Source organism: Somniosus microcephalus, chromosome 4, assembly GCF_052327205.1.
Source record: "Somniosus microcephalus isolate GS21.2 chromosome 4, FLI_Smic_1.0, whole genome shotgun sequence".
Taxonomy (NCBI): domain Eukaryota; kingdom Metazoa; phylum Chordata; class Chondrichthyes; order Squaliformes; family Somniosidae; genus Somniosus; species Somniosus microcephalus.
In genome coordinates this window covers 125,072,688-125,216,866 of record NC_140990.1, presented here as the reverse complement: position 1 = coordinate 125,216,866, position 144,179 = coordinate 125,072,688, and positions in this window count along the sequence as shown.

Sequence of the window (144,179 nt, the reverse complement as noted above, 5' to 3'; positions counted from 1 at the left end):
CTGCACCCCGCCACCGTGGAACACACCAACAGACACCGTTTCACAGTCCATCCTGAACTGTCCCTCACTGCACCCCGCCACCCTGGAACACACCAACAGACAGTGTTTCACAGTCCATTCTGAACTGTCCCTCACTGCATCCCCGCCACCCTGGAACACACCAACAGACACAGTTTCACAGTCCATCCTGAACTGTCACTCACTGCCCCCCGCCACCCTGGAACACACCAACAGACACTGTTTCACAGACCATCCTGAACTGTCCCTCACTGCACCCCGCCACCCTGGAACACACCAACAGACACTGTTTCACGGTCCATCCTGAACTGTCCTTCACTGCACCCTGCCACCCTGGAACACACCAACAGACACTGTTTCACAGTCCATCCTGAACTGTCCCTCACTGCACCCCGGCACCCTGGAACACACCAACAGACACTGTTTCACGGTCCATCCTGAACTGGCCCTCACTGCACCCAAGCCACCCTGGAACACACCAACAGACACTGTTTCACGGTCCATCCTGAACTGTCCCTCACTGCGCCCCGCCACCCTGGAACACAACAACAGACACTGTTTCACGGTCCATCCTGAACTGTCCCTCACTGCACCCCGCCACCCTGGAACACACCAACAGACACTGTTTCACAGTCCATCCTGAACTGTCCCTCACTGCACCGCGCCACCCTGGAACACACCAACAGGCACAGTTTCACAGTCCATCCTGAACTGTTCCTCACTGCACCCCGCCACCCTGGAACACACCAACAGACACTGTTTCACGGTCCATCCTGAACTGGCCCTCACTGCACCCAAGCCACCCTGGAACACACCAACAGACACTGTTTCACGGTCCATCCTGAACTGTCCCTCACTGCGCCCCTCCAACCTGGAACACACCAACAGACAACGTTTCACGGTACCTACTGTACTGTCCCTCACTGCACCCCGCCACCCTGGAACACACCAACAGACACTGCTTCACGGTCCATTCAGAACTGTCCCTCACTGCACCCCTCCACCCTGGAACACACCAACAGACACTGTTTCACGGTCCATCATGAACTGTCCCTCACTGCACCCCGCCACCCTGGAACACACCAACAGACACTGTTTCACAGTCCATCTTGAACTGTCCCTCACTGCACCCCGCCACCCTGGAACACACCAACAGACACTGTTTCACGGTCCATCCTGAACTGTCCCTCACTGCACCCCACCACCCTGGAACACAGCAACAGACACAGTTTCACGATCCATTCAGAACTCTCCCTCACTGCACCCCTCCACCCTGGAACACACCAACAGACAACGTTTCACTGTACATACTGAACTGTCCCTCACTGCACCCTGCCACCCTGAAACACACCAACAGACACTGTTTCACGGTCCATTCAGAACTGTCCTTCACTGCACCCTGCCACCCTGGAACACACCAACAGACACTGTTTCACAGTCCATCCTGAACTGTCCCTCACTGCACCCCGGCACCCTGGAACACACCAACAGACACTGTTTCACAGTCCATCCTGAACTGGCCCTCACTGCACCCAAGCCACCCTGGAACACACCAACAGACACTGTTTCACGGTCCATCCTGAACTGTCCCTCACTGCGCCCCGCCACCCTGGAACACAACAACAGGCACTGTTCACACTCCATCCTGAACTGTCCCTCACTGCACCCCGCCACCCTGGAACACACCAACAGACACTGTTTCACGGTCCATCCTGAACTGTCCCTCACTGCACCCCGCCACCCTGGAACACACCAACAGACACTGTTTCACAGTCCATCCTGAACTGTCCCTCACTGCACCGCGCCACCCTGGAACACACCAACAGGCACAGTTTCACAGTCCATCCTGAACTGTTCCTCACTGCACCCCGCCACCCTGGAACACACCAACAGACACTGTTTCACGGTCCATCCTGAACTGGCCCTCACTGCACCCAAGCCACCCTGGAACACACCAACAGACACTGTTTCACGGTCCATCCTGAACTGTCCCTCACTGCGCCCCTCCACCCTGGAACACACCAACAGACAACGTTTCACGGTACCTACTGTACTGTCCCTCACTGCACCCCGCCACCCTGGAACACACCAACAGACACTGCTTCACGGTCCATTCAGAACTGTCCCTCACTGCACCCCTCCACCCTGGAACACACCAACAGACACTGTTTCACGGTCCATCATGAACTGTCCCTCACTGCACCCCGCCACCCTGGAACACACCAACAGACACTGTTTCACAGTCCATCTTGAACTGTCCCTCACTGCACCCCGCCACCCTGGAACACACCAACAGACACTGTTTCACGGTCCATCCTGAACTGTCCCTCACTGCACCCCACCACCCTGGAACACAGCAACAGACACAGTTTCACGATCCATTCAGAACTCTCCCTCACTGCACCCCTCCACCCTGGAACACACCAACAGACAACGTTTCACTGTACATACTGAACTGTCCCTCACTGCACCCTGCCACCCTGAAACACACCAACAGACACTGTTTCACGGTCCATTCAGAACTGTCCCTCACTGCACCCCGCCACCCTGGAACACACCAACAGACACTGCTTCACGGTTCATCCTGAGCTGTCCCTCACTGCACCCCGCCACCCTGGAACACACCAACAGACACTGTTCCACAGTCCATCCTGAACTGTCCCTCTCTGCACCCCTCGACCCTGGAACAAACCAACAGACACTGTTTCACAGTCCATCCTGAGCTGTCCCTCTCTGCACCCCTCGACCCTGGAACAAACCAACAGACACTGTTTCACAGTCCATCCTGAACTGTCCCTCACTGCACCCCGCCACCCTGGAACACACCATCAGACACTGCTTCACGGTTCATCCTGAGCTGTCCCTCACTGCACCCCGCCACCCTGGAACACACCAACAGACATTGTTTCACGGTTCATCCTGAACTGTCCCTCACTGCACCCCGCCATCGTGGAACACACCAACAGACACTGTTCCACAGTCCATCCTGAACTGTCCCTCACTGCACCACGCCACCCTGGAACACACCAACAGACACTGTTTCACAGTCCATCCTGAGCTGTCCCTCACTGCACCACGCCACCCTGGAACACACCAACAGACGCTGTTTCACAGTCCATCCTGAACTGTCTCTCACTGCACCCCGCCACCCTGGAACACACCAACAGACACTGTTCCACAGTCCATCCTGAACTGTCCCTCACTGCACCCCTCCACCCTGGAACACACCAACAGACACAGTTTCACAGTCCATCCTGAGCTGTCCCTCTCTGCACCCCTCGACCCTGGAACACACCAACAGACACTGTTTCCCAGTCCATCCTTAACTGTCCCTCACTTCACCCCGCCACCCTGGAACACACCAACAGACGCTGTTTCACAGTTCATCCTGAACTGTCCTTCACTTCACCCCGCCACCCTGGAACACACCAACAGACGCTGTTTCACAGTTCATCCTGAACTGTCCCTCACTGCACTCCACCACCCTGGAACACACCAACAGACATTGTTCCACAGTCCATCATGAACTGTCCTTCACTGCACCCCTGCACCCTGGAACACACCCACAGACACTGTTTCACAGTCCATCCTGAACTGTCCCTCACTACACCCCGCCACCCTGGAACACACCAACAGACACTGTTCCACAGTCCATCCTGAACTGTCCCTCACTGCACCCCGCCACCCTGGAACATACCAACAGGCACTGTTTCACAGTCCATGCTGAACTGTCCCTCACTGCACCCCGCCACCCTGTAACACACCAACAGACACTGTTTCACGGTACATGCTGAACTGTCCCTCACTGCACCCTGCCACCCTGGAACACACCAACAGACAATGTTTCACGGTACATGCTGAACTGTCCCTCACTGCACCCTGCCACCCTGGAACACACCAACAGACACTGTTTCACGGTCCATTCAGAGCTGTCCCTCACTGCACCCCTCGACCCTGGAACACACCAACAGACACAGTTTCACAGTCCATCCTGAGCTGTCCCTCTCTGCACCCCTCGACCCTGGAACACACCAACAGTCCAAAGATGTGCGGGTTAGGTTGATTGGCTATGATAAATTGACCCTTAGTGTTTGGGGGATTAACTACGTGGGGTTACAGGGATAGGGTGGGATATGTGTTGGTGTAGGGGTTACGGGGATTGGGTGGGATATGTGTCGATGCAGGCTCGATGGGCCGAAATGGCCTCTATCTGCACTGTGGCATTTCTGTGATTTCTGTGATTTCTGTGACACTGTTTCACAGTCCATCCTGAACTGTCCCTCACTGCACCCCGCCATCCTGGAACACACCAACAGACACAGTTTCACAGTCCATCCTGAACTGTCCCTCACTGCACCCCGCCGCCCTGGAACAAACCAACAGACACTGTTTCACAGTCCATCCTGAACTGTCCCTCACTGCACCCCGCCACCCTGGAACACACCAACAGACACTGCTTCACGGTTCATCCTGAGCTGTCCGTCACTGCACCCCGCCACCCTGGAACACACCAACAGACACTGTTTCAAAGTCCATCCTGAACTGTCCTTCACTGCACCCCGCCTCCCTGGAACACACCAACAGACGCTGTTTCACAGTCCATCCTGAACTGTCCCTCACTTCACCCCGCCACCCTGGAACACACCAACAGACACTGTTTCACAGTCCATCCTGAACTGCCCCTCACTGCACCCCACCGCCCTGGAACACACCAACAGACACTGTTTCACTGTCCATCCTGAACTGTCCCTCACTGCACCCCGCCACCCTGGAACACACCAACAGACACTGTTCCACAGTCCATCCTGAACTGTCCCTCACTGCAGCCCGCCACGCTGGAACACACCAACAGGCACTGTTTCACAGTCCATCCTGAACTGTCCGTCACTACACCCCGCCGCCCTGGAACACACCAACAGACACTGTTTGACAGTCAATCCTGAACTGTCCCTCACTGCACCCCGCCACCCTGGAACACACCAACAGACACTGTTTCACGGTCCATCCTGAACTGTCCTTTACTGCATCCCTCCACCCTGGAACACTCCAACAGACACTGTTTCACGGTCCATCCTGAACTGTCCCTCACTGCACCCCGCCACCCTGGAACACACCAACAGACACTGTTTCACAGTCCATCCTGAACTGTCCCTCACTGCACCCCGCCACCCTGGAACACACCAACAGACACTGTTTCACAGTCCATCCTGAACTGTCCCTCACTGCACCCCGCCACCCGGGAACACATCAACAGACGCTGTTTCATGGTCCATCCTGAACTGTCCCTCACTGCACCCCGCCACCCTGGAACACACCAACAGACACAGTTTCACAGTCCATCCTGAACTGTCCCTCACTGCACCCCGCCACCCTGGAACACACCAACAGACACAGTTTCACAGTCCATTCTGAACTGTCCCTCACTGCACCCCGCCACCCTGGAACACACCAACAGGCACTGTTTCACAGTCCATCCTGAACTGTCCCTCACTGCACCCCGCCACCCTGGAACACACCAACAGACACTGTTTCACAGTCCATCCTGAACTGTCCCTCACTGCACCCCGCCACCCGGGAACACATCAACAGACGCTGTTTCATGGTCCATCCTGAACTGTCCCTCACTGCACCCCGCCACCCTGGAACACACCAACAGACACAGTTTCACAGTCCATCCTGAACTGTCCCTCACTGCACCCCGCCACCCTGGAACACACCAACAGACACAGTTTCACAGTCCATTCTGAACTGTCCCTCACTGCACCCCGCCACCCTGGAACACACCAACAGACACAGTTTCACAGTCCATCCTGAACTGTCCCTCACTGCACCCCGCCACCCTGGAACACACCAACAGACACAGTTTCACAGTCCATCCTGAACTATCCCCCACTGCACCCCGCCACCCTGGAACACACCAACAGACAGTGTTTCACAGTCCATCCTGAACTGTCCCTCACTGCAACCCGCCACCCTGGAACACACCAACAGACAGTGTTTCGCAGTCCATGCTGAACTGTCCCTCACTGCACCACGCCACCCTGGAACACACCAACAGACACTGTTTCACAGTCCATCCCGAATTGTCCCTCACTGCACCCCGCCTACGTGGAACACACCAACAGACAGTGTTTCACAGTCCATCCTGAACTCTCCCTCACTGCACCCCGCCACCCTGGAGCACACCAACAGACAGTGTTTCACAGTCCATCCTGAACTGTCCTTCACTGCACCCTGCCACCCTGGAACACACCAACAGACACTGTTTCACAGTCCATCCTGAGCTGTCCCTTACTGCACCCCGCCACCCTGGAACACACCAACAGACACTGTTTCACACTCCATCCTGAGCTGTCCCTCACTGCACCCCGCCACCCTGGAACACACCAACAGACATTGTTTCACGGTTCATCCTGAACTGTCCCTCACTGCACCCCGCCACCGTGGAACACACCAACAGACACGGTTTCACAGTCCATCCTGAACTGTCCCTCACTGCACCCCGCCACCCTGGAACGCACCAACAGACAGTGTTTCACAGTCCATCCTGAGCTGTCCCTCTCTGCACCCCTCGACCCTGGAACAAACCAACAGACACTGTTTCACAGTCCATCCTGAACTGTCCCTCTCTGCACCCCTTGACCCTGGAACAAACCAACAGACACTGTTTCACAGTCCATCCTGAACTGTCCCTCTCTGCACCCCTCGACCCTGGAACAAACCAACAGACACTGTTTCACAGTCCATCCTGAACTGTCCCTCTCTGCACCCCTTGACCCTGGAACACACCAACAGACACTGTTTCACAGTCCATCCTGAACTGTCCCTCACTGCACCCCGCCACCCTGGAACACACCAACAGACACTGCTTCACGGTTCATCCTGAGCTGCCCGTCACTGCACCCCGCCACCCTGGAACACACCAACAGACACTGTTTCACAGTCCATCCTGAACTGTCCTTCACTGCACCCCGCCTCCCTGGAACACACCAACAGACACTGTTTCACAGTCCATCCTGAACTGCCCCTCACTGCACCCCGCCACCCTGGAACATACCAACAGACACTGTTCCACAGTCCATCCTGAACTGTCCCTCACTGCAGCCCGCCACGCTGGAACACACCAACAGGCACTGTTTCACAGTCCATCCTGAACTGTCCGTCACTACACCCCGCCGCCCTGGAACACACCAACAGACACTGTTTGACAGTCCATCCTGAACTGTCCCTCACTGCACCCCGCCACCCTGGAACACACCAACAGACACTGTTTCACGGTCCATCCTGAACTGTCCTTTACTGCATCCCTCCACCCTGGAACACACCAACAGACACTGTTTCACGGTCCGTCCTGAACTGTCCCTCACTGCACCCCGCCACCCTGGAACACACCAACAGACACTGTTTCAGAGTCCATTCTGAACTGTCCCTCACTGCACCCCGCCACCCTGGAACACACCAACAGACACTGTTTCACAGTCCATCCTGAACTGTCACTCACTGCTCCCCGCCACCCTGGAACACACCAACAGACACTGTTTCACAGTCCATCCTGAACTGTCCCTCACTGCACCCCGCCACCCGGGAACACATCAACAGACGCTGTTTCATGGTCCATCCTGAACTGTCCCTCACTGCACCCCGCCACCCTGGAACACACCAACAGACACAGTTTCACAGTCCATCCTGAACTGTCCCTCACTGCACCCCGCCACCCTGGAACACACCAACAGACACTGTTTCACAGTCTATCCTGAAATGTCCCTCACTGCACCCCGCCACCCTGGAACACACCAACAGACAGTGTTTCACAGTCCATCCTGAACTGTCCCTCACTGCAACTCGCCACCCTGGAACACACCAACAGACAGTGTTTCGCAGTCCATCCTGAACTGTCCCTCACTGCACCCCGCCACCCTGGAACACACCAACAGACACTGTTTCACAGTCCATCCCGAATTGTCCCTCACTGCACTCCGCCACCCTGGAACAGGCCTACAGACACTGTTTCACAGTCAATCCTGAGCTGTCTCTCACTGCACCCCGCCACCCTGGAACACACCAACAGACGCTGTTTCAAAGTCAATCCTGAACTGTCCCTCACTGCACCCCGCCTACCTGGAACACACCAACAGACAGTGTTTCACAGTCCATCCTGAACTCTCCCTCACTGCACCCCGCCACCCTGGAACACACCAACAGACAGTGTTTCACAGTCCATCCTGAACTGTCCTTCACTGCACCCTGCCACCCTGGAACACACCAACAGACACTGTTTCACAGTCCATCCTGAGCTGTCCCTTACTGCACCCCGCCACCCTGGAACACACCAACAGACACTGTTTCACACTCCATCCTGAGCTGTCCCTCACTGCACCCCGCCACCCTGGAACACACCAACAGACATTGTTTCACGGTTCATCCTGAACTGTCCCTCACTGCACCCCGCCACCGTGGAACACACCAACAGACACCGTTTCACAGTCCATCCTGAACTGTCCCTCACTGCACCCCGCCACCCTGGAACGCACCAACAGACAGTATTTCACAGTCCATCCTGAGCTGTCCCTCTCTGCGCCCCTCGACCCTGTAACAAACCAACAGACACTGTTTCACAGTCCATCCTGAACTGTCCCTCTCTGCACCCCTCGACCCTGGAACAAACCAACAGACACTGTTTCACAGTCCATCCTGAGCTGTCCCTCTCTGCACCCCTCGACCCTGGAACAAACCAACAGACACTGTTTCACAGTCCATTCTGAACTGTCCCTCACTGCACCCCGCCACCCTGGAACACACCAACAGACACTGCTTCACGGTTCATCCTGAGCTGTCCCTCACTGCACCCCGCCACCCTGGAACACACCAACAGACACTGTTTCACGGTCCATCCTGAACTGGCCCTCACTGCACCCAAGCCACCCTGGAACACACCAACAGACACTGTTTCACGGTCCATCCTGAACTGTCCCTCACTGCGCCCCGCCACCCTGGAACGCACCAACAGGCACTGTTTCACGGTCCATCCTGAACTGTCCCTCACTGCACCCCGCCACCCTGGAACACACCAACAGACACTGTTTCACAGTCCATCCTGAACTGTCCCTCACTGCACCCCGCCACCCTGGAACGCACCAACAGACAGTATTTCACAGTCCATCCTGAGCTGTCCCTCTCTGCGCCCCTCGACCCTGGAACAAACCAACAGACACTGTTTCACAGTCCATCCTGAACTGTCCCTCTCTGCACCCCTCGACCCTGGAACAAACCAACAGACACTGTTTCACAGTCCATCCTGAGCTGTCCCTCTCTGCACCCCTCGACCCTGGAACAAACCAACAGACACTGTTTCACAGTCCATTCTGAACTGTCCCTCACTGCACCGCGCCACCCTGGAACACACCAACAGGCACAGTTTCACAGTCCATCCTGAACTGTTCCTCACTGCACCCCGCCACCCTGGAACACACCAACAGACACTGTTTCACGGTCCATCCTGAACTGGCCCTCACTGCACCCAAGCCACCCTGGAACACACCAACAGACACTGTTTCACGGTCCATCCTGAACTGTCCCTCACTGCGCCCCGCCACCCTGGAACACACCAACAGGCACTGTTTCACAGTCCATCCTGAACTGTCCCTCACTGCACCCCGCCACCCTGGAACACACCAACAGACACTGTTTCACGGTCCATCCTGTACTGTCCCTCACTGCAACCCGCCACCCTGGAACACACCAACAGACACTGTTTCACAGTCCATCCTGAACTGTCCCTCACTGCACCGCGCCACCCTGGAACACACCAACAGGCACAGTTTCACAGTCCATCCTGAACTGTTCCTCACTGCATCCCGCCACCCTGGAACACACCAACAGACACTGTTTCACGGTCCATCCTGAACTGTCCCTCACTGCAGCCCGTCACCCTGGAACACACCAACAGACACTGTTTCACGGTCCATTCAGAACTTTACCTCACTGCACCCCGCCACCCTGTAACACACCAACAGACACTGTTTCACGGTCCATCCTGAACTGTCCCTCACTGCACCCCGCCACCCTGGAACACACCAACAGACACTGTTTCACGGTCCATCCTGAACTGTCCCTCACTGCACCCCGCCACCCTGGAACACACCAACAGACATTGTTTCACGGTCCATCCTGAACTGTCCCTCACTGCACCCCACCACCCTGGAACACAGCAACAGACACAGTTTCACAGTCCATCCTGAACTGTCCCTCACTGCAGCCCGTCACCCTGGAACACACCAACAGACACTGTTTCACGATCCATTCAGAACTCTCCCTCACTGCACCCCTCCACCCTGGAACACACCAACAGACACTGTTTCACGGTCCATCCTGAACTGTCCCTCACTGCACCCTGCCACCCTGGAACATACCAACAGACACTGTTTCACGGTCCATCCTGAACTGTCCCTCACTGCACCCCGCCACCCTGGAACACACCAACAGACACAGTTTCACAGTCCATCCTGAACTGTCCCTCACTGCACCCCGCCACCCTGGAACACACCAACAGACATTGTTTCACGGTTCATCCTGAACTGTCCCTCACTGCACCCCGCCATCGTGGAACACACCAACAGACACTGTTCCACAGTCCATCCTGAACTGTCCCTCACTGCACCCCGCCACCCTGGAACACACCAACAGACACTGTTTCACGGTCCATCCTGAACTGTCTCTCACTGCACCCCACCACCCTGGAACACACCAACAGACACTGTTTCACGGTCCATCCTGAACTGTCCCTCACTGCACCCCGCCACCCTGGAACACACCAACAGACACTGTTTCAGAGTCCATTCTGAACTGTCCCTCACTGCACCCCGCCACCCTGGAACACACCAACAGACACAGCTTCACAGTCCATCCTGAATTGTGTCTCACTGCACCCCGCCACCCTGGAACACACCAACAGACACTGTTTCAGAGTCCGTTCTGAACTGTCCCTCACTGCACCCCGCCACCCTGGAACACACCAACAGACACTGTTTCACAGTCCATCCTGAACTGTCCCTCACTGCACCCCGCCACCCGGGAACACATCAACAGACGCTGTTTCATGGTCCATCCTGAACTGTCCCTCACTGCACCCCGCCACCCTGGAACACACCAACAGACACAGTTTCACAGACCATCCTGAACTGTCCCTCACTGCACCCCGCCACCCTGGAACACACCAACAGACACTGTTTCACAGTCTATCCTGAAATGTCCCTCACTGCACCCCGCCACCCTGGAACACACCAACAGACAGTGTTTCACAGTCCATCCTGAACTGTCCCTCACTGCAACCCGCCACCCTGGAACACACCAACAGACAGTGTTTCGCAGTCCATCCTGAACTGTCCCTCACTGCACCCCGCCACCCTGGAACACACCAACAGACACTGTTTCACAGTCCATCCCGAATTGTCCCTCACTGCACTCCGCCACCCTGGAACAGGCCTACAGACACTGTTTCACAGTCAATCCTGAGCTGTCTCTCACTGCACCCCGCCACCCTGGAACACACCAACAGACGCTGTTTCAAAGTCAATCCTGAACTGTCCCTCACTGCACCCCGCCTACCTGGAACACACCAACAGACAGTGTTTCACAGTCCATCCTGAACTCTCCCTCACTGCACCCCGCCACCCTGGAACACACCAACAGACAGTGTTTCACAGTCCATCCTGAACTGTCCTTCACTGCACCCTGCCACCCTGGAACACACCAACAGACACTGTTTCACAGTCCATCCTGAGCTGTCCCTTACTGCACCCCGCCACCCTGGAACACACCAACAGACACTGTTTCACACTCCATCCTGAGCTGTCCCTCACTGCACCCCGCCACCCTGGAACACACCAACAGACATTGTTTCACGGTTCATCCTGAACTGTCCCTCACTGCACCCCGCCACCGTGGAACACACCAACAGACACCGTTTCACAGTCCATCCTGAACTGTCCCTCACTGCACCCCGCCACCCTGGAACGCACCAACAGACAGTGTTTCACAGTCCATCCTGAGCTGTCCCTCTCTGCGCCCCTCGACCCTGGAACAAACCAACAGACACTGTTTCACAGTCCATCCTGAACGGTCCCTCTCTGCACCCCTCGACCCTGGAACAAACCAACAGACACTGTTTCACAGTCCATCCTGAGCTGTCCCTCTCTGCACCCCTCGACCCTGGAACAAACCAACAGACACTGTTTCACAGTCCATCCTGAACTGTCCCTCACTGCACCCCGCCACCCTGGAACACACCAACAGACACTGCTTCACGGTTCATCCTGAGCTGTCCCTCACTGCACCCCGCCACCCTGGAACACACCAACAGACACTGTTTCACGGTCCATCCTGAACTGGCCCTCACTGCACCCAAGCCACCCTGGAACACACCAACAGACACTGTTTCACGGTCCATCCTGAACTGTCCCTCACTGCGCCCCGCCACCCTGGAACACACCAACAGGCACTGTTTCACGGTCCATCCTGAACTGTCCCTCACTGCACCCCGCCACCCTGGAACACACCAACAGACACTGTTTCACAGTCCATCCTGAACTGTCCCTCACTGCACCGCGCCACCCTGGAACACACCAACAGGCACAGTTTCACAGTCCATCCTGAACTGTTCCTCACTGCACCCCGCCACCCTGGAACACACCAACAGACACTGTTTCACGGTCCATCCTGAACTGGCCCTCACTGCACCCAAGCCACCCTGGAACACACCAACAGACACTGTTTCACGGTCCATCCTGAACTGTCCCTCACTGCGCCCCGCCACCCTGGAACACACCAACAGGCACTGTTTCACAGTCCATCCTGAACTGTCCCTCACTGCACCCCGCCACCCTGGAACACACCAACAGACACTGTTTCACGTCCATCCTGTACTGTCCCTCACTGCAACCCGCCACCCTGGAACACACCAACAGACACTGTTTCACAGTCCATCCTGAACTGTCCCTCACTGCACCGCGCCACCCTGGAACACACCAAGAGGCACAGTTTCACAGTCCATCCTGAACTGTTCCTCACTGCATCCCGCCACCCTGGAACACACCAACAGACACTGTTTCACGGTCCATCCTGAACTGTCCCTCACTGCACCCCGCCACCCTGGAACACACCAACAGACACTGTTTCACGGTCCATTCAGAACTTTACCTCACTGCACCCCGCCACCCTGGAACACACCAACAGACACTGTTTCACGGTCCATCCTGAACTGTCCCTCACTGCACCCCGCCACCCTGGAACACACCAACAGACATTGTTTCACGGTCCATCCTGAACTGTCCCTCACTGCACCCCACCACCCTGGAACACAGCAACAGACACAGTTTCACAGTCCATCCTGAACTGTCCCTCACTGCAGCCCGTCACCCTGGAACACACCAACAGACACTGTTTCACGATCCATTCAGAACTCTCCCTCACTGCACCCCTCCACCCTGGAACACACCAACAGACACTGTTTCACGGTCCATTCAGAACTGTCCCTCACTGCACCCCTCCACCCTGGAACACACCAACAGACACTGTTTCACAGTCCATCCTGAGCTGTCCCTCTCTGCACCCCTCGACCCTGGAACAAACCAACAGACACTGTTTCACGGTCCATCCTGAACTGTCCCTCACTGCACCCTGCCACCCTGGAACACACCAACAGACACTGTTTCACGGTCCATCCTGAACTGTCCCTCACTGCACCCTGCCACCCTGGAACACACCAACAGACACTGTTTCACGGTCCATCCTGAACTGTCCCTCACTGCACCCCGCCACCCTGGAACACACCAACAGACACAGTTTCACAGTCCATCCTGAACTGTCCCTCACTGCACCCCGCCACCCTGGAACACACCAACAGACATTGTTTCACGGTTCATCCTGAACTGTCCCTCACTGCACCCGCCATCGTGGAACACACCAACAGACACTGTTCCACAGTCCATCCTGAACTGTCCCTCACTGCACCCCGCCACCCTGGAACACACCAACAGACATTGTTTCACGGTTCATCCTGAACTGTCCCTCACTGCACCCCGCCATCGTGGAACACACCAACAGACACTGTTCCACAGTCCATCCTGAACTGTCCCTCACTGCACCACACCACCCTGGAACACACCAACAGATGCTGTTTCACAGTCCATCCTGAACTGTCTCTCACTGCACCCCGCCACCCTGGAACACACCAACAGACACTGTTCCACACTCCATCCTGAACTGTCCCTCACTGCACCACGCCACCCTGGAACACACCAACAGACGCTGTTTCACAGTCCATCCTGAACTGTCTCTCACTGCACCCCGCCTCCCTGGAACACGCCAACAGACACTGTTCCACAGTCCATCCTGAACTGTCCCTCACTGCACCCCTCCACCCTGGAAAACACCAAAAGACACAGTTTCACAGTCCATCCAGAGCTGTCCCTCTCTGCACCCCTCGACCCTGGAACACCCCAACAGACACTGTTTCCCAGTCCATCCTGAACTGTCCCTCACTGCACCACACCACCCTGGAACACACCAACAGATGCTGTTTCACAGTCCATCCTGAACTGTCTCTCACTGCACCCCGCCACCCTGGAACACACCAACAGACACTGTTCCACACTCCATCCTGAACTGTCCCTCACTGCACCACGCCACCCTGGAACACACCAACAGAGACAGTTTCACAGTCCATCCTTAACTGTCCCTCACTTCACCCCGCCACCCTGGAACACACCAACAGACACTGTTTCACAGTCCATCCTGAACTGTCCCTCACTGCACTCCGCCACCCTGGAAAACACCAACAGACATTGTTCCACAGTCCATCATGAACTGTCCTTCACTGCACCCCTGCACCCTGGAACACACCAACAGACACTGTTTCACAGTCCATCCTGAACTGTCCCACACTACACCCCGCCACCCTGGAACACACCAACAGACACTGTTTCACAGTCCATCCTGAACTGTCCCTCACTGCACCCCGCCACCCTGGAACACACCAACAGACACTGTCCCACAGTCCATCCTGAACTGTCCCTCACTGCACCCCGCCACCCTGGAACACACCAACAGGCACTGTTTCACAGTCCATACTGAACTGTCCGTCACTGCACCCCGCCACCCTAGAACACACCAACAGACACTGTTTCACAGTCCATGCTGAACTGTCCCTCACTGCACCCCGCCACCCTGTAACAAACCAACAGACACTGTTTCACGGTACATGCTGAACTGTCCCTCACTGCACCCTGCCAGCCTGGAACACACCAACAGACACTGTTTCACGGTCCATTCAGAGCTGTCCCTCACTGCACCCCTCCACCCTGGAACACACCAACAGACACAGTTTCACAGTCCAGCCTGAGCTGTCCCTCTCTGCACCCCTCGACCCTGGAACACACCAACAGACACTGCTTCACAGTCCATCCTGAACTGTCCCTCACTGCACCCCGCCACCCTGGAACACACCAACAGACACTGCTTCACGGTGCATCCTGAGCTGTCCGTCACTGCACCCCGCCACCCTGGAACACACCAACAGACATTGTTTCACAGTCCATCCTGAACTGTCCTTCACTGCACCCCGCCTCCCTGGAACACACCAACAGACGCTGTTTCACAGTCCATCCTGAACTGTCCCTCACTTCACCCCGCCACCCTGGAACACACCAACAGACACTGTTTCACAGTCCATCCTGAACTGTCCCTCACTCCACTCCGCCACCCTGGAACACACCAACAGACATTGTTTCACAGTCCATCCTGAACTGTCCTTCACTGCACCCCTGCACCCTGGAACACACCAACAGACACTGTTTCACAGTCCATCCTGAACTGTCCCTCACTGCACCACGCCACCCTAGAACACACCAACAGACACTGTTTCACGGTCCATCCTGAACTGTCCCTCACTTCACCCCACCACCCTGGAACACACCAACAGACGCTGTTTCACAGTCCATCCTGAACTGTCTCTCACTGAACCCCGCCACCCTGGAACACACCAACAGACACAGTGTCACTGTACATCCTGAACTGTCCCTCACTGCACCCCGCCACCCTTGAACACGACAACAGACAATGTTTCCCGGTACATACTGAACTGTCCCTCACTGCACCCTGCCACCCTGGAACACACCAACAGATACTGTTTCACGGTCCATCCTGAGCTGTCCCTCTCTGCACCCCTCGACCATGGAACACACCAACAGACACTGTTTCCCAATCCATCCTGAACTGTCCCTCACTGCACCCCGCCATCCTGGAACACAGCAACAGACACAGTTTCACAATCCATCCTGAACTGTCTCTCACTGAACCCCGCCACCCTGGAACACACCAACAGACACAGTGTCACTGTACATCCTGAACTGTCCCTCACTGCACCCCGCCACCCTTGAACACGACAACAGACAATGTTTCCCGGTACATACTGAACTGTCCCTCACTGCACCCCGCCACCCTGGAACACACCAACAGACACTGTTTCACAGTCCATCCTGAACTGTCCCTCACAGCACTCTGCCACCCTGGAACACACCAACAGACATTGTTTCACAGTCAATCCTGAACTGTCCTTCACCGCACACCTGCACCCTGTAACACACCAACAGACACTGTTTCACGGTCCATCCTGAACTGTCCTTTACTGCACCTCTCCACCCTGGAACACACCAACAGACCCTGTTTCACAGTCCATCCTGAACTGTCCCTCACTGCACCCCGCCACCCGGGAACACATCAACAGACATTGTTTCACGGTTCATCCTGAACTGTCCCTCACTGCACCCTGCCACCCTGGAACACACCAACAGATACTGTTTCACGGTCCATTCAGAACTGTCCCTCACTGCACCCCTCTACCCTGGAACACACCAACAGACACAATTTCACAGTCCATCCTGAGCTGTCCCTCTCTGCACCCCTCGACCCTGGAACACACCAACAGACACAGTTTCACAGTCCATCCTGAACTGTCCCTCACTTCACCCCTCCGCCCTGGAACACACCAACAGACGCTGTTTCACAGTCCATCCTGAACTGTCCCTCACTGCACCCCGCCACCCTGGAACACACCAACAGACACTGTTTCACAGTCCATCCTGAACTGTCCCTCACTTCACCCCTCCGCCCTGGAACACACCAACAGACACTGTTTCACAGTCCATCCTGAACTGTCCCTCACTGCACCCCGCCACCCTGGAACACACCAACAGACACTGTTTCACAGTCCATCCTGAATTGTCCCTCACTTCACCCCACCACCCTGGAACACACCAACAGACAGTGTTTCACAGTCCATCCTGAACGGTCCCTCACTGCACTCCGCCACCCTGGAACACACCAACAGACATTGTTTCACAGTCAATCCTGAACTGTCCCTCACTGCACCCCGCCGCCCTGGAACACACCAACAGACACTGTTTCAGAGTCCATTCTGACCTGTCCCTCACTGCACCCCGCCACCCTGGCACACACCAACAGACACTGTTTCACAGTCCATCCTGAACTGTCCCTCACTGCACCCCGCCACCCGGGAACACATCAACAGACGCTGTTTTACGGTCCATCCTGAACTGTCCCTCACTGCACCCCGCCACCCTGGAACACACCAACAGACAATCTTTCACGTTTCATCCTCAACTGTCCCTCACTGCACCCCGCCACCGTGGAACACACCAACAGCCAGTGTTTCACAGTCCATCCTGAACTGTCCTTCACTGCACCGCGCCTCCCTGGAACACACCAACAGACGCTGTTTCACAGTCCATCCTGAACTGTCCCTCACTTCACCCCGCCACCTTGGAACACACCAACAGACACTGTTTCACAGTCCATCCTGAACTGTCCTTCACTGCATCCCCGCCACCCTGGAACACACCAACAGACTCTGTATCACAGTCCATCCTGAACTGCCCCTCACTGCACCCCACCGCCCTGGAACACACCAACAGACACTGTTTCACGGTCCATCCTGAACTGTCTCTCACTGCACCCCGCCACCCTGGAACAGACCAACAGACACGGTTTCACATTCCATCCTGAACTGTTCCTCACTGCACCCTGCCACCCAGGAACACACCAACAGACACTGTTTCACAGTCCATCCTGAACTGACCCTCACTGCACCCCGACACCCTGAAACACACCAACAGACATTGTTTCACAGTCCATCCTGAACTGTTCCTCAATGCACCCAGTCACCCTGTAACAGACCAACAGACACTGTTTCACGGTCCATCCTGAACTGTCCCTCACTGCATCCCGCCACCCTGGAACAAAACAACAGACACTGTTGCACAGTCCATCCTGAACTGTCCCTCACTGCACCCCGCCACACTGGAACACACCAACAGACACTGTTTCACAGTCCATCCTGAACTGTCCCTCACTGCACCCCGCCACCCTGGAACACACCAACAGACACTGTTTCACAGTCCATCCTGAACTGTCCCTCACTGCACCCCGCCATCCTGGAACACACCAGCAGACACTTTTTCACAGTCCATCCTGAACTGTCCCTCACTGCACACCACCACCCGGGAACACATCAACAGACGCTGTTTCACGGTCCATCCTGAACTGTCCCTCACTGCACCCCGCCACCCTGGAACACACCAACAGACAATGTTTCACAGTCCATCCTGAACTATCCCTCACTGCACCCCGCCACCCTGGAACACAACTACAGACACTGTTTCACGGTCCATCCTGAACTTTCCCTCACTGCACCCCGCCACCCTGGAACACACCAACAGACACTGTTTCACGGTCCATCCTGAACTGTCCCTCACTGCACCCCGCCACCCTGGAACACACCAACAGACAATGTTTCACGGTCCATCCTGAACTGGCCCTCACTGCACCCAAGCCACCCTGGAACACACGAACAGACACTGTTTCACGGTCCATCCTGAACTGTCCCTCACTGCGCCCCGCCACCCTGGAACACACCAACAGGCACTGTTTCACAGTCCATCCTGAACTGTCCCTCACTGCACCCCGCCACCCTGGAACACACCAACAGACACTGTTTCACGGTCCATCCTGTACTGTCCCTCACTGCACCCCGCCACCCTGGAACACACCAACAGACACTGTTTCACAGTCCATCCTGAACTGTCCCTCACTGCACCGCGCCACCCTGGAACACACCAACAGGCACAGTTTCACAGTCCATCCTGAACTGTTCCTCACTGCATCCCGCCACCCTGGAACACACCAACAGACACTGTTTCACGGTCCATCCTGAACTGTCCCTCACTGCACCGCACCACCCTGGAACACAGCAACAGACACAGTTTCACAGTCCATCCTGAACTGTCCCTCACTGCAGCCCGTCACCCTGGAACACACCAACAGACACTGTTTCACAGTCCATCCTGAACTGTCCCTCACTGCACCCCGCCACCCAGGAACAGACCAACAGACACTGTTTCACAGTCCATCCTGAACTGTCCCTCACTGCACCCCGCCACCCTGGAACACACCAACAGACACTGTTTCACGATCCATTCAGAACTCTCCCTCACTGCACCCCTCCACCCTGGAACACACCAACAGACAACGTTTCACTGTACATACTGAACTGTCCCTCACTGCACCCTGCCACCCTGGATCACACCAACAGACACTGTTTCACGGTCCATTCAGAACTGTCCCTCACTGCACCCCGCCACCCTGGAACACACCAACAGACACTGTTTCACAGTCCATCCTGAACTGTCCCTCTCTGCACCCCTCGACCCTGGAACAAACCAACAGACACTGTTTCACAGTCCATCCTGAACTGTCCCTCACTGCACCCCGCCACCCTGGAACACACCAACAGACACTGCTTCACGGTTCATCCTGAGCTGTCCCTCACTGCACCCCGCCACCCTGGAACACACCAACAGACATTGTTTCACGGTTCATCCTGAACTGTCCCTCACTGCACCCCGCCATCGTGGAACACACCAACAGACACTGTTCCACAGTCCATCCTGAACTGTCCCTCACTGCACCCCGCCACCCTGGAACACACCAACAGACGCTGTTCCACACTCCATTCTGCACTGTCCCTCACTGCACCACACCACCCTGGAACACACCAACAGATGCTGTTTCACAGTCCATCCTGAACTGTCTCTCACTGCACCCCGCCACCCTGGAACACACCAACAGACACTGTTCCACAGTCCATCCTGAACTGTCCCTCACTGCACCACGCCACCCTGGAACACACCAACAGACGCTGTTTCACAGTCCATCCTGAACTGTCTCTCACTGCACCCCGCCACCCTGGAACACACCAACAGACACTGTTCCACAGTCCATCCTGAACTGTCCCTCACTGCACCCCGCCACCCTGGAACACACCAACAGGCACTGTTTCACAGTCCATCCTGAACTGTCCCTCACTGCACCCCTCCACCCTGGAAAACACCAAAAGACACAGTTTCACAGTCCATCCTGAGCTGTCCCTCTCTGCACCCCTCGACCCTGGAACACACCAACAGACACTGTTTCCCAGTCCATCCTTAACTGTCCCTCACTTCACCCCGCCACCCTGGAACACACCAACAGACGCTGTTTCACAGTTCATCCTGAACTGTCCTTCACTTCACCCCGCCACCCTGGAACACACCAACAGACATTGTTCCACAGTCCATCATGAACTGTCCCTCACTGCACTCCGCCACCCTGGAAAACACCAACAGACATTGTTCCACAGTCCATCATGAACTGTCCTTCACTGCACCCCTGCACCCTGGAACACACCAACAGACACTGTCCCACAGTCCATCCTGAACTGACCCTCACTGCACCCCGCCACCCTGGAACACACCAACAGGTACTGTTTCACAGTCCATACTGGACTGTCCCTCACTGCACCCCGCCACCCTGTAACACACCAACAGACACTGTTTCACGGTACATGCTGAACTGTCCCTCACTGCACCCTGCCACCCTGGAACACACCAACAGACACTGTTTCACGGTCCATTCAGAGCTGTCCCTCACTGCACCCCTCCACCCAGGAACACACCAACAGACACAGTTTCACAGTCCAGCCTGAGCTGTCCCTCTCTGCACCCCTCGACCCTGGAACACACCAACAGACACTGCTTCACAGTCCATCCTGAACTGTCCCTCACTGCACCCCGCCACCCTGGAACACACCAACAGACACTGCTTCACGGTTCATCCTGAGCTGTCCGTCACTGCACCCCGCCACCCTGGAACACACCAACAGACACTGTTTCACAGTCCATCCTGAACTGTCCTTCACTGCACCCCGCCTCCCTGGAACACACCAACAGACGTTGTTTCACAGTCCATCCTGAACTGTCCCTCACTTCACCCCGCCACCCTGGAACACACCAACAGACACTGTTTCACAGTCCATCCTGAACTGTCCCTCACTCCACTCCGCCACCCTGGAACACACCAACAGACATTGTTTCACAGTCCATCCTGAACTGTCCTTCACTGCACCCCTGCACCCTGGAACACACCAACAGACACTGTTTCACAGACCATCCTGAACTGTCCCTCACTGCACCCCGCCACCCTGGAACACACCAACAGGCACTGTTTCACGGTCCATCCTGAACTGTCCCTCACTGCACCCCGCCACCCTGGAACACACCAACAGAGACTGTTTCACAGTCTATCCTGAAATGTCCCTCACTGCACCCCGCCACCCGGGAACACACCAACAGACACTGTTTCACAGTCCATCCTGAACTGTCCCTCACTGCACCCAGCCACCCGGGAACACATCAACAAACGCTGTTTCACGGTCCATCCTGAACTGTTCCTCACTGCACCCCGCCACCCTGGAACACACCAACAGACATTGTTTCACGGTTCATCCTGAACTGTCCCTCACTGCACCCCGCCACCCTGGAACACACCAACAGACACTGTTTCACAGTCCATCCAGAACTGTCCCTCACTGCACCCCGTCTACCTGGAACACACCAACAGACACTGTTTCACAGTCCATCCTGAACTGTCCCTCACTTCACCCCGCCACCCTGGAACACACCAACAGACGCTGTTTCACAGTCCATCCTGAACTGTCTCTCACTGCACCCCGCCACCCTTGAACACGACAACAGACAATGTTTCCCGGTACATACTGAACTGTCCCTCACTGCACCCTGCCACCCTGGAACACACCAACAGACACAGTTTCACAGTCAATCCTGAGCTGTCCCTCTCTGCACCCCTCGACCCTGGAACACACCAACAGACACAGTTTCACAGTCCATCCTGAACTGTCCCTCACTGCACACCGCCACCCTGGAACACACCAACAGACACGGTTTCCCAGTCCATCCTGAACTGTCCCTCACTGCACCCCGCCATCCTGGAACACAGCAACAGACACAGTTTCACAATCCATCCTGAACTGTCCCTCACTGCACCCCGCCACCCTCGAACACACCAACAGACACTGTTTCACGGTTCATCCTGAGCTGTCCCTCACTGCACCCCGCCACCCTGTAACACACCAACAGACATTGTTTCACGGTTCATCCTGAACTGTCCCTCACTGCACCCCGCCACCCTGGAACACAGCAACAGACACTGTTTCACAGTCCATCCTGAACTGTCCCTCACTGCACCCCGCCACCCTGGAACACACCAACAGACACTGTTTCACAGTCCATCCTGAACTGTCCCTCACTGCACCCCGCCACCCTGGAACACACCAACAGACATTGTTTCACGGTTCATCCTGAACTGTCACTCACTGCACCCCGCCACCCTGGAACACACCAACAGACACTGTTTCACGGTCCATCCTGAACTGTCCCTCTCTGCACCCCTCGACCCTGGAACAAACCAACAGACACTGTTTCACAGTCCATCCTGAACTGTCCCTCACTGCACCCCGCCACCCTGGAACACACCAACAGACACTGCTTCACGGTTCATCCTGAGCTGTCCCTCACTGCACCCCGCCACCCTGGAACACACCAACAGACATTGTTTCACGGTTCATCCTGAACTGTCCCTCACTGCACCCCGCCATCGTGGAACACACCAACAGACACTGTTCCACAGTCCATCCTGAACTGTCCCTCACTGCACCCCGCCACCCTGGAACACACCAACAGACGCTGTTCCACAGTCCATCCTGCACTGTCCCTCACTGCACCACACCACCCTGGAACACACCAACAGATGCTGTTTCACAGTCCATCCTGAACTGTCTCTCACTGCACCCCGCCACCCTGGAACACACCAACAGACACTGTTCCACAGTCCATCCTGAACTGTCCCTCACTGCACCACGCCACCCTGGAACACACCAACAGACGCTGTTTCACAGTCCATCCTGAACTGTCTCTCACTGCACCCCGCCACCCTGGAACACACCAACAGACACTGTTCCACAGTCCATCCTGAACTGTCCCTCACTGCACCCCGCCACCCTGGAACACAACAACAGGCACTGTTTCACAGTCCATCCTGAACTGTCCCTCACTGCACCCCTCCACCCTGGAAAACACCAAAAGACACAGTTTCACAGTCCATCCTGAGCTGTCCCTCTCTGCACCCCTCGACCCTGGAACACACCAACAGACACTGTTTCCCAGTCCATCCTTAACTGTCCCTCACTTCACCCCGCCACCCTGGAACACACCAACAGACGCTGTTTCACAGTCTATCCTGAAATGTCCCTCACTGCACCCCGCCACCCGGGAACACACCAACAGACACTGTTTCACAGTCCATCCTGAACTGTCCCTCACTGCACCCAGCCACCCGGGAACACATCAACAGACGCTGTTTCACGGTCCATCCTGAACTGTTCCTCACTGCACCCCGCCACCCTGGAACACACCAACAGACATTGTTTCACGGTTCATCCTGAACTGTCCCTCACTGCACCCCGCCACCCTGGAACACACCAACAGACACTGTTTCACAGTCCATCCAGAACTGTCCCTCACTGCACCCCGTCTACCTGGAACACACCAACAGACACTGTTTCACAGTCCATCCTGAACTGTCCCTCACTTCACCCCGCCACCCTGGAACACACCAACAGACGCTGTTTCACAGTCCATCCTGAACTGTCCCTCACTGCACCCCGCCACCCTGGAACACACCAACAGACGCTGTTTCACAGTCCATCCTGAACTGTCTCTCACTGCACCCCGCCACCCTTGAACACGACAACAGACAATGTTTCCCGGTACATACTGAACTGTCCCTCACTGCACCCTGCCACCCTGGAACACACCAACAGACACAGTTTCACAGTCAATCCTGAGCTGTCCCTCTCTGCACCCTTCGACCCTGGAACACACCAACAGACACAGTTTCACAGTCCATCCTGAACTGTCCCTCACTGCACACCGCCACCCTGGAACACACCAACAGACACGGTTTCCCAGTCCATCCTGAACTGTCCCTCACTGCACCCCGCCACCCTGGAACACACCAACAGACACTGTTTCACAGTCCATCCTGAACTGTCCCTCACTGCACCCCGCCATCCTGGAACACAGCAACAGACACAGTTTCACAATCCATCCTGAACTGTCCCTCACTGCACCCCGCCACCCTCGAACACACCAACAGACATTGCTTCACGGTCCATCCTGAACTGGCCCTCACTGCACCACGCCACCCTGGAACACACCAACAGACACTTTTTCACGGTTCATCCTGAGCTGTCCCTCACTGCACCCCGCCACCCTGGAACACACCAACAGACATTGTTTCACGGTTCATCCTGAACTGTCCCTCACTGCACCCCGCCACCCTGGAACACACCAACAGACACTGTTTCACAGTCCATCCTGAACTGTCCCTCACTGCACCCCGCCACCCTGGAACACACCAACAGACACTGTTTCACGGTCCATCCTGAACTGTCCCTCACTGCACCCCGCCACCCTGGAACACACCAACAGGCACTGTTTCACGGTCCATCCTGAACTGTCCCTCACTGCACCCCGCCACCCTGGAACACACCAACAGACATTGTTTCATGGTTCATCCTGAACTGTCCCTCACTGCACCCCGCCACCCTGGAACACACGAACAGACGCTGTTTCACAGTCCATCCTGAACTGTTCCTCACTGCACTCCGCCACCCTGGAACACACCAACAGACACTGTTTCACAGTCCATCCTGAACTGTCCCTCACTGCACCCCGCCACCCTGGAACACACCAACAGACACTGTTTCACAGTCCATCCTGAACTGACCCTCACTGCACCCCGACACCCTGAAACACACCAACAGACACTGTTTCACAGTCCATCCTGAACTGTTCCTCAATGCACCCCGTCACCCTGTAACAGACCAACAGACACTGTTTCACGGTCCATCCTGAACTGTCCCTCACTGCACCCCGCCACCCTGGAACAAAACAACAGACACTGTTGCACAGTCCATCCTGAACTGTCCCTCACTGCACCCCGCCACCCTGGAACACACCAACAGACACTGTTTCACAGTCCATCCTGAACTGTCCCTCACTGCACCCCGCCACCCTGGAACACACCAACAGACACTGTTTCACAGTCCATCCTGAACTGTCCGTCACTGCACCCCGCCATCCTGGAACACACCAGCAGACACTTTTTCACAGTCCATCCTGAACTGTCCCTCACTGCACCACACCACCCTGGAACAGACCAACAGACACTGTTTCACAGTCCATCCTGAACTGTCCCTCACTGCACCCCACCACCCGGGAACACATCAACAGACGCTGTTTCACGGTCCATCCTGAACTGTCCCTCACTGCACCCCGCCACCCTGGAACACACCAACAGACAATGTTTCACAGTCCATCCTGAACTATCCCTCACTGCACCCCGCCACCCTGGAACACACCAACAGACACTGTTTCACGGTCCATCCTGAACTGTCCCTCACTGCACCCCGCCACCCTGGAACACACCAACAGGCACTGTTTCACGGTCCATCCTGAACTGTCCCTCACTGCACCCCGCCACCCTGGAACACACCAACAGAGACTGTTTCACAGTCTATCCTGAAATGTCCCTCACTGCACCCCGCCACCCGGGAACACACCAACAGACACTGTTTCACAGTCCATCCTGAACTGTCCCTCACTGCACCCAGCCACCCGGGAACACATCAACAGACGCTGTTTCACGGTCCATCCTGAACTGTTCCTCACTGCACCCCGCCACCCTGGAACACACCAACAGACATTGTTTCACGGTTCATCCTGAAGTGTCCCTCACTACACCCCGCCACCCTGGAACACACCAACAGACACTGTTTCACAGTCCATCCAGAACTGTCCCTCACTGCACCCCGTCTACCTGGAACACACCAACAGACACTGTTTCACAGTCCATCCAGAACTGTCCCTCACTGCACCCCGTCTACCTGGAACACACCAACAGACACTGTTTCACAGTCCATCCTGAACTGTCCCTCACTTCACCCCGCCACCCTGGAACACACCAACAGACGCTGTTTCACAGTCCATCCTGAACTGTCTCTCACTGCACCCCGCCACCCTTGAACACGACAACAGACAATGTTTCCCGGTACATACTGAACTGTCCCTCACTGCACCCCGCCACCCTGGAACACACCAACAGACACAGTTTCACAGTCAATCCTGAGCTGTCCCTCTCTGCACCCCTCGACCCTGGAACACACCAACAGACACAGTTTCACAGTCCATCCTGAACTGTCCCTCACTGTACACCGCCACCCTGGAACACACCAACAGACACGGTTTCCCAGTCCATCCTGAACTGTCCCTCACTGCACCCCGCCATCCTGGAACACAGCAACAGACACAGTTTCACAATCCATCCTGAACTGTCCCTCACTGCACCCCGCCACACTGGAACACACCAACAGACTCTGTTTCACGGTTCATCCTGAGCTGTCCCTCACTGCACCCCGCCACCCTGGAACACACCAACAGACATTGTTTCACGGTTCATCCTGAACTGTCCCTCACTGCACCCCGCCACCCTGGAACACACCAACAGACACTGTTTCACAGTCCATCCTGAACTGTCCCTCACTGCACCCCGCCACCCTGGAACACACCAACAGACGCTGTTTCACGGTCCATCCTGAACTGTCCCTCACTGCACCCCGCCACCCTGGAACACACGAACAGGCACTGTTTCACGGTCCATCCTGAACTGTCCCTCACTGCACCCCGCCACCCTGGAACACACCAACAGACTCTGTTTCACGGTTCATCCTGAGCTGTCCCTCACTGCACCCCGCCACCCTGGAACACACCAACAGACATTGTTTCATGGTTCATCCTGAACTGTCCCTCACTGCACCCCGCCACCCTGGAACACACGAACAGACGCTGTTTCACAGTCCATCCTGAACTGTTCCTCACTGAACTCCGCCACCCTGGAACACACCAACAGACACTGTTTCACAGTCCATCCTGAACTGTCGCTCACTGCACCCCGCCACCCTGGAACTCACCAACAGACACTGTTTCACGGTCCATCCTGAACTGTCTCTCACTGCACCCCGCCACCCTGGAACAGACCAACAGACACAGTTTCACAGTCCATCCTGAACTGTCCCTCACTGCACCCCGCCACCCTGGAACACACCAACAGACACTGTTTCACAGTCTATCCTGAAATGTCCCTCACTGCACCCCGCCACCCTGGAACACACCAACAGACACTGTTTCACAGTCCATCCTGAACTGTCCCTCACTGCACCCCGCCACCCTGGAACACACCAACAGACAGTGTTTCGCAGTCCATCCTGAACTGTCCCTCACTGCACCCCGCCACCCTGGAACACACCAACAGACACTGTTTCACAGTCCATCCCGAATTGTCCCTCACTGCACCCCGCCACCCGGGAACACATCAACAGACGCTGTTTCATGATCCATCCTGAACTGTCCCTCACTGCACCCCGCCACCCTGGAACACACCAACAGACACAGTTTCACAGTCCATCCTGAACTGTCCCTCACTGCACCCCGCCACCCTGGAACACAGCAACAGACACTGTTTCACAGTCTATCCTGAACTGTCCCTCACTTCACCCCGCCACCCTGGAACACACCAACAGACTCTGTTTCACAGTCCATCCTGAACTGTCCCTCACTGCACCCCGCCACCCTGGAACACACCAACAGACAGTGTTTCGCAGTCCATCCTGAACTGTCCCTCACTGCACCCCGCCACCCTGGAACACACCAACAGACACTGTTTCACAGTCCATCCCGAATTGTCCCTCACTGCACTCCGCCACCCTGGAACAGGCCTACAGACACTGTTTCACAGTCAATCCTGAGCTGTCTCTCACTGCACCCCGCCACACTGGAACACACCAACAGACGCTGTTTCAAAGTCAATCCTGAACTGTCCCTCACTGCACCCCGCCACCCTGGAACACACCAACAGACAGTGTTTCACAGTCCATCCTGAACTGTCCCTCACTGCACACCGCCACCCTGGAACACACCAACAGACATGGTTTCCCAGTCCATCCTGAACTGACCCACACTGCACCCCGACACCCTGAAACACACCAACAGACACTGTTTCACAGTCCATCCTGAACTGTTCCTCAATGCACCCCGTCACCCTGTAACAGACCAACAGACACTGTTTCACGGTCCATCCTGAACTGTCCCTCACTGCACCCCGCCACCCTGGAACAAAACAACAGACACTGTTGCACAGTCCATCCTGAACTGTCCCTCACTGCACCCCGCCACCCTGGAACACACCAACAGACACTGTTTCACAGTCCATCCTGAACTGTCCCTCACTGCACCCCGCCACCCTGGAACACACCAACAGACACTGTTTCACAGTCCATCCTGAACTGTCCGTCACTGCACCCCGCCATCCAGGAACACACCAGCAGACACTTTTTCACAGTCCATCCTGAACTGTCCCTCACTGCACCACACCACCCTGGAACACACCAACAGACACTGTTTCACAGTCCATCCTGAACTGTCCCTCACTGCACCCCACCACCCGGGAACACATCAACAGACGCTGTTTCACGATCCATCCTGAACTGTCCCTCACTGCACCCCGCCACCCTGGAACACACCAACAGGCACTGTTTCACGGTCCATCCTGAACTGTCCCTCACTGCACCCCGCCACCCTGGAACACACCAACAGAGACTGTTTCACAGTCTATCCTGAAATGTCCCTCACTGCACCCCGCCACCCGGGAACACACCAACAGACACTGTTTCACAGTCCATCCTGAACTGTCCCTCACTGCACCCAGCCACCCGGGAACACATCAACAGACGCTGTTTCACGGTCCATCCTGAACTGTTCCTCACTGCACCCCGCCACCCTGGAACACACCAACAGACATTGTTTCACGGTTCATCCTGAACTGTCCCTCACTGCACCCCGCCACCCTGGAACACACCAACAGACACTGTTTCACAGTCCATCCAGAACTGTCCCTCACTGCACCCCGTCTACTTGGAACAAACCAACAGACACTGTTTCACAGTCCATCCTGAACTGTCCCTCACTTCACCCCGCCACCCTGGAACACACCAACAGACGCTGTTTCACAGTCCATCCTGAACTGTCTCTCACTGCACCCCGCCACCCTTGAACACGACAACAGACAATGTTTCCCGGTACATCCTGAACTGTCCCTCACTGCACACCGCCACCCTGGAACACACCAACAGACACGGTTTCCCAGTCCATCCTGAACTGTCCCTCACTGCACCCCGCCATCCTGGAACACAGCAACAGACACAGTTTCACAATCCATCCTGAACTGTCCCTCACTGCACCCCGCCACCCTCGAACACACCAACAGACATTGCTTCACGGTCCATCCTGAACTGGCCCTCACTGCACCACGCCACCCTGGAACACACCAACAGACACTGTTTCACGGTTCATCCTGAGCTGTCCCTCACTGCACCCCGCCACCCTGGAACACACCAACAGACATTGTTTCACGGTTCATCCTGAACTGTCCCTCACTGCACCCCGCCACCCTGGAACACACCAACAGACACTGTTTCACGGTCCATCCTGAACTGTCCCTCACTGCACCCCGCCACCCTGGAACACACCAACAGAGACTGTTTCACGGTCCATCCTGAACTGTCCCTCACTGCACCCCGCCACCCTGGAACACACCAACAGGCACTGTTTCACGGTCCATCCTGAACTGTCCCTCACTGCACCCCGCCACCCTGGAGCACACCAACAAACTCTGTTTCACGGTTCATCCTGAGCTGTCCCTCACTGCACCCCGCCACCCTGGAACACACCAACAGACATTGTTTCATGGTTCATCCTGAACTGTCCCTCACTGCACCCCGCCACCGTGGAACACACGAACAGACGCTGTTTCACAGTCCATCCTGAACTGTTCCTCACTGCACTCCGCCACCCTGGAACACACCAACAGACACGGTTTCACAGTCCATCCTGAACTGTCCTTCACTGAACCCCGCCACCCTGGAGCACACCAACAGACTCTGTTTCACGGTTCATCCTGAGCTGTCCCTCACTGCACCCCGCCACCCTGGAACACACCAACAGACACTGTTTCACGGTCCATCCTGAACTGTCCCTCACTGCACCCCACCACCCTGGAACACAGCAACAGACACAGTTTCACAGTCCATCCTGAACTGTCCCTCACTGCAGCCCGTCACCCTGGAACACACCAACAGACACTGTTTCACGATCCATTCAGAACTCTCCCTCACTGCACCCCTCCACCCTGGAACACACCAACAGACAACGTTTCACTGTACATACTGAACTGTCCCTCACTGCACCCCGCCACCCTGGAACACACCAACAGACACAGTTTCACATCCATCCTGAGCTGTCCCTCTCTGCACCCCTCGACCCTGGAACAAACCAACAGACACTGTTTCACAGTCCTTCCTGAACTGTCCCTCACTGCACCCCGCCACCCTGGAACACACCAACAGACACTGTTTCACGGTTCATCCTGAGCTGTCCCTCACTGCACCCCGCCACCCTGGAACACACCAACAGACATTGTTTCACGGTTCATCCTGAACTGTCCCTCACTGCACCCCGCCATCGTGGAACACACCAACAGTCACTGTTCCACAGTCCATCCTGAACTGTCCCTCACTGCACCCCTCCACCCTGGAAAACACCAAAAGACACAGTTTCACAGTCCATCCTGAGCTGTCCCTCTCTGCACCCCTCGACCCTGGAACACACCAACAGACACTGTTTCCCAGTCCATCCTTAACTGTCCCTCACTTCACCCCGCCACCCTGGAACACACCAACAGATGCTGTTTCACAGTTCATCCTGAACTGTCCTTCACTTCACCCCGCCACCCTGGAACACACAAACAGACACTGTTTCACAGTCCATCCTGAACTGTCCCTCACTGCACTCCGCCACCCTGGAACACACCAACAGACATTGTTCCACAGTCCATCATGAACTGTCCTTCACTGCACCCCTGCACCCTGGAACACACCAACAGACACTGTTTCACAGTCCATCCTGAACTGTCCCACACTACACCCCGCCACCCTGGAACACACCAACAGACACTGTTTCACAGTCCATCCTGAACTGTCCCTCACTGCACCCCGCCACCCTGGAACACACCAACAGACACTGTTCCACAGTCCATCCTGAACTGTCCCTCACTGCACCCCGCCACCCTGGAACACACCAACAGGCACTGTTTCACAGTCCATACTGAACTGTCCGTCACTGCACCCCGCCACCCTAGAACACACCAACAGACACTGTTTCACAGTCCATGCTGAACTGTCCCTCACTGCACCCCGCCACCCTGGAACACACCAACAGACACAGTTTCACGGTCCATTCAGAGCTGTCCCTCACTGCACCCCTCCACCCTGGAACACACCAACAGACACAGTTTCACAGTCCATCCTTAGCTGTCCCTCTCTGCACCCCTCGACCCTAGAACACACCAACAGACACTGCTTCACAGTCCATCCTGAACTGTCCCTCACTGCACCCCGCCACCCTGGAACACACCAACAGACACTGCTTCACGGTTCATCCTGAGCTGTCCGTCACTGCACCCCGCCACCCTGGAACACACCAACAGACACTGTTTCACAGTCCATCCTGAACTGTCCTTCACTGCACCCCGCCTCCCTGGAACACACCAACAGACGCTGTTTCACAGTCCATCCTGAACTGTCCCTCACTTCACCCCGCCACCCTGGAACACACCAACAGACACTGTTTCACAGTCCATCCTGAACTGTCCCTCACTCCACTCCGCCACCCTGGAACACACCAACAGACATTGTTTCACAGTCCATCCTGAACTGTCCTTCACTGCACCCCTGCACCCTGGAACACACCAACAGACACTGTTTCACAGTCCATCCTGAACTGTCCCTCACTGCACCACGCCACCCTAGAACACACCAACAGGCACTGTTTCACACTCCATTCTGAACTGTCCCTCACTTCACCCCACCACCCTGGAACACACCAACAGACGCTGTTTCACAGTCCATCCTGAACTTTCTCTCACTGAACCCCGCCACCCTGGAACACACCAACAGACACTGTTCCACAGTGCATCCTGAACTGTCCCTCACTGCACCCCGCCACCCTGGAACACACCAACAGACACAGTGTCACTGTACATCCTGAACTGTTCCTCACTGCACCCCGCCACCCTTGAACACGACAACAGACAATGTTTCCCGGTACATACTGAACTGTCCCTCACTGCACCCTGCCACCCTGGAACACACCAACAGATACTGTTTCACGGTCCATCCTGAGCTGTCCCTCTCTGCACCCCTCGACCATGGAACACACCAACAGACACTGTTTCCCAGTCCATCCTGAACTGTCCCTCACTGCACCCCGCCATTCTGGAACACAGCAACAGACACAGTTTCACAGTCCATCCTGAACTGTCCCTCACTGCACCCCGCCACCCTGGAACACACCAACAGACACTGTTTCACAGTCCACCCTGAACTGTCCCTCACTTCACCCCGCCACCCTGGAACACACCAACAGACACTGTTTCACAGTCCATCCTGAACTGTCCCTCACAGCACTCCGCCACCCTGGAACACACCAACAGACATTGTTTCACAGTCAATCCTGAACTGTCCTTTACTGCACCCCGCCACCCTGGAACACACCAACAGACACTGTTTCACAGTCCATCCTGAACTGTCCCACAGTCCATCCTGAACTGTCCCTCACTGCACCCCGCCACCCGGGAACACATCAACAGACATTGTTTCACGGTTCATCCTGAACTGTCCCTCACTGCACCCTGCCACCCTGGAACACACCAACAGATACTGTTTCACGGTCCATTCAGAACTGTCCCTCACTGCACCCCTCTACCCTGGAACACACCAACAGACACAATTTCACAGTCCATCCTGCGCTGTCCCTCTCTGCACCCCTCGACCCTGGAACACACCAACAGACACAGTTTCACAATCCATCCTGAACTGTCCCTCACTGCACCCCGCCACCCTGGAACACACCAACAGACACTGTTTCACAGTCCATCCTGAACTGTCCCTCACTTCACCCCTCCGCCCTGGAACACACCAACAGACGCTGTTTCACAGTACATCCTGAATTGTCCCTCACTTCACCCCACCACCCTGGAACACACCAACAGACAGTGTTTCACAGTCCATCCTGAACTGTCCCTCACTGCACTCTGCCACCCTGGAACACACCAACAGACACTGTTTCACAGTCCATCCTGAACTGTCCCTCACTGCATCCCGCCACCCTGGAACACACCAACAGACACTGTTTCACAGTCCATCCTGAACTGTCCCTCACTGCATCCCGCCACCCTGGAACACACCAACAGACACTGTTGCACAGTCCATCCTGAACTGTCCCTCACTGCACCCCGCCACCCTGGAACACACCAACAGACACTGTTTCACAGTCCATCCTGAACTGTCTCTCACTGCACCCCGCCACCCTGGAACACACCAACAGACACTGTTTCACGGTCCATCCTGAACTGTCCCTCACTGCACACCGCCACCCTGGAACACACCAACAGAGACTGTTTCACAGTCTATCCTGAAATGTCCCTCACTGCACCCCGCCACCCGGGAACACACCAACAGACACTGTTTCACAGTCCATCCTGAACTGTCCCTCACTGCACCCAGCCACCCGGGAACACATCAACAGACGCTGTTTCACGGTCCATCCTGAACTGTTCCTCACTGCACCCCGCCACCCTGGAACACACCAACAGACATTGTTTCACGGTTCATCCTGAACTGTCCCTCACTGCACCCCGCCACCCTGGAACACACCAACAGACACTGTTTCACAGTCCATCCTGAACTGTCTCTCACTGCACCCCGCCACCCTTGAACACGACAACAGACAATGTTTCCCGGTACATACTGAACTGTCACTCACTGCACCCTGCCACCCTGGAACACACCAACAGACACAGTTTCACAGTCAATACTGAGCTGTCCCTCTCTGCACCCCTCGACCCTGGAACACACCAACAGACACAGTTTCACAGTCCATCCTGAACTGTCCCTCACTGCACACCGCCACCCTGGAACACACCAACAGACACGGTTTCCCAGTCCATCCTGAACGGTCCCTCACTGCACCCCGCCATCCTGGAACAGACCAACAGACATTGCTTCACGGTCCATCCTGAACTGGCCCTCACTGCACCCCGCCACCCTCGAACACACCAACAGACATTGCTTCACGGTCCATCCTGAACTGGCCCTCACTGCACCACGCCACCCTGGAACACACCAACAGACACTGTTTCACGGTTCATCCTGAGCTGTCCCTCACTGCACCCCGCCACCCTGGAACACACGAACAGACATTGTTTCACGGTTCATCCTGAACTGTCCCTCACTGCACCCCGCCACCCTGGAACACACCAACAGACACTGTTTCACAGTCTATCCTGAAATGTCCCTCACTGCACCCCGCCACCCTGGAACACACCAACAGACACTGTTTCACAGTCCATCCTGAACTGTCCCTCACTTCACCCTGCCACCCTGGAACACACCAACAGACTCTGTTTCACAGTCCATCCTGAACTGTCCCTCACTGCACCCCGCCACCCTGGAACACACCAACAGACAGTGTTTCGCAGTCCATCCTGAACTGTCCCTCACTGCACCCCGCCACCCTGGAACACACCAACAGACACTGTTTCACAGTCCATCCCGAATTGTCCCTCACTGCACTCCGCCACCCTGGAACAGGCCTACAGACACTGTTTCACAGTCAATCCTGAGCTGTCTCTCACTGCACCCCGCCACCCTGGAACACACCAACAGACACTGTTTCAAAGTCAATCCTGAACTGTCCCTCACTGCACCCCGCCTACCTGGAACACACCAACAGACACTGTTTCACAGTCCATCCTGAGCTGTCCCTTACTGCACCCCGCCACCCTGGAACACACCAACAGACACTGTTTCACACTCCATCCCGAGCTGTCCCTTACTGCACCCCGCCACCCTGGAACACACCAACAGACACTGTTTCACAGTCCGTTATGAGCTGTCCCTCACTGCACCCCACCACCCTGGAACACACCAACAGACATTGTTTCACGGTTCATCCTGAACTGTCCCTCACTGCACCCCGCCACCCTGGAACACACCAACAGACACTGTTTCACAGACCATCCTGAACTGTCCCTCACTGCACCCCGCCACCCTGGAACACACCAACAGACACTGTTTCACAGTCCATCCTGAACTGTCCTTCACTGCACCCTGCCACCCTGGAACACACCAACAGACACTGTTTCACGGTCCATCCTGAACTGGCCCTCACTGCACCCAAGCCACCCTGGAACACACCAACAGACACTGTTTCACGGTCCATCCTGAACTGTCCCTCACTGCACCCCGCCACCCTGGAACACACCAACAGACACTGTTTCAGAGTCCATTCTGAACTGTCCCTCACTGCACCCCGCCACCCTGGAACACACCAACAGACACTGTTTCAGAGTCCATTCTGAACTGTCCCTCACTGCACCCCGCCACCCTGGAACACACCAACAGACAGTGTTTCGCAGTCCATCCTGAACTGTCCCTCACTGCACCCCGCCACCCTGGAACACACCAACAGACACTGTTTCACAGTCCATCCCGAATTGTCCCTCACTGCACTCCGCCACCCTGGAACAGGCCTACAGACACTGTTTCACAGTCAATCCTGAGCTGTCTCTCACTGCACCCCGCCACCCTGGAACACACCAACAGACGCTGTTTCAAAGTCAATCCTGAACTGTCCCTCACTGCACCCCGCCACCCTGGAACACACCAACAGACACTGTTTCACAGTCTATCCTGAAATGTCCCTCACTGCACCCCGCCACCCTGGAACACACCAACAGACACTGTTTCACAGTCAATCCTGAGCTGTCCCTCACTGCACCCCGCCACCCTGGAACACACCAACAGACACAGTTTCACAGTCCATCCTGAACTGTCCCTCACTGCACCCCGCCACCCTGGAACACACCAACAGACACTGTTTCACAGTCTATCCTGAAATGTCCCTCACTGCACCCCGCCACCCTGGAACACACCAACAGACACTGTTTCACAGTCCATCCTGAACTGTCCCTCACTTCACCCCGCCACCCTGGAACACACCAACAGACACTGTTTCACAGTCTATCCTGAACTGTCCCTCACTGCACCCCGCCACCCTGGAACACACCAACAGACTCTGTTTCACAGTCCATCCTGAACTGTCCCTCACTGCACCCCGCCACCCTGGAACACACCAACAGACACTGTTTCACAGTCCATCCCGAATTGTCCCTCACTGCACTCCGCCACCCTGGAACAGGCCTACAGACACTGTTTCACAGTCAATCCTGAGCTGTCTCTCACTGCACCCCGCCACCCTGGAACACACCAACAGACGCTGTTTCAAAGTCAATCCTGAACTGTCCCTCACTGCACCCCGCCTACCTGGAACACACCAATAGACAGTGTTTCACAGTCCATCCTGAACTCTCCCTCACTGCACCCCGCCACCCTGGAACACACCAACAGACAGTGTTTCACAGTCCATCCTGAACTGTCTCTCACTGCACCCCGCCACCCTTGAACACGACAACAGACAATGTTTCCCGGTACAGACAGAACTGTCCCTCACTGCACCCTGCCACCCTGGAACACACCAACAGACACAGTTTCACATTCAATCCTGAACTGTCCCTCACTGCACCCCTCGACCCTGGAACACACCAACAGACACAGTTTCACAGTCCATCCTGAACTGTCCCTCACTGCACCCCGCCACCCTGGAACACACCAACAGACACTGTTTCACAGTCTATCCTGAAATGTCCCTCACTGCACCCCGCCACCCTGGAACACACCAACAGACACTGTTTCACAGTCCATCCTGAACTGTCCCTCACTGCACCCCGCCACCCTGGAACACACCAACAGACAGTGTTTCGCAGTCCATCCTGAACTGTCCCTCACTGCACCCCGCCACCCTGGAACACACCAACAGACACTGTTTCACAGTCCATCCCGAATTGTCCCTCACTGCACCCCGCCACCCGGGAACACATCAACAGACGCTGTTTCATGATCCATCCTGAACTGTCCCTCACTGCACCCCGCCACCCTGGAACACACCAACAGACACAGTTTCACAGTCCATCCTGAACTGTCCCTCACTGCACCCCGCCACCCTGGAACACAGCAACAGACACTGTTTCACAGTCTATCCTGAACTGTCCCTCACTGCACCCCGCCACCCTGGAACACACCAACAGAGACTGTTTCACAGTCCATCCCGAATTGTCCCTCACTGCACTCCGCCACCCTGGAACAGGCCTACAGACACTGTTTCACAGTCAATCCTGAGCTGTCTCTCACTGCACCCCGCCACACTGGAACACACCAACAGACGCTGTTTCAAAGTCAATCCTGAACTGTCCCTCACTGCACCCCGCCACCCTGGAACACACCAACAGACAGTGTTTCACAGTCCATCCTGAACTGTCCCTCACTGCACACCGCCACCCTGGAACACACCAACAGACATGGTTTCCCAGTCCATCCTGAACTGACCCACACTGCACCCCGACACCCTGAAACACACCAACAGACACTGTTTCACAGTCCATCCTGAACTGTTCCTCAATGCACCCCGTCACCCTGTAACAGACCAACAGACACTGTTTCACGGTCCATCCTGAACTGTCCCTCACTGCACCCCGCCACCCTGGAACAAAACAACAGACACTGTTGCACAGTCCATCCTGAACTGTCCCTCACTGCACCCCGCCACCCTGGAACACACCAACAGACACTGTTTCACAGTCCATCCTGAACTGTCCCTCACTGCACCCCGCCACCCTGGAACACACCAACAGACACTGTTTCACAGTCCATCCTGAACTGTCCGTCACTGCACCCCGCCATCCAGGAACACACCAGCAGACACTTTTTCACAGTCCATCCTGAACTGTCCCTCACTGCACCACACCACCCTGGAACACACCAACAGACACTGTTTCACAGTCCATCCTGAACTGTCCCTCACTGCACCCCACCACCCGGGAACACATCAACAGACGCTGTTTCACGATCCATCCTGAACTGTCCCTCACTGCACCCCGCCACCCTGGAACACACCAACAGGCACTGTTTCACGGTCCATCCTGAACTGTCCCTCACTGCACCCCGCCACCCTGGAACACACCAACAGAGACTGTTTCACAGTCTATCCTGAAATGTCCCTCACTGCACCCCGCCACCCGGGAACACACCAACAGACACTGTTTCACAGTCCATCCTGAACTGTCCCTCACTGCACCCAGCCACCCGGGAACACATCAACAGACGCTGTTTCACGGTCCATCCTGAACTGTTCCTCACTGCACCCCGCCACCCTGGAACACACCAACAGACATTGTTTCACGGTTCATCCTGAACTGTCCCTCACTGCACCCCGCCACCCTGGAACACACCAACAGACACTGTTTCACAGTCCATCCAGAACTGTCCCTCACTGCACCCCGTCTACTTGGAACAAACCAACAGACACTGTTTCACAGTCCATCCTGAACTGTCCCTCACTTCACCCCGCCACCCTGGAACACACCAACAGACGCTGTTTCACAGTCCATCCTGAACTGTCTCTCACTGCACCCCGCCACCCTTGAACACGACAACAGACAATGTTTCCCGGTACATCCTGAACTGTCCCTCACTGCACACCGCCACCCTGGAACACACCAACAGACACGGTTTCCCAGTCCATCCTGAACTGTCCCTCACTGCACCCCGCCATCCTGGAACACAGCAACAGACACAGTTTCACAATCCATCCTGAACTGTCCCTCACTGCACCCCGCCACCCTCGAACACACCAACAGACATTGCTTCACGGTCCATCCTGAACTGGCCCTCACTGCACCACGCCACCCTGGAACACACCAACAGACACTGTTTCACGGTTCATCCTGAGCTGTCCCTCACTGCACCCCGCCACCCTGGAACACACCAACAGACATTGTTTCACGGTTCATCCTGAACTGTCCCTCACTGCACCCCGCCACCCTGGAACACACCAACAGACACTGTTTCACGGTCCATCCTGAACTGTCCCTCACTGCACCCCGCCACCCTGGAACACACCAACAGAGACTGTTTCACGGTCCATCCTGAACTGTCCCTCACTGCACCCCGCCACCCTGGAACACACCAACAGGCACTGTTTCACGGTCCATCCTGAACTGTCCCTCACTGCACCCCGCCACCCTGGAGCACACCAACAAACTCTGTTTCACGGTTCATCCTGAGCTGTCCCTCACTGCACCCCGCCACCCTGGAACACACCAACAGACATTGTTTCATGGTTCATCCTGAACTGTCCCTCACTGCACCCCGCCACCGTGGAACACACGAACAGACGCTGTTTCACAGTCCATCCTGAACTGTTCCTCACTGCACTCCGCCACCCTGGAACACACCAACAGACACGGTTTCACAGTCCATCCTGAACTGTCCTTCACTGAACCCCGCCACCCTGGAGCACACCAACAGACTCTGTTTCACGGTTCATCCTGAGCTGTCCCTCACTGCACCCCGCCACCCTGGAACACACCAACAGACACTGTTTCACGGTCCATCCTGAACTGTCCCTCACTGCACCCCACCACCCTGGAACACAGCAACAGACACAGTTTCACAGTCCATCCTGAACTGTCCCTCACTGCAGCCCGTCACCCTGGAACACACCAACAGACACTGTTTCACGATCCATTCAGAACTCTCCCTCACTGCACCCCTCCACCCTGGAACACACCAACAGACAACGTTTCACTGTACATACTGAACTGTCCCTCACTGCACCCCGCCACCCTGGAACACACCAACAGACACAGTTTCACATCCATCCTGAGCTGTCCCTCTCTGCACCCCTCGACCCTGGAACAAACCAACAGACACTGTTTCACAGTCCTTCCTGAACTGTCCCTCACTGCACCCCGCCACCCTGGAACACACCAACAGACACTGTTTCACGGTTCATCCTGAGCTGTCCCTCACTGCACCCCGCCACCCTGGAACACACCAACAGACATTGTTTCACGGTTCATCCTGAACTGTCCCTCACTGCACCCCGCCATCGTGGAACACACCAACAGTCACTGTTCCACAGTCCATCCTGAACTGTCCCTCACTGCACCCCTCCACCCTGGAAAACACCAAAAGACACAGTTTCACAGTCCATCCTGAGCTGTCCCTCTCTGCACCCCTCGACCCTGGAACACACCAACAGACACTGTTTCCCAGTCCATCCTTAACTGTCCCTCACTTCACCCCGCCACCCTGGAACACACCAACAGATGCTGTTTCACAGTTCATCCTGAACTGTCCTTCACTTCACCCCGCCACCCTGGAACACACAAACAGACACTGTTTCACAGTCCATCCTGAACTGTCCCTCACTGCACTCCGCCACCCTGGAACACACCAACAGACATTGTTCCACAGTCCATCATGAACTGTCCTTCACTGCACCCCTGCACCCTGGAACACACCAACAGACACTGTTTCACAGTCCATCCTGAACTGTCCCACACTACACCCCGCCACCCTGGAACACACCAACAGACACTGTTTCACAGTCCATCCTGAACTGTCCCTCACTGCACCCCGCCACCCTGGAACACACCAACAGACACTGTTCCACAGTCCATCCTGAACTGTCCCTCACTGCACCCCGCCACCCTGGAACACACCAACAGGCACTGTTTCACAGTCCATACTGAACTGTCCGTCACTGCACCCCGCCACCCTAGAACACACCAACAGACACTGTTTCACAGTCCATGCTGAACTGTCCCTCACTGCACCCCGCCACCCTGGAACACACCAACAGACACAGTTTCACGGTCCATTCAGAGCTGTCCCTCACTGCACCCCTCCACCCTGGAACACACCAACAGACACAGTTTCACAGTCCATCCTTAGCTGTCCCTCTCTGCACCCCTCGACCCTAGAACACACCAACAGACACTGCTTCACAGTCCATCCTGAACTGTCCCTCACTGCACCCCGCCACCCTGGAACACACCAACAGACACTGCTTCACGGTTCATCCTGAGCTGTCCGTCACTGCACCCCGCCACCCTGGAACACACCAACAGACACTGTTTCACAGTCCATCCTGAACTGTCCTTCACTGCACCCCGCCTCCCTGGAACACACCAACAGACGCTGTTTCACAGTCCATCCTGAACTGTCCCTCACTTCACCCCGCCACCCTGGAACACACCAACAGACACTGTTTCACAGTCCATCCTGAACTGTCCCTCACTCCACTCCGCCACCCTGGAACACACCAACAGACATTGTTTCACAGTCCATCCTGAACTGTCCTTCACTGCACCCCTGCACCCTGGAACACACCAACAGACACTGTTTCACAGTCCATCCTGAACTGTCCCTCACTGCACCACGCCACCCTAGAACACACCAACAGGCACTGTTTCACACTCCATTCTGAACTGTCCCTCACTTCACCCCACCACCCTGGAACACACCAACAGACGCTGTTTCACAGTCCATCCTGAACTTTCTCTCACTGAACCCCGCCACCCTGGAACACACCAACAGACACTGTTCCACAGTGCATCCTGAACTGTCCCTCACTGCACCCCGCCACCCTGGAACACACCAACAGACACAGTGTCACTGTACATCCTGAACTGTTCCTCACTGCACCCCGCCACCCTTGAACACGACAACAGACAATGTTTCCCGGTACATACTGAACTGTCCCTCACTGCACCCTGCCACCCTGGAACACACCAACAGATACTGTTTCACGGTCCATCCTGAGCTGTCCCTCTCTGCACCCCTCGACCATGGAACACACCAACAGACACTGTTTCCCAGTCCATCCTGAACTGTCCCTCACTGCACCCCGCCATTCTGGAACACAGCAACAGACACAGTTTCACAGTCCATCCTGAACTGTCCCTCACTGCACCCCGCCACCCTGGAACACACCAACAGACACTGTTTCACAGTCCACCCTGAACTGTCCCTCACTTCACCCCGCCACCCTGGAACACACCAACAGACACTGTTTCACAGTCCATCCTGAACTGTCCCTCACAGCACTCCGCCACCCTGGAACACACCAACAGACATTGTTTCACAGTCAATCCTGAACTGTCCTTTACTGCACCCCGCCACCCTGGAACACACCAACAGACACTGTTTCACAGTCCATCCTGAACTGTCCCACAGTCCATCCTGAACTGTCCCTCACTGCACCCCGCCACCCGGGAACACATCAACAGACATTGTTTCACGGTTCATCCTGAACTGTCCCTCACTGCACCCTGCCACCCTGGAACACACCAACAGATACTGTTTCACGGTCCATTCAGAACTGTCCCTCACTGCACCCCTCTACCCTGGAACACACCAACAGACACAATTTCACAGTCCATCCTGCGCTGTCCCTCTCTGCACCCCTCGACCCTGGAACACACCAACAGACACAGTTTCACAATCCATCCTGAACTGTCCCTCACTGCACCCCGCCACCCTGGAACACACCAACAGACACTGTTTCACAGTCCATCCTGAACTGTCCCTCACTTCACCCCTCCGCCCTGGAACACACCAACAGACGCTGTTTCACAGTACATCCTGAATTGTCCCTCACTTCACCCCACCACCCTGGAACACACCAACAGACACTGTTTCACAGTCCATCCTGAACTGTCCCTCACTCCACTCCGCCACCCTGGAACACACCAACAGACATTGTTTCACAGTCCATCCTGAACTGTCCTTCACTGCACCCCTGCACCCTGGAACACACCAACAGACACTGTTTCACAGTCCATCCTGAACTGTCCCTCACTGCACCACGCCACCCTAGAACACACCAACAGGCACTGTTTCACACTCCATTCTGAACTGTCCCTCACTTCACCCCACCACCCTGGAACACACCAACAGACGCTGTTTCACAGTCCATCCTGAACTTTCTCTCACTGAACCCCGCCACCCTGGAACACACCAACAGACACTGTTCCACAGTGCATCCTGAACTGTCCCTCACTGCACCCCGCCACCCTGGAACACACCAACAGACACAGTGTCACTGTACATCCTGAACTGTTCCTCACTGCACCCCGCCACCCTTGAACACGACAACAGACAATGTTTCCCGGTACATACTGAACTGTCCCTCACTGCACCCTGCCACCCTGGAACACACCAACAGATACTGTTTCACGGTCCATCCTGAGCTGTCCCTCTCTGCACCCCTCGACCATGGAACACACCAACAGACACTGTTTCCCAGTCCATCCTGAACTGTCCCTCACTGCACCCCGCCATTCTGGAACACAGCAACAGACACAGTTTCACAGTCCATCCTGAACTGTCCCTCACTGCACCCCGCCACCCTGGAACACACCAACAGACACTGTTTCACAGTCCACCCTGAACTGTCCCTCACTTCACCCCGCCACCCTGGAACACACCAACAGACACTGTTTCACAGTCCATCCTGAACTGTCCCTCACAGCACTCCGCCACCCTGGAACACACCAACAGACATTGTTTCACAGTCAATCCTGAACTGTCCTTTACTGCACCCCGCCACCCTGGAACACACCAACAGACACTGTTTCACAGTCCATCCTGAACTGTCCCACAGTCCATCCTGAACTGTCCCTCACTGCACCCCGCCACCCGGGAACACATCAACAGACATTGTTTCACGGTTCATCCTGAACTGTCCCTCACTGCACCCTGCCACCCTGGAACACACCAACAGATACTGTTTCACGGTCCATTCAGAACTGTCCCTCACTGCACCCCTCTACCCTGGAACACACCAACAGACACAATTTCACAGTCCATCCTGCGCTGTCCCTCTCTGCACCCCTCGACCCTGGAACACACCAACAGACACAGTTTCACAATCCATCCTGAACTGTCCCTCACTGCACCCCGCCACCCTGGAACACACCAACAGACACTGTTTCACAGTCCATCCTGAACTGTCCCTCACTTCACCCCTCCGCCCTGGAACACACCAACAGACGCTGTTTCACAGTACATCCTGAATTGTCCCTCACTTCACCCCACCACCCTGGAACACACCAACAGACAGTGTTTCACAGTCCATCCTGAACTGTCCCTCACTGCACTCTGCCACCCTGGAACACACCAACAGACACTGTTTCACAGTCCATCCTGAACTGTCCCTCACTGCATCCCGCCACCCTGGAACACACCAACAGACACTGTTTCACAGTCCATCCTGAACTGTCCCTCACTGCATCCCGCCACCCTGGAACACACCAACAGACACTGTTGCACAGTCCATCCTGAACTGTCCCTCACTGCACCCCGCCACCCTGGAACACACCAACAGACACTGTTTCACAGTCCATCCTGAACTGTCTCTCACTGCACCCCGCCACCCTGGAACACACCAACAGACACTGTTTCACGGTCCATCCTGAACTGTCCCTCACTGCACACCGCCACCCTGGAACACACCAACAGAGACTGTTTCACAGTCTATCCTGAAATGTCCCTCACTGCACCCCGCCACCCGGGAACACACCAACAGACACTGTTTCACAGTCCATCCTGAACTGTCCCTCACTGCACCCAGCCACCCGGGAACACATCAACAGACGCTGTTTCACGGTCCATCCTGAACTGTTCCTCACTGCACCCCGCCACCCTGGAACACACCAACAGACATTGTTTCACGGTTCATCCTGAACTGTCCCTCACTGCACCCCGCCACCCTGGAACACACCAACAGACACTGTTTCACAGTCCATCCTGAACTGTCTCTCACTGCACCCCGCCACCCTTGAACACGACAACAGACAATGTTTCCCGGTACATACTGAACTGTCACTCACTGCACCCTGCCACCCTGGAACACACCAACAGACACAGTTTCACAGTCAATACTGAGCTGTCCCTCTCTGCACCCCTCGACCCTGGAACACACCAACAGACACAGTTTCACAGTCCATCCTGAACTGTCCCTCACTGCACACCGCCACCCTGGAACACACCAACAGACACGGTTTCCCAGTCCATCCTGAACGGTCCCTCACTGCACCCCGCCATCCTGGAACAGACCAACAGACATTGCTTCACGGTCCATCCTGAACTGGCCCTCACTGCACCCCGCCACCCTCGAACACACCAACAGACATTGCTTCACGGTCCATCCTGAACTGGCCCTCACTGCACCACGCCACCCTGGAACACACCAACAGACACTGTTTCACGGTTCATCCTGAGCTGTCCCTCACTGCACCCCGCCACCCTGGAACACACGAACAGACATTGTTTCACGGTTCATCCTGAACTGTCCCTCACTGCACCCCGCCACCCTGGAACACACCAACAGACACTGTTTCACAGTCCATCCTGAACTGTCCCTCACTGCACCCCGCCACCCTGGAACACACCAACAGACACTGTTTCACGGTCCATCCTGAACTGTCCCTCACTGCACCCCGCCACCCTGGAACACACCAACAGGCACTGTTTCACGGTCCATCCTGAACTGTCCCTCACTGCACCCCGCCACCCTGGAGCACACCAACAGACTCTGTTTCACGGTTCATTCTGAGCTGTCCCTCACTGCACCCCGCCACCCTGGAACACACCAACAGACATTGTTTCATGGTTCATCCAGAACTGTCCCTCACTGCACCCCGCCACCGTGGAACACACGAACAGACGCTGTTTCACAGTCCATCCTGAACTGTTCCTCACTGCACTCCGCCACCCTGGAACACACCAACAGACACGGTTTCACAGTCCATCCTGAACTGTCCTTCACTGAACCCCGCCACCCTGGAACACACCAACAGACACTGTTTCACAGTCCATTCTGAACTGTCCCTCACTGCACCCCGCCACACTGGAACACAGCAACAGACACTGTTTCACAGTCCATTCTGAACTGTCCCTCACTGCACCCCGCCACCCTGGAACACACGAACAGATGGTGTTTCACAGTCCATCCTGAACTGTCCCTCACTTCACCCCGACACCCAGGAACACACCAACAGACACAGTTTCACAGTCCATCCTGAATTGTCCCTCACTGCACCCTGCCACCCTGGAACACACCAACAGACACAGTTTCACAGTCCATCCAGAACTGTCCCTCACTGCACCCCGCCACCCTGGAACACACCAAAAGACACTGTTTCACAGTCCATCCTGAACTGTCCCTCACTGCACCCCGCCACCCGGGAACACATCAACAGACGCTGTTTCATGGTCCAACCTGAACTGTCCCTCACTGCACCCTGCCACCCTGGAACACACCAACAGACAGTGTTTCACAGTCCATCCTGAACTGTCCCTCACTGCACTCCGCCACCCTGGAACACACCAACAGACATTGTTTCACAGTCAATCCTGAAATGTCCTTCACCGCACCCCGGCACCCTGGAACACACCAACAGACACTGTTTCACAGTCCATCCTGAACTGTCCCTCACTGCACCCCGCCACCCGGGAACACATCAACAGATGCTGTTTTACGGTCCATCCTGAACTGTCCCTCACTGCACCCCTCCACCCTGGAACACACCAACAGACATTCTTTCACGGTTCATCCTCAACTGTCCCTCACTGCACCCCGCCACCCTGGAACACACCAACAGACTCTGTATCACGGTCCATCCTGAACTGTCCTTCACTGCATCCCCGCCACCCTGAAACACACCAACAGACACTGTTTCACAGTCCATCCTGAACTGCCCCTCACTGCACCCCACCGCCCTGGAACACACCAACAGACACTGTTTCACTGTCCATCCTGAACTGTCCCTCACTGCACCCCGCCACCCTGGAACACACCAACAGACACTGTTCCACAGTCCATCCTGAACTGTCCCTCACTGCAGCCCGCCACGCTGGAACACACCAACAGGCACTGTTTCACAGTCCATCCTGAACTGTCCGTCACTACACCCCGCCACCCTGGAACACACCAACAGACACTGTTTGACAGTCAATCCTGAACTGTCCCTCACTGCACCCCGCCACCCTGGAACACACCAACAGACACTGTTTCACGGTCCATCCTGAACTGTCCTTTACTGCATCCCTCCACCCTGGAACACATCAACAGACACTGTTTCACGGTCCATCCTGAACTGTCTCTCCCTGCACCCCACCACCCTGGAACAGACCAACAGACACTGTTTCACAGTCCATCCTGAACTGTTCCTCACTGCACCCTGCCACCCTGGAACACACCAACAGACACTGTTTCACAGTCCATCCTGAACTGTCCCTCACTGCACCCCGACACCCTGTAACACACCAACAGACACTGTTTCACAGTCCATCCTGAACTGTTCCTCACTGCACCCCGCCACCCTGGAACACACCAACAGACACTGTTTCACGGTCCATCCTGAACTGTCCCTCACTGCACCCCGCCACCCTGGAACACACCAACAGACACTGTTTCAGAGTCCATTCTGAACTGTCCCTCACTGCACCCCGCCACCCTGGAACACACCAACAGACACTGTTTCACAGTCCATCCTGAACTGTCCCTCACTGCACCCTGCCACCCTGGAACACACCAACAAACACTGTTTCACAGTCCATCCTGAACTGTCCCTCACTGCACCCCGCCACCCGGGAACACATCAACAGACGCTGTTTCATGATCCATCCTGAACTGTCCCTCACTGCACCCCGCCACCCTGGAACACACCAACAGACACTGTTTCACGGTCCATCCTGAACTGTCCCTCACTGCACCCCGCCACCCTGGAACACACCAACAGGCACTGTTTCACGGTCCATCCTGAACTGTCCCTCACTGCACCCCGCCACCCTGGAACACACCAACAGACTCTGTTTCACGGTTCATCCTGAGCTGTCCCTCACTGCACCCCGCCACCCTGGAACACACCAACAGACATTGTTTCATGGTTCATCCAGAACTGTCCCTCACTGCACCCCGCCACCGTGGAACACACGAACAGACGCTGTTTCGCAGTCCATCCTGAACTGTTCCTCACTGCACTCCGCCACCCTGGAACACACCAACAGACGCGGTTTCACAGTCCATCCTGAACTGTCCTTCACTGAACCCCGCCACCCTGGAACACACCAACAGACACTGTTTCACAGTCCATTCTGAACTGTCCCTCACTGCACCCCGCCACCCTGGAACACACGAACGGATGGTGTTTCACAGTCCATCCTGAACTGTCCCTCACTTCACCCCGACACCCAGGAACACACCAAAAGACACTGTTTCACAGTCCATCCTGAACTGTCCCTCATTGCACCCCGCCACCCGGGAACACATCAACAGACGCTGTTTCATGGTCCAACCTGAACTGTCCCTCACTGCACCCTGCCACCCTGGAACACACCAACAGACAGTGTTTCACAGTCCATCCTGAACTGTCCCTCACTGCACTCCGCCACCCTGGAACACACCAACAGACATTGTTTCACAGTCAATCCTGAACTGTCCTTCACCGCACCCCGGCACCCTGGAACACACTAAAAGACACTGTTTCACAGTCCATCCTGAACTGTCCCTCACTGCACCCCGCCGCCCTGGAACACACCAACAGACACTGTTTCAGAGTCCATTCTGACCTGTCCCTCACTGCACCCCGCCACCCTGGAACACACCAACAGACACTGTTTCACAGTCCATCCTGAACTATCTCTCACTGCACCCCGCCACCCTGGCCCACACCAACAGACACTGTTTCACAGTCCATCCTGAACTGTCCCTCACTGCACCCCGCCACCCGGGAACACATCAACAGACGCTGTTTTACGGTCCATCCTGAACTGTCCCTCACTGCACCCCGCCACCCTGGAACACACCAACAGACATTCTTTCACGGTTCATCCTCAACTGTCCCTCACTGCACCCCGCCACCGTGGAACACACCAACAGACTCTGTATCACGGTCCATCCTGAACTGTCCTTCACTGCATCCCCGCCACCCTGGAACACACCAACAGACACTGTTTCACAGTCCATCCTGAACTGCCCCTCACTGCACCCCACCGCCCTGGAGCACACCAACAGACACTGTTTCACTGTCCATCCTGAACTGTCCCTCACTGCACCCCGCCACCCTGGAACACACCAACAGACACTGTTCCACAGTCCATCCTGAACTGTCCCTCACTGCACCCCGCCACCCTGGAACACACCAACAGGCACTGTTTCACTGTCCATCCTGAACTGTCCCTCACTGCACCCCGCCACCCTGGAACACACCAACAGACACTGTTCCACAGTCCATCCTGAACTGTCCCTCACTGCACCCCGCCACCCTGGAACACACCAACAGACACTGTTTCACTGTCCATCCTGAACTGTCCCTCACTGCACCCCGCCACCCTGGAACACACCAACAGACACTGTTCCACAGTCCATCCTGAACTGTCCCTCACTGCACCCCGCCACGCTGGAACACACCAACAGGCACTGTTTCACAGTCCATCCTGAACTGTCCGTCACTACACCCCGCCACCCTGGAACACACCAACAGACACTGTTTCACGGTCCATCCTGAACTGTCCTTTACTGCATCCCTCCACCCTGGAACACACCAACAGACACTGTTTCACGGTCCATCCTGAACTGTCTCTCACTGCACCCCACCACCCTGGAACAGACCAACAGACACTGTTGCACAGTCCATCCTGAACTGTTCCTCACTGCACCCTGCCACCCTGGAACACACCAACAGACACTGTTTCACAGTCCATCCTGAACTGTCCCTCACTGCACCCCGACACCCTGGAACACACCAACAGACACTGTTTCACAGTCCATCCTGAACTGTTCCTCACTGCACCCCGCCACCCTGGAACACACCAACAGACACTGTTTCACGGTCCATCCTGAACTGTCCCTCACTGCACCCCGCCAACCTGGAACACACCAACAGACACTGTTTCAGAGTCCATTCTGAACTGTCCCTCACTGCACCCCGCCACCCTGGAACACACCAACAGACACAGCTTCACAGTCCATCCTGAACTGTCCCTCACTGCACCACGCCACCCTGGAACACACCAACAAACACTGTTTCACAGTCCATCCTGAACTGTCCCTCACTGCACCCCGCCACCCGGGAACACATCAACAGACGCTGTTTCATGGTCCATCCTGAACTGTCCCTCACTGCACCCCGCCACCCTGGAACACACCAACAGACACAGTTTCACAGTCCATCCTGAACTGTCCTTCACTGCACCCCGCCACCCTGGAACACACCAACAGACACTGTTTCACAGTCTATCCTGAAATGTCCCTCACTGCACCCCGCCACCCTGGAACACACCAACAGACACTGTTTCACAGTCCATCCTGAACTGTCCCTCACTTCACCCTGCCACCCTGGAACACACCAACAGACTCTGTTTCACAGTCCATCCTGAACTGTCCCTCACTGCACCCCGCCACCCTGGAACACACCAACAGACACTGTTTCACAGTCCATCCCGAATTGTCCCTCACTGCACTCCGCCACCCTGGAACAGGCCTACAGACACTGTTTCACAGTCAATCCTGAGCTGTCTCTCACTGCACCCCGCCACCCTGGAACACACCAACAGACACTGTTTCAAAGTCAATCCTGAACTGTCCCTCACTGCACCCCGCCTACCTGGAACACACCAACAGACACTGTTTCACAGTCCATCCTGAGCTGTCCCTTACTGCACCCCGCCACCCTGGAACACACCAACAGACACTGTTTCACACTCCATCCCGAGCTGTCCCTTACTGCACCCCGCCACCCTGGAACACACCAACAGACACTGTTTCACAGTCCGTTATGAGCTGTCCCTCACTGCACCCCACCACCCTGGAACACACCAACAGACATTGTTTCACGGTTCATCCTGAACTGTCCCTCACTGCACCCCGCCACCCTGGAACACACCAACAGACACTGTTTCACAGACCATCCTGAACTGTCCCTCACTGCACCCCGCCACCCTGGAACACACCAACAGACACTGTTTCACAGTCCATCCTGAACTGTCCTTCACTGCACCCTGCCACCCTGGAACACACCAACAGACACTGTTTCACGGTCCATCCTGAACTGGCCCTCACTGCACCCAAGCCACCCTGGAACACACCAACAGACACTGTTTCACGGTCCATCCTGAACTGTCCCTCACTGCACCCCGCCACCCTGGAACACACCAACAGACACTGTTTCAGAGTCCATTCTGAACTGTCCCTCACTGCACCCCGCCACCCTGGAACACACCAACAGACACTGTTTCAGAGTCCATTCTGAACTGTCCCTCACTGCACCCCGCCACCCTGGAACACACCAACAGACAGTGTTTCGCAGTCCATCCTGAACTGTCCCTCACTGCACCCCGCCACCCTGGAACACACCAACAGACACTGTTTCACAGTCCATCCCGAATTGTCCCTCACTGCACTCCGCCACCCTGGAACAGGCCTACAGACACTGTTTCACAGTCAATCCTGAGCTGTCTCTCACTGCACCCCGCCACCCTGGAACACACCAACAGACGCTGTTTCAAAGTCAATCCTGAACTGTCCCTCACTGCACCCCGCCACCCTGGAACACACCAACAGACACTGTTTCACAGTCTATCCTGAAATGTCCCTCACTGCACCCCGCCACCCTGGAACACACCAACAGACACTGTTTCACAGTCAATCCTGAGCTGTCCCTCACTGCACCCCGCCACCCTGGAACACACCAACAGACACAGTTTCACAGTCCATCCTGAACTGTCCCTCACTGCACCCCGCCACCCTGGAACACACCAACAGACACTGTTTCACAGTCTATCCTGAAATGTCCCTCACTGCACCCCGCCACCCTGGAACACACCAACAGACACTGTTTCACAGTCCATCCTGAACTGTCCCTCACTTCACCCCGCCACCCTGGAACACACCAACAGACACTGTTTCACAGTCTATCCTGAACTGTCCCTCACTGCACCCCGCCACCCTGGAACACACCAACAGACTCTGTTTCACAGTCCATCCTGAACTGTCCCTCACTGCACCCCGCCACCCTGGAACACACCAACAGACACTGTTTCACAGTCCATCCCGAATTGTCCCTCACTGCACTCCGCCACCCTGGAACAGGCCTACAGACACTGTTTCACAGTCAATCCTGAGCTGTCTCTCACTGCACCCCGCCACCCTGGAACACACCAACAGACGCTGTTTCAAAGTCAATCCTGAACTGTCCCTCACTGCACCCCGCCTACCTGGAACACACCAATAGACAGTGTTTCACAGTCCATCCTGAACTCTCCCTCACTGCACCCCGCCACCCTGGAACACACCAACAGACAGTGTTTCACAGTCCATCCTGAACTGTCTCTCACTGCACCCCGCCACCCTTGAACACGACAACAGACAATGTTTCCCGGTACAGACAGAACTGTCCCTCACTGCACCCTGCCACCCTGGAACACACCAACAGACACAGTTTCACATTCAATCCTGAACTGTCCCTCACTGCACCCCTCGACCCTGGAACACACCAACAGACACAGTTTCACAGTCCATCCTGAACTGTCCCTCACTGCACCCCGCCACCCTGGAACACACCAACAGACACTGTTTCACAGTCTATCCTGAAATGTCCCTCACTGCACCCCGTCACCCTGGAACACACCAACAGACACTGTTTCACAGTCCATCCTGAACTGTCCCTCACTGCACCCCGCCACCCTGGAACACACCAACAGACAGTGTTTCGCAGTCCATCCTGAACTGTCCCTCACTGCACCCCGCCACCCTGGAACACACCAACAGACACTGTTTCACAGTCCATCCCGAATTGTCCCTCACTGCACCCCGCCACCCGGGAACACATCAACAGACGCTGTTTCATGATCCATCCTGAACTGTCCCTCACTGCACCCCGCCACCCTGGAACACACCAACAGACACAGTTTCACAGTCCATCCTGAACTGTCCCTCACTGCACCCCGCCACCCTGGAACACAGCAACAGACACTGTTTCACAGTCTATCCTGAACTGTCCCTCACTTCACCCCGCCACCCTGGAACACACCAACAGACTCTGTTTCACAGTCCATCCTGAACTGTCCCTCACTGCACCCCGCCACCCTGGAACACACCAACAGACAGTGTTTCGCAGTCCATCCTGAACTGTCCCTCACTGCACCCCGCCACCCTGGAACACACCAACAGACACTGTTTCACAGTCCATCCCGAATTGTCCCTCACTGCACTCCGCCACCCTGGAACAGGCCTACAGACACTGTTTCACAGTCAATCCTGAGCTGTCTCTCACTGCACCCCGCCACACTGGAACACACCAACAGACGCTGTTTCAAAGTCAATCCTGAACTGTCCCTCACTGCACCCCGCCACCCTGGAACACACCAACAGACAGTGTTTCACAGTCCATCCTGAACTGTCCCTCACTGCACACCGCCACCCTGGAACACACCAACAGACATGGTTTCCCAGTCCATCCTGAACTGTCCTTCACTGCACCCCGCCATCCTGGAACACAGCAACAGACACAGTTTCACAATCCATCCTGAACTGTCCCTCACTGCACCCCGCCACCCTCGAACACACCAACAGACATTGCTTCACGGTCCATCCTGAGCTGGCCCTCACTGCACCACGCCACCCTGGAACACACCAACAGACACTGATTCACGGTTCATCCTGAGCTGGCCCTCACTCCACCCCGCCACCCTGGAACACACCAACAGACACTGTTTCACAGTCCATCCTGAACTGTCCCTCACTTCACCCCGCCACCCTGGAACACACCAACAGACTCTGTTTCACAGTCCATCCTGAACTGTCCCTCACTGCACCCCGCCACCCTGGAACACACCAACAGACAGTGTTTCGCAGTCCATCCTGAACTGTCCCTCACTGCACCCCGCCACCCTGGAACACACCAACAGACACTGTTTCACAGTCCATCCCGAATTGTCCCTCACTGCACTCCGCCACCCTGGAACAGGCCTACAGACACTGTTTCACAGTCAATCCTGAGCTGTCTCTCACTGCACCCCGCCACCCTGGAACACACCAACAGACGCTGTTTCAAAGTCAATCCTGAACTGTCCCTCACTGCACCCCGCCACCCTGGAACACACCAACAGACAGTGTTTCACAGTCCATCCTGAACTGTCCCTCACTGCACACCGCCACCCTGGAACACACCAACAGACATGGTTTCCCAGTCCATCCTGAACTGTCCTTCACTGCACCCCGCCACCCTCGAACACACCAACAGACATTGCTTCACGGTCCATCCTGAGCTGGCCCTCACTGCACCACGCCACCCTGGAACACACCAACAGACACTGTTTCACGGTTCATCCTGAGCTGGCCCTCACTCCACCCCGCCACCCTGGAACACACCAACAGACATTGTTTCACGGTTCATCCTGAACTGTCCCTCACTGCACCCCGCCACCCTGGAACACACCAACAGACACTGTTTCACAGTCCATCCTGAACTGTCCCTCACTGCACCCCGCCACCCTGGAACACACCAACAGACACTGTTTCACGGTCCATCCTGAACTGTCCCTCACTGCACCCCGCCACCCTGGAACACACCAACAGGCACTGTTTCACGGTCCATCCTGAACTGTCCCTCACTGCACCCCGCCACCCTGGAACACACCAACAGACTCTGTTTCACGGTTCATCCTGAGCTGTCCCTCACTGCACCCCGCCACCCTGGAACACACCAACAGACATTGTTTCATGGTTCATCCAGAACTGTCCCTCACTGCACCCCGCCACCGTGGAACACACGAACAGACGCTGTTTCGCAGTCCATCCTGAACTGTTCCTCACTGCACTCCGCCACCCTGGAACACACCAACAGACGCGGTTTCACAGTCCATCCTGAACTGTCCTTCACTGAACCCCGCCACCCTGGAACACACCAACAGACACTGTTTCAGAGTCCATCCTGAACTGTCCCTCACTGCACCCCGCCACCCTGGAACACAGCAACAGACACTGTTTCACAGTCCATTCTGAACTGTCCCTCACTGCACCCCGCCACCCTGGAACACACAAACGGATGGTGTTTCACAGTCCATCCTGAACTGTCCCTCACTTCACCCCGACACCCAGGAACACACCAACAGACACAGTTTCACAGTCCATCCTGAATTGTCCCTCACTGCACCCTGCCACCCTGGAACACACCAAAAGACACTGTTTCACAGTCCATCCTGAACTGTCCCTCATTGCACCCCGCCACCCGGGAACACATCAACAGACGCTGTTTCATGGTCCAACCTGAACTGTCCCTCACTGCACCCTGCCACCCTGGAACACACCAACAGACAGTGTTTCACAGTCCATCCTGAACTGTCCCTCACTGCACTCCGCCACCCTGGAACACACCAACAGACATTGTTTCACAGTCAATCCTGAACTGTCCTTCACCGCACCCCGGCACCCTGGAACACACCAACAGACACTGTTTCACAGTCCATCCTGAGCTGTCCCTCTCTGCACCCCTCGACCCTGGAACACACCAACAGACACTGTTTCCCAGTCCATCCTTAACTGTCCCTCACTTTACCCCGCCACCCTGGAACACACCAACAGACGCTGTTTCACAGTTCATCCTGAACTGTCCTTCACTTCACCCCACCACCCTGGAACACACCAACAGACACTGTTTCACAGTCCATCCTGAACTGTCCCTCACTGCACCCCGCCCCCCTGTAACACACCAACAGACACTGTTTCACGGTACATGCTGAACTGTCCCTCACTGCACCCTGCCACCCTGGAACACACCAACAGACAATGTTTCACGGTACATGCTGAACTGTCCCTCACTGCACCCTGCCACCCTGGAACACACCAACAGACACTGTTTCACGGTACATGCTGAACTGTCCCTCACTGCACCCTGCCACACTGGAACACACCAACAGACACTGTTTCACGGTCCATTCAGAGCTGTCCCTCACTGCACCCCTCCACCCTGGAACACACCAACAGACACAGTTTCACAGTCCATCCTGAGCTGTCCCTCTCTGCACCCCTCGACCCTGGAACACACCAACAGACACTGTTTCACAGTCCATCCTGAACTGTCCCTCACTGCACCCCGCCACCCTGGAACACACCAACAGACACTGCCTCACGGTTCATCCTGAGCTGTCCGTCACTGCACCCCGCCACCCTGGAACACACCAACAGACACTGTTTCACAGTCCATCCTGAACTGTCCTTCACTGAATCCCGCCTCCCTGGAACACACCAACAGACGCTGTTTCACAGTCCATCCTGAACTGTCCCTCACTTCACCCCGCCACCCTGGAACACACCAAGAGACACTGTTTCACAGTCCATCCTGAACTGTCCCTCACTCCACTCCGCCACCCTGGAACACACCAACAGACATTGTTTCACAGTCCATCCTGAACTGTCCTTCACTGCACCCCTGCACCCTGGAACACACCAACAGACACTGTTTCACAGTCCATCCTGAACTGTCCCTCACTGCACCACGCCACCCTAGAACACACCAACAAGCACTGTTTCACACTCCATTCTGAACTGTCCCTCACTTCACCCCACCACCCTGGAACACACCAACAGACGTTGTTTCACAGTCCATCCTGAACTGTCTCTCACTGAACCCCGCCACCCTGGAACACACCAACAGACACTGTTCCACAGTGCATCCTGAACTGTCCCTCACTGCAACCGCCACCCTGGAACACACCAACAGACACAGTGTCACTGTACATCCTGAACTGTCCCTCACTGCACCCCGCCACCCTTGAACACGACAACAGACAATGTTTCCCGGTACATACTGAACTGTCCCTCACTGCACCCTGCCACCCTGGAACACACCAACAGATATTGTTTCACGGTCCATCCTGAGCTGTCCCTCTCTGCACCCCTCGACCATGGAACACACCAACAGACACTGTTTCCCAGTCCATCCTGAACTGTCCCTCACTGCACCCCGCCACCCTGGAACACACCAACAGACACTGTTTCACAGTCCACCCTGAACTGTCCCTCACTTCACCCCGCCACCCTGGAACACACCAACAGACACTGTTTCACAGTACATCCTGAACTGTCCCTCACAGCACTCCGCCACCCTGGAACACACCAACAGACATTGTTTCACAGTCAATCCTGAACTGTCCTTCACCGCACCTCTGCACCTGTAACACACCAACAGACACTGTTTCACGGTCCATCCTGAACTGTCCTTTACTGCACCTCTCCAGCCTGGAACACACCAACAGACACTGTTTCACAGTCCATCCTGAACTGTCTCTCACTGCACCCCGCCACCCTGGAACACACCAACAGACACTGTTTCACAGTCCATCCTGAACTGTCCCTCACTGCACCCCGCCACCCGGGAACACATCAACAGACATTGTTTCACGGTTCATCCTGAACTGTCCCTCACTGCACCCTGCCACCCTGGAACACACCAACAGATACTGTTTCACGGTCCATTCAGAACTGTCCCTCACTGCGCCCCTCTACCCTGGAACACACCAACAGACACAATTTCACAGTCCATCCTGAGCTGTCCCTCTCTGCACCCCTCGACCCTGGAACACACCAACAGACACAGTTTCACAATCCATCCTGAACTGTCTCTCACTGCACCCCGCCACCCTGGAACACACCAACAGACACTGTTTCACAGTCCATCCTGAACTGTCCCTCACTTCACCCCTCCGCCCTGGAACACACCAACAGACAGTGTTTCACAGTCCATCCTGAACTGTCCCTCACTGCACTCCGCCACCCTGGAACACACCAACAGACATTGTTTCACAGTCAATCCTGAACTGTCCCTCACTGCACCCCGGCACCCTGGAACACACCAACAGACACTGTTTCACAGTCCATCCTGAACTGTCCCTCACTGCACCCCGCCGCCCTGGAACACACCAACAGACACTGTTTCAGAGTCCATTCTGACCTGTCCCTCACTGCACCCCGCCACCCTGGAACACACCAACAGACACTGTTTCACAGTCCATCCTGAACTGTCTCTCACTGCACCCCGCCACCCTGGCGCACACCAACAGACACTGTTTCACAGTCCATCCTGAACTGTCCCTCACTTCACCCCGCCACCCTGGAACACACCAACAGACACTGTTTCACAGTCCATCCTGAACTGCCCCTCACTGCACCCCGCCGCCCTGGAACACACCAACAGACACTGTTTCACTGTCCATCCTGAACTGTCCCTCACTGCACCCCGCCACCCTGGAACACACCAACAGACACTGTTTCACAGTCCATCCTGAACTGTCCCTCACTGCACCCCGCCACCCTGGAACACACCAACAGACACTGTTTCACGGTCCATCCTGAACTGACCCTCACTGCACCCCGACACCCTGAAACACACCAACAGACACTGTTTCACAGTCCATCCTGAACTGTTCCTCAATGCACCCCGTCACCCTGTAACAGACCAACAGACACTGTTTCACGGTCCATCCTGAACTGTCCCTCACTGCACCCCGCCACCCTGGAACAAAACAACAGACACTGTTGCACAGTCCATCCTGAACTGTCCCTCACTGCACCCCGCCACCCTGGAACACACCAACAGACACTGTTTCACAGTCCATCCTGAACTGTCCCTCACTGCACCCCGCCACCCTGGAACACACCAACAGACACTGTTTCACAGTCCATCCTGAACTGTCTCTCACTGCACCCCGCCATCCTGGAACACACCAGCAGACACTTTTTCACAGTCCATCCTGAACTGTCCCTCACTGCACCACACCACCCTGGAACACACCAACAGACACTGTTTCACAGCCCATCCTGAACTGTCCCTCACTGCACCCCACCACCCGGGAACACATCAACAGACGCTGTTTCACGGTCCATCCTGAACTGTCCCTCACTGCACCCCGCCACCCTGGAACACACCAACAGACAATGTTTCACAGTCCATCCTGAACTATCCCTCACTGCACCCCGCCACCCTGGAACACACCAACAGACACTGTTTCACAGTCCACCCTGAACTGTCCCTCACTTCACCCCGCCACCCTGGAACACACCAACAGACACTGTTTCACAGTACATCCTGAACTGTCCCTCACAGCACTCCGCCACCCTGGAACACACCAACAGACATTGTTTCACAGTCAATCCTGAACTGTCCTTCACCGCACCTCTGCACCTGTAACACACCAACAGACACTGTTTCACGGTCCATCCTGAACTGTCCTTTACTGCACCTCTCCAGCCTGGAACACACCAACAGACACTGTTTCACAGTCCATCCTGAACTGTCTCTCACTGCACCCCGCCACCCTGGAACACACCAACAGACACTGTTTCACAGTCCATCCTGAACTGTCCCTCACTGCACCCCGCCACCCGGGAACACATCAACAGACATTGTTTCACGGTTCATCCTGAACTGTCCCTCACTGCACCCTGCCACCCTGGAACACACCAACAGATACTGTTTCACGGTCCATTCAGAACTGTCCCTCACTGCGCCCCTCTACCCTGGAACACACCAACAGACACAATTTCACAGTCCATCCTGAGCTGTCCCTCTCTGCACCCCTCGACCCTGGAACACACCAACAGACACAGTTTCACAATCCATCCTGAACTGTCTCTCACTGCACCCCGCCACCCTGCAACACACCAACAGACACTGTTTCACAGTCCATCCTGAACTGTCCCTCACTTCACCCCTCCGCCCTGGAACACACCAACAGACAGTGTTTCACAGTCCATCCTGAACTGTCCCTCACTGCACTCCGCCACCCTGGAACACACCAACAGACATTGTTTCACAGTCAATCCTGAACTGTCCCTCACTGCACCCCGGCACCCTGGAACACACCAACAGACACTGTTTCACAGTCCATCCTGAACTGTCCCTCACTGCACCCCGCCGCCCTGGAACACACCAACAGACACTGTTTCAGAGTCCATTCTGACCTGTCCCTCACTGCACCCCGCCACCCTGGAACACACCAACAGACACTGTTTCACAGTCCATCCTGAACTGTCTCTCACTGCACCCCGCCACCCTGGCGCACACCAACAGACACTGTTTCACAGTCCATCCTGAACTGTCCCTCACTTCACCCCGCCACCCTGGAACACACCAACAGACACTGTTTCACAGTCCATCCTGAACTGCCCCTCACTGCACCCCGCCGCCCTGGAACACACCAACAGACACTGTTTCACTGTCCATCCTGAACTGTCCCTCACTGCACCCCGCCACCCTGGAACACACCAACAGACACTGTTTCACAGTCCATCCTGAACTGTCCCTCACTGCACCCCGCCACCCTGGAACACACCAACAGACACTGTTTCACGGTCCATCCTGAACTGACCCTCACTGCACCCCGACACCCTGAAACACACCAACAGACACTGTTTCACAGTCCATCCTGAACTGTTCCTCAATGCACCCCGTCACCCTGTAACAGACCAACAGACACTGTTTCACGGTCCATCCTGAACTGTCCCTCACTGCACCCCGCCACCCTGGAACAAAACAACAGACACTGTTGCACAGTCCATCCTGAACTGTCCCTCACTGCACCCCGCCACCCTGGAACACACCAACAGACACTGTTTCACAGTCCATCCTGAACTGTCCCTCACTGCACCCCGCCACCCTGGAACACACCAACAGACACTGTTTCACAGTCCATCCTGAACTGTCTCTCACTGCACCCCGCCATCCTGGAACACACCAGCAGACACTTTTTCACAGTCCATCCTGAACTGTCCCTCACTGCACCACACCACCCTGGAACACACCAACAGACACTGTTTCACAGCCCATCCTGAACTGTCCCTCACTGCACCCCACCACCCGGGAACACATCAACAGACGCTGTTTCACGGTCCATCCTGAACTGTCCCTCACTGCACCCCGCCACCCTGGAACACACCAACAGACAATGTTTCACAGTCCATCCTGAACTATCCCTCACTGCACCCCGCCACCCTGGAACACACCAACAGACACTGTTTCACGGTCCATCCTGAACTGTCCCTCACTGCACCCCGCCACCCTGGAACACACCAACAGGCACTGTTTCACGGTCCATCCTGAACTGTCCCTCACTGCACCCCGCCACCCTGGAACACAACAACAGAGACTGTTTCACAGTCTATCCTGAAATGTCCCTCACTGCACCCCGCCACCTGGGAACACACCAACAGACACTGTTTCACAGTCCATCCTGAACTGTCCCTCACTGCACCCAGCCACCCGGGAACACATCAACAGACGCTGTTTCACGGTCCATCCTGAACTGTCCCTCACTGCACCCCGCCACCCTGGAACACACCAACAGACATTGTTTCACGATTCATCCTGAAATGTCCCTCACTGCACCCCGCCACCCTGGAACACACCAACAGACACTGTTTCACAGTCCATCCAGAACTGTCCCTCACTGCACCCCGCCTACCTGGAACACACCAACAGACACTGTTTCACAGTCCATCCTGAACTGTCCCTCACTTCACCCCGCCACCCTGGAACACACCAACAGACACTGTTTCACGATCCATTCAGAACTCTCCCTCACTGCACCCCTCCACCCTGGAACACACCAACAGACAACGTTTCACTGTACATACTGAACTGTCCCTCACTGCACCCTGCCACCCTGGAACACACCAACAGACACTGTTTCACGGTCCATTCAGAACTGTCCCTCACTGCACCCCTCCACCCTGGAACACACCAACAGACACAGTTTCACATTCCATCCTGAGCTGTCCCTCACTGCACCCCGCCACCCTGGAACACACCAACAGACACTGCTTCACGGTTCATCCTGAGCTGTCCCTCACTGCACCCCGCCACCCTGGAACACACCAACAGACATTGTTTCACGGTTCATCCTGAACTGTCCCTCACTGCACCCCACCATCGTGGAACACACCAACAGACACTGTTCCACAGTCCATCCTGAACTGTCCCTCACTGCACCCCTGCACCCTGGAACACACCAACAGACACTGTTTCACAGTCCATCCTGAGCTGTCCCTCTCTGCACCCCTCGACCCTGGAACACACCAACAGACACTGTTTCCCAGTCCATCCTTAACTGTCCCTCACTTTACCCCGCCACCCTGGAACACACCAACAGACGCTGTTTCACAGTTCATCCTGAACTGTCCTTCACTTCACCCCACCACCCTGGAACACACCAACAGACACTGTTTCACAGTCCATCCTGAACTGTCCCTCACTGCACCCCGCCCCCCTGTAACACACCAACAGACACTGTTTCACGGTACATGCTGAACTGTCCCTCACTGCACCCTGCCACCCTGGAACACACCAACAGACAATGTTTCACGGTACATGCTGAACTGTCCCTCACTGCACCCTGCCACCCTGGAACACACCAACAGACACTGTTTCACGGTACATGCTGAACTGTCCCTCACTGCACCCTGCCACCCTGGAACACACCAACAGACACTGTTTCACGGTCCATTCAGAGCTGTCCCTCACTGCACCCCTCCACCCTGGAACACACCAACAGACACTGTTTCACAGTCCATCCTGAGCTGTCCCTCTCTGCACCCCTCGACCCTGGAACACACCAACAGACACTGTTTCACAGTCCATCCTGAACTGTCCCTCACTGCACCCCGCCACCCTGGAACACACCAACAGACACTGCCTCACGGTTCATCCTGAGCTGTCCGTCACTGCACCCCGCCACCCTGGAACACACCAACAGACACTGTTTCACAGTCCATCCTGAACTGTCCTTCACTGCATCCCGCCTCCCTGGAACACACCAACAGACGCTGTTTCACAGTCCATCCTGAACTGTCCCTCACTTCACCCCGCCACCCTGGAACACACCAACAGACACTGTTTCACAGTCCATCCTGAACTGTCCCTCACTCCACTCCGCCACCCTGGAACACACCAACAGACATTGTTTCACAGTCCATCCTGAACTGTCCTTCACTGCACCCCTGCACCCTGGAACACACCAACAGACACTGTTTCACAGTCCATCCTGAACTGTCCCTCACTGCACCACGCCACCCTAGAACACACCAACAGGCACTGTTTCACACTCCATTCTGAACTGTCCCTCACTTCACCCCACCACCCTGGAACACACCAACAGACGTTGTTTCACAGTCCATCCTGAACTGTCTCTCACTGAACCCCGCCACCCTGGAACACACCAACAGACACTATTCCCCAGTGCATCCTGAACTGTCCCTCACTGCACCCCGCCACCCTGGAACACACCAACAGACACAGTGTCACTGTACATCCTGAACTGTCCCTCACTGCACCCCGCCACCCTTGAACACGACAACAGACAATGTTTCCCGGTACATACTGAACTGTCCCTCACTGCACCCCTCGACCATGGAACACACCAACAGACACTGTTTCCCAGTCCATCCTGAACTGTCCCTCACTGCACCCCGCCACCCTGGAACACACCAACAGACACTGTTTCACAGTCCACCCTGAACTGTCCCTCACTTCACCCCGCCACCCTGGAACACACCAACAGACACTGTTTCACAGTACATCCTGAACTGTCCCTCACAGCACTCCGCCACCCTGGAACACACCAACAGACATTGTTTCACAGTCAATCCTGAACTGTCCTTCACCGCACCTCTGCACCTGTAACACACCAACAGACACTGTTTCACGGTCCATCCTGAACTGTCCTTTACTGCACCTCTCCAGCCTGGAACACACCAACAGACACTGTTTCACAGTCCATCCTGAGCTGTCCCTCTCTGCACCCCTCGACCCTGGAACACACCAACAGACACAGTTTCACAATCCATCCTGAACTGTCCCTCACTGCACCCCGCCACCCTGGAACACACCAACAGACAGTGTTTCACAGTCCATCCTGAACTGTCCCTCACTGCACTCCGCCACCCTGGAACACACCAACAGACATTGTTTCACAGTCAATCCTGAACTGTCCTTCACCGCACCCCGGCACCCTGGAACACACCAACAGACACTGTTTCACAGTCCATCCTGAACTGTCCCTCACTGCACCCCGCCGCCCTGGAACACACCAACAGACACTGTTTCACAGTCCATCCTGAACTGTCTCTCACTGCACCCCGCCACCCTGGCACACACCAACAGACACTGTTTCACAGTCCATCCTGAACTGTCCCTCACTTCACCCCGCCACCCTGGAACACACCAACAGACACTGTTTCACAGTCCATCCTGAACTGCCCCTCACTGCACCCCGCCGCCCTGGAACACACCAACAGACACTGTTTCACTGTCCATCCTGAACTGTCCCTCACTGCACCCCGCCACCCTGGAACACACCAACAGACACTGTTTCACAGTCCATCCTGAACTGTCCCTCACTGCACCCCGCCACCCTGGAACAGGCCAACAGACACTGTTTCACTGTCCATCCTGAACTGTCCCTCACTGCACCCCGCCACCCTGGAACACACCAACAGACACTGTTTCACAGTCCATCCTGAACTGTCCCTCACTGCACCCCGCCACCCTGGAACACACCAACAGACACTGTTTCACGGTCCATCCTGAACTGTCTCTCACTGCACCCCGCCACCCTGGAACACACCAACAGACACTGTTTCACGGTCCATCCTGAACTGTCCCTCACTGCACCCCGCCACCCTGGAACACACCAACAGACGCTGTTTCACAGTCCATCCTGAACTGTCTCTCACTGCACCCCGCCACCCTGGAACACACCAACAGACACTGTTTCACAGTCCATCCTGAACTGTCTCTCACTGCACCCCGCCACCCTGGAACACACCAACAGACACGGTTTCACATTCCATCCTGAACTGTTCCTCACTGCACCCCGCCACCCTGGAACACACCAACAGACACTGTTTCACAGTCCATCCTGAACTGACCCTCACTGCACCCCGACACCCTGAAACACACCAACAGACACTGTTTCACAGTCCATCCTGAACTGTTCCTGAATGCACCCCGTCACCCTGTAACAGACCAACAGACACTGTTTCACGGTCCATCCTGAACTGTCCCTCACTGCACCCCGCCACCCTGGAACAAAACAACAGACACTGTTGCACAGTCCATCCTGAACTGTCCCTCACTGCACCCCGCCACCCTGGAACACACCAACAGACACTGTTTCACAGTCCATCCTGAACTGTCCCTCACTGCACCCCGCCACCCTGGAACACACCAACAGACACTGTTTCACAGTCCATCCTGAACTGTCTCTCACTGCACCCCGCCATCCTGGAACACACCAGCAGACACTTTTTCACAGTCCATCCTGAACTGTCCCTCACTGCACCCCGCCACCCTGGAACACACCAACAGGCACTGTTTCACGGTCCATCCTGAACTGTCCCTCACTGCACCCCGCCACCTGGGAACACACCAACAGACACTGTTTCACAGTCCATCCTGAACTGTCCCTCACTGCACCCAGCCACCCGGGAACACATCAACAGACGCTGTTTCACGGTCCATCCTGAACTGTCCCTCACTGCACCCCGCCACCCTGGAACACACCAACAGACATTGTTTCACGATTCATCCTGAAATGTCCCTCACTGCACCCCGCCACCCTGGAACACACCAACAGACACTGTTTCACAGTCCATCCAGAACTGTCCCTCACTGCACCCCGCCTACCTGGAACACACCAACAGACACTGTTTCACAGTCCATCCTGAACTGTCCCTCACTTCACCCCGCCACCCTGGAACACACCAACAGACGCTGTTTCACAGTCCATCCTGAACTGTCTCTCACTGCACCCCGTCACCCTTGAACACGACAACAGACAATGTTTCCCGGTACATACTGAACTGTCCCTCACTGCACCCTGCCACCCTGGAACACACCAACAGACACAGTTTCACAGTCAATCCTGAGCTGTCCCTCACTGCACCCCGCCACCCTGGAACACACCAACAGACACGGTTTCCCAGTCCATCCTGAACTGTCCCTCACTGCACCCCGCCATCCTGGAACACACCAACAGACACTGCTTCACGGTCCATCCTGAACTGGCCCTCACTGCACCACGCCACCCTGGAACACACCAACAGACACTGTTTCACGGTTCATCCTGAGCTGTCCCTCACTGCACCCCGCCACCCTGGAACACACCAACAGACTCTGTTTCACGGTTCATCCTGAGCTGTCCCTCACTGCACCCCGCCACCCTGGAACACACCAACAGACATTGTTTCGCGGTTCATCCTGAACTGTCCCTCACTGCACCCCGCCACCGTGGAACACACGAACAGACGCTGTTTCACAGTCCATCCTGAACTGTCCTTCACTGCACCCCGCCACCCTGGAACACACCAACAGACATTGTTTCACGGTTCATCCTGAACTGTCCCTCACTGCACTCCGCCACCCTGGAACACACCAACAGACACGGTTTCACAGTCCATCCTGAACTGTCCTTCACTGAACCCCGCCACCCTGGAACACACCAACAGACACTGTTTCACAGTCCATCCTGAACTGTCCCTCACTGCACTCCGCCACCCTGGAACACACCAACAGACACGGTTTCACAGTCCATCCTGAACTGTCCTTCACTGAACCCCGCCACCCTGGAACACACCAACAGACACTGTTTCACAGTCCATCCTGAACTGTCCCTCACTGCATCCCGCCACCCTGGAACACAGCAACAGACACTGTTTCACAGTCCATTCTGAACTGTCCCTCACTGCACCCCGCCACCCTGGAACACACGAACAGATGGTGTTTCACAGTCCATCCTGAACTGTCCCTCACTTCACCCCGACACCCTGGAACACACCAACAGACACAGTTTCACAGTCCATCCTGAACTGTCCCTCACTGCACCCTGCCACCCTGGAACACACCAACAGACACAGTTTCACAGTCCATCCTGAACTGTCCCTCACTGCACCCCGCCACCCTGGAACACACCAAAAGACACTGTTTCACAGTCCATCCTGAACTGTCCCTCACTGCACCCCGCCACCCGGGAACACATCAACAGACGCTGTTTCATGGTCCAACCTGAACTGTCCCTCACTGCACGCTGCCACCCTGGAACACACCAACAGACACTGTTTCACAGTCGATACTGAACTGTCCCTCACTGCACCCCGCCACCCTGGAACACACCAACAGAAACTGTTTCACAGTCCATCCTGAACTGTCCCTCACTGCACCCCGCCACCCTGGAACACACCAACAGACATTGTTTCACAGTCCATCCTGAACTGTCCCTCAGTGCATTCCGCCACCCTGGAACACACCAACAGACACTGTCTCACAGTCCATTCTCACCTGTCCCTCACTTCACCCCTCCACCCTGCAACACACCAACAGACACTTTTTCACAGTCCATCCTGAACTGTCCCTCACAGCACCCTGCCACCCTGGAACACACCAACAGACACTGTTTCACAGTCGATACTGAGCTGTCCCTCACTGCACCCCGCCATCCTGGAACACACCAACAGACGCTGTTTCACAGTCCATCCTGAACTGTCCCTCACTGCACCCCGCCACCCTGGTACACACCAACAGACACTGTTTCACAGTCCATCCTGAACTGTCTCTCACTGCACCCCACCACCCTGGAACATACCAAAAGACACTGTTTCACAGTCAATCCTGAACTGTCCCTCACTGCACCCCGCCACCCTGGAACACACCATACAGACACGGTTTCACAGTCCATCCTGAACTGTCCCTCACTGCACCCTGCAACCCAGGAACACACCAACAGACACAGTTTCACAGTCCATCCCGAACTGTCCATCACTGCATCCCGCCACCCTGGAACACACCAACAGACACAGTTTCACAGTCCATCCTGAACTGTCCCCCACTGCACCCCACCACCATGGAACAGACCAACAGACACTGTTTCACAGTCCATCCAGAACTGTTCCTCACTGCGCCCCGCCACCCTGGAACACACCAACAGACGCTGTTTCACAGTGCATCCTGAACTGTCCCTCACTTCACCCCGCCACCCTGGAACACACCAACAGACACTGTTTCACTGTCCATCCTGAACTGTCCCTCACTGCACCCCGTCACCCTGGAACACACCAACAGACACTGTTTCACGGTCCATCCTGAACTGTCCCTCACTGCACCCCGCCACCCTGGAACACACCAACAGACGCTGTTTCACAGTCCATCCTGAACTGTCCCTCACTGCACCCCGCCATCCTGGAACATACCAACAGACACTGTTTCACTGTCCACCCTGAACTGTCCCTCACTGCACCCCGCCACCGTGGAACACAGCAACAGACACTGTTTCACAGTCCATCCTTAACTGTCCCTCACTGCACCCCGCCACCCTGGAACAAACCAACAGACACTGATTAACAGTCCATCCTGAACTGTCCCTCACTGCACCCCGCCACCCTGGAACACACCAACAGGCACTGTTCCACAGTCCATCCTGAACTGTCCCTCACTGCACCCCGCCACCCTGGAACAGTCCAACAGACACTGTTTCACAGTCCCTCCTGAACTGTCCCTCACTGCACCCCGCCACCCTGGAACACACCAACAGACGTTGTTTCACAGTCCCTCCTGAACTGTCCCTCACTGCACCCCTCCACCCTGGAACACACCAACAGACGCTGTTTCACAGTCCATCCTGAACTGTCCCTCACTTCACCCCTCCACCCTGGAACACACCAACAGACACCATTTCACAGTCCATCCTGAAATGTCCGTCACTGCACCCCGCCACCCTGGAACACACCAATAGACGCTGTTTCACAGTCCATCCTGAACTGTCCCTCACTGCACCCCGCCACCCTGGAACACACCAACAGACACGGTTTCACAGTCAGTCCTGAACTGTCCCTCACTGCACCCCGCCACCCAGAAACACACCAACAGACACAGTTTCACAGTCCATCCCGAACTGTCCCTCACTGCATCCCGCCACCCTGGAACACACCAACAGAAGCAGTTTCACAGTCCATCCTGAACTGTTCCTCACTGCGCCCCGCCACCCTGGAACACAGCAACAGACGCTGTTTCACAGTCCATCCTGAACTGTCCCTCACTTCACCCCGCCACCCTGGAACACACCAACAGACACTGTTTCACTGTCCATCCTGAACTGTCCCTCACTGCACTCCGCCAACCTGGAACACACCAACAGACACTGTTTCACGGTCCATTCAGAACTGTCCCTCACTGCACCCCTCTACCCTGGAACACACCAACAGACACAATTTCACAGTCCATCCTGAGCTGTCCCTCTCTGCAACCCTCGACCCTGGAACACACCAAAAGACACAGTTTCACAATCCATCCTGAACTGTCCCTCACTGCACCGCGCCACCCTGGAACACACCAACAGACACTGTTTCACAGTCCATCCTGAACTGTCCCTCACTTCACCCCTCCGCCCTGGAACACACCAACAGACGCTGTTTCACAGCACATCCTGAATTGTCCCTCACTTCACCCCACCACCCTGGAACACACCAACAGACAGTGTTTCACAGTCCATCCTCAACTGTCCCTCACTGCACTCCGCCACCCTGGAACACACCAACAGACATTGTTTCACAGTCAATCCTGAACTGTCCTTCACCGCACCCCGGCACCCTGGAACACACCAACAGACACTGTTTCACAGTCCATCCTGAACTGTCCCTCACTGCACCCCGCCGCCCTGGAACACACCAACAGACACTGTTTCAGAGTCCATTCTGACCTGTCCCTCACTGCACCCCGCCACCCTGGAACACACCAACAGACACTGTTTCACAGTCCATCCTGAACTGTCTCTCACTGCACCCCGCCACCCTGGCACACACCAACAGACACTGTTTCACAGTCCATCCTGAACTGTCCCTCACTGCACCCCGCCACCCGGGAACACATCAACAGACGCTGTTTTACGGTCCATCCTGAACTGTCCCTCACTGCACCCCGCCACCCTGGAACACACCAACAGACATTCTTTCACGGTTCATCCTCAAATGTCCCTCTCTGCACCCCTCGACCATGGAACACACCAACAGACACTGTTTCACAGTCCACCCTGAACTGTCCCTCACTTCACCCCGCCACCCTGGAACACACCAACAGACACTGTTTCACAGTCAATCCTGAACTGTCCTTCACCGCACCTCTGCACCTGTAACACACCAACAGACACTGTTTCACGGTCCATCCTGAACTGTCCTTTACTGCACCTCTCCAGCCTGGAACACACCAACAGACACTGTTTCACAGTCCATCCTGAACTGTCTCTCACTGCACCCCGCCACCCTGGAACACACCAACAGACACTGTTTCACAGTCCATCCTGAACTGTCCCTCACTGCACCCCGCCACCCGGGAACACATCAACAGACATTGTTTCACGGTTCATCCTGAACTGTCCCTCACTGCACCCTGCCACCCTGGAACACACCAACAGATACTGTTTCACGGTCCATTCAGAACTGTCCCTCACTGCGCCCCTCTACCCTGGAACACACCAACAGACACAATTTCACAGTCCATCCTGAGCTGTCCCTCTCTGCACCCCTCGACCCTGGAACACACCAACAGACACAGTTTCACAATCCATCCTGAACTGTCCCTCACTGCACCCCGCCACCCTGGAACACACCAACAGACACTGTTTCACAGTCCATCCTGAACTGTCCCTCACTGCACCCCGCCACCCGGGAACACATCAACAGACAGTGTTTCACAGTCCATCCTGAACTGTCCCTCACTTCACCCCTCCGCCCTGGAACACACCAACAGACAGTGTTTCACAGTCCATCCTGAACTGTCCCTCACTGCACTCCGCCACCCTGGAACACACCAACAGACATTGTTTCACAGTCAATCCTGAACTGTCCTTCACCGCACCCCGGCACCCTGGAACACACCAACAGACACTGTTTCACAGTCCATCCTGAACTGTCCCTCACTGCACCCCGGCACCCTGGAACACACCAACAGACACTGTTTCACAGTCCATCCTGAACTGTCCCTCACTGCACCCCGCCGCCCTGGAACACACCAACAGACACTGTTTCAGAGTCCATTCTGACCTGTCCCTCACTGCACCCCGCCACCCTGGAACACACCAACAGACACTGTTTCACAGTCCATCCTGAACTGTCCCTCACTGCACCCCGCCACCCTGGCACACACCAACAGACACTGTTTCACAGTCCATCCTGAACTGTCCCTCACTGCACCCCGCCACCCTGGAACACACCAACAGACACTGTTTCACAGTCCATCCTGAACTGCCCCTCACTGCACCCCGCCGCCCTGGAACACACCAACAGACACTGTTTCACTGTCCATCCTGAACTGTCCCTCACTGCACCCCGCCACCCTGGAACACACCAACAGACACTGTTTCACAGTCCATCCTGAACTGTCCCTCACTGCACCCCGCCACCCTGGAACACACCAACAGACACTGTTTCACGGTCCATCCTGAACTGTCTCTCACTGCACCCCGCCACCCTGGAACAGACCAACAGACACGGTTTCACATTCCATCCTGAACTGTCCCTCACTGCACCCTGCCACCCTGGAACACACCAACAGACACTGTTTCACAGTCCATCCTGAACTGACCCTCACTGCACCCCGACACCCTGAAACACACCAACAGACACTGTTTCACAGTCCATCCTGAACTGTTCCTCAATGCACCCCGTCACCCTGTAACAGACCAACAGACACTGTTTCACGGTCCATCCTGAACTGTCCCTCACTGCACCCCGCCACCCTGGAACACACCAACAGACACTGTTTCACAGTCCATCCGGAACTGTCCCTCACTGCACCCCGCCACCCTGGAACAAAACAACAGACACTGTTGCACAGTCCATCCTGAACTGTCCCTCACTGCACCCCGCCACCCTGGAACACACCAACAGACACTGTTTCACAGTCCATCCTGAACTGTCCCTCACTGCACCCCGCCACCCTGGAACACACCAACAGACACTGTTTCACAGTCCATCCTGAACTGTCTCTCACTGCACCCCGCCATCCTGGAACACACCAGCAGACACATTTTCACAGTCCATCCTGAACTGTCACTCACTGCTCCCCGCCACCCTGGAACACACCAACAGACACTGTTTCACAGTCCATCCTGAACTGTCCCTCACTGCACCCCACCACCCGGGAACACATCAACAGACGCTGTTTCACGGTCCATCCTGAACTGTCCCTCACTGCACCCCGCCACCCTGGAACACACCAACAGACAATGTTTCACAGTCCATCCTGAACTATCCCTCACTGCACCCCGCCACCCTGGAACACACCAACAGACACTGTTTCACGGTCCATCCTGAACTGTCCCTCACTGCACCCCGCCACCCTGGAACACACCAACAGGCACTGTTTCACGGTCCATCCTGAACTGTCCCTCACTGCACCCCGCCACCCTGGAACACACCAACAGAGACTGTTTCACAGTCTATCCTGAAATGTCCCTCACTGCACCCCGCCACCTGGGAACACACCAACAGACACTGTTTCACAGTCCATCCTGAACTGTCCCTCACTGCACCCAGCCACCCGGGAACACATCAACAGACGCTGTTTCACGGTCCATCCTGAACTGTCCCTCACTGCACCCCGCCACCCTGGAGCACACCAACAGACACTGTTTCACGGTCCATCCTGAACTGTCTCTCACTGCACCCCGCCACCCTGGAACACACCAACAGACATTGTTTCACGATTCATCCTGAAATGTCCCTCACTGCACCCCGCCACCCTGGAACACACCAACAGACACTGTTTCACAGTCCATCCAGAACTGTCCCTCACTGCACCCCGCCTACCTGGAACACACCAACAGACACTGTTTCACAGTCCATCCTGAACTGTCCCTCACTTCACCCCGCCACCCTGGAACACACCAACAGACACTGTTTCACGATCCATTCAGAACTCTCCCTCACTGCACCCCTCCACCCTGGAACACACCAACAGACAACGTTTCACTGTACATACTGAACTGTCCCTCACTGCACCCTGCCACCCTGGAACACACCAACAGACACTGTTTCACGGTCCATTCAGAACTGTCCCTCACTGCACCCCGCCACCCTGGAACACACCAACAGACACAGTTTCACATTCCATCCTGAGCTCTCCCTCACTGCACCCCGCCACCCTGGAACACACCAACAGACACTGCTTCACGGTTCATCCTGAGCTGTCCCTCACTGCACCCCGCCACCCTGGAACACACCAACAGACATTGTTTCACGGTTCATCCTGAACTGTCCCTCACTGCACCCCACCATCGTGGAACACACCAACAGACACTGTTCCACAGTCCATCCTGAACTGTCCCTCACTGCACCCCTGCACCCTGGAACACACCAACAGACACTGTTTCACAGTCCATCCTGAGCTGTCCCTCTCTGCACCCCTCGACCCTGGAACACACCAACAGACACTGTTTCCCAGTCCATCCTTAACTGTCCCTCACTTTACCCCGCCACCCTGGAACACACCAACAGACGCTGTTTCACAGTTCATCCTGAACTGTCCTTCACTTCACCCCACCACCCTGGAACACACCAACAGACACTGTTTCACAGTCCATCCTGAACTGTCCCTCACTGCACCCCGCCCCCCTGTAACACACCAACAGACACTGTTTCACGGTACATGCTGAACTGTCCCTCACTGCACCCCGCCACCCTGGAACACACCAACAGACAATGTTTCACGGTACATGCTGAACTGTCCCTCACTGCACCCTGCCACCCTGGAACACACCAACAGACACTGTTTCACGGTACATGCTGAACTGTCCCTCACTGCACCCTGCCACCCTGGAACACACCAACAGACACTGTTTCACGGTCCATTCAGAGCTGTCCCTCACTGCACCCCTCCACCCTGGAACACACCAACAGACACAGTTTCACAGTCCATCCTGAGCTGTCCCTCTCTGCACCCCTCGACCCTGGAACACACCAACAGACACTGTTTCACAGTCCATCCTGAACTGTCCCTCACTGCACCCCGCCACCCTGGAACACACCAACAGACACTGCCTCACGGTTCATCCTGAGCTGTCCGTCACTGCACCCCGCCACCCTGGAACACACCAACAGACACTGTTTCACAGTCCATCCTGAACTGTCCTTCACTGCATCCCGCCTCCCTGGAACACACCAACAGACGCTGTTTCACAGTCCATCCTGAACTGTCCCTCGCTTCACCCCGCCACCCTGGAACACACCAACAGACACTGTTTCACAGTCCATCCTGAACTGTCCCTCACTCCACTCCGCCACCCTGGAACACACCAACAGACATTGTTTCACAGTCCATCCTGAACTGTCCTTCACTGCACCCCTGCACCCTGGAACACACCAACAGACACTGTTTCACAGTCCATCCTGAACTGTCCCTCACTGCACCACGCCACCCTAGAACACACCAACAGGCACTGTTTCACACTCCATTCTGAACTGTCCCTCACTTCACCCCACCACCCTGGAACACACCAACAGACGTTGTTTCACAGTCCATCCTGAACTGTCTCTCACTGAACCCCGCCACCCTGGAACACACCAACAGACACTGTTCCACAGTGCATCCTGAACTGTCCCTCACTGCACCCCGCCACCCTGGAACACACCAACAGACACAGTGTCACTGTACATCCTGAACTGTCCCTCACTGCACCCCGCCACCCTTGAACACGACAACAGACAATGTTTCCCGGTACATACTGAACTGTCCCTCACTGCACCCCTCGACCATGGAACACACCAACAGACACTGTTTCCCAGTCCATCCTGAACTGTCCCTCACTGCACCCCGCCACCCTGGAACACACCAACAGACACTGTTTCACAGTCCACCCTGAACTGTCCCTCACTTCACCCCGCCACCCTGGAACACACCAACAGACACTGTTTCACAGTACATCCTGAACTGTCCCTCACAGCACTCCGCCACCCTGGAACACACCAACAGACATTGTTTCACAGTCAATCCTGAACTGTCCTTCACCGCACCTCTGCACCTGTAACACACCAACAGACACTGTTTCACGGTCCATCCTGAACTGTCCTTTACTGCACCTCTCCAGCCTGGAACACACCAACAGACACTGTTTCACAGTCCATCCTGAACTGTCTCTCACTGCACCCCGCCACCCTGGAACACACCAACAGACACTGTTTCACAGTCCATCCTGAACTGTCCCTCACTGCACCCCGCCACCCGGGAACACATCAACAGACATTGTTTCACGGTTCATCCTGAACTGTCCCTCACTGCACCCTGCCACCCTGGAACACACCAACAGATACTGTTTCACGGTCCATTCAGAACTGTCCCTCACTGCGCCCCTCTACCCTGGAACACACCAACAGACACAATTTCACAGTCCATCCTGAGCTGTCCCTCTCTGCACCCCTCGACCCTGGAACACACCAACAGACACAGTTTCACAATCCATCCTGAACTGTCCCTCACTGCACCCCGCCACCCTGGAACACACCAACAGACACTGTTTCACAGTCCATCCTGAACTGTCCCTCACTTCACCCCGCCACCCTGGAACACACCAACAGACACTGTTTCACAGTCCATCCTGAACTGTCCCTCACTTCACCACGCCACCCTGGAACACACCAACAGACAGTGTTTCACAGTCCATCCTGAACTGTCCCTCACTGCACTCCGCCACCCTGGAACACACCAACAGACATTGTTTCACAGTCAATCCTGAACTGTCCTTCACCGCACCCCGGCACCCTGGAACACACCAACAGACACTGTTTCACAGTCCATCCTGAACTGTCCCTCACTGCACCCCGCCGCCCTGGAACACACCAACAGACACTGTTTCAGAGTCCATTCTGACCTGTCCCTCACTGCACCCCGCCACCCTGGAACACACCAACAGACACTGTTTCACAGTCCATCCTGAACTGTCTCTCACTGCACCCCGCCACCCTGGCACACACCAACAGACACTGTTTCACAGTCCATCCTGAACTGTCCCTCACTTCACCCCGCCACCCTGGAACACACCAACAGACACTGTTTCACAGTCCATCCTGAACTGCCCCTCACTGCACCCCGCCGCCCTGGAACACACCAACAGACACTGTTTCACTGTCCATCCTGAACTGTCCCTCACTGCACCCCGCCACCCTGGAACACACCAACAGACACTGTTTCACAGTCCATCCTGAACTGTCCCTCACTGCACCCCGCCACCCTGGAACACACCAACAGACACTGTTTCACAGTCCATCCTGAACTGTCCCTCACTTCACCCCGCCACCCTGGAACACACCAACAGACACTGTTTCACAGTCCATCCTGAACTGCCCCTCACTGCACCCCGCCGCCCTGGAACACACCAACAGACACTGTTTCACTGTCCATCCTGAACTGTCCCTCACTGCACCCCGCCACCCTGGAACACACCAACAGACACTGTTTCACAGTCCATCCTGAACTGTCCCTCACTGCACCCCGCCACCCTGGAACACACCAACAGACACTGTTTCACGGTCCATCCTGAACTGTCCCTCACTGCACCCCGCCACCCTGGAACAAAACAACAGACACTGTTGCACAGTCCATCCTGAACTGTCCCTCACTGCACCCCGCCACCCTGGAACACACCAACAGACACTGTTTCACAGTCCATCCTGAACTGTCCCTCACTGCACCCCGCCACCCTGGAACACACCAACAGACACTGTTTCACAGTCCATCCTGAACTGTTCCTCAATGCACCCCGTCACCCTGTAACAGACCAACAGACACTGTTTCACGGTCCATCCTGAACTGTCCCTCACTGCACCCCGCCACCCTGGAACAAAACAACAGACACTGTTGCACAGTCCATCCTGAACTGTCCCTCACTGCACCCCGCCACCCTGGAACACACCAACAGACACTGTTTCACAGTCCATCCTGAACTGTCCCTCACTGCACCCCGCCACCCTGGAACACACCAACAGACACTGTTTCACAGTCCATCCTGAACTGTCTCTCACTGCACCCCGCCATCCTGGAACACACCAGCAGACACTTTTTCACAGTCCATCCTGAACTGTCCCTCACTGCACCCCGCCACCCTGGAACACACCAACAGGCACTGTTTCACGGTCCATCCTGAACTGTCCCTCACTGCACCCCGCCACCTGGGAACACACCAACAGACACTGTTTCACAGTCCATCCTGAACTGTCCCTCACTGCACCCAGCCACCCGGGAACACATCAACAGACGCTGTTTCACGGTCCATCCTGAACTGTCCCTCACTGCACCCCGCCACCCTGGAACACACCAACAGACATTGTTTCACGATTCATCCTGAAATGTCCCTCACTGCACCCCGCCACCCTGGAACACACCAACAGACACTGTTTCACAGTCCATCCAGAACTGTCCCTCACTGCACCCCGCCTACCTGGAACACACCAACAGACACTGTTTCACAGTCCATCCTGACCTGTCCCTCACTTCACCCCGCCACCCTGGAACACACCAACAGACGCTGTTTCACAGTCCATCCTGAACTGTCTCTCACTGCACCCCGTCACCCTTGAACACGACAACAGACAATGTTTCCCGGTACATACTGAACTGTCCCTCACTGCACCCTGCCACCCTGGAACACACCAACAGACACAGTTTCACAGTCAATCCTGAGCTGTCCCTCTCTGCACCCCTCGACCCTGGAACACACCAACAGACAATGTTTCACAGTCCATCCTGAACTGTCCCTCACTGCACACCGCCACCCTGGAACACACCAACAGACACGGTTTCCCAGTCCATCCTGAACTGTCCCTCACTGCACCCCGCCATCCTGGAACACAGCAACAGACACAGTTTCACAATCCATCCTGAACTGTCCCTCACTGCACCCCGCCACCCTGGAACACACCAACAGACATTGTTTCACGGTTCATCCTGAGCTGTCACTCACTGCACCCCGCCACCCTGGAACACACCAACAGACACTGTTTCACGGTTCATCCTGAGCTGTCCCTCACTGCACCCTGCCACCCTGGAACACACCAACAGACATTGTTTCACGGTTCATCCTGAGCTGTCACTCACTGCACCCCGCCACCCTGGAACACACCAACAGACTCTGTTTCACGGTTCATCCTGAGCTGTCACTCACTGCACCCCGCCACCGTGGAACACACCAACAGACATTGTTTCACGGTTCATCCTGAACTGTCCCTCACTGCACCCCGCCACCGTGGAACACACGAACAGACGCTGTTTCACAGTCCATCCTGAACTGTCCCTCACTGCACCCCGCCACCCTGGAACACACCAACAGACATTGTTTCACGGTTCATCCTGAACTGTCCCTCACTGCACCCCGCCACCGTGGAACACACGAACAGACGCTGTTTCACAGTCCATCCTGAACTGTCCCTCACTGCACTCCGCCACCCTGGAACACACCAACAGACACGGTTTCACAGTCCATCCTGAACTGTCCTTCACTGAACCCCGCCACCCTGGAACACACCAACAGACACTGTTTCACAGTCCATCCTGAACTGTCCCTCACTGCACCCCGCCACCCTGGAACACAGCAACAGACACTGTTTCACAGTCCATTCTGAACTGTCCCTCACTGCACCCCGCCACCCTGGAACACACGAACAGATGGTGTTTCACAGTCCATCCTGAACTGTCCCTCACTTCACCCCGACACCCTGGAACACACCAACAGACACAGTTTCACAGTCCATCCTGAATTGTCCCTCACTGCACCCTGCCACCCTGGAACACACCAACAGACACAGTTTCACAGTCCATCCTGAACTGTCCCTCACTGCACCCCGCCTCCCTGGAACACACCAAAAGACACTGTTTCACAGTCCATCCTGAACTGTCCCTCACTGCACCCCGCCACCCTGGAACACACCAACAGACGCTGTTTCATGGTCCAACCTGAACTGTCCCTCACTGCACGCTGCCACCCTGGAACACACCAACAGACACTGTTTCACAGTCCATCCTGAACTGTCCCTCACTGCACCCCGCCTCCCTGGAACACACCAAAAGACACTGTTTCACAGTCCATCCTGAACTGTCCCTCACTGCACCCCGCCACCCGGGAACACATCAACAGACGCTGTTTCATGGTCCAACCTGAACTGTCCCTCACTGCACGCTGCCACCCTGGAACACACCAACAGACACTGTTTCACAGTCCATCCTGAACTGTCCCTCACTGCACCCCGCCTCCCTGGAACACACCAACAGACACTGTTTCACAGTCGATACTGAACTGTCCCTCACTGCACCCCGCCACCCTGGAACACACCAACAGAAACTGTTTCACAGTCCATCCTGAACTGTCCCTCACTGCACCCCGCCACCCTGGAACACACCAACAGACACTGTTTCACAGTCCATCCTGAACTGTCCCTCAGTGCATTCCGCCACCCTGGAACACACCAACAGACACTGTTTCACAGTCCATCCTGAACTGTCCCTCACTGCACCCCGCCACCCTGGTACACACCAACAGACACTGTTTCACAGTCCATCCTGAACTGTCTCTCACTGCACCCCACCACCCTGGAACATACCAAAAGACACTGTTTCACAGTCAATCCTGAACTGTCCCTCACTGCACCCCGCCACCCTGGAACACACCATACAGACACGGTTTCACAGTCCATCCTGAACTGTCCCTCACTGCACCCTGCAACCCAGGAACACACCAACAGACACAGTTTCACAGTCCATCCCGAACTGTCCATCACTGCATCCCGCCACCCTGGAACACACCAACAGACACAGTTTCACAGTCCATCCTGAACTGTCCCCCACTGCACCCCACCACCATGGAACAGACCAACAGACACTGTTTCACAGTCCATCCAGAACTGTTCCTCACTGCGCCCCGCCACCCTGGAACACACCAACAGACGCTGTTTCACAGTGCATCCTGAACTGTCCCTCACTTCACCCCGCCACCCTGGAACACACCAACAGACACTGTTTCACTGTCCATCCTGAACTGTTCTTCACCGCACCCCGGCACCCTGGAACACACCAACAGACACTGTTTCACAGTCCATCCTGAACTGTCCCTCACTGCACCTCGCCGCCCTGGAACACACCAACAGACACTGTTTCAGAGTCCATTCTGACCTGTCCCTCACTGCACCCCGCCACCCTGGAACACACCAACAGACACTGTTTCACAGTCCATCCTGAACTGTCTCTCACTGCACCCCGCCACCCTGGCACACACCAACAGACACTGTTTCACAGTCCATCCTGAACTGTCCCTCACTGCACCCCGCCACCCGGGAACACATCAACAGACGCTGTTTTACGGTCCATCCTGAACTGTCCCTCACTGCACCCCGCCACCCTGGAACACACCAACAGACATTCTTTCACGGTTCATCCTCAAATGTCCCTCACTGCACCCCGCCACCGTGGAACACACCAACAGCCAGTGTTTCACAGTCCATCCTGAACTGTCCTTCACTGCACCGCGCCTCCCTGGAACACAACAACAGACGCTGTTTCACAGTCCATCCTGAACTGTCCCCCACTTCACCCCGCCACCTTGGAACACACCAACAGACACTGTTTCACAGTCCATCCTGAACTGTCCCTCACTTCACCCCGCCACCCTGGAACACACCAACAGACTCTGTATCACGGTCCATCCTGAACTGTCCTTCACTGCATCCCCGCCACCCTGGAACACACCAACAGACACTGTTTCACAGTCCATCCTGAACTGCCCCTCACTGCACCCCACCGCCCTGGAACACACCAACAGACACTGTTTCACTGTCCATCCTGAACTGTCCCTCACTGCACCCCGCCACCCTGGAACACACCAACAGACACTGTTTCACAGTCCATCCTGAACTGTCCCTCACTGCACACCGCCACCCTGGAACACACCAACAGACACTGTTTCACAGTCCATGCTGAACTGTCCCTCACTGCACCCCGCCACCCTGTAACACACCAACAGACACTGTTTCACGGTCCATCCTGAACTGTCTCTCACTGCACCCCGCCACCCTGGAACAGACCAACAGACACGGTTTCACATTCCATCCTGAACTGTTCCTCACTGCACCCCGCCACCCTGGAACACACCAACAGACACTGTTTCACAGTCAATCCTGAACTGTTCCTCAATGCACCCCGTCACCCTGTAACAGACCAACAGACAATGTTTCACGGTCCATCCTGAACTGTCCCTCACTGCACCCCGCCACCCTGGAACACACCAACAGACACTGTTTCACAGTCCATCCTGAACTGTCCCTCACTGCACCCCGCCACCCTGGAACACACCAACAGACACTGTTTCACAGTCCATCCTGAACTGTCCCTCACTGCACCCCGCCACCCTGGAACACACCAACAGACACTGTTTCACAGTCCATTCTGAACTGTCCCTCACTGCACCCCGCCACCCTGGAACACACCAACAGACACTGTTTCACAGTGCATCCTGAACTGTCCCTCACTGCACCCCGCCACCCTGGAACACACCAACAGACACTGTTTCACAGTCCATCCTGAACTGTCCCTCACTGCACCCCACCACCCGGGAACACACCAACAGACAATGTTTCACAGTCCATCCTGAACTATCCCTCACTGCACCCTGCCACCCTGGAACACACCAACAGGCACTGTTTCACGGTCCATCCTGAACTGTCCCTCACTGCACCCCGCCACCCTGGAACACACCAACAGACACTGTTTCACAGTCCATCCTGAACTGTCCCTCACTGCACCCCGCCACCCTGGAACACACCAACAGACACTGTTTCACAGTGCATCCTGAACTGTCCCTCACTGCACCCCGCCACCCTGGAACACACCAACAGACACTGTTTCACAGTCCATCCTGAACTGTCCCTCACTGCACCCCACCACCCGGGAACACACCAACAGACAATGTTTCACAGTCCATCCTGAACTATCCCTCACTGCACCCTGCCACCCTGGAACACACCAACAGACACTGTTTCACAGTGCATCCTGAACTGTCCCTCACTGCACCCCGCCACCCTGGAACACACCAACAGACACTGTTTCACAGTGCATCCTGAACTGTCCCTCACTGCACCCCGCCACCCTGGAACACACCAACAGGCACTGTTTCACGGTCCATCCTGAACTGTCCCTCACTGCACCCCGCCACCCTGGAACACACCAACAGGCACTGTTTCACGGTCCATCCTGAACTGTCCCTCACTGCACCCCGCCACCCTGGAACACACCAACAGAGACTGTTTCACAGTCTATCCTGAAATGTCCCTCACTGCACCCCGCCACCCGGGAACACACCAACAGACACTGTTCCACAGTCCATCCTGAACTGTCCCTCACTGCACCCAGCCACCCGGGAACACATCAACAGACGCTGTTTCGCGGTCCATCCTGAACTGTCCCTCACTGCACCCCGCCACCCTGGAACACACCAACAGACACTGTTCCACAGTCCATCCTGAACTGTCCCTCACTGCACCACGCCACCCTGGAACACACCAACAGACACTGTTTCACAGTCCATCCAGAACTGTCCCTCACTGCACCCCGCCTACCTGGAACACACCAACAGACACTGTTTCACAGTCCATCCTGAACTGTCCCTCACTTCACCCCGCCACCCTGGAACACACCAACAGACGCTGTTTCACAGTCCATCCTGAACTGTCTCTCACTGCACCCCGCCACCCTTGAACACGACAACAGACAATGTTTCCCGGTACATACTGAACTGTCCCTCACTGCACCCTGCCACCCTGGAACTCACCAACAGACACAGTTTCACAGTCAATCCTGAGCTGTCCCTCTCTGCACCCCTCGACCCTGGAACACACCAACAGACACAGTTTCACAGTCCATCCTGAACTGTCCCTCACTGCACACCGCCACCCTGGAACACACCAACAGACACGGTTTCCCAGTCCATCCTGAACTGTCCCTCACTGCACCCCGCCACCCTCGAACACACCAACAGACACTGCTTCACGTTCCATCCTGAGCTGTCCCTCACTGCACCCCGCCACCCTGGAACACACCAACAGACATTGTTTCACGGTTCATCCTGAACTGTCCCTCACTGCACCCCGCCACCCTGGAACACACCAACAGACACTGTTTCACAGTCCATCCTGAACTGTCCCTCACTGCACCCCGCCACCCTGGAACACACCAACAGACACTGTTTCACGGTCCATCCTGAACTGTCCCTCACTGCACCCCACCACCCTGGAACACACCAACAGACACTGTTTCACAGTCCATCCTGAACTGTCCCTCACTGCACCCCGCCACCCTGGAGCACACCAACAGACACTGTTTCACGGTTCATCCTGAACTGTCCCTCACTGCACCCCGCCACCCTGGAACACACCAACAGACACTGTTTCACAGTCCATCCTGAACTGTCCCTCACTGCACCCCGCCACCCTGGAACACACCAACAGACACTGTTTCACGGTTCATCCTGAGCTGTCCCTCACTGCACCCCGCCACCCTGGAACACACCAACAGACATTGTTTCACGGTTCATCCTGAACTGTCCCTCACTGCACCCCGCCACCGTGGAACACATGAACAGACGCTTTTTCACAGTCCATCCTGAACTGTTCCTCACTGCACTCCGCCACCCTGGAACACACCAACAGACACGGTTTCACAGTCCATCCTGAACTGTCCTTCACTGAACCCCGCCACCCTGGAACACACCAACAGACACTGTTTCACAGTCCATTCTGAACTGTCCCTCACTGCACCCCGCCACCCTGGAACACAGCAACAGACACTGTTTCACAGTCCATCCTGAACTGTCCCTCACTTCACCCCGACACCCTGGAACACACCAACAGACACAGTTTCACAGTCCATCCTGAATTGTCCCTCACTGCACCCTGCCACCCTGGAACACACCAACAGACACTGTTTCACAGTCGATACTGAACTGTCCCTCACTGCACCCCGCCACCCTGGAACACACCAACAGAAACTGTTTCACAGTCCATCCTGAACTGTCCCTCACTGCACCCCGCCACCCTGGAACACACCAACAGACACTGTTTCACAGTCCATCCTGAACTGTCCCTCAGTGCATTCCGCCACCCTGGAACACACCAACAGACACTGTTTCACAGTCCATCCTCACCTGTCCCTCACTTCACCCCTCCACCCTGCAACACACCAACAGACACTTTTTCACAGTCCATCCTGAACTGTCCCTCACTGCACCCTGCCACCCTGGAACACACCAACAGACACTGTTTCACAGTCGATACTGAGCTGTCCCTCACTGCACCCCGCCACACTGGAACACACCAACAGACGCTGTTTCACAGTCCATCCTGAACTGTCCATCACTGCACCCCGCCATCCTGGTACACACCAACAGACACTGTTTCACGGTCCATCCTGAACTGTCTCTCACTGCACCCCGCCACCCTGGAACAGTCCAACAGACACTGTTTCACCGTCCCTCCTGAACTGTCCCTCACTGCACCCCGCCACCCTGGAACACACCAACAGACGCTGTTTCACAGTCCCTCCTGAACTGTCCCTCACTGCACCCCGCCACCCTGGAACACACCAACAGACGCTGTTTCACAGTCCATCCTGAACTGTCCCTCACTTCACCCCTCCACCCTGGAACACACCAACAGACACTATTTCACAGTCCATCCTGAAATGTCCGTCACTGTACCCCGCCACCTTGGAACACACCAATAGACGCTGTTTCACAGTCCATCCTGAACTGTCCCTCACTGCACCCCGCCACCCTGGAACACAACAACAGACACGGTTTCACAGTCAATCCTGAACTGTCCCTCACTGCACCCCGCCACCCAGAAACACACCAACAGATACAGTTTCACAGTCCATCCCGAACTGTCCCTCACTGCATCCCGCCACCCTGGAACACACCAACAGAAGCAGTTTCACAGTCCATCCTGAACTGTTCCTCACTGCGCCCCGCCACCCTGGAACACAGCAACAGACGCTGTTTCACAGTCCATCCTGAACTGTCCCTCACTTCACCCCGCCACTCTGGAACACACCAACAGACACTGTTTCACTGTCCATCCTGAACTGTCCCTCACTGCACTCCGCCAACCTGGAACACACCAACAGACACTGTTTCACAGTCCATTCTGAACTGTCCCTCACTGCACCCCGCCACCCTGGAACACACCAACAGACACTGTTTCACAGTCCATCCTGAACTGTCCCTCACTGCACCCCGCCACCCTGGAACACACCAAAAGACGCTGTTTCACGGTCCATCCTGAACTGTCCCTCACTGCAACCCGCCACCCTGTAACACACCAACAGACACTGTTTCACGGTCCATCCTGAACTGTCCCTCACTGCACCCCGCCACCCTGGAACACACTACCAGAGACAGTTTCACAGTCCATCCTGATCTGTCCCCCACTGCACCCCACCACCCTGGAACACACCAACAGACGCTGTTTCAAAGTCCATCCTGAACTGTCCCTCACTGCACCCCACCACCCTGTAACACACCAACAGAGACTGTTTCACAGTCCATCCTGAACTGTCTCTCACTGCACCCCGCCACCCTGGAACACACCAACAGACACTGTTTCACAGTCCATCCTGAACTGTCCCTCACTGCACCCCGCCACCCTGTAACACACCAACAGAGACTGTTTCACAGTCCATCCTGAACTGTCCCTCACTGCACCCCGCCACCCTGGAACACACCAACAGAGACTGTTTCACAGTCCATCCTGAACTGTCCCTCACTGCACCCCGCCACCCTGGAACACACCAACAGAGACTGTTTCACAGTCCATCCTGAACTGTCCCTCACTGCACCCCGCCACCCTGTAACACACCAACAGACACTGTTCCACAGTCCATCCTGAACTGTTCCTCACAGCACCCCGCCATCCTGGAACACACCAACAGACACGGTTTCACAGTCCATACTGAACTGTCCCTCACTGCACCCCGCCACCCTGGAACACACCAACAGAGACTGTTTCACAGTCCATCCTGAACTGTCCCTCACTGCACCCCGCCACCATGGAACACACCAACAGAGACTGTTTCACAGTCCATCCTGAACTGTCCTTCACTGCATCCCCGCCACCCTGGAACACAGCAACAGACTCTGTTTCACAGACCATCCTGAACTGTCCCTCACTGCACCCCGCCACCCTGTAACACACCAACAGACACTGTTCCACAGTCCATCCTGAACTGTTCCTCACAGCACACCGCCACCCTGGAACACACCAACAGACACGGTTTCACAGTCCATACTGAACTGTCCCTCACTGCACCCCGCCACCCCGGAACACATGAACAGACACTGTTTCACGGTTCATCCTGAGCTGTCCCTCACTGCACCCCGCCACCCTGGAACACACCAACAGACACTGTTTCATGGTTCATCCTGAGCTGTCCCTCACTGCACCCCGCCACCCTGGAACACACCAACAGACATTGTTTCACGGTTAATCCTGAACTGTCCCTCACTGCACCCCGCCACCGTGGAACACACCAACAGACACTGTTTCACAGTCCCTCCTGAACTGTCCCTCACTGCACCCCGCCACCCTGGAACATACCAACAGACGCTGTTTCACAGTCCATCCTGAACTGTCCTTCACTGCACCCCTCCAAACTGGAACACACCAACAGACATTGTTTCACAGTCCATCCTGAACTGTCCCTCACTGCACCCCGCCACGCTGGAACACACCAAAAGACACAATTTCACAGTCCATCCTGAACTGTTCCCCACTGCACCGCACCACCCTGGAACACACCAACAGACACTGTTTCACAGTCCATCCTGAACTGTCCCTCACTGCACCCCGCCACCCTGGAACAAACCAACAGACACTGATTCACAGTCCATCCTGAACTGTCCCTCACTGCACCCCGCCACCCTGGTACACACCAACAGACACTGTTTCACAGTCCATCTTGAACTGTTCCCCACTGCACCACACCACCCTGGAACACACCAACAGACACTGTTTCACAGTCCATCCTGAACTGTCCCTCACTGCACCCCGCCACCCTGGAACAAACCAACAGACACTGATTCACAGTCCATCCTGAACTGTCCCTCACTGCACCCCGCCACCCTGGAACAAACCAACAGACACTGATTCACAGTTCATCCTGAACTGTCCCTCACTGCACCCCGCCACCCTGGAACACACCAACAGACACTGTTCTACAGTCCATACTGAACTGTCCCTCACTGCACCCTGCCACCCTGGAATACAACAACAGACACTGATTCACAGTCCATCCTGAACTGTCCCTCACTGCACCCCACCACCCTTTAACACACCAACAGACACTGTTCCACAATCCATCCTAAACTGTCCCTCACTGCACCCCGCCACCCTGTAACACACCAACAGACACTGTTTCACGGTCCATCCTGAACTGTTCCTCACAGCACCCCACCAACCTGGAACACACCAACAGACACTGTTCCACAGTCCATCCTGGACTGTCCCTCACTGCACCCCGCCACCCTGCAACACACCAACAGACACTGTTTCACGGTCCATCCTGAACTGTCCCTCACTGCACCCCGCAACACATGAACAGACACTGTTTCACCGTTCATCCTGAGCTGTCCCTCACTGCACCCCGCCACCGTGGAACACACGAACAGGCACTGTTTCACAGTCCCTCCTGAACTGTCCCTCACTTCACCCCGCCACCCTGGAACACACCAACAGACACTGTTTCACAGTCCATACTGAACTGTCCCTCACTGCACCCCGCCACCCCGGAACACATGAACAGACACTGTTTCACGGTTCATCCTGAGCTGTGCCTCACTGCACCCCGCCACCCTGGAACACACCAACAGACACTGTTTCACGGTTCATCCTGAGCTGTCCCTCACTGCACCCCGCCACCCTGGAACACATCAACAGACATTGTTTCACGGTTAATCCTGAACTGTCCCTCACTGCACCCCGCCACCGTGGAACACACCAACAGACACTATTTCACAGTCCCTCCTGAACTGTCCATCACTGCACCCTGCCACCATGGAACAAACCAACAGACAGTGATTCACAGTCCATCCTGAACTGACCCTCACTGCACCCCGCCACCCTGGAACACACCAACAGACACTGTTTCACAGTCCATCCTGAACTGTCCTTCACTGCACTCCTCCACCCTGGAACACACCAACAGACACTGTTTCACAGTCCATCCTGAACTGTCCCTCACTGCACCCCGCCACCCTGGAACACACCAACAGACATTGTTTCACAGTCCATCCTGAACTGTCCCTCACTGCACCCCGCCACGCTGGAACACACCAAAAGACACAGTTTCACAGTCCATCCTGAACTGTTCCCCACTGCACCGCACCACCCTGGAACACACCAACAGACACAGATTCACAGTCCATCCTGAACTGTCCCTCACTGCACCCCGCCACCCTGGAACACACCAACAGACACTGTTTCACAGTCCATCCTGAACTGTCCCTCACTGCACCCCGCCACCCGGGAACACATCAACAGACGCTGTTCCACGGTCCATCCTGAACTGTCCCTCACTGCACCCCGCCACCCTGGTACACAGCAGCAGACACAGTTTCACAGTCCATCCTGAACTGTCCCTCACTGCACCCCGCCACCCTGGAACACACCAACAGACACTGTTCTGCAGTCCATACTGAACAGTCCCTCACTGCACCCCGCCACCCTGCAACACACCAACAGACACTGTTTCACGGTCCATCCTGAACTGTCCCTCACTGTACCCCGCCACACAGGAACACACCAACAGACACTGTTTCACAGTCCATCCTGAACTGCCCCTCACTGCACCCCGCCACCCTGGAACACACCAACAGACACAGTTTCACAGTCCATCCTGAACTGTCCCTCACTGCACCCTGCCACCCTGGAACACACCAACAGACACTGTTTCACAGTCCATCCTGAACTGTCCCTCACTGCACCCCGCCACCCTGGAACACACCAACAGAGACAGTTTCACAGTCCATCCTGAACTGTCCCTCACTGCACCCCGCCACCCTGTAACACACCAACAGACACTGTTCCACAGTCCATCCGAAACTGTCCCTCACTGCACCCCGCCACCCTGTAACACACCAACAGACACTGTTTCACGGTCCATCCTGAACTGTTCCTCACAGCACCCCACCACCCTGGAACACACCAACAGACACTGTTCCACAGTCCATCCTGGACTGTCCCTCACTTCACCCCGCCACGCTGCAACACACCAACAGACACTGTTTCACGGTCCATCCTGAACTGTCTCTCACTGCACCCCGCCACCCTGGAACACATGAACAGACACTGTTTCACGGTTCATCCTGAGCTGTCCCTCACTGCACCCCGCCACCCTGGAACACATCAACAGACACTGTTTCACAGTCCCTCCTGAACTGTCCCTCACTGCACCCCGCCACCCTGGAACACACCAACAGACGCTGTTTCACAGTCCCTCCTGAACTGTCCCTCACTGCACCGTGCCACCCTGGAACACACCAACAGACGCTGTTTCACAGTCCATCCTGAACTGTCCTTCACTGCACCCCTCCACCCTGGAACACACCAACAGACATTGTTTCACAGTCCATCCTGAACTGTCCCTCACTGCACCCCGCCACCCTGGAACACACCAACAGACACTGTTTCACAGTCCATCCTGAACTGTCCCTAACTGCACCCTGCCACCCTGGAACACACCAACAGACAGTGTTTCACAGTCCATCCTGAACTGTTCCTCACTGCAACACACCACCCTGGAACACACCAACTGACACAGTTTCACAGTCCATCCTGAACTGTCCCTCACTGCACCCCGCCACCATGGAACACACCAACAGACACTGTTTCGCTGTCCATCCTGAACTGTCCCTCACTGCACCCCGCCACCCTGCAACACACCAACAGACACTGTTTCACAGTCCATCCTGAACAGTCCCTCACTGCACCCCGCCACCCTGGAACAAACCAACAGACACTGATTCACAGTCCATCCTGAACTGTCCCTCACTGCATCCCCGCCACCCTGGAACATACCAACAGACACTGTTTCACAGTCCATCCTGAACTGTCCCTCACTGCACCCCGCCACCCTGGAACACACCAACAGACACTGTTTCAAAGTCCATCCTGAACTGTCCCTCACTGCACCCCGCCACCCTGGAACACACCAACAGACAATGTTTCACTGTCCATCCTGAACTGTCCCTCACTGCACCCCGCCACCCTGGAACACACCAACAGACACAGTTTCACGGTCCATCCTGAACTGTCCCTCACTGCACCCCGCCACCCTGGAACACACCAACAGGCACTGTTTCACGGTCCATCCTGAACTGTCCCTCACTGCACCCCGCCACCCTGGAACACACCAACAGACACTGTATCACAGTCCATACTGAACTGTCCCTCACTGCACCCCGCCACCCTGGAACACACCAACAGACACCGTTTCACGGTTCATCCTGAGCTGTCCCTCACTGCACCCCGCCACCCTCGAACACACCAACAGACATTGTTTCACGGTTCATCCTGAACTGTCCCTCACTGCACCCCGCCACCCTGGAACACACCAACAGACACTGTTTCAAAGTCCATCCTGAACTGTCCCTCACTGCACCCCGCCACCCTGGAACACACCAACAGACTCTGTTTCACAGTCCATCCTGAACTGTCTCTCACTGCACCCCGCCACCCTGGAACACACCAACAGACAGTGTTTCACAGTCCATCCTGATCTGTCCCTCACTGCTGCACGCCACCCTGGAACACACCTACTGACACTGTTTCACGGTCCATCCTGAACTGTCCTTCACTGCATCCCCGCCACCCTGGAACACACCAACAAACAATGTTTCACAGTCCATCCTGAACTGTTCCCCACTGCACACCACCACCCTGGAACACACCAACAGACACAGTTCACAGTCCATCCTGAACTGTTCCTCACTGCACCCCGCCACCCTGGAACACACCAACAGACACTGTTCCACAGTCCATCCTGAACTGTCCCTCACTGCACCCCGCCACCCTGTAACACACCAACAGACAATGTTTCACGGTCCATCCTGAACTGCCCTTCACTGCACCCCGCCACCTTGGAACACAGCAACAAGCACTGTTTCACAGTCCATCCTGAACTGTCTCTCACTGCACCCCGCCACCCTGGAACACACCAACAGACACTGTTTCACACTCCATCCTGAACTGACTCTCACTGCACCCCGCCACCCTGCAATGCACCAACAGACACTGTTTCACAGTCCATCCTGAACTGTCCCTCACTGCAGCCCGCCATCCTGGAACACACCAACAGACACTGTTTCACAGTCCATCCTGAACTGTCCCTCACTGCACCCCACCACCCTGGAACACACCAACAGACACTGTTTCACGGTCCATCCTGAACTGTCCCTCACTGCACCACACCACCCTGGAACACACCAACAGACACTGTTTCACGGTTCATCCTAAGCTGTCCCTCACTGCACCCCGCCACCCTGGAACACACCAACAGACATTGCTTCACAGTTCATCCTCAACTGTCCCTCACTGCACCCCGCCACCTTGGAACACACCAACAGACACTGTTTCACAGTGCATCCTGAACTGTCCCTCAATGCACCCCGCCACCCTGGAACACACCAACAGACGCTGTTTCACAGTCCATCCTGAACTGTCCCTCACTTCACCCCGCCACCCAGGAACACACCAACAGACACAGTTTCACAGTACATCCTGAACTGTCCCTCACTGCACCCTGCCACCCTGGAACACACCAACAGACACTGTTTCACAGTCCATCCTGAACTGTTCCTCACTGCACCCCGCCACCCTGGAACACACCAACAGACACTGTTTCACAGTCCATCCTGAACTGTTCCTCATTGCACCCCGCCACCCTGGAACACACCAACAGACACTGTTTCAAAGTTCATCCTGAACGGTCCCTCACTGCACCCCGCCACGCTGGAACACAACAACAGACACTGTTGCACAGTCCATCCTGAACTGTCCCTCACTGCACCCCGCCACCCTGGAACACACCAACAGACACTGTTTCACAATCCATCCTGAACTGTCCCTCACTTCACCCCGCCACCCTGGAACACACCAACAAACAATGTTTCACAATCCATCCTGAACTGTCCCTCACTGCACCCTGCCACCCTGGAACACACCAACAGACACAGTTCACAGTCCATCCTCAACTGTCCCTCACTGCACCCCGCCACCCTGGTACACACCAACAGACACTGTTCCACAGTCCATCCTGAACTGTCCCTCACTGCACCCCGCCACCCTTGAACGCACCAACAGACACTGTTTCACAGTCCATCCTGAACTGTCCCTCACTGCACCCCACCACCCTGGAACACACCAACAGACACTGTTTCACACTCCATCCTGAACTGACTCTCACTGCACCCCGCCACCCTGCAATGCACCAACAGACACTGTTTCACAGTCCATCCTGAACTGTCCCTCACTGCACCCCACCACCCTGGAACACACCAACAGACACTGTTTCACGGTCCATCCTGAACTGTCCCTCACTGCACCCCGCCAACCTGGAACACACCAACAGACACCGTTTCACGGTTCATCCTGAGCTGTCCCTCACTGCACCCCGCCACCCTGGAACACACCAACAGACATTGTTTCACAGTTCATCCTCAACTGTCCCTCACTGCACCCCGCCACCTTGGAACACACCAACAGACACTGTTTCACAGTCCATCCTGAACTGTCCCTCAATGCACCCCGCCACCCTGGAACACACCAACAGACGCTGTTTCACAGTCCATCCTGAACTGTCCCTCACTGCACCCTGCCACCCTGGAACACACCAACAGACACTGCTTCACAGTCCATCCTGAACTGTTCGTCACTGCACTCCGCCACCCTGCAACACACCAACAGACACTGTTTCAAAGTCCATCCTGAACGGTCCCTCACTGCACCCCGCCACGCTGGAACACAACAACAGACACTGTTTCACAGTCCATCCTGAACTGTCCCTCACTGCACCCCGCCACCCTGGAACACACCAACAGACATTGTTTCACGGTTCATCCTGAACTGTCCCTCACTGCACCCCGCCACCCTGCAACACACCAACAAACAATGTTTCACAGTCCATCCTGAACTGTTCCCCACTGCACCCCACCACCCTGGAGCACACCAACAGACACAGTTCACAGTCCATCCTCAACTGTCCCTCACTGCACCCCGCCACCCTGGTACACACCAACAGACACTGTTGCACAGTCCATCCTGAACTGTCCCTCACTGCACCCCGCCACCCTTGAACGCACCAACAGGCACTGTTTCACAGTCCATCCTGAACTGTCCCTCACTGCACCCCACCACCCTGGAACACACCAACAGACACTGTTTCACGGTCCATCCTGAACATTCCCTCACTTCACACCGCCACCCTGGAACACACCAACAGACACTGTTTCACGGTCCATCCTGAACTGTTCCTCACAGCACCCCACCACCCTGGAACACACCAACAGACACTGTTCCACATTCCATCCTGGACTGTCCCTCACTGCACCCCGCCACACTGCAACACACCAACAGACACTGTTTCACGGTCCATCCTGAACTGTCCCTCACTGCACCCCGCCACCCTGGAACACATGAACAGACACTGTTTCACGGTTCATCCTGAACTGTCCCTCACTGCACCCTGCCACCCTGGAACACACCAACAGACACTGTTTCACAGTCCATCCTGAACTGTTCCTCACTGCACTCCGCCACCCTGCAACACACCAACAGACACTGTTTCAAAGTCCACCCTGAACGGTCCCTCACTGCACCCCGCCACGCTGGAACACAACAACAGACACTGTTTCACAGTCCATCCTGAACTGTCCCTCACTGCACCCCGCCACCCTGGAACACACCAACAGACATTGTTTCACGGTTCATCCTGAACTGTCCCTCACTGCACCCCGCCACCCTGGAACACACCAACAGACACTGTTTCACAGTCCATCCTGAACTGTCCCTCACTTCATCCCGCCACCCTGGAACACACCAACAAACAATGTTTCACAGTCAATCCTGAACTGTTCCCCACTGCACCCCACCACCCTGGAACACACCAACAGACACAGTTCACAGTCCATCCTCAACTGTCCCTCACTGCACCCCGCCACCCTGGTACACACCAACAGACACTGTTGCACAGTCCATCCTGAACTGTCCCTCACTGCACCCCGCCACCCTTGAACGCACCAACAGACACTGTTTCACAGTCCATCCTGAACTGTCCCTCACTGCACTCCACCACGCTGGAACACACCAACAGACACTGTTTCACGGTCCATCCTGAACATTCCCTCACTTCACACCGCCACCCTGGAACACACCAACAGACACTGATTCACAGTCCATCCTGAACTGTCCCTCACTGCACCCCGCCACCCTGGAACACACCAACAAACACCATTTCACGGTTCATCCTGAGCTGTCCCTCACTGCACCCTGCCACCTTGGAACACACCAACAGACACTGTTTCACAGTCCATCCTGAACTGTCCCTCACTGCACCCCGCCACCCTGGAACACACCAACAGAGACAGTTTCACAGTCCATCCTGAACTGTCCCTCACTGCACCCCGCCACCCTGTAACACACCAACAGACACTGTTCCACAGTCCATCCTAAACTGTCCCTCACTGCACCCCGCCACCCTGTAACACACCAACAGACACTGTTTCACGGTCCATCCTGAACTGTTCCTCACAGCACCCCGCCACCCTGTAACACACCAACAGACACTGTTCCACAGTCCATCCTAAACTGTCCCTCACTGCACCCCGCCACCCTGGAACACTACCAACAGACACTGTTCCACATTCCATCCTGGACTGTCCCTCACTGCACCCCGCCACACTGCAACACACCAACAGACACTGTTTCACGGTCCATCCTGAACTGTCCCTCACTGCACCCCGCCACCCTGGAACACATGAACAGACACTGTTTCACGGTTGATCCTGAGCTGTCCCTCACTGCACCCCGCCACCCTGGAACACACCAACAGACACTGTTTCACGGTTCATCCTAAGCTGTCCCTCACTGCGCCCCGCCACCCTGGAACACACCAACAGACATTGTTTCACGGTTCATCCTGAACTGTCCCTCACTGCACCCCGCCACCGTGGAACACACCAACAGTCACTGTTTCACAGTCCCTCCTGAACTGTCCCTCACTGCACCCCGCCACCCTGGAACACACCAACAGACACTGTTTCACAGTCCATCCTGAACTGTCCTTCACTGCACCCCTCCACCCTGGAACACACCAACAGACATTGTTTCACAGTCCATCCTGAACTGTCCCTCACTGCACCCCGGCACCCTGGAACACACCAACAGACACAGATTCACAGTCCATCCTGAACTGTCCCTCACTGCACCCCGCCACCATGGAACACACCACAGACACTGTTTCACAGTCCATCCTGAACTGTCCCTCACTGCACCCCGCCACCATGGAACACACCACAGACACTGTTTCACAGTCCATCCTGAACTGTCCCTAACTGCACCCTGCCACCCTGGAACACACCAACAGACAGGGTTTCACAGTCCATCCTGAACTGTTCCTCACTGCACCCCACCACCCTGGAACACACCAACAGACAATGTTTCACTGTCCATCCTGAACTGTCCCTCACTGCACCCCGCCACCCTGGAACACACCAACAGACACAGTTTCACGGTCCATCCTGAACTGTCCCTCACTGCAACCCGCCACCCTGGAATACACGAACAGGCATTGTTTCACGGTCCATCCTGAACTGTCCCTCACTGCACCCCGCCAACCTGGAACACACCAACAGACACTGTATCACAGTCCATACTGAACTGTCCCTCACTGCACCCCACCACCCTGGAACACACCAACAGACATTGTTTAACGGTTCATCCTGAACTGTCCCTCACTGCACCCCGCCACCGTGGAACACACCAACAGACACTGTTTCACTGTCCATCCTGAACTGTCCCTCACTGCACCCCACCACCCTGCAACACACCAACAGACACTGTTTCACAGTCCATCCTGAACTGTCTCTCACTGCACCCCGCCACCCTGGAACACACCAACAGACACTGTTTCACTGTCCATCCTGAACTGTCCCTCACTGCACCCCACCACCCTGCAACACACCAACAGACACCGTTTCACAGTCCATCCTGAACTGTCCCTCACTGCACCCCGCCACCCTGGAACACACCAACAGACACTGTTTCACAGTCCATCCTGAACTGTCTCTCACTGCACCCCGCCACCCTGGAACACACCAACAGACACTGTTTCACTGTCCATCCTGAACTGTCCCTCACTGCACCCCACCACCCTGCAACACACCAACAGACACCGTTTCACAGTCCATCCTGAACTGTCCCTCACTGCACCCCACCACCCTGGAACACACCAACAGACAATGTTTCACTGTCCATCCTGAACTGTCCCTCACTGCACCCCGCCACCCTGGAACACACCAACAGACACAGTTTCACGGTCCATCCTGAACTGTCCCTCACTGCAGCCCGCCACCCTGGAACACACCAACAGGCATTGTTTCACAGTCCATCCTGAACTGTCCCTCACTGCACCCCGCCAACCTGGAACACACCAACAGACACTGTATCACAGTCCATACTGAACTGTCCCTCACTGCACCCTGCCACCCTGGAACACACCAACAGACACTGTTTCACAGTCCATCCTGAACTGTTCCTCACTGCACTCCGCCACCCTGCAACACACCAACAGACACTGTTTCAAAGTCCATCCTGAACGGTCCCTCACTGCACCCCGCCACGCTGGAACAAAACAACAGACACTGTTTCACAGTCCATCCTGAACTGTCCCTCACTGCACCCTGCCACCCTGGAACACACCAACAGACACTGTTTCACGGTCCATCCTGAACTGTCCCTCACTGCACCCCGCCACCCTGGAACACACCAACAGACATTGTTTCACGGTTCATCCTGAACTGTCCCTCACTGCACCCCGCCACCCTGGAACACACCAACAGACACTGTTTCACAGTCCATCCTGAACTGTCCCTCACTTCACCCCGCCACCCTGGAACACACCAACAAACAATGTTTCACAGTCCATCCTGAACTGTTCCCCACTGCACCCCACCACCCTGGAACACACCAACAGACACAGTTCACAGTCCATCCTCAACTGTCCCTCACTGCACCCCGCCACCCTGGTACACACCAACAGACACTGTTGCACAGTCCATCCTGAACTGTCCCTCACTGCACCCCGCCACCCTGTAACACACCAACAGACACTGTTTCACGGTCCATCCTGAACTGTTCCTCACAGCACCCCACCACCCTGGAACACACCAACAGACACTGTTCCACATTCCATCCTCGACTGTCCCTCACTGCACCCCGCCACACAGCAACACACCAACAGACACTGTTTCACGGTCCATCCTGAACTGTCCCTCACTGCACCCCGCCACCCTGGAACACATGAACAGACACTGTTTCACGGTTCATCCTGAACTGTCCCTCACTGCACCCTGCCACCCTGGAACACACCAACAGACACTGTTTCACAGTCCATCCTGAACTGTTCCTCACTGCACTCCGCCACCCTGCAACACACCAACAGACACTGTTTCAAAGTCCATCCTGAACGGTCCCTCACTGCACCCCGCCACGCTGGAACACAACAACAGACACTGTTTCACAGTCCATCCTGAACTGTCCCTCACTGCACCCCGCCACCCTGGAACACACCAACAGACATTGTTTCACGGTTCATCCTGAACTGTCCCTCACTGCACCCCGCCACCCTGGAACACACCAACAGACACTGTTTCACAGTCCATCCTGAACTGTCCCTCACTTCATCCCGCCACCCTGGAACACACCAACAAACAATGTTTCACAGTCCATCCTGAACTGTTCCCCACTGCACCCCACCACCCTGGAACACACCAACAGACACAGTTCACAGTCCCTCCTCAACTGTCCCTCACTGCACCCCGCCACCCTGGTACACACCAACAGACACTGTTGCACAGTCCATCCTGAACTGTCCCTCACTGCACCCCGCCACCCTTGAACGCACCAACAGACACTGTTTCACAGTCCATCCTGAACTGTCCCTCACTGCACCCCACCACCCTGGAACACATCAACAGACATTGTTTCACGGTCCATCCTGAACATTCCCTCACTTCACACCGCCACCCTGGAACACACCAACAGACACTGTTTCACAGTCCATACTGAACTGTCCCTCACTGCACCCCGCCACCCTGGAACACACCAACAGAGACAGTTTCACAGTCCATCCTGAACTGTCCCTCACTGCACCCCGCCACCCTGTAACACACCAACAGACACTGTTCCACAGTCCATCCTAAACTGTCCCTCACTGCACCCCGCCACCCTGTAACACACCAACAGACACTGTTTCACGGTCCATCCTGAACTGTTCCTCACAGCACCCCACCACCCTGGAACACACCAACAGACACTGTTCCACATTCCATCCTGGACTGTCCCTCACTGCACCCTGCCACACTGCAACACACCAACAGACACTGTTTCACGGTCCATCCTGAACTGTCCCTCACTGCACCCCGCCACCCTGGAACACATGAACAGACACTGTTTCACGGTTCATCCTGAGCTGTCCCTCACTGCACCCCGCCACCCTGGAACACACCAACAGACACTGTTTCACGGTTCATCCTGAGCTGTCCCTCACTGCGCCCCGCCACCCTGGAACACACCAACAGTCACTGTTTCACAGTCCCTCCTGAACTGTCCCTCACTGCACCCCGCCACCCTGGAACACACCAACAGACACTGTTTCACAGTCCATCCTGAACTGTCCTTCACTGCACCCCTCCACCCTGGAACACACCAACAGACATTGTTTCACAGTCCATCCTGAACTGTCCCTCACTGCACCCCGGCACCCTGGAACACACCAACAGACACTGTTTCACGGTTCATCCTGAACTGTCCCTCACTGCACCCCGCCACCGTGGAACACACCAACAGTCACTGTTTCACAGTCCCTCCTGAACTGTCCCTCACTGCACCCCGCCACCCTGGAACACACCAACAGACACTGTTTCACAGTCCATCCTGAACTGTCCTTCACTGCACCCCTCCACCCTGGAACACACCAACAGACATTGTTTCACAGTCCATCCTGAACTGTCCCTCACTGCACCCCGGCACCCTGGAACACACCAACAGACACTGTTTCACAGTCCATCCTGAACTGTCCCTCACTGCACCCCGCCACCATGGAACACACCACAGACACTGTTTCACAGTCCATCCTGAACGGTCCCTAACTGCACCCTGCCACCCTGGAACACACCAACAGACAGGGTTTCACAGTCCATCCTGAACTGTTCCTCACTGCACCCCACCACCCTGGAACACACCAACAGACACTGTTTCACTGTCCATCCTGAACTGTCCCTCACTGCACCCCGCCACCCTGCAACACACCAACAGACACTGATTCACAGTCCATCCTGAACTGTCCCTCACTGCATCCCCGCCACCCTGGAACATACCAACAGACACTGTTTCACAGTCCATCCTGAACTGTCCCTCACTGCACCCCGCCACCCTGGAACACACCAACAGACACTGTTTCACAGTCCATCCTGAGCTGTCCCTCACTGCACCCCGCCACCCTGGAACACACCAACAGACACTGTTTCAAAGTCCATCCTGAACTGTCCCTCACTGCACCCCGCCACCCTGGAACACACCAACAGACAATGTTTCACTGTCCATCCTGAACTGTCCCTCACTGCACCCCGCCACCCTGGAACACACCAACAGACACAGTTTCACGGTCCATCCTGAACTGTCCCTCACTGCACCCCGCCACCCTGGAACACACCAACAGGCATTATTTCACGGTCCATCCTGAACTGTCCCTCACTGCACCCCGCCAACCTGGAACACACCAACAGACACTGTATCACAGTCCATACTGAACTGTCCCTCACTGCACCCCGCCACCCTGGAACACACCAACAGACACCGTTTCACGGTTCATCCTAAGCTGTCCCTCACTGCACCCCGCCACCCTGGAACACACCAACAGACATTGTTTAACGGTTCATCCTGAACTGTCCCTCACTGCACCCCGCCACCGTGGAACACACCAACAGACACTGTTTCACTGTCCATCCTGAACTGTCCCTCACTGCACCCCACCACCCAGCAACACACCAACAGACACTGTTTCACAGTCCATCCTGAACTGTCCCTCACTGCATCCCCGTCACCCTGGAACATACCAACAGACACTGATTCACAGTCCATCCTGAACTGTCCCTCACTGCATCCCCGCCACCCTGGAACATACCAACAGACACCGTTTCACAGTCCATCCTGAACTGTCCCTCACTGCACCCCGCCACCCTGGAACACATCAACAGACACTGTTTCAAAGTCCATCCTGAACTGTCCCTCACTGCACCCCGCCACCCTGGAACACACCAGCAGACACAGTTTCACGGTCCATCCTGAACTGTCCCTCACTGCACCCCGCCACCCTGGAACACACCAGCAGACACAGTTTCACGGTCCATCCTGAACTGTCCCTCACTGCACCCGGCCACCCTGGAACACAACAACAGACAATGTTTCACGGTCCATCCTGAACTGTCCCTCACTGCACCCCGCCACCCTGGAACACACCAACAGACACTGTATCACAGGCCATACTGAACTGTCCCTCACTGCACCCCGCCACCCTGGAACACACCAACAGACATTGTTACACGGTTCATCCTGAACTGTCCCTCACTTCACCCCGCCACCGTGGAACAAACCAACAGACACTGTTTCACTGTCCATCCTGAACTGTCCCTCACTGCACCCCGCCACCCTGGAACACACCAACAGACACTGTTCCACAGTCCATCCTGAACTGTCCCTCACTGCACCCCGCCACCCTGGAACACACCAACAAACAATGTTTCACAGTCCACCCTGAACTGTCCCTCACTGCACCCCGCCACCCTGGAACACACCAACAGACACTGTTCCACAGTCCATCCTGAACTGTCCCTCACTGCACCCCGCCACCCTGTAACACACCAACAGACAATGTTTCACGGTCCATCCTGAGCTGTCCTTCACTGCACCCCGCCACCCTGGAACACACCAACAGACACTGTTTCACAGTCCATCCTGAACTGCCCCTCACTGCACCCCGCCACCCTGGAACACACCAACAGACACTGTTTCAAAGTCCATCCTGAACTGACTCTCACTGCACCCCACCACCCTGGAACACACCAACAGACACTGTTTCACGGTCCATCCTGAACTTTCCCTCACTTCACCCCGCCACCCTGGAACACACCAACAGACACTGTTTCACAGTCCATACTGAACTGTCCCTCACTGCACCCCGCCACCCTGGAACACACCAACAGACACCGTTCACGGTTCATCCTGAGCTGTCCCTCACTGCAACCCGCCACCCTGGAACACACCAACAGACATTGTTTCACAGTTCATCCTGAACTGTCCCTCACTGCACCCCGCCACCTTGGAACACACCAACAGACACTGTTTCACAGTCCATCCTGAAATGTCCCTCAATGCATCCCGCCACCCTGGAACACACCAACAGACGCTGTTTCACAGTCCATCCTGAACTGTCCCTCACTTCACCCCGCCACCCAGGAAGACACCAACAGACACAGTTTCACAGTACATCCTGAACTGTCCCTCACTGCACCCTGCCACCCTGGAACACACCAACAGACACTGTTTCACAGTCCATCCTGAGCTGTCCCTGAGTGCACCACGCCACCCTGGAACACACCAACAGACACTGTTTCAAAGTCCATCCTGAACTGTCCCTCACTGCACCGCGCCACGCTGGAAGACACCAACAGACACAGTTTCACAGTCCATCCTGAACTGTCCCTCACTTCACCCCGCCACCCTGGAACACACCAACAAACAATGTTTCACAGTCCATCCTGAACTGTTCCCCACTGCACCCCACCACCCTGGAACACACCAACAGACACAGTTCACAGTCCATCCTCAACTGTCCCTCACTGCACCCCGCCACCCTGGAACACACCAACAAACACTGTTCCACAGTCCATCCTGAACTGTTCCTCACTGCACCCCGCCACCCTGGAACACACCAACAGACACTGTTTCACGGTCCATCCTGAACTTTCCCTCACTTCACACCGCCACCCTGGAGCACACCAACAGACACTGTTTCACAGTCCATACTGAACTGTCCCTCACTGCACCCCGCCACCCTGGAACACACCAACAGACATTGTTTCACAGTCCATCCTGAACTGTCCCTCACTGCACCCCGCCACCCTGGAACACACCAACAGACAGTGTTTCACAGTCCATCCTGAACTGTTCCTCACTGCACCCCGCCACCCTGGAACACACCAACAAACACCGTTTCACGGTTCATCCTGAGCTGTCCCTCACTGCACCCCGCCACCCTGGAACACACCAACAGACATTGTTTCACAGTCCATCCTGAACTGTCCCTCACTGCACCCCGCCACCCTGGAACACACCAACAGACAGTGTTTCACAGTCCATCCTGAACTGTTCCTCACTGCACCCCGCCACCCTCGAACACACCAACAGACAGTGTTTCACAGTCCATCCTGAACTGTCCCTCATTGCACCCCGCCACCCTGGAACACACCAACAGACACAGTTTCACAGTCCATCCTGAACTGTCCCATACTGCACCCCGCCACCGTGCAACACACCAACAGACAGTGTTTCACAGTCCATCCTGAACTGTCCCTTACTGCACCACGCCACCCTGAAACACACCAACAGACACTGTTTCAAAGTCCATCCTGAACTGTCCCTCACTGCACCCCGCCACGCTGGAAGACACCAACAGACACAGTTTCACAGTCCATCCTGAACTGTCCCTCACTGCACCCCGCCACCCTGGAACACACCAACAGACATTGTTTCACGGTTCATCCTGAACTGTCCCTCACTGCACCCCGCCACGCTGGAAGACACCAACAGACGCTGTTTCACAGCCCATCCTGAACTGCCCCTCACTGCACCCCGCTGCCCTGGAACACACCAACAGACACACTTTCACAGTCCATCCTGAACTGTCCCTCACTGCACCCTGCCACCCTGGAACACACCAACAGAGACAGTTTCACAGTCCATCCTGAACTGTCCCTCACTGCACCCCGCCACCCTGGAACACATCAACAGAGACAGTTTCACAGTCCATCCTGAACTGTCTCTCACTGCACCCCACCACCCTGGAACACACCAACAGACACAGTTTCACAGTCCATCCTGAACTGTCCCTCACTGCACCCCGCCACCATGGAACACACCAACAGACACTGTTTCACTGTCCATCCTGAACTGTCCCACACTGCACCCCGCCACACTGGAACAAACCAACAGACACTGATTCACAGTCCATCCTGAAATGTCCCATACTGCACCCCGCCACCCTGCAACACACCAACAGACAATGATTCACAGTCCATCCTGAGCTGTGCCTTACTGCACCACGCCACCCTGGAACACACCAACAGACACTGTTTCACAGTCCATCCTGAACTGTCCCTCACTGCACCCCGCCACCCTGGAACACACCAACAGACATTGTTTCACGGTTCATCCTGAACTGTCCCTCACTGCACCCCGCCACCGTGGAACACACCAACAGACACTGTTTCACAGTCCATCCTGAACTGTCCCTCACTGCACCCCGCCACCCAGGAACACACCAACAGACACTGTTTCACAGTCCACCTGAACTGCCCCTCACTGCACCCCGCCACCCTGGAACACACCAACAGACACAGTTTCACAGTCCATCCTGAACTGTCCCTCACTGCACCCTGCCACCCTGGAACACACCAACAGGCACTGTTTCACAGTCCATCCTGAACTGTCCCTCACTGCACCCTGCCACCCTGGAACACATCAACAGACACTGTTTCACAGTCCATCCTGAACTGTCCCTCACTGCACCCCGCCACCCTGCAACACACCAACAGACACTGTTTCACAGTCCATCCTGAACTATCCCTCACTGCACCCCGCCACCCTGGAACACACCAACAGACACTGTTTCACAGTCCATCCTGAACTGTCCCTCACTGCACCCTGCCACCCTGGAACACACCATCAGACAGTGTTTCACAGTCCATCCTGAACTGTCCCTCACTGCACCCCGCCACCCTGGAACACACCAACAAACAATGTTTCACTGTCCATCCTGAACTGTCCCTCACTGCACCCCGCCACCCTGGAACACACCAACAGGCACTGTTTCACAGTCCATCCTGAACTGTCCCTCACTGCACCCCGCCACCCTGGAACACACCAACAAACAATGTTTCACTGTCCATCCTGAACTGTCCCTCACTGCACCCCGCCACCCTGGAACACACCAACAGGCACTGTTTCACAGTCCATCCTGATCTGTCCCTCACTGCTCCACGCCACCCTGGAACACACCAACAGACACTGTTTCACGGTCCATCCTGAACTGTCCTTCACTGCATCCCCGCCACCCTGGAACACACCAACAGACACTGTTTCACAGTCCATCCTCAACTGTCCCTCACTGCACCCCGCCACCCTGGAACACACCAACAGACACTGCTTCACTGTCCATCCTGAACTGTCCCTCACTGCACCCCGCCACCCTGGAACACACCAACAAACAATGTTTCACTGTCCATCCTGAACTGTCCCTCACTGCACCCCGCCACCCTGGAACACACCAACAGACACAGTTCACAGTCCATCCTGAACTGTCCTTCACTGCACCCCGCCACCCTGGAACAGACCAACAGACACTGTTTCACACTCCTGCCTGAACTGTCTCTCACTGCACCCCGCCACCCTGGAACACACCAACAGACACTGTTTCACAGTCCATCCTGAACTGACTCTCACTGCACCCCGCCACCCTGGAACACACCAACAGACATTGTTTCACGGTTCATCCTGAACTGTGCCTCACTGCACCCCGCCACCGTGGAACACACCAACAGACACTGTTTCACAGTCCATCCTGAACTGTCCCTCACTGCACCCCGCCACCCTGGAACACACCAACAGACGCTGTTTCACAGTCCATCCTGAACTGTCTCTCACTGCACCACGCCACCCTGGAACACACCAACAGACACTGTTTCAAAGTCCATCCTGAACTGTCCCTCACTGTACCCCGCCACCCTGGAACACACCAACAGACTCTGTTTCACAGTCCATACTGAACTGTCTCTCACTGCACCGTGCCACCCTGGAACACACCAACAGACACTGTTTCACGGTCCATCCTGAACTGTCCTTCACTGCATCCCCGCCACCCTGGAACATACCAACAGGCACTGTTTCACAGTCCATCCTGAACTGTCCCTCACTGCACCCCGCCACCCTGGAACACACCAACAGACATTGTTTCACAGTCCATCCTCAACTGTCCCTCACTGCACCCCGCCACCCTGGAACACACCAACAGACACAGTTCACAGTCCATCCTGAACTGTCCCTCACTGCACCCCGCCACCCTGGAACAGACCAACAGACACAGTTCACAGTCCATCCTGAACTGTCCCTCACTGCACCCCGCCAACCTGGAACAGACCAACAGACACATTTTCACGGTCCATCCTGAACTGTCCTTCACTGCACCCTGCCACCCTGGAACACACCAACAGACACTGTTTCACGGTCCATCCTGAACTGTCCCTCACTGCACCCCGCCACCCTGGAACACACCAACAGACACTGTTTCACAGTCCATCCTGAACTGTCCCTCACTGCACCCCGCCACCCTGGAACTAACCAACAGACACTGATTCACAGTCCATCCTGAACTGTCCCTCACTGCACCCCGCCACCCTGGAACACACCAACAGACACTGTTTCACAGTCCATCCTGAACTGTCCCTCACTGCACCCCGCCACCCTGGAACACACCAACAGACACTGATTCACAGTCCATCCTGAACTGTCCCTCACTGCATCCCCGCCACCCTGGAACACACCAACAGACACTGTTTCACAGTCCATCCTGAACAGTCCCTCACTGCACCCCGCCACCCTGGAACACACCAACAGACACTGTTTCACAGTCCATCCTGAACTGTCCCTCACTGTACCCCGCCACCCTGGAACAGACCAACAGACACTGTTTCACACTCCTGCCTGAACTGTCTCTCACTGCACCCCGCCACCCTGGAACACACCAACAGGCACTGATTCACACTCCTGCCTGAACTGTATCTCACTGCACCCCGCCACCCTGGAACACACCAACAGACACTGTTTCACAGTCCATCCTGAACTGTCCCTCACTGTACCCCGCCACCCTGGAACACACCAACAGACTCTGTTTCACAGTCCATCCTGAACTGTCTCTCACTGCACCGTGCCACCCTGGAACACACCATCAGACAGTGTTTCACAGTCCATCCTGATCTGTCCCTCACAGCTCCACGCCACCCTGGAACACACCAACAGACACTGTTTCACAGTCCATCCTGAACAGTCCCTCACTGCACCCCGCCACCCTGGAACACACCAACAAACAATGTTTCACTGTCCATCCTGAACTGTCCCTCACTGCACCCCGCCACCGTGGAACACACCAACAGACACTGTTTCACGGTCCATCCTGAACTGTCCTTCACTGCACCCTGCCACCCTGGAACACACCAACAGACACTGTTTCACGGTCCATCCTGAACTGTCTCTCACTGCACCCCGCCACCCTGGAACACACCAACAGACACTGTTTCACAGTCCACCCTGAACTGTCTCTCACTGCACCCCGCCACCCTGGAACACACCAACAGACACTGTTTCACAGTCCATCCTGAACTGACTCTCACTGCACCCCGCCACCCTGGAACGCACCAACAGAAACTGTTTCACAGTCCATCCTGAACTGTCCCTCACTGCAGCCCGCCACCCTGGAACACACCAACAGACACTGTTTCACGGTCCATCCTGAACTTTCCCTCACTTCACCCCGCCACCCTGGAACACACCAACAGACACTGTTTCACAGTCCATACTCAACTGTCCCTCACTGCACCCCGCCACCCTGGAACACACCAACAGACACCATTTCACGGTTCATCCTGAACTGTCCCTCACTGCACCCCGCCACCCTGGAACACACCAACAGACATTGTTTCACGGTTCATCCTGAACTGTCTCTCACTGCACCCCGCCACCCTGGAACACACCAACAGACACTGTTTCACAGTCCATCCTGAACTGACTCTCACTGCACCCCGCCACCCTGGAACACACCAACAGACACTGTTTCACAGTCCATCCTGAACTGTCCCTCACTGCACCCCGCCACCCTGGAACACACCAACAGACGCTGTTTCACAGTCCATCCTGAACTGTCCCTCACTGCACCCCGCCACCCTGGAACAGACCAACAGACACTGTTTCACAATCCATCCTGAACTGTCCCTCACTGCACCCCGCCACCATGGAACACACCAACAGACACTGTTTCACTGTCCATCCTGAACTCTCCCTCACTGCACCCCGCCACCCTGGAACACACCAACAGACACTGTTTCACAGTCCATCCTGAACTGTCCCTCACTGCACCCCGCCACCCTGGAACTAACCAACAGACACTGATTCACAGTCCATCCTGAACTTTTCCTCACTGCACCCCGCGACCCTGGAACACACCAACAGACACTGTTTCACAGTCCATCCTGAACAGTCCCTCACTGCACCCCGCCACCCTGGAACACACCAACAGACACTGTTTCACAGTCCATCCTGAACTGTCCCTCACTGCACCCCGCCACCCTGGAACACACCAACAGACACTGTTTCACAGTCCATCCTGAACTGTCCCTCACTGCATCCCCGCCACCCTGGAACACACCAACAGACACTGTTTCACAGTCCATCCTGAACTGTCTCTCACTGCACCCCGCCACCCTGGAACACACCATCAGACACTGTTTCACAGTCCATCCTGAACAGTCCCTCACTGCACCCCGCCACCCTGGAACACACCAACAGACTCTGTTTCACAGTCCATCCTGAACTGTCTCTCACTGCACCCCGCCACCCTGGAACGCACCAACAGAAACTGTTTCACAGTCCATCCTGAACTGTCCCTCACTGCAGCCCGCCACCCTGGAACACACCAACAAACAATGTTTCACTGTCCATCCTGAACTGTCCCTCACTGCACCCCGCCACCCTGGAACACACCAACAGACACAGTTCACAGTCCATCCTGAACTGTCCCTCACTGCACCCCGCCACCCTGGAACACACCAACAGACACAGTTCACAGTCCATCCTGAACTGTCCCTCACTGCACCCCGCCACCCTGGAACACACCAACAGACACTGTTTCACGGTCCATCCTGAACTGTCCTTCACTGCACCCTGCCACCCTGGAACACACCAACAGACACTGTTTCACAGTCCACCCTGAACTGTCTCTCACTGCACCCCGCCACCCTGGAACACACCAACAGACACTGTTTCACAGTCCATCCTGAACTGTCCCTCACTGCACCCCGCCACCCTGGAACACACCAACAGACACTGTTTCACAGTCCACCCTGAACTGTCTCTCACTGCACCCCGCCACCCTGGAACACACCAACAGACACTGTTTCACAGTCCATCCTGAACTGTCCCTCACTGCACCCCGCCCCCCTGGAACACACCAACAGACACTGTTTCACAGTCCACCCTGAACTGTCCCCCACTGCACCCCGCCACCCTGGAACACACCAACAGACACTGTTTCACAGTCCATCCTGAACTGTCCCTCACTGCACCCCACCACCCTGGAACTAACCAACAGACACTGTTTCACAGTCCACCCTGAACTGTCCCTCACTGCACCCCACCACCCTGGAACTAACCAACAGACACTGATTCACAGTCCATCCTGAACTGTCCCTCACTGCACCCCGCCACCCTGGAACACACCAACAGACTCTGTTTCACAGTCCATCCTGATCTGTCCCTCACTGCTCCACGCCACCCTGGAACACACCAACAGACACTGTTTCACGGTCCATCCTGAACTGTCCCTCACTGCACCCCGCCACCCTGGAACACACCAACAGACACTGTTTCACGGTCCATCCTGAACTGTCCCTCACTGCATCCCCGCCACCCTGGAACACACCAACAAACAATGTTTCACAGTCCATCCTCAACTGTCCCTCACTGCACCCCGCCACCCTGGAACACACCAACAGACACTGTTTCACAGTCCATCCTGAACTGTCCCTCACTGCACCCCGCCACCCTGGAACACACCAACAGACACTGTTTCACAGTCCATCCTGAACTGTCCCTCACTGCACCCCGCCACCCTGGAACACACCAACAGACACTGTTTCACAGTCCATCCTCAACTGTCCCTCACTGCACCCCGCCACCCTGGAACAGACCAACAGACACTGATTCACGGTCCATCCTGAGCTGTCTCTCACTGCACCCCGCCACCCTGGAACACACCAAAAGCAACTGTTTCACAGTCCATCCTGAACTGTCCCTCACTTCACCCCGCCACACTGGAACACACCAACAGACACAGTTTCACAGTCCATCCTGAACTGTCCCTCACTGCACCCCGCCTCCCTCGAACACACCAACAGACACAGTTTCACGGTCCATCCTGAACTGTCCCTCACTGCACCCCGCCACCCTGGAACACACCAACAGACCCTGTTTCACAGCCAATCCTGAACTGTCCCTCACTGCACCCCGCCACCCTGGAACACACCAACAGACACTGTTTCACAGTCCATCCTGAACTGTCCCTCACTGCACCCCGCCACCCTGGAACACACCAACAGGCACTGTTTCACAGTCCATCCTTAACAGTGCCTCACAGCACCCCGCCACCCTGGAACACACCAACAGGCACGGTTTCACAGTCCATCCTGAACTGTCCCTCACTGCACCCCGCCACCCTGGAACACACCAACAGGCACTGTTTCACAGTCCATCCTTAACAGTGCCTCACAGCACCCCGCCACCCTGGAACACACCAACAGACACTGTTTCACTGTCCATCCTGAACTGTCCCTCACTTCACCCCGCCACCCTGGAACACACCAACAGACACTGTTTCACGGTTCATCCTGAACTGTCCCTCACTGCACCCCGCCACCGTGGAACACACCAACAGACACTGTTTCACAGTCCATCCTGAACTGTCCCTCACTGCACCCCGCCACCCTGGAACACACCAACAGACGCTGTTTCACAGTCCATCCTGAACTGTCCCTCACTTCACACCGCCACCCAGGAACACACCAACAGACACTTTTTCACAGTCCACCCTGAACTGCCCCTCACTGCACCCCGCCACCCTGGAACACACCAACAGACACAGTTTCACAGTCCATCCTGAACTGTCCCTCACTGCACCCTGCCACCCTGGAACACATCAACAGACACTGTTTCACAATCCATCCTGAACTGTCCCTCACTGCACCCCGCCACCCTGGAACACACCAACAGACACTGTTTCACTGTCCATCCTGAACTGTCCCTCACTGCACCCCGCCACCCTGGAACACACCAACAGACACAGTTTCACAGTCCAACCTGAAATGTCTCTCACTGCACCCCGCCACCCTGGAACACACCAACAGGCACTGTTTCACAGTAAATCCTGAACTGTCCCTCACTTCACCCCGCCACCCTGGAACACACCAACTGACACTGTTTCACAGTCCATCCTGAACTGTCTCTCACTGCACCCCGCCACCCTGGAACACACCAACAGACACTGTTTCACAGTCCATCCTGAACTGTCCCTCACTGCACCCCACCACCCTGGAACAGACCTACAGACACTGTTTCACAGTCCATCCTGAACTGTCCCTCACTTCACCCCGCCACCCTGGAACACACCAACAGACACTGTTTCACAGTCCATCCTGAACTGTCCCTCACTGCACCCCGCCACCCAAGAACACACCAACAGACACTGTTTCACAGTCCACCCTGAACTGTCCCTCACTGCACCCTGCCACCCTGGGACACACCAACAGGCACTTTTTCACAATCCATCCTGAACTGTCCCTCACTGCACCCCGCCACCATGGAACACACCAACAGACACTGTTTCACAGTCCATCCTGAACTGTCCCTCACTGCACCACGCCACCCTGCAACACACCAACAGACACTGATTCACAGTCCATCCTGAACTGTCCCTCACTGCACCCCGCCACCCTGGAACACACCAACAGACACTGTTTCACAGTCCATCCTGAACTGTCCCTCACTGCACCCCGCCACCCTGGAACACACCAACAGACACTGTTTCACAGTCCATCCTGAACTGTCCCTCACTGTACCCCGCCACCCGGAAACACACCAACAGACTCTGTTTCACAGTCCATCCTGAACTGTCTCTCACTGCACCCTGCCACCCTGGAACACACCATCAGACAGTGTTTCACAGGCCATCCTGATCCATCACTCACTGCACCCCGCCACCCTGGAACACGCCAACAGACACAGTTTCACGGTCCATCCTGAACTGTCCTTCACTGCATCCCCGCCACCCTGGAACACACCAACAGACACTGTTTCACAGTCCATCCTCAACTGTCCCTCACTGCACCCCGCCACCCTGGAACACACCAACAGACACAGTTTCACAGTCCATCCTGAACTGTCCCTCACTGCAGCCCGCCACCCTGGAACACACCAACAGACACTGTTTCACGGTCCATCCTGAACTTTCCCTCACTTCACCCCGCCACCCTGGAACACACCAACAGACACTGTTTCACAGTCCATACTGAACTGTCCCTCACTGCACCCCGCCACCCTGGAACACACCAACAGACACCGTTTCACGGTTCATCCTGAGCTGTCCCTCACTGCACCCCGCCACCCTGGAACACACCAACAGACATTGTTTCATGGTTCATCCTGAACTGTCTCTCACTGCACCCCGCCACCGTGGAACACACCAACAGACAGTGTATCACAGTCCATCCTGAACTGTCCCTCACTGCACCCCGCCACCCTGGAACACACCAACAGACGCTGTTTCACAGTCCATCCTGAACTGTCCCTCACTTCACCCCGCCACCCAGGAACACACCAACAGACACTGTTTCACAGTCCATCCTGAACTGCCCCTCACTGCACCCCGCCACCCTGGAACACACCAACAGACACAGTTTCACAGTCCATCCTGAACTGTCCCTCACTGCACCCTGCCACCCTGGAACACACCAACAGACACTGTTTCACAGTCCATCCTGAACTGTCCCTCACTGCACCCCGCCACCCTGGAACACACCAACAGAGACAGTTTCACAGTCCATCCTGAACTGTCTCTCACTGCACCCCGCCACCCTGGAACGCACCAACAGAAACTGTTTCACAGTCCATCCTGAACTGTCCCTCACTGCAGCCCGCCACCCTGGAACACACCAACAAACAATGTTTCACTGTCCATCCTGAACTGTCCCTCACTGCACCCCGCCACCCTGGAACACACCAACAGACACAGTTCACAGTCCATCCTGAACTGTCCCTCACTGCACCCCGCCACCCTGGAACACACCAACAGACACAGTTCACAGTCCATCCTGAACTGTCCCTCACTGCACCCCGCCACCCTGGAACACACCAACAGACACTGTTTCACGGTCCATCCTGAACTGTCCTTCACTGCACCCTGCCACCCTGGAACACACCAACAGACACTGTTTCACGGTCCATCCTGAACTGTCTCTCACTGCACCCCGCCACCCTGGAACACACCAACAGACACTGTTTCACAGTCCACCCTGAACTGTCTCTCACTGCACCCCGCCACCCTGGAACACACCAACAGACACTGTTTCACAGTCCATCCTGAACTGTCCCTCACTGCACCCCGCCACCCTGGAACACACCAACAGACACTGTTTCACAGTCCACCCTGAACTGTCTCTCACTGCACCCCGCCACCCTGGAACACACCAACAGACACTGTTTCACAGTCCATCCTGAACTGTCCCTCACTGCACCCCGCCCCCCTGGAACACACCAACAGACACTGTTTCACAGTCCACCCTGAACTGTCTCTCACTGCACCCCGCCACCATGGAACACACCAACAGGCACTGTTTCACAATCCATCCTGAACTGTCCCTCACTGCACCCTGCCACCCTGGAACACACCAACAGACACTGTTTCACTCTCCATCCTGAACTCTCCCTCACTGCACCCCACCACCCTGGAACTAACCAACAGACACTGATTCACAGTCCATCCTGAACTGTCCCTCACTGCACCCCGCCACCCTGGAACACACCAACAGACTCTGTTTCACAGTCCATCCTGAACTGTCCCTCACTGCACCCCGCCACCCTGGAACACACCAACAGACTCTGTTTCACGGTCCATCCTGAACTGTCCCTCACTGCACCCCGCCACCCTGGAACACACCAACAGACACTGTTTCACGGTCCATCCTGAACTGTCCCTCACTGCATCCCCGCCACCCTGGAACACACCAACAAACAATGTTTCACAGTCCATCCTCAACTGTCCCTCACTGCACCCCGCCACCCTGGAACACACCAACAGACACTGTTTCACAGTCCATCCTGAACTGTCCCTCACTGCACCCCGCCACCCTGGAACACACCAACAGACACTGTTTCACGGTCCATCCTGAACTGTCCCTCACTGCATCCCCGCCACCCTGGAACACACCAACAGACACAGTTTCACAGTCCATCCTGAACTGTCCCTCACTGCACCCTGCCACCCTGGAACAGACCAACAGACACTGTTTCACAGTCCATCCTGAACTGTCCCTCACTGCACCCCGCCTCCCTCGAACACACCAACAGACACAGTTTCACGGTCCATCCTGAGCTGTCCCTCACTGCACCCCGCCACCCTGTAACACACCAACAGACCCTGTTTCACAGCCAATCCTGAACTGTCCCTCACTGCACCCCGCCACCCTGGAACACACCAACAGACACTGTTTCACAGTCCATCCTGAACTGTCCCTCACTGCACCCCGCCACCCTGGAACACACCAACAGGCACTGTTTCACAGTCCATCCTTAACAGTGCCTCACAGCACCCCGCCACCCTGGAACACACCAACAGGCACGGTTTCACAGTCCATCCTGAACTGTCCCTCACTGCACCCCGCCACCCTGGAACACACCAACAGGCACTGTTTCACAGTCCATCCTTAACAGTGCCTCACAGCACCCCGCCACCCTGGAACACACCAACAGGCACGGTTTCACAGTCCATCCTGAACTGTCCCTCACTGCACCCCGCCACCCTGGAACACACCAACAGGCACTGTTTCACGGTCCATCCTGAACTGTCCCTCACTTCACCCCGCCACCCTGGAACACACCAACAGGCACTGTTTCACGGTCCATCCTGAACTGTCCCTCACTGCACCCCGCCACCCTGGAACACACCAACAGACACTGTTTCACGGTTCATCCTGAACTGTCCCTCACTGCACCCCGCCACCGTGGAACACACCAACAGACACTGTTTCACAGTCCATCCTGAACTGTCCCTCACTGCACCCCGCCACCCTGGAACACACCAACAGACGCTGTTTCACAGTCCATCCTGAACTGTCCCTCACTTCACACCGCCACCCAGGAACACACCAACAGACACTTTTTCACAGTCCACCCTGAACTGCCCCTCACTGCACCCCGCCACCCTGGAACACACCAACAGACACTGTTTCACAATCCATCCTGAACTGTCCCTCACTGCACCCCGCCACCCTGGAACACACCAACAGACACTGTTTCACTGTCCATCCTGAACTGTCCCTCACTGCACCCCGCCACCCTGGAACACACCAACAGACACTGTTTCACAGTCCAACCTGAAATGTCTCTCACTGCACCCCGCCACCCTGGAACACACCAACAGGCACTGTTTCACAGTAAATCCTGAACTGTCCCTCACTTCACCCCGCCACCCTGGAACACACCAACTGACACTGTTTCACAGTCCATCCTGAACTGTCTCTCACTGCACCCCGCCACCCTGGAACACACCAACAGACACTGTTTCACAGTCCATCCTGAACTGTCCCTCACTGCACCCCACCACCCTGGAACAGACCTACAGACACTGTTTCACAGTCCATCCTGAACTGTCCCTCACTTCACCCCGCCACCCTGGAACACACCAACAGACACTGTTTCACAGTCCATCCTGAACTGTCCCTCACTGCACCCCGCCACCCAAGAACACACCAACAGACACTGTTTCACAGTCCACCCTGAACTGTCCCTCACTGCACCCTGCCACCCTGGGACACACCAACAGGCACTTTTTCACAATCCATCCTGAACTGTCCCTCACTGCACCCCGCCACCATGGAACACACCAACAGACACTGTTTCACAGTCCATCCTGAACTGTCCCTCACTGCACCACGCCACCCTGCAACACACCAACAGACACTGATTCACAGTCCATCCTGAACTGTCCCTCACTGCACCCCGCCACCCTGGAACACACCAACAGACACTGTTTCACAGTCCATCCTGAACTGTCCCTCACTGCACCCCGCCACCCTGGAAAACACCAACAGACACTGTTTCACAGTCCATCCTGAACTGTCTCTCACTGCACCCTGCCACCCTGGAACACACCATCAGACAGTGTTTCACAGGCCATCCTGATCCATCACTCACTGCACCCCGCCACCCTGGAACACACCAACAGACACAGTTTCACGGTCCATCCTGAACTGTCCTTCACTGCATCCCCGCCACCCTGGAACACACCAACAGACACTGTTTCACAGTCCATCCTCAACTGTCCCTCACTGCACCCCGCCACCCTGGAACACACCAACAGACACAGTTTCACAGTCCATCCTGAACTGTCCCTCACTGCAGCCCGCCACCCTGGAACACACCAACAGACACTGTTTCACGGTCCATCCTGAACTTTCCCTCACTTCACCCCGCCACCCTGGAACACACCAACAGACACTGTTTCACAGTCCATACTGAACTGTCCCTCACTGCACCCCGCCACCCTGGAACACACCAACAGACACCGTTTCACGGTTCATCCTGAGCTGTCCCTCACTGCACCCCGCCACCCTGGAACACACCAACAGACATTGTTTCATGGTTCATCCTGAACTGTCTCTCACTGCACCCCGCCACCGTGGAACACACCAACAGACAGTGTATCACAGTCCATCCTGAACTGTCCCTCACTGCACCCCGCCACCCTGGAACACACCAACAGACGCTGTTTCACAGTCCATCCTGAACTGTCCCTCACTTCACCCCGCCACCCAGGAACACACCAACAGACACTGTTTCACAGTCCATCCTGAACTGCCCCTCACTGCACCCCGCCACCCTGGAACACACCAACAGACACAGTTTCACAGTCCATCCTGAACTGTCCCTCACTGCACCCTGCCACCCTGGAACACACCAACAGACACTGTTTCACAGTCCATCCTGAACTGTCCCTCACTGCACCCCGCCACCCTGGAACACACCAACAGAGACAGTTTCACAGTCCATCCTGAATTGTCCCTCACTGCACCCCGCCACCCTGGAACACACCAACTGACACTGTTTCACAGTCCATCCTGAAATGTCTCTCACTGCACCCCGCCACCCTGGAACACACCAACAGACACAGTTTCACAGTCCAACCTGAACTGTCCCTGACTGCACCCCGCCACCCTGGAACACACCAACAGGCACTGTTTCACAGTAAATCCTGAACTGTCCCTCACTTCACCCCGCCACCCTGGAACACACCAACAGACACAGTTTCACAGTCCATCCTGAAATGTCCCTCACTGCACCCCGCCGCCCTGGAACACACCAACTGACACTGTTTCACAGTCCATCCTGAACTGTCTCTCACTGCACCCCGCCACCCTGGAACACACCAACAGACACTGTTTCACAGTCCATCCTGAACTGTCCCTCACTGCACCCCACCACCCTGGAACAGACCTACAGACACTGTTTCACAGTCCATCCTGAACTGTCCCTCACTTCACCCCGCCACCCTGGAACACACCAACAGACACTGTTTCACAGTCCATCCTGAACTGTCCCTCACTGCACCCCGCCACCCAAGAACACACCAACAGACACTGTTTCACAGTCCACCCTGAACTGTCCCTCACTGCACCCTGCCACCCTGGGACACACCAACAGGCACTGTTTCTCAATCCATCCTGAACTGTCCCTCACTGCACCCCGCCACCATGGAACACACCAACAGACACTGTTTCACAGTCCATCCTGAACTGTCCCTCACTGCACCACGCCACCCTGCAACACACCAACAGACACTGATTCACAGTCCATCCTGAACTGTCCCTCACTGCACCACGCCACCCTGCAACACACCAACAGACAGTGTATCACAGTCCATCCTGAACTGTCCCTCACTGCACCCCGCCACCCTGGAACAGACCAACAGACGCTGTTTCACAGTCCATCCTGAACTGTCCCTCACTTCACCCCGCCACCCAGGAACACACCAACAGACATTGTTTCACAGTCCATCCTGAACTGCCCCTCACTGCACCCCGCCACCCTGGAACACACCAACAGACACAGTTTCACGGTCCATCCTGAACTGTCCCTCACTGCACCCTGCCACCCTGGAACACACCAACAGACACTGTTTCACAGTCCATCCTAAACTGTCCCTCACTGCACCCCGCCACCCTGGAACACACCAACAGAGACAGTTTCACAGTCCATCCTGAACTGTCCCTCACTGCACCCCGCCACCCTGGAACACACCAACTGACACTGTTTCACAGTCCATCCTGAAATGTCTCTCACTGCACCCCGCCACCCTGGAACACACCAACAGACACAGTTTCACAGTCCAACCTGAACTGTCCCTGACTGCACCCCGCCACCCTGGAACACACCAACAGGCACTGTTTCACAGTAAATCCTGAACTGTCCCTCACTTCACCCCGCCACCCTGGAACACACCAACAGACACAGTTTCACAGTCCATCCTGAAATGTCCCTCACTGCACCCCGCCGCCCTGGAACACACCAACTGACACTGTTTCACAGTCCATCCTGAAATGTCTCTCACTGCACCCCGCCACCCTGGAACACACCAACTGACACTGTTTCACAGTCCATCCTGAAATGTCTCTCACTGCACCCCGCCACCCTGGAACACACCAACAGACACAGTTTCACAGTCCTTCCTGAGCTGTCCCTCACTGCACCCCTCCACCCTGGAACACACCAACAGACACTGTTTCACAGTCCAACCTGAACTGTCCCTCACTGCACCCCGCCATCCTGGAACACACCAACAGGCACTGTTTCACAGTCCATCCTGAACTGTCCCTCACTTCACCCCGCCACCCTGGAACACACCAACAGACACAGTTTCACAGTCCATCCTGAAATGTCCCTCACTGCATCCCGCCGCCCTGGAACACACCAACAGACACTGTTTCACAGTCCATCCTGAACTGTCCCTCACTGCACCCCACCACCCTGGAACAGACCTACAGACACTGTTTCACAGTCCATCCTGAACTGTCCCTCACTTCACCCCGCCACCCTGGAACACACCAACAGACACAGTTTCACAGTCCATCCTGAACTGTCCCTCACTGCACCCCGTCACCCTGGAACACACCAACAGACACTGTTTCACAGTCCATCCTGAAATGTCTCCCACTGCAACCCGCCACCCTGGAACACACCAACAGACACTGTTTCACAGTCCATCCTGAAATGTCTCCCACTGCAACCCGCCACCCTGGAACACACCAACAGACACTGTTTCACAATCCATCCTGAACTGTCTCCCACTGCAACCCGCCACCCTGGAACACACCAACAGACACTGTTTCACAGTCCATCCTGAACTGTCTCGCACTGCACCCCGCCATCCTGGAACACACCAGCAGACACTGTTTCACAATCCATCCTGAACTGTCTCCCACTGCAACCCGCCACCCTGGAACACACCAACAGACACTGTTTCACAGTCCATCCTGAACTGTCTCGCACTGCACCCCGCCATCCTGGAACACACCAACAGACACTGTTTCACAGTCCATCCTGAACTGTCCCTCACTGCACCCCGCCACCCTGGAACAGACCTACAGACACTGTTTCACAGTCCATCCTGATATGTCTCTCGCTTCACCCCGCCACCCTGGAACACACCAACAGACATTGTTTCACAGTCGGTCCTGAACTGTCTCTCACTGCACCCCGCCACCCTGGAACACACCAACAGACGCTGTTTCACAGTCCATCCTGAACTGCCCCTCACTGCACCCCGCCACCCTGGAACACACCAACAGACACAGTTTCACAGTCCATCCTGAACTGTCCCTCACTGCACCCTGCCACCCTGGAACACACCAACCGACACTGTTTCACAGTCCATCCTGAACTGTCCCTCACTGCACCCCGCCACCCTGGAACACACCAACAGAGACAGTTTCACAGTCCATCCTGAACTGTCCCTCACTGCACCCCGCCACCCTGGAACACACCAACTGACACTGTTTCACAGTCCATCCTGAAATGTCTCTCACTGCACCCCGCCACCCTGGAACACACCAACAGACACAGTTTCATAGTCCAACCTGAACTGTCCCTGACTGCACCCCGCCACCCTGGAACACACCAACAGACACTGTTTCACAGTCCAACCTGAACTGTCCCTCACTGCACCCCGCCACCCTGGAACACACCAACAGACAGAGTTTCACAGTCCATCCTGAAATGTCCCTCACTGCACCCCGCCGCCCTGGAACACACCAACAGACACTGTTTCACCGTCCATCCTGAAATGTCCCTCACTGCACCCCGCCGCCCTGGAACACACCAACAGACACTGTTTCACCGTCCATCCTGAAATGTCCCTCACTGCACCCCGCCAACCTGTAACACACCAACAGACACTGTTTCACAATCCATCCTGAACTGTCGCTCACTGCACCCCGCCACTCTGGAACACACCAACAGACACTGTTTCACAGTCCATCCTGAACTGTCTCTCACTGCACCCCGCCACCCTGGAACACACCAACAGACACTGTTTCACAGTCCATCCTGAACTGTCCCTCACTGCACCCCGCCACCCTGGAACACACCAACAGACACAGTTTCACAGTCCATCCTGAACTGTCCCTCACTGCACCCCGTCACCCTGGAACACACCAACAGACACTGTTTCACAGTCCATCCTGAACTGTCCCTCACTGCACCCCACCACCCTGGAACAGACCTACAGACACTGTTTCACAGTCCATCCTGAACTGTCTCTCACTGCACCCCGCCACCCTGGAACACACCAACAGACACAGTTTCACGGTCCATCCTGAACTGTCTCCCACTGCAACCCGCCACCCTGGAACACACCAACAGACACTGTTTCACAGTCCATCCTGAACTGTCTCGCACTGCACCCCGCCACCCTGGAACAGACCTACAGACACTGTTTCACAGTCCATCCTGAACTGTCCCTCACTGCACCCCGCCATCCTGGAACACACCAACAGACACTGTTTCACAGTCCATCCTGAACTGTCCCTCACTGCACCCCGCCACCCTCGAACAGACCTACAGACACTGTTTCACAGTCCATCCTGATCTGTCTCTCGCTTCACCACGCCACCCTGGAACACACCAACAGACATTGTTTCACAGTCGGTCCTGAACTGTCTCTCACTGCACCCCGCCACCCTGGAACACACCAACAGACACTGTTTCACAGTCCATCCTGAACTGTCCCTCACTGCACCCCGCCACCCTGGAACACATGAACAGACACTGTTTCACAGTCCATCCTGAACTGTCTCTCACTGCACCCCGCCACCCTGGAACACACCAACTGACACTGTTTCACAGTCCATCCTGAACTGTCTCTCACTGCACCCCGCCACCCGGGAACACACCAACAGACACTGTTTCACGGCCCATCCTGAACTGTCCCTCACTGCACACCACCACCCTAGAACACACCAACAGACACTGTTTCACAGACCATCCTGAACTGTCCCTCACTGCACCCCGCCACCCTAGAACACACCAACAGCCACAGCTTCACGGACCATCCTGAAATGTCCCTCACTGCGCCCCACCACCCTGAAACACACCAACAGACCCTGTTTAACAGCCAATCCTGAACTGTCCCTCACTGCACCCCGCCACCCTGGAACACATGAACAGACACTGTTTCACAGTCCATCCTGAACTGTCTCTCACTGCACCCCGCCACCCTGGAACACACCAACAGACACTGTTTCACAGTCCATCCTGAACTGTCTCTCACTGCACCCCGCCACCCGGGAACACACCAACAGACACTGTTTCACGGCCCATCCTGAACTGTCCCTCACTGCACACCACCACCCTGGAACACAGCAACAGACACTGTTTCACAGTCCATCCTGAACTGTCCCTCACTTCACCCCGCCACCCGGGAACACACCAACAGACACTGTTTCACAGTCCATCCTGAACTGTCTCTCACTGCACCCCGCCACCCTGGAACACACCAACAGACCCTGTTTCACAGCCAATCCTGAACTGTCCCTCACTGCACCCCGCCACCCTGGAACACATGAACAGACACTGTTTCACAGTCCATCCTGAACTGTCTCGCACTGCACCCCGCCACCCTGGAACACACCAACAGACACTGTTTCACAGTCCATCCTGAACTGTCTCTCACTGCACCCCGCCACCCTGGAACACACCAACAGACACTGTTTCACAGTCCATCCTGAACTGTCTCTCACTGCACCCCGCCACCCTGGAACACACCAACAGACACTGTTTCACAGTCCATCCTGAACTGTCCCTCACTGCACCCGGCCACCCTGGAACAGACCTACAGACACTGTTTCACAGTCCATCCTGAACTGTCCCTCACTTCACCCCGCCACCCTGGAACACACCAACAGACACAGTTTCATAGTCCATCCTGAACTGTCCCTAACTGCACCCCGTCACCCTGGAACACACCAACAGACACTGTTTCACAGTCCATCCTGAACTGTCCCTCACTGCACCCCGCCAACCTGTAACACACCAACAGACACTGTTTCACAATCCATCCTGAACTGTCTCCCACTGCAACCCGCCACCCTGGAACACACCAACAGACACTGTTTCACAGTCCATCCTGAACTGTCCCTCACTGCACCCCGCCACCCTGGAACAGACCTACAGACACTATTTCACAGTCCATCCTGAGATGTCTCTCGCTTCACCCTGCCACCCTGGAACACACCAACAGACACAGTTTCACAGTCACTCCTGAGCTGTCCCTCACTGCACCCCGCCACCCTGGAACACACCAACAGACACTGTTTCAGAGTCCATCCTGAACTGTCTCTCACTGCAACCTGCCACCCTGGAACACACCAACAGAGACTGTTTCACAGTCCATCCTGAACTGTCTCTCACTGCACCCCGCCACCCTGGAACACACCAACAGACACTGTTTCACAGTCCATCCTGAATTGTCCCTCACTGCACCCCGCCACCCTGGAACACACCAACAGACACTGTTTCACAGTCCATCCTGAAATGTCCCTCACTGCACCCTGCCACCCTGGAACACAGCAACAGACAGCGTTTCACAGTCCATCCTGAACTGTCCCTCACTTCACCCCGCCACCCTGGAACACACCAACAGACACCGTTTCACAGTCCATCCTGAACTGTCCCTCACTTCACCCCGCCACCCTGGAACACACCAACAGACACTGTTTCACAGTCCATCGTGAACTGTCTCTCACTGCACCCCGCCACCCTGGAACACACCAACAGACACTGTTTCACAGTCCATCCTGAACTGTCCGTCACTGCACCCCACCACCCTGGAACACACCAACAGACACAGTTTCACAGTCCATCCTGAACTGTCCCTCAATGCACGCCACCACCCTGGAACACACCAACAGACACTGTTTCACAGTCCATGCTGAGCTGTCCCTCACTGCACACCACCACCCTGGATCACACCAACAGACACAGTTTCACAGTCCATCCTGAACTGTCCCTCACTGCAACCCGCCACCCTGGAACACACGAACAGACACAGTTTCACGGTCCATCCTGAACTGTCCATCACTGCACCCCGCCATCCTAGATCACACCAACAGACACAGTTTCACAGTCCATCCTGAGCTGTCCCTCACTGCTCCCCGCCACCCTGGAACACACCAACAGACACAGTTTCACGGACGATCCTGAAATGTCCCTCACTGCACCCCACCACCCTGAAACACACCAACAGACACAGTTTCACAGTCCATCCTGAACTGTCTCCCACTGCAACCCGCCACGCTGGAACACACCAACAGACACAGTTTCACAGTCCATCCTGAACTGTCCCTCACTGCACCCCGCCACCCTGGAACACACCAACAGACAGTGTTTCACAGCCACTCCTGAACTGTCCCTCACTGCACCCCGTCACCCTGGAACACACCAACAGACACTGTTTCACAGTCCATCCTGAACTGTCCCTCATTGCACCCCGCCACCCTGGAAGACAACAACAGTAACTGTTTCACAGTCCAGCCTGAAATGTCCCTCACTGCACCTCGCCACCCTGGAACACACCAACAGACACTGTTTCACAGTCCATCCTGAATTGTCCCTCCCTGCACCCCGCCACCCTGGAACACAGCACCAGACAGCGTTTCACAGTCCATCCTGAACTGTCCCTCACTTCACCCCGCCACCCTGGAACACACCAACAGACACTGTTTCACAGTCCATCCTGAACTGTCCCTCACTGCACCCCACCACCCTGGAACAGACCTACAGACACTGTTTCACAGTCCATCCTGAACTGTCCCTCACTTCACCCCGCCACCCTGGAACACACCAACAGACACTGTTTCACAGTCCATCCTGAACTGTCCCTCACTGCACCCCACCACCCTGGAACAGACCTACAGACACTGTTTCACAGTCCATCCTGAACTGTCCCTCACTTCACCCCGCCAACCTGTAACACACCAACAGACACTGTTTCACAATCCATCCTGAACTGTCTCCCACTGCAACCCGCCACCCTGGAACACACCAACAGACACTGTTCCACATTCCATCCTGAAATGTCCCTCACTGCACCCCGCCATCCTGGAACACACCAACAGACACTGTTTCACAGTCCATCCTGAACTGTCCCTCACTGCACCCCGCCACCCTGGAACAGACCTGCAGACACTGTTTCACGGTCCATCCTGAACTGTCCCTCACTGCACCCTGCCACCCTGGAACACACCAACAGACACTGTTTCACAGTCCATCCTGAACTGTCTCTCACTGCAACCTGCCACCCTGGAACACACCAACAGAGACTGTTTCACAGTCCATCCTGAGCTGTCCCTCACTGCACCCCGCCACCCTGGAACACAGCAACAGACAGCGTTTCACAGTCCATCCTGAACTGTCCCTCACTTCACCCCGCCACCCTGGAACACACCAACAGACACCGTTTCACAGTGCATCCTGAACTGTCCCTCACTTCACCCCGCCACCCTGGAACACACCAACAGACACTGTTTCACAGTCCATCCTGAACTGTCCGTCACTGCACCCTGCCACCCTGGAACACACCAACAGACACTGTTTCACAGTCCATCCTGAACTGTCTCTCACTGCACCCCGCCACCCTGGAACACACCAACAGACACTGTTTCACAGTCCATCCTGAACTGTCCGTCACTGCACCCTGCCACCCTGGAACACACCAACAGACACTGTTTCACAGTCCATCCTGAACTGTCCCTCACTGCACCCCGCCACCCTGGAACACACCAACAGACACTGTTTCACAGTCCATCCTGAACTGTCCGTCACTGCACCCCACCACCCTGGAACACACGAACAGACACAGTTTCACGGTCCATCCTGAACTGTCCATCACTGCACCCCGCCATCCTAGAACACACCAACAGACACAGTTTCACAGTCCATCCTGAGCTGTCCCTCACTGCTCCCCGCCACCCTGGAACACACCAACAGACACAGTTTCACGGACCATCCTGAAATGTCCCTCACTGCACCCCGCCACCCTGGAACACACCAACAGACACAGTTTCACAGTCCATCCTGAACTGTCTCCCACTGCAACCCGCCACGCTGGAACACACCAACAGACACAGTTTCACAGTCCATCCTGAACTGTCCCTCATTGCACCCCGCCACCCTGGAAGACAACAACAGTAACTGTTTCACAGTCCAGCCTGAAATGTCCCTCACTGCACCTCGCCACCCTGGAACACACCAACAGACACTGTTTCACAGTCCATCCTGAATTGTCCCTCCCTGCACCCCGCCACCCTGGAACACAGCACCAGACAGCGTTTCACAGTCCATCCTGAACTGTCCCTCACTTCACCCCGCCACCCTGGAACACACCAACAGACACTGTTTCACAGTCCATCCTGAACTGTCCCTCACTGCACCCCACCACCCTGGAACACACCAACAGACACAGTTTCACAGTCCATCAAGATATGTCCCTGACTGCACCCCGCCACCCGGGAACACACCAACAGACACCGTTTCACGGTCCATCCTGAACTGTCCCTCACTGCACCCCGCCACCCTGGAACACACCAACAGACACTGTTTCACAGTCCATCCTGAACTGTCCCTCACTGCACCCCGCCACCCTGGAACACACCAACAGACACTGTTTCACGGTTCATCCTGAGCTTTCCCTCACTGCACCCCGCCACCCTGGAACACACCAACAGACATTGTTTCATGGTTCATCCTGAACTGTCCCTCACTGCACCCCGCCACCCTGGAACACACCAACAGACGCTGTTTCACAGTCCATCCTGAACTGTCCCTCACTTCACCCCGCCACCTAGGAACACACCAACAGACACTGTTTCACAGTCCATCCTGAACTGCCCCTCACTGCACCCCGCCACCCTGGAACACACCAACAGACACAGTTTCACAGTCCATCCTGAACTGTCCCTCACTGCACCCTGCCACCCTGGAACACACCAACAGACACTGTTTCACAGTCCATCCTGAACTGTCCCTCACTGCACCCCGCCACCCTGGAACACACCAACAGAGACAGTTTCACAGTCCATCCTGAACTGTCCCTCACTGCACCCCGCCACCCTGGAACACACCAACTGACACTGTTTCACAGTCCATCCTGAAATGTCTCTCACTGCACCCCTCCACCCTGGAACACACCAACAGACACAGTTTCACAGTCCAACCTGAACTGTCCCTGACTGCACCCCGCCACCCTGGAACACACCAACAGACACAGTTTCACAGTCCATCCTGAAATGTCCCTCACTGCACCCCGCCGCCCTGGAACACACCAACTGACACTGTTTCACAGTCCATCCTGAAATGTCTCTCACTGCACCCCGCCACCCTGGAACACACCAACTGACACTGTTTCGCAGTCCATCCTGAACTGTCCCTCACTTCACCCCGCCACCCTGGAACACACCACCAGACACTGTTTCACAGTCCATCCTGAACTGTCCCTCACTGCACCCCACCACCCTGGAACAGACCTACAGACACTGTTTCACAGTCCATCCTGAACTGTCCCTCACTTCACCCCGCCACCCTGGAACACACCAACAGACACAGTTTCATAGTCCATCCTGAACTGTCCCTCACTGCACCCCGTCACCCTGGAACACACCAACAGACACTGTTTCACAGTCCATCCTGAAATGTCCCTCACTGCACCCCGCCAACCTGTAACACACCAACAGACACTGTTTCACAATCCATCCTGAACTGTCTCCCACTGCACCCCGCCACCCTGGAACACACCAACAGACACTGTTTCACAGTCCATCCTGAGATGTCTCTCGCTTCACCCCGCCACCCTGGAACACACCAACAGACACAGTTTCACAGTCACTCCTGAGCTGTTCCTCACTGCACCCCGCCACCCTGGAACACACCAACAGACACTGTTTCACAGTCCATCCTGAACTGTCTCTCACTGCAACCTGCCACCCTGGAACACACCAACAGAGACTGTTTCACAGTCCATCCTGAACTGTCTCTCACTGCACCCCGCCACCCTGGAACACACCAACAGACACTGTTTCACAGTCCATCCTGAATTGTCCCTCACTGCACCCCGCCACCCTGGAACACACCAACAGACACTGTTTCACAGTCCATCCTGAAATGTCCCTCACTGCACCCTGCCACCCTGGAACACAGCAACAGACACTGTTTCACAGTCCATCCTGAGCTGTCCCTCACTGCACCCCGCCACCCTGGAACACAGCAACAGACAGCGTTTCACAGTCCATCCTGAACTGTCCCTCACTTCACCCCGCCACCCTGGAACACAGCAACAGACAGCGTTTCACAGTCCATCCTGAACTGTCCCTCACTTCACCCCGCCACCCTGGAACACACCAACAGACACCGTTTCACAGTGCATCCTGAACTGTCCCTCACTTCACCCCGCCACCCTGGAACACACCAACAGACACTGTTTCACAGTCCATCCTGAACTGTCCGTCACTGCACCCTGCCACCCTGGAACACACCAACAGACACTGTTTCACAGTCCATCCTGAACTGTCTCTCACTGCACCCCGCCACCCTGGAACACACCAACAGACACTGTTTCACAGTCCATCCTGAACTGTCCGTCACTGCACCCCACCACCCTGGAACACACCAACAGACACAGTTTCACAGTCCATCCTGAGCTGTCCCTCACTGCACCCCACCACCCTGGATCACACCAACAGACACAGTTTCACAGTCCATCCTGAACTGTCCCTCACTGCAACCCGCCACCCTGGAACACACGAACAGACACAGTTTCACGGTCCATCCTGAACTGTCCATCACTGCACCCCGCCATCCTAGAACACACCAACAGACACAGTTTCACAGTCCATCCTGAGCTGTCCCTCACTGCACCCCACCACCCTGGAACACACCAACAGACACAGTTTCACAGTCCATCCTTAACTGTCCCTCAATGCACCCCGCCACCCTGGAACATATCAACAGACACAGTTTCACAGTCCATCCTGAACTGTCCCTCACTGCACCCCGCCACCCTGGAACACACCAACAGACACAGTTTCACAGACCATCCTGAAATGTCCCTCACTGCACCCCACCACCCTGAAACACACCAACAGACACAGTTTCACAGTCCATCCTGAACTGTCTCCCACTGCAACCCGCCACCCTGGAACACACCAACAGACAGTGTTTCACAGCCACTCCTGAACTGTCCCTCACTGCACCCCGCCACCCTGGAACACACCAACAGACACAGTTTCACAGTCCATCCTGAACTGTCCCTCAATGCACCCCGCCACCCTGGAACACACCAACAGACACTGTTTCACAGTCCATCCTGAACTGTCCCTCACTGCACCCCGCCAACCTGTAACACACCAACAGACACTGTTTCACAATCCATCCTGAACTGTCTCCCACTGCAACCCGCCACCCTGGAACACACCAACAGACACTGTTTCACAGTCCATCCTGAACTGTCCCTCACTGCACCCCGCCACCCTGGAACAGACCTACAGACACTATTTCACAGTCCATCCTGAGATGTCTCTCGCTTCACCCTGCCACCCTGGAACACACCAACAGACACAGTTTCACAGTCACTCCTGAGCTGTCCCTCACTGCACCCCGCCACCCTGGAACACACCAACAGACACTGTTTCAGAGTCCATCCTGAACTGTCTCTCACTGCAACCTGCCACCCTGGAACACACCAACAGAGACTGTTTCACAGTCCATCCTGAACTGTCTCTCACTGCACCCCGCCACCCTGGAACACACCAACAGACACTGTTTCACAGTCCATCCTGAATTGTCCCTCACTGCACCCCGCCACCCTGGAACACACCAACAGACACTGTTTCACAGTCCATCCTGAAATGTCCCTCACTGCACCCTGCCACCCTGGAACACAGCAACAGACAGCGTTTCACAGTCCATCCTGAACTGTCCCTCACTTCACCCCGCCACCCTGGAACACACCAACAGACACCGTTTCACAGTCCATCCTGAACTGTCCCTCACTTCACCCCGCCACCCTGGAACACACCAACAGACACTGTTTCACAGTCCATCGTGAACTGTCTCTCACTGCACCCCGCCACCCTGGAACACACCAACAGACACTGTTTCACAGTCCATCCTGAACTGTCCGTCACTGCACCCCACCACCCTGGAACACACCAACAGACACAGTTTCACAGTCCATCCTGAACTGTCCCTCAATGCACGCCACCACCCTGGAACACACCAACAGACACTGTTTCACAGTCCATGCTGAGCTGTCCCTCACTGCACACCACCACCCTGGATCACACCAACAGACACAGTTTCACAGTCCATCCTGAACTGTCCCTCACTGCAACCCGCCACCCTGGAACACACGAACAGACACAGTTTCACGGTCCATCCTGAACTGTCCATCACTGCACCCCGCCATCCTAGATCACACCAACAGACACAGTTTCACAGTCCATCCTGAGCTGTCCCTCACTGCTCCCCGCCACCCTGGAACACACCAACAGACACAGTTTCACGGACGATCCTGAAATGTCCCTCACTGCACCCCACCACCCTGAAACACACCAACAGACACAGTTTCACAGTCCATCCTGAACTGTCTCCCACTGCAACCCGCCACGCTGGAACACACCAACAGACACAGTTTCACAGTCCATCCTGAACTGTCCCTCACTGCACCCCGCCACCCTGGAACACACCAACAGACAGTGTTTCACAGCCACTCCTGAACTGTCCCTCACTGCACCCCGTCACCCTGGAACACACCAACAGACACTGTTTCACAGTCCATCCTGAACTGTCCCTCATTGCACCCCGCCACCCTGGAAGACAACAACAGTAACTGTTTCACAGTCCAGCCTGAAATGTCCCTCACTGCACCTCGCCACCCTGGAACACACCAACAGACACTGTTTCACAGTCCATCCTGAATTGTCCCTCCCTGCACCCCGCCACCCTGGAACACAGCACCAGACAGCGTTTCACAGTCCATCCTGAACTGTCCCTCACTTCACCCCGCCACCCTGGAACACACCAACAGACACTGTTTCACAGTCCATCCTGAACTGTCCCTCACTGCACCCCACCACCCTGGAACAGACCTACAGACACTGTTTCACAGTCCATCCTGAACTGTCCCTCACTTCACCCCGCCACCCTGGAACACACCAACAGACACTGTTTCACAGTCCATCCTGAACTGTCCCTCACTGCACCCCACCACCCTGGAACAGACCTACAGACACTGTTTCACAGTCCATCCTGAACTGTCCCTCACTTCACCCCGCCAACCTGTAACACACCAACAGACACTGTTTCACAATCCATCCTGAACTGTCTCCCACTGCAACCCGCCACCCTGGAACACACCAACAGACACTGTTCCACATTCCATCCTGAAATGTCCCTCACTGCACCCCGCCATCCTGGAACACACCAACAGACACTGTTTCACAGTCCATCCTGAACTGTCCCTCACTGCACCCCGCCACCCTGGAACAGACCTGCAGACACTGTTTCACGGTCCATCCTGAACTGTCCCTCACTGCACCCTGCCACCCTGGAACACACCAACAGACACTGTTTCACAGTCCATCCTGAACTGTCTCTCACTGCAACCTGCCACCCTGGAACACACCAACAGAGACTGTTTCACAGTCCATCCTGAGCTGTCCCTCACTGCACCCCGCCACCCTGGAACACAGCAACAGACAGCGTTTCACAGTCCATCCTGAACTGTCCCTCACTTCACCCCGCCACCCTGGAACACACCAACAGACACCGTTTCACAGTGCATCCTGAACTGTCCCTCACTTCACCCCGCCACCCTGGAACACACCAACAGACACTGTTTCACAGTCCATCCTGAACTGTCCGTCACTGCACCCTGCCACCCTGGAACACACCAACAGACACTGTTTCACAGTCCATCCTGAACTGTCTCTCACTGCACCCCGCCACCCTGGAACACACCAACAGACACTGTTTCACAGTCCATCCTGAACTGTCCGTCACTGCACCCTGCCACCCTGGAACACACCAACAGACACTGTTTCACAGTCCATCCTGAACTGTCCCTCACTGCACCCCGCCACCCTGGAACACACCAACAGACACTGTTTCACAGTCCATCCTGAACTGTCCGTCACTGCACCCCACCACCCTGGAACACACGAACAGACACAGTTTCACGGTCCATCCTGAACTGTCCATCACTGCACCCCGCCATCCTAGAACACACCAACAGACACAGTTTCACAGTCCATCCTGAGCTGTCCCTCACTGCTCCCCGCCACCCTGGAACACACCAACAGACACAGTTTCACGGACCATCCTGAAATGTCCCTCACTGCACCCCGCCACCCTGGAACACACCAACAGACACAGTTTCACAGTCCATCCTGAACTGTCTCCCACTGCAACCCGCCACGCTGGAACACACCAACAGACACAGTTTCACAGTCCATCCTGAACTGTCCCTCATTGCACCCCGCCACCCTGGAAGACAACAACAGTAACTGTTTCACAGTCCAGCCTGAAATGTCCCTCACTGCACCTCGCCACCCTGGAACACACCAACAGACACTGTTTCACAGTCCATCCTGAATTGTCCCTCCCTGCACCCCGCCACCCTGGAACACAGCACCAGACAGCGTTTCACAGTCCATCCTGAACTGTCCCTCACTTCACCCCGCCACCCTGGAACACACCAACAGACACTGTTTCACAGTCCATCCTGAACTGTCCCTCACTGCACCCCACCACCCTGGAACACACCAACAGACACAGTTTCACAGTCCATCAAGATATGTCCCTGACTGCACCCCGCCACCCGGGAACACACCAACAGACACCGTTTCACGGTCCATCCTGAACTGTCCCTCACTGCACCCCGCCACCCTGGAACACACCAACAGACACTGTTTCACAGTCCATCCTGAACTGTCCCTCACTGCACCCCGCCACCCTGGAACACACCAACAGACACTGTTTCACGGTTCATCCTGAGCTTTCCCTCACTGCACCCCGCCACCCTGGAACACACCAACAGACATTGTTTCATGGTTCATCCTGAACTGTCCCTCACTGCACCCCGCCACCCTGGAACACACCAACAGACGCTGTTTCACAGTCCATCCTGAACTGTCCCTCACTTCACCCCGCCACCTAGGAACACACCAACAGACACTGTTTCACAGTCCATCCTGAACTGCCCCTCACTGCACCCCGCCACCCTGGAACACACCAACAGACACAGTTTCACAGTCCATCCTGAACTGTCCCTCACTGCACCCTGCCACCCTGGAACACACCAACAGACACTGTTTCACAGTCCATCCTGAACTGTCCCTCACTGCACCCCGCCACCCTGGAACACACCAACAGAGACAGTTTCACAGTCCATCCTGAACTGTCCCTCACTGCACCCCGCCACCCTGGAACACACCAACTGACACTGTTTCACAGTCCATCCTGAAATGTCTCTCACTGCACCCCTCCACCCTGGAACACACCAACAGACACAGTTTCACAGTCCAACCTGAACTGTCCCTGACTGCACCCCGCCACCCTGGAACACACCAACAGACACAGTTTCACAGTCCATCCTGAAATGTCCCTCACTGCACCCCGCCGCCCTGGAACACACCAACTGACACTGTTTCACAGTCCATCCTGAAATGTCTCTCACTGCACCCCGCCACCCTGGAACACACCAACTGACACTGTTTCGCAGTCCATCCTGAACTGTCCCTCACTTCACCCCGCCACCCTGGAACACACCACCAGACACTGTTTCACAGTCCATCCTGAACTGTCCCTCACTGCACCCCACCACCCTGGAACAGACCTACAGACACTGTTTCACAGTCCATCCTGAACTGTCCCTCACTTCACCCCGCCACCCTGGAACACACCAACAGACACAGTTTCATAGTCCATCCTGAACTGTCCCTCACTGCACCCCGTCACCCTGGAACACACCAACAGACACTGTTTCACAGTCCATCCTGAAATGTCCCTCACTGCACCCCGCCAACCTGTAACACACCAACAGACACTGTTTCACAATCCATCCTGAACTGTCTCCCACTGCACCCCGCCACCCTGGAACACACCAACAGACACTGTTTCACAGTCCATCCTGAGATGTCTCTCGCTTCACCCCGCCACCCTGGAACACACCAACAGACACAGTTTCACAGTCACTCCTGAGCTGTTCCTCACTGCACCCCGCCACCCTGGAACACACCAACAGACACTGTTTCACAGTCCATCCTGAACTGTCTCTCACTGCAACCTGCCACCCTGGAACACACCAACAGAGACTGTTTCACAGTCCATCCTGAACTGTCTCTCACTGCACCCCGCCACCCTGGAACACACCAACAGACACTGTTTCACAGTCCATCCTGAATTGTCCCTCACTGCACCCCGCCACCCTGGAACACACCAACAGACACTGTTTCACAGTCCATCCTGAAATGTCCCTCACTGCACCCTGCCACCCTGGAACACAGCAACAGACACTGTTTCACAGTCCATCCTGAGCTGTCCCTCACTGCACCCCGCCACCCTGGAACACAGCAACAGACAGCGTTTCACAGTCCATCCTGAACTGTCCCTCACTTCACCCCGCCACCCTGGAACACAGCAACAGACAGCGTTTCACAGTCCATCCTGAACTGTCCCTCACTTCACCCCGCCACCCTGGAACACACCAACAGACACCGTTTCACAGTGCATCCTGAACTGTCCCTCACTTCACCCCGCCACCCTGGAACACACCAACAGACACTGTTTCACAGTCCATCCTGAACTGTCCGTCACTGCACCCTGCCACCCTGGAACACACCAACAGACACTGTTTCACAGTCCATCCTGAACTGTCTCTCACTGCACCCCGCCACCCTGGAACACACCAACAGACACTGTTTCACAGTCCATCCTGAACTGTCCGTCACTGCACCCCACCACCCTGGAACACACCAACAGACACAGTTTCACAGTCCATCCTGAGCTGTCCCTCACTGCACCCCACCACCCTGGATCACACCAACAGATCTCTCTCTTTTCTCCATCCTGAACTGTCCCTCACTGCAACCCGCCACCCTGGAACACACGAACAGACACAGTTTCACGGTCCATCCTGAACTGTCCATCACTGCACCCCGCCATCCTAGAACACACCAACAGACACAGTTTCACAGTCCATCCTGAGCTGTCCCTCACTGCACCCCACCACCCTGGAACACACCAACAGACACAGTTTCACAGTCCATCCTTAACTGTCCCTCAATGCACCCCGCCACCCTGGAACATATCAACAGACACAGTTTCACAGTCCATCCTGAACTGTCCCTCACTGCACCCCGCCACCCTGGAACACACCAACAGACACAGTTTCACAGACCATCCTGAAATGTCCCTCACTGCACCCCACCACCCTGAAACACACCAACAGACACAGTTTCACAGTCCATCCTGAACTGTCTCCCACTGCAACCCGCCACCCTGGAACACACCAACAGACAGTGTTTCACAGCCACTCCTGAACTGTCCCTCACTGCACCCCGCCACCCTGGAACACACCAACAGACACAGTTTCACAGTCCATCCTGAACTGTCCCTCAATGCACCCCGCCACCCTGGAACACACCAACAGACAGTGTTTCACAGCCACTCCTGAACTGTCCCTCACTGCACCCCGCCACCCTGGAACACACCAACAGACACTGTTTCACAGTCCATCCTGAACTGTCCCTCATTGCACCCCGCCACCCTGGAACACAACAACAGTAACTGTTTCACAGTCCAGCCTGAAATGTCACTCACTGCACCTCACCACCCTGGAACACACCAACAGACACTGTTTCACAGTCCATCCTGAATTGTCCCTCCCTGCTCCCCGCCACCCTGGAACACACCAACAGACACTGTTTCACAGTCCATCCTGAACTGTCCCTCACTGCACCCCACCACCCTGGAACACACCAACAGACACAGTTTCACAGTCCATCAAGATATGTCCCTGACTGCACCCCGCCACCCGGGAACACAACAACAGACACTGTTTCACAGTCCATCCTGAACTGTCCGTCACTGCACCCCGCCACCCTGGAACACACCAACAGACACTGTTTCACAGTCCATCCTGAACTGTCCCTCACTGCTCCCCGCCACCCTGGAACACAACAACAGACAGTGTTTCACAGTCCATCCTGAACTGTCCCTCACTGCAACCCGCCACCCTGGAACACACGAACAGACACTGTTTCACAGTCCATCCTGATCTATCACTCAATGCACCCCGCCACCCTGGAACACACCAACAGACACAGTTTCACAGTCCATCCTGAACTGTCCCTCAATGCACCCCGCCACCCTGGAACACATCAACAGACACCGTTTCACGGACCATCCTGAAATGTCCCTCAATGCACCCCACCACCCTGAAACACACCAACAGACCCTGTTTCACAGCCAATCCTGAAATGTCCCTCACTGCACCCCGCCACCCTGGAACACATGAACAGACACTGTTTCACAGTCCATAATGAACTGTCTCTCACTGCACCCCGCCACCCTGGAACACACCAACAGACACTGTTTCACAGTCCATCCTGAACTGTCTCTCACTGCACCCCGCCACCCTGGAACACACCAACAGACACTGATTCACAGTCCATCCTGAACTGTCCCTCACTGCACCCCCCCACCCGGGAGCACACCAACAGACACTGTTTCACAGCCCATCCTGAACTGTCCCTCACTGCACACCGCCACCCTGGAACAGATCTACAGACATTGTTTCACAGTCCATCCTGAATTGTCCCTCCCTGCACCCCGCCACCCTGAAACACACCAACAGACACTGTTTCACAGTCCATCCTGAAATGTCCCTCACTGCACCCTGCCACCCTGGAACACACCAACAGACACTGTTTCACAGTCCATCCTGGGCTGTCCCTCACTGCACCCCGCCACCCTGGAACACAGCAACAGACAGCGTTTCACAGTCCATCTGAACTGTCCCTCACTTCACCCCGCCACCCTGGAACACACCAACCGACACCGTTTCTCAGTCCATCCTGAACTGTCCCTCACTTCACCCCGCCACCCTGGAACACACCAACAGACACTGTTTCACAGTCCATCCTGAACTGTCCGTCACTTCACCCCGCCACACTGGAACACACCAACAGACACTCTTTCACAGTCCATCCTGAACTGTCTCTCACTGCACCCCGCCACCCTGTAACACACCAACAGACACTGTTTCACAGTCCATCCTGAACTGTCCGTCACTGCACCCCACCACCCTGGAACACACCAACAGACACAGTTTCACAGTCCATCCTGAACTGTCCCTCAATGCACGCCACCACCCTGGAACACACCAACAGACACTGTTTCACAGTCCATCCTGAACTGTCCCTCACTGCACCCCACCACCCTGGATCACACCAACAGACACAGTTTCACAGTCCATCCTGAACTGTCCCTCACTGCAACCCGCCACCCTGGAACACACGAACAGACACAGTTTCCCGATCCATCCTGAACTGTCCATCACTGCACCCCGCCACCCTAGAACACACCAACAGACACAGTTTCACACTCCATCCTGAGCTGTCCCTCACTGCACCCCACCACCCTGGAACACACCAACAGACACAGTTTCACAGTCCATCCTGAACTGTCCCTCAATGCACCCCGCCACCCTGGAACACATCAACAGACACAGTTTCACAGTCCATCCTGAACTGTCCCTCACTGCACCCCGCCACCCTGGAACACACCAACAGACACAGTTTCACGGACCATCCTGAAATGTCCCTCACTGCACCCCACCACCCTGAAACACACCAACAGACACAGTTTCACAGTCCATCCTGAACTGTCTCCCACTGCAACCCGCCACGCTGGAACACACCAACAGACACAGTTTCACAGTCCATCCTGAACTGTCCCTCAATGCACCCCGCCACCCTGGAACACACCAACAGACAGTGTTTCACAGCCACTCCTGAACTGTCCCTCACTGCACCCCACCACCCTGGAACACACCAACAGACACTGTTTCACAATCCATCCTGAACTGTCCCTCATTGCACCCCGCCACCCTGGAACACACCAACAGTAACTGTTTCACAGTCCAGCCTGAAATGTCCCTCACTGCACCTCGCCACCCTGGAACACACCAACAGACACTGTTTCTCAGTCCATCCTGAATTGTCCCTCACTGCACCCCGCCACCCGGGAACACAGCAACAGACAGCGTTTCACAGTCCATCCTGAACTGTCCCTCACTTCACCCCGCCACCCTGGAACACAGCAACAGACAGCGTTTCACAGTCCATCCTGAACTGTCCCTCACTGCACCCCGCCACCCGGGAACACAGCAACAGACAGCGTTTCGCAGTCCATCCTGAAATGTCCCTCACTGCACCTCGCCACCCTGGAACACACCAACAGACACTGTTTCTCAGTCCATCCTGAAATGTCCCTCACTGCACCCCGCCACCCTGGAACACACCAACAGACACTGTTTCACAGTCCATCCTGAACTGTCCCTCACTGCACCCCACCACCCTGGAACATACCAACAGACACAGTTTCACAGTCCATCAAGATATGTCCCTCACTGCACCCCACCACCCGGGAACACACCAACAGACACTGTTTCACAGTCCATCCTGAACTGTCCCTCACTGCACCCCGCCACCCTGGAACACACCAACAGACACTGTTTCACAGTCCATCCTGAACTGTCCCTCACTGCTCCCCGCCACCCTGGAACACACCAACAGACACAGTTTCAAGGTCCATCCTGAACTGTCCCTCACTGCACCCCGCCACCCTGGAACACACCAACAGACACAGTTTCACGGTCCATCCTGAACTGTCCCTCACTGCACCCCGCCACCCTGGAACACACGTACAGACACAGTTTCACGGTCCATCCTGAACTGTCCCTCACTGCACCCCGCCACCCTAGAACACACCAACAGACACAGTTTCACAGTCCATCCTGAGCTGTCCCTCACTGCACCTCACCACCCTGGAACACACCAACAGACACAGTTTCACAGTCAATCCTGAACTGTCCCTCAATGCACCCCGCCACCCTGGAACACATCAACAGACACAGTTTCACAGTCCATCCTGAACTGTCCCTCACTGCACCCCGCCACCCTGGAACACACCAACAGACACAGTTTCACGGACCATCCTGAAATGTCCCTCACTGCACCCCACCACCCTGAAACACACCAACAGCCACAGCTTCACGGACCATCCTGAAATGTCCCTCACTGCACCCCACCACCCTGAAACACACCAACAGACCCTGTTTCACAGCCAATCCTGAACTGTCCCTCACTGCACCCCGCCACCCTGGAACACATGAACAGACACTGTTTCACAGTCCATCCTGAACTGTCTCTCACTGCACCCCGCCACCCTGGAACACACCAACAGACACTGTTTCACAGTCCATCCTGAACTGTCTCTCACTGCACCCCGCCACCCGGGAACACACCAACAGACACTGTTTCACGGCCCATCCTGAACTGTCCCTCACTGCACACCGCCACCCTGGAACACAGCAACAGACACTGTTTCACATTCCATCCTGAACTGTCCCTCACTGCACCCCACCACCCTGGAACAGACCTACAGACACTGTTTCACAGTCCATCCTGAACTGTCCCTCACTTCACCCCGCCACCCTGGAACACACCACCAGACACTGTTTCACAGTCCATCCTGAACTGTCTCTCACTGCACCCCACCACCCTGGAACACACCAACAGACACTGTTTCACAGTCCATCCTGAACTGTCCCTCACTGCACCCCACCACCCTGGAACAGACCTACAGACACTGTTTCACAGTCCATCCTGAACTGTCCCTCACTGCACCCCGTCACCCTGGAACACACCAACAGACACTGTTTCACAGTCCATCCTGAACTGTCCCTCACTGCACCCCGCCACCCTGGAACAGACCTGCAGACACTGTTTCACAGTCCATCCTGAGATGTCTCTCGCTTCACCCCGCCACCCTGGAACACACCAACAGACACTGTTTCACAGTCCATCCTGAACTGTCTCTCACTGCAACCTGCCACCCTGGAACACACCAACAGAGACTGTTTCACAGTCCATCCTGAACTGTCTCTCACTGCACCCCGCCACCCTGGAACACACCAACAGACACTGTTTCACAGTCCATCCTGAATTGTCCCTCACTGCACCCCGCCACCCTGGAACACACCAACAGACACTGTTTCACAGTCCATCCTGAAATGTCCCTCACTGCACCCTGCCACCCTGGAACACACCAACAGACACTGTTTCACAGTCCATCCTGAGCTGTCCCTCACTGCACCCCGCCACCCTGGAACACACCAACAGACACTGTTTCACAGTCCATCCTGAACTGTCCGTCACTGCACCCTGCCACCCTGGAACACACCAACAGACACTGTTTCACAGTCCATCCTGAACTGTCTCTCACTGCACCCCGCCACCCTGGAACACACCAACCGACATTGTTTCACAGTCCATCCTGAACTGTCCGTCACTGCACCCCACCACCCTGGAACACACCAACAGACACAGTTTCACAGTCCATCCTGAACTGTCCCTCACTGCACCCCCCCACCCGGGAGCACACCAACAGACACTGTTTCACGGCCCATCCTGAACTGTCCCTCACTGCACACCGCCACCCTGGAACACAGCAACAGACACTGTTTCACAGTCCATCCTGAACTGTCCCTCACTGCACCCCACCACCCTGGAACAGATCTACAGACACTGTTTCACAGTCCATCCTGAACTGTCCCTCACTTCACCCCGCCACCCTGGAACACAGCAACAGACACTGTTTCACGGTCCATCCTGAACTGTCTCTCACTGCACCCCGCCACCCTGGAACACACCAACAGACACTGTTTCACAGTCCATCCTGAACTGTCCCTCACTGCACCCCGCCAACCTGGAACAGACCTACAGACACTGTTTCACAGTCCATCCTGAGATGTCTCTCGCTTCACCCCGCCACCCTGGAACACACCAACAGACATTGTTTCACAGTCGGTCCTGAACTGTCTCTCACTGCACCCCGCCACCCTGGAACACACCAACAGGCACAGTTTCACAGTCACTCCTGAGCTGTCCCTCACTGCACCCCGCCACCCTGGAACACACCAACAGGCACTGTTTCACGGTCCATCCTGAACTGTCTCTCACTGCACCCCGCCACCCTGGAACACACCAACAGGCACTGTTTCACGGTCCATCCTGAACTGTCTCTCACTGCGCCCCGCCACCCTGGAACACACAAACAGACACTGTTTCACAGACCATCCTGAAGTGACTCTCACTGCACCCCGCCACCCTGGAACACACCAACAGACACTGTTTCACAGTCCATCCTGAACTGTCTCTCACTGCAACCTGCCACCCTGGAACACACCAACAGAGACTGTTTCACAGTCCATCCTGAACTGTCTCTCACAGCACCCCGCCACCCTGGAACACACCAACAGACACTGTTTCACAGTCCATCCTGAGCTGTCCCTCACTGCACCCCGCCACCCTGGAACACACCAACAGGCACTGTTTCACAGTCCATCCTGAACTGTCCCTCAATGCACCCCGCCACCCTGGAACACACCAACAGACACAGTTTCACAGTCCATCCTGAATTGTCCCTCACTGCACCCCGCCACCCTGGAACACACCAACAGACACTGTTTCACAGTCCATCCTGAACTGTCCCTCAATGCACCCCGCCACCCTGGAACACATCAACAGACACAGTTTCACAGTCCATCCTGAACTGTCCCTCACTGCACCCCGCCACCCTGGAACACACCAACAGACACAGTTTCACGGACCATCCTGAAATGTCCCTCACTGCACCCCACCACCCTGGAACACACCAACAGACACAGTTTCACAGTCCATCCTGAACTGTCCCTCAATGCACCCCGCCACCCTGGAACACACCAACAGACAGTGTTTCACAGCCACTCCTGAACTGTCCCTCACTGCACCCCACCACCCTGGAACACACCAACAGACACTGTTTCACAGTCCAGCCTGAAATGTCTCTCACTGCACCTCGCCACCCTGGAACACAGCAACAGACACTGTTTCACAGTCCATCCTGAATTGTCCCTCAATGCACCCCGCCACCCTGGAACACACCAACAGACACTGTTTCACAGTCCAGCCTGAAATGTCTCTCACTGCACCCCACCACCCTGGAACATACCAACAGACACTGTTTCACAGCCCATCCTGAACTGTCCCTCACTGCATCCCGCCACCCTGGAACACACCAACAGACGCTGTTTCACATTCCATCCTGAACTGTCCCTCACTGCACCCCACCACCCTGGAACACACCAACAGACACAGTTTCACAGTCCATCCTGAACTGTCCCTCACTGCACCCCGCCACCCTGGAACACACCAACAGACACAGTTTCACAGTCCATCCTGAACTGTCCCTCACTGCTCCCCGCCACCCTGGAACACACCAACAGACACAGTTTCACGGTCCATCCTGAACTGTCCCTCACTGCACCCCGCCACCCTGGAACACACCAACAGACACTGTTTCACGGTCCATCCTGAACTGTCCCTCACTGCACCCCACCACCCTGGAACACAGCAACAGACACTGTTTCACGGTCCATCCTGAACTGTCCCTCACTGCACCCCACCACCCTGGAACACACCAACAGACACTGTTTCACAGTCCATCCTGAACTGTCCCTCACTGCTCCCCGCCACCCTGGAACAGACCTACAGACACTGTTTCACGGTCCATCCTGAACTGTCCCTCACTTCACCCCGCCACCCTGGAACACACCACCAGACACTGTTTCACAGTCCATCCTGCACTGTCTCTCACTGCACCCCACCACCCTGGAACACACCAACAGACACTGTTTCACAGTCCATCCTGAACTGTCCCTCACTGCACCCCACCACCCTGGAACAGACCTACAGACACTGTTTCACAGTCCATCCTGAACTGTCTCTCACTGCAACCTGCCACCCTGGAACACACCAACAGAGACTGTTTCACAGTCCATCCTGAACTGTCTCTCACTGCACCCCGCCACCCTGGAACACACCAACAGACACTGTTTCACAGTCCATCCTGAATTGTCCCTCACTGCACCCCGCCACCCTGGAACACACCAACAGACACTGTTTCACAGTCCATCCTGAAATGTCCCTCACTGCACCCTGCCACCCTGGAACACACCAACAGACACTGTTTCACAGTCCATCCTGAGCTGTCCCTCACTGCACCCCGCCACCCTGGAACACAGCAACAGACAGCGTTTCACAGTCCATCCTGAACTGTCCCTCACTTCACCCCGCCAACCTGGAACACACCAACAGACACCGTTTCACAGTGCATCCTGAACTGTCCCTCACTTCACCCCGCCACCCTGGAACACACCAACAGACACTGTTTCACAGTCCATCCTGAACTGTCCGTCACTGCACCCTGCCACCCTGGAACACACCAACAGACACTGTTTCACAGTCCATCCTGAACTGTCTCTCACTGCACCCCGCCACCCTGGAACACACCAACCGACATTGTTTCACAGTCCATCCTGAACTGTCCGTCACTGCACCCCACCACCCTGGAACACACCAACAGACACAGTTTCACAGTCCATCCTGAACTGTCCCTCACTGCACCCCCCCACCCGGGAGCACACCAACAGACACTGTTTCACGGCCCATCCTGAACTGTCCCTCACTGCACACCGCCACCCTGGAACACAGCAACAGACACTGTTTCACAGTCCATCCTGAACTGTCCCTCACTGCACCCCACCACCCTGGAACAGATCTACAGACACTGTTTCACAGTCCATCCTGAACTGTCCCTCACTTCACCCCGCCACCCTGGAACACAGCAACAGACACTGTTTCACGGTCCATCCTGAACTGTCTCTCACTGCACCCCGCCACCCTGGAACACACCAACAGACACTGTTTCACAGTCCATCCTGAACTGTCCCTCACTGCACCCCGCCAACCTGGAACAGACCTACAGACACTGTTTCACAGTCCATCCTGAGATGTCTCTCGCTTCACCCCGCCACCCTGGAACACACCAACAGACATTGTTTCACAGTCGGTCCTGAAC